General features: G+C 37.8%; 3 protein-coding genes and 1 non-coding gene across 7 annotated transcripts in view; 3 read left to right on the top strand and 1 right to left on the bottom strand.

The window, feature by feature from the left end:
• The window catches only part of NAA25 (N-alpha-acetyltransferase 25, NatB auxiliary subunit), a 68,015-nt gene extending 13,785 nt beyond the window's left edge, over nucleotides 1–54,230 (top strand). For all 3 annotated transcript variants that reach the window (XM_046639648.1, XM_046639649.1, XM_046639650.1), the window contains 20 exons: nucleotides 3,045–3,119; nucleotides 4,268–4,375; nucleotides 4,747–4,825; nucleotides 14,902–15,013; nucleotides 15,596–15,685; nucleotides 17,068–17,237; nucleotides 19,204–19,316; nucleotides 25,197–25,404; nucleotides 26,231–26,320; nucleotides 30,121–30,301; nucleotides 31,009–31,108; nucleotides 35,669–35,820; nucleotides 36,367–36,492; nucleotides 38,545–38,788; nucleotides 39,181–39,304; nucleotides 40,004–40,069; nucleotides 41,201–41,298; nucleotides 42,446–42,556; nucleotides 46,815–46,961; nucleotides 51,353–54,230. In XM_046639648.1, coding sequence (XP_046495604.1) covers nucleotides 3,045–3,119; nucleotides 4,268–4,375; nucleotides 4,747–4,825; nucleotides 14,902–15,013; nucleotides 15,596–15,685; nucleotides 17,068–17,237; nucleotides 19,204–19,316; nucleotides 25,197–25,404; nucleotides 26,231–26,320; nucleotides 30,121–30,301; nucleotides 31,009–31,108; nucleotides 35,669–35,820; nucleotides 36,367–36,492; nucleotides 38,545–38,788; nucleotides 39,181–39,304; nucleotides 40,004–40,069; nucleotides 41,201–41,298; nucleotides 42,446–42,556; nucleotides 46,815–46,961; nucleotides 51,353–51,475 — 2,517 coding nt within the window. In that variant the 3' untranslated portion in view covers nucleotides 51,476–54,230. The remainder of the gene's footprint in view (nucleotides 1–3,044; nucleotides 3,120–4,267; nucleotides 4,376–4,746; nucleotides 4,826–14,901; nucleotides 15,014–15,595; nucleotides 15,686–17,067; nucleotides 17,238–19,203; nucleotides 19,317–25,196; nucleotides 25,405–26,230; nucleotides 26,321–30,120; nucleotides 30,302–31,008; nucleotides 31,109–35,668; nucleotides 35,821–36,366; nucleotides 36,493–38,544; nucleotides 38,789–39,180; nucleotides 39,305–40,003; nucleotides 40,070–41,200; nucleotides 41,299–42,445; nucleotides 42,557–46,814; nucleotides 46,962–51,352) is intronic.
• Nucleotides 54,231–58,374: 4,144 nt separating this feature from the next.
• Nucleotides 58,375–66,121, bottom strand: ERP29 (endoplasmic reticulum protein 29). Its single transcript, XM_046640374.1, has 3 exons — nucleotides 65,854–66,121; nucleotides 61,222–61,360; nucleotides 58,375–59,229 (listed from the first exon to the last, which is right to left on the bottom strand). The coding sequence occupies exons 1-3, from the start codon at nucleotides 65,995–65,997 to the stop codon at nucleotides 58,727–58,729; spliced, it is 786 nt and encodes a 261-aa protein (XP_046496330.1). The 5' UTR covers nucleotides 65,998–66,121; the 3' UTR covers nucleotides 58,375–58,726.
• Nucleotides 66,122–66,138: 17 nt separating this feature from the next.
• On the top strand, nucleotides 66,139–137,316 carry TMEM116 (transmembrane protein 116). Of its 2 annotated transcripts, XM_046640372.1 has the most exons (11): nucleotides 66,139–66,466; nucleotides 77,499–77,545; nucleotides 78,037–78,100; nucleotides 84,323–84,454; nucleotides 126,303–126,407; nucleotides 131,328–131,377; nucleotides 132,311–132,394; nucleotides 132,732–132,870; nucleotides 134,661–134,805; nucleotides 135,403–135,476; nucleotides 136,241–137,316. In XM_046640372.1, exons 1-11 carry the CDS (start codon nucleotides 66,269–66,271, stop codon nucleotides 136,445–136,447), a joined length of 1,245 nt encoding a protein of 414 aa, XP_046496328.1. In that variant the 5' UTR covers nucleotides 66,139–66,268; the 3' UTR covers nucleotides 136,448–137,316. The 2 variants fall into 2 exon arrangements, with proteins under 2 accessions (XP_046496328.1, XP_046496329.1); XM_046640373.1 differs by lacking the exon at nucleotides 126,303–126,407.
• On the top strand, nucleotides 77,808–77,915 carry LOC124227479 (U6 spliceosomal RNA). Its single transcript, XR_006885489.1, has one exon. It is a non-coding gene; the product is annotated as a U6 spliceosomal RNA (small nuclear RNA).
• Nucleotides 137,317–144,179: the final 6,863 nt, after the last annotated feature.

Raw genomic sequence — 144,179 nt, 5'->3', positions numbered from 1 at the left:
ATATGTTAAAGAAACTATGGTTCATCTATGTGGTAGAATAAAGTGCAACACTCCATCCCCCCCAAATAGTACTGTCTCTCTCAATCTGTTGACATACAAAGATACTCCCAGTATATGTTAGTTGAGAAGAGCGTGTTGTAAAATGGCCTTCTCCTCCCACTCTCCTCACATCTATCCCTCCTTAATAAAGGATGTATCTCTAAGGATATGTACCAAAATGTTACTGATGTAGGGCTATGGATACTTTTCATCTTTTTTTTTTTTTTTTCTTGAGGAAGATTAGCCTTGAGCTAACATCTGCTGCCAATCCTCTGCTTTTTGCTGAGGAAGACTGGCCCTGAGCTAACATCCGTGCCCATCCTCCTTTACTCTATATGTGGGATGCCTACCACAGCATGGCTTGCCAAGCTGTGCCGTGTTCACACCTGGGATCTGAACTGGCTAACCCCAGGCCGCCCAAGTGGAACGTGTGCGCTTAACCGCCGTGCCACGGGGCCGGCCCGATACTTTTCTTCTTAATTTCTTTTTAAAGTATGTGTTAACTTTATGATCTCACAAAATATATTCTCAAAATATATATAATATACACACATAACAAAAAGGACAGGTTCATACAATAGCAATATCAAGGTAAATTTTGAAAAAAGGAAAAAATCTTCCACTTGAACAGATTTTATTCTTGTATAGTTTAACTTTACATGTTGCCAGAGATATATCCAATTGTGCATCTTGTTTTTTGGAGACATTGCTTTGATGTGCCTTAATGGTTAGTTACAGTTCCTTAATATGTTTTATCTATAGCCTGCTTTTGCGGTATTCCATTCTGATGTCTTGGAAGAATGGAGTACTCTAGTGTTAAATGTTTTAGAGTGGAAGGTTTAATTTTTGTTCTGCCTTTGTTGTGCCTTCAGGTAGTTACAGTTTCTTAGGTTATAGGTTCATTTTGAAAGTGGTATGTCAGTCTGGGGTAATAGGTATTTTACAAATTAAATGTCCTGTTTCATGAGGGTGAGGGCTTTTGTTTTGTTCACTGCTGAATCCTCAGTTCCCAGCATCTGCACAATAAATATCTGTTAAATAAATGAGTGTTTGCCTAAACTGGTGGAGGAAGGGAAGTAGGGATCGGAAGACTTAAGGACTTCTGCTCCCTGTGACATCTCTGGCAGGTAATCTGTAAAACCACCTTGAAGGAAGAGGTAGTAGTCATTCAGATGGTGATTGGACTTTCCTTTTTCTGTAAATGACATTCCCATTCTCTGAGTCACCAATTTATAGCCTTGCTTTTCAAACTCCTTTAGTTTCCTGTATCAGCAGAATGTTAGTGTCTGCAAGATAATAGGGTGTGGTCATGAAATTTTTCTCTTACCTTTTATATTCAAAATTCATAATTAATTTTGTATTCTATTCCTTTTTGTTTCTGCATGTCATCATAAAAATGTTTTCTCTTCCCAAATTATGAGGTAAAATTGATTTCCTAACACTTTTCCTTCTTTTCCTCCAGAGATTGATGTTAGAAGCAGGGACCTCAAGCCATCTTAGATTCTCATTCTCCTTCTTGCCCTGTATGTTCCTTTTGTCTCCAGGTCATCTTGATTCTGCTTCCACAGTGTCTTTGAGGTCTCTTTTCTATTTAACTTACCTCAGCCTGGTTTAGTTCCTTATCGCCTCACCTCTTCTTTCTTCTTGTTTTCTTTCGTCACAGTACTGCTAAAATACTCTTCCTGGAAGAGTACAGATTTATATGTATGACTCCCTTACTCCATATAAACTGCTTTGTGAGTACCTCATAACGAAGGTACCTCAGTCTGCCTTTTCAGCCCTTTTCCCTACTGCTCTTCTTAATCCTATTTTAGCCAAATGTCCTACTTGTTGACATGTGTCCCTCAACTTTTCTTTCTCTAATGTTTTTGTTTTGCCCCTACCTTGAATTCATCCTTCCCGAGAATTCACTTGCTTACTCATTTACCCCGAATGTTTATTTGTATCCTTGCCCCCTATCTTTGCTCATAGACTTTCTGTTTGACCTTCAAGGTTCATCTGAAAGATTGGTACTTTGAAGAAGGATTTGTTGGTAAAGTTCCCTTCTCTACTTTCCCTTAAAGGAAAGAAAGAGAGGGATGAGCAAACTTAACCTAGTCTTCCTTGGAAACACCCTAGCATGATGTTTTTTGTATAGGATGTTTATTTTTATTGTCAAGTATATTTTAGTCTTTTGAATAGATGTCTTATCTCTTTCCCTAGCTTTTAAGTGCTTTGGGACTGAGATTCAATCTTTGTATCCTTGGCAGGAATAGACATTTACTTGAAAGGGGCTCCATGTAATTTTTCGAGTGGATTGAAGATAGGCAAAAGGTTAAAAACATAAAATAGTAACTGTGCTAATTAGCTGATGGAGTTCTTAGCATTGACTACCACCAGTTGGCTAATTATGGACAGATTCTCGGTTATGCATGAATAGATCTACTTTGCTCCTTCCTGCCATGTCCCTGCTTTTTGAGTACTTGTATATTATACATTTCAAAGTGAAAGGGTTTGGTTCTGATTAATGGTATCTTGAAAGAACCTGATTATTTTCCTAAGCTAAGAATTGCGTTTTGAATTGTGTCAGAGTAACCTTTTTTAATTTTGAAGCTTAAATATGCTGTCTGGATTTCTTTGTTTATTTGTTTTACTATAAGTGGTTAGTGCGATGTCTTCAGTCAAGTTTGTTTACTCATATACATTCATAATCCAAATTTTGTATTTACTTGGTAGTCTACAGGAACTATATTGGATTGCAGTATTTTCTAGAAATACTGGGCTTTTAGTTTTAGAAAATATAGTTAAAAGGTGAAATATCATTCCTGATGTAAAAATTCACCTTTGTGATTACCTCTATTGCTAGCCAATAGAGAATAGCCATCAAGTCACTAGGCACTTGCAGTAACTGGGATATGTAAACGTGCTGCTATTCTCCTAGGAACTTCTTGCCGCATATCTAGATCATTAATTGCACTCTGTGTGATGTTTTCTAAATTAAGTATTTATGGCTCTCTGTCTTTCAGGCTGGCATGGCTCTATATAAGATTGTCCCCAAAAACCCTTACTACTTTTGGTCTGTGATGAGCTTAATTATGCAAGTGAGTATGGCATTCAGAACGGGATTGAGATTTATTTTTATTTTGTATTTAGTTATTGTGCTTAATATGTCTTCTGAACATCTTGGGTAATGTGTTGCAGCATGTGTCAAACAGGGACTTTACAAATTGTCAGTTGACTTTTTGAGTTGGGGAGTTTTGGTATTTTTAATGAGTTGGTATATTGGTTTATTTGTGTGTAGCACAGACTGTATTTCCCCTGAATCTTAGCTCTCTTACTGGATTATTTGATCAAGTATGAGCCCTGAAATGTTTGATATTTTGACTTGAGGTTTAAGACAGTATTGTTGGTTAGTGAACAAGTCATTGAACTGAGTGGTCTTGTTTTATCATTTCTGCTTTTTGAGCCTCAGTTTGCTCTTTTGCAGAATGGAGATGCTCATCTCCCAGAACTACCGTAAGGACCAAAAGATACTATGTAGGAGAGGATGGGGAGGTAGGAGTTAAAATGTAGCAGTTAAGAACAGAGAAGTTCTGGGTTCAGGCAGATCTGTGTTCAAATATTCGCTTCACTACATGTCTTGGAGAGCTGTTGCGGAATCTTAATTTATCTATAAAGTAAGCATAGTAGCTACCTTGAAAGATTGTTTACAGGGGTAAATGAGCTCTGAGCAGAATCTCTGGCAATGTTAAAATTATTAATACCATGCACTGATTTTAATTATCAATCAAAGATAATTGTGGCTAATAGTAAACTGTATAAATAGAAGGAATTGGCATTTCCCTTCTAATATGTGAACATTTCAGAAAGGCTGCTGAAAGGCTTTTCTCTTTGGTGATACCCTTTATATAAATAATAAACCTTAATAGGCATAAATAAACTGTATAGGCATAACCCCCTCTTAACATACTTCTAGAAAAACGTATGAATAACCTTTTTAAAAGTTAGGTCATATTGTGAAAATTCAGTATTTCAAGAATGCATAGGATAATGAATCTTTAACAAAATAATCTCTTGTAAAACAAATCACTCTAATGTATCTTCTTCGCAAGTTCAGATTAGGTCTGATATTTGACATCATGGACTGAAGTATGTGCTCAAGTTATGGTAATGAGCTGTATGACGATAATATAAATAGTGTAAGTAGGGGAGAAATTATAATGAAACATTTATTTTTTTTCTCCTCTAGTCTATATCGGCACAGGATGAAAACCTCTCAAAAACGATGTTTCTGCCCCTCGCTGAGAGAATGGTAGAAAAAATGGTGAAAGAAGACAAGATAGAAGCGGAGGCTGAAGTGAGTATTTTAAGTCTTGCTTTTGTATTTGCATGATTTTGACTTTACTACAATATTATGTTACAATATTATGAACTGTTGCTTTATTCCAGTTAGACGGCTGGGTCCTCTCTATTGCCTTTTGCATAAATGTAAAGCTTTGGGAGCTCCCAGCTTAGGTGTAATCAACAAGGAGCTGTTTTCAGTGAGTACTCTAGGCTGAGATGTGGATAGATAGGGGAGATACTGTTGTCTGATTCTTACTGTTAATTTCATCTCACTTGAATATAGTGTGTTTTTCTGTTAGATAACTTCTTAAAAACACACAAATGACTCTTTTTTATTACTGAAAAGTTTCATTGGTTGTACTTCTTGTTTGTTTTTTCTGTAAGGTTGAACTTTATTATATGATCCTGGAACGTTTGGGAAAGTACCAGGAAGCCTTGGATGTCATCAGAGGAAAGTTAGGAGGTAATTTTTAGTTTTCTTTAAGCTTTTTTTTTCTCCCTATTTAAACATCAAAAATTTCTTCCTCATACAGAAACATAAACATAGAAAGACATAAAAAATCACTTATCATTTTATATCCTTCCAATTTTTTCTGAACATTTTACGTTTATTTTTTTCTTCTCTTTTTTTTTCCTTTTTTTGAGGGAGATTAGCCCTGAGCCAACATATGCTACCAATCCTCCTCTTTTTGCTGAGGAAGACTGGCCCTGAGCGAACCCTTGCCTGTCTTCTCTATTTTATATGTGTGACGTCGGCCACAGCATGGCTTGACAAGTGGTGCGTAGGTCCACACCCGGGATCCAAACTGGCGACCCCGGGCCACTGAAGCAGAACGTGTGAACTTAACCTCTGTGCCACCAGGCTGGCACCTACATTTATTTTTTTTAATTGAAAAATAATTCATGGATTCAGAAAATTCAAGGAGTGTTGAAGATTATACACCAGATCTCCAACCCTCTGCCCTCTAAGTTTGTCTCCAGTTACTTGTTCTGAATATACTTGTAAAGATGTATCTCCTCTCCCCTTCTTTTTTTAAAGATTGGCACCTGAGCTAACAACTGTTGCCAATCTGTTTTTTTTTTTTTCCTGCTTTTTCTCCCTAAATCCCTCCAGTACATAGTTGTATATTTTAGTTGTGGCATGTGGGACGCCACCTCAGCGTGGCCTGACGAGTGGTGCCATGTCCGCATGCAGGATCTGAACCAGTGAAACCCTGGGCCACTGAAGCAGAGCGCATAAACTTAATCACTCACCATGGGCCGGCCTCTCCCCCCCTTCCCTTCTGGTAACCACTAATCCAGTCTTTGTTGCTATGTGTTTGTTTGTTGTCGTTTTTATCTTCTACCTATGAGTGTGTTCATACAGTATTTGACTTTCTCCCTCTGACTTATTTCACTTATCATGATACCCTCAAGGTCCATCCATGTCACAAATGGCTGGATTCCATCATTTCTTATGGCTGAATAGTATTCCATTGTGTATATACACCACATCTTCTTTGTCCATTTGTCCCTTGATGGGCACCTAGGTTGTTTCCAAGTCTTGGCTACTGTGAATAATGCTGTGATGAACATAGGGGTGCAGGTATCTTTATGCATTTGTGTTTTCAAGTTCTTTGGATAAATACCCAGCAGTGGAAGAGCTGGACCTTATGGTAGATCTATTCTTAATCTTCTGAGGAAACTCCATGCTGTTTTCCATAGTGGCTGTAGCAGTTTGTACTCCCACCAACAGTGTATCCTTATTCCCTTCTCTCCACATCCTCTCCAACGCTTACTGTTTCCTATCTTGTTATGATAGCCATTCTGATGGGAGTGAGATGATATCTCATTGTAGGGTTGATTTGCATTTCCCTGATAGTTATTGATGTTGAATGTCTTTTCATGTGCCTGTTGACCATCTGTATATCTTCTTTGGAGAAATATCTGTTCAGATCTTTGGCCCATTTTTTAATTGGATTGTTAGTTTTTTTGTGGTTGAGATGTATGAGTTCTTTGTATATTTTGGATATTAACCCCTTATCAGATATGTTGTTTGCAAATATCTTCTCCCAATTGTTAGGTTGTCTTTTTGTTTTGTTAATGATTTCCTTTGCTGTGCAGAAGCTTTTCAGTTTGATGTAGTCCCATTTGTTTATTTTTTCTATTGTTTCCCTTGCCCAGTCAGACATGGTATTTGAAAAAATGCTGCTAACACTGTTGTCGAAGAGCGTACTGCCTATGTTTTCTTCTAGAAGTTTCATGGTTTCAGATCTTGTGTTCAAGTCTTTAATCCATTTTGAATTGATTTTTGTGCATGGTGTAAGATAATGGTCTATTTTCATTATTTTGCATGTGGCTGTCCAGTTTTCTCAACACCGTTTTTTGAAGAGACTTTCCTTTCTCCATTGTATGTTCTTGGCTACCTTGTCGAATATTAGCTGTCCATAGATGTTTGGGTTTATTTCTCGGCTCTCTATTCTGTTCCATTGATCTTTGTGTCTGTTTTTGTCCAGTACCATGCTGTTTTGGTTACTGTAGCTCTGTAGTCTATTTTGAAATCAGGGAGTGTGATACCTCCAGCTTTGTTCTTTTTTCTCAGGATTCCTTTGGCTATTCGGGGTCTTCTGTTGTTCCATCTAAATTTTAAGATTCATGGTTCTATTTCCATGAAAAATGTTGTTGGAACTTTGATAGGGATTGCATTGACTCTGTGGATTGCTTTAGGAAGTGTGGACATTTTAAGTATGTTAATTCTTCCAATCCAAGAGCATGGAATATCTTTCCATTTCTTTGTGTTTTCTTCGATTTCTTTCAACAATGTTTTATAGTTTTCAGTGTACAGCTCTTTTACCTCTTTGGTTAAGTTTATTCATAGGTATTTTATTCTTTTTGTTGCAATTGTAAGTGGGGTTCTGTTCTTAATTTCTCTTTCTGCTACTTCGTTTTAGTATATAGAAATGCAACTGATTTTTGCGTGTTGATTTTGTATCCTGCAACTTTACTGTATTCATTTATTATTTTTAAAAGTTTTTTAGTGGATTCTTTACGGTTTTCTGTATATAAAATGTCATCTGTAAATAGTGACAGTTTCACTTCTTTTCCAGCTTGGATCCCTTTTGTTTCTTTTTGTTGCCTGATTGCTCTGGCTAGGACTTCCAATACTGTGTTAAATAAGAGTGGTGAAAGTGGGCATCCTTGTCTTGTTCCTGTTCTTAGAGGGATAGCTTTCAGTTTTTCTCCATTGAGAATGGTATTAACTGTGAGTTTGTCATACATGGCCTTTATTATGTTGAGGCACTTTCCTTTTATACTCATTTTATTCAGAGTTCTTATCATAAATGGATGCTGTCTTGTCAAATGCTTTCTCTGCCCCTACTGAGATGATCATGTGGTTTCTAGTTTCATTTTGTTAATGTGGTATATGATGTTGATTGATTTGCAGATCTTGAACCATCCCTGCATCCCTGGAATAAATCCCACTTGATCATGGTGTATGATCTTTTTAATGTATTGCTGTGTTCAATTTGCTAGTATTTTGTTAAGGATTTTTGCGTCGATGTTCATCAGTGGTATTGGCCTGTAATTTTCTTTCTTTGTGTTGTCCTTGTCTGATTTTGGTATCAGGGTAATGTTGGCTTCATAGAATGAGTTAGGAAGTGTCCCCTCTTGAATTTTTTGGCAAGAGTTTGAGAAAGATAGATATCAAATCTCCTTTGAATGCTTGGTGGAATTCACCAGGGAAGCCATCTGGTCCTGGGCTTTTATTTTTTGTGAGGTTTTGGATTACTGTTTCAATCTCCTTACTTGTGATTGGTCTATTCAATTGTCTATTTCTTCTTGATTCAATTTTGGAAGGCTGTATAATTCTAAGAATTTATCCGTTTCTTCTAGATTATCCAATATATTGGCATATAGCTTTTCATAGTGTTCTCTTGTAATCTTTTGTATTTCTGAGGTGCCCGTTGTAATTTCTCCTCTTTCATTTCTGATTTTATTTATTTGAGCCTGAGTCTCTCTTTTGTTCTTGGTGAGTATAGCTAAATGTTTGTCGATTTTGTTTATCTTTTCAAAGAATCAGCTCTTGGTTTCATTGATTTTTTTCTTATTCTTTTCTTAGTCTCTATTTCATTTATTTCTGCTCTAATTTTTATTATTTCCTTCCTTCTACTGATTCTGGCCTTTGTTTGTTTTTCTTTTTCCAGTTCCTTTAGGTGCACTGTTAGGTTCTTTATTTGAGATTTCTCTTGTTTGTTGAGCTAGGCCTGTATTGCTATAAACTTCCCTCTTAGAACACCTTTTGCTGTATCCCATAAATTTTGGCATGTCATATTTTCATTTTCATTTGTCTTCAGGTATTTTTTTATTTCTTTTGTTTTCTTTTTTTGAGGACGATTGGCCCTGAGGTAACATCTACTTCCATTCCTCCTCTTTTTGCTGAGGCAGACTGGCCCTGAGCCAACATCTGTGCCCATCTTCCTTTACTTTATATATGGATGCCTACCATAGCATGGCTTGCCAAGTGGTGCCATGTCTGCACCCAGGATCCGAACCCCGGGCTGCCAAAGCAGAACGTGTGCACTTAACTGCTGCACCACCAGGCCGGCCTCTCTCCCTTGATTTCTTTGTTGACCCAGTTGTTGTTGAGTAGCGTTTTGTTTAATCTCCACATATTTGTGGCTTTACCAATTTTCTTCCTGTAGTTGATTTCTCATTTTATACTGTTATCAGAAAAGATGCTTGGTATTATTTCAGTCTTAAATTTATCGACACCTGTTTTGTGGCCCAATATGTGATCTCTCCTGAAGACTGTTCGATTTGCATTTGAAAAGAATGTGTATTCTGTGGTTTTTGGATGGAGTGTTCTGTTTATATCTCCTAAGTCCAAGTGGTCTAATGTGTCATTTAAGGCCGACCAGTCTTTCCTTATTGATCTTCTGTTTGGACAATCTATGTATTAGTGTAAGTGGAGTGTTAAAAGTCCTCTACTATTACTGTGTTACTGTCTGGTTTTCCTTTTATGTGTGTGAATAATTGTATATTTAGGTGCTCCTATGTTGGGTGCATAGATATTTATAAGTATTATATTCTCTTGTTGCATTGTTCCCTTTATCATTATGTTGTGGCCTTCTTGTCTCTTGTTACAGTTTTTGTTTTAAAGTCTATTTTGTCTGATCTAAGTATTGCTACTCTAGCTTTCTTTTTATTACCATTTGCATGGAATATCTTTTTCCGTCCCTTCACTTTCAGTTCGTGAGTGTCTTTAGGTCTGAACTGTGTCTCTTGTATGCAGCATATATATGGCCCTTGTTTTTTTATCTAATCGGCCACCCTATGCCTTTTGATTGGAGCATTTAGTCCCTTGACGTTTAAAGTAGCTGTTAATAAGAATGTACTTATTGCCATTTTGTTATTTTTTTTTCTGGGTGTTTTGGTAGATCTCTGTTCCTTTCTTCTCTTGCTCTCTTCCCTTGTGGTTTGATGACTTTTTTAAGTATTATGTTTGGGTTACTTTCTCTTAATTATTTGTGTGTGTATTATAGGTTTCTGGTTTGTGATTACCATGAGGTTCATGTATAATAACCTATGCATATAGCAATCTATATTAAGTTGCTAGTCTCTTTATGTTGACCTCTTGCTAAAAGCTCTACTCTTTTACTCCCCTTTTCCCACATTTTATGTTTTTGATATCATATCTAACCTTTTTTTGTGCGTGTGTATCTGTTACCCTGTTATCATAAAAATAGGTAGTTTTAGTACTTTTGTCTTTTCACTTTCATATTAGCTTCATAGGCAGTTGATCTGCAACCTTTATTGTGTATTTACATTTGCCAGTGATTGTATTGCTTTTCTTTCTTCTTTTTGTTTTTGATAATTTTCTTATTCCTATTTGTGGTCCTCTCTCTTCCACACAGACAAGTCTCTTTGGCATTTCTTGTAAAGCTGGTGTGTTCGTGACAAACTCCTTTAGTTTTTGCTTGTCTGGGAAACTGTTTATTTCGCCTTCCATTCTGAATAATAACCTTGCTGGGTAGAGTATTCTTGGCTATAGGGTTTTTCCTTTCAGCACTTTAAATATATCATGCCACTCCCTTCTAGCCTGTAAGATTTCTGCCGAGAAGTCAGCTGATAGCCTTATGGGGTTTCCTTTGTATGTAACTTGTTGCATTTCTCTTGTGGGTTGTAGCATCCTCTCTTTATCTTTTCTTTTTTTTTTTAAAGATTTTGTTATTTTTTCCTTTTTCTCCCCAAAGGTCCCCTGGTACATAGTTGGGTGTTTTTAGTTGTGGGTCCTTCCAGTTATGGCCTGTGGGATGCTGCTTCAGCATGGCTTGATAGATTCTCTGCCCCTTTGTCTGTCTTATCTCCTTCTGGGACACCTGTAACATGGATATTAATGTGCTTGATGTCCCAGAGGTCCCTTAGACTGTCCTTGTTCTTTTTAAATTCTTTTTTCTTTGATCTGTTCAGCTTGGGATTTCCTCTGGTCTTTTGTCCAGCTCTCTGATCTGTTCTTCTGTATCATCTACTCTGCTATTGAGTCCCTCTAGTGAATTTTTCATTTCCAGTATTGTGTTCTTCATTTCTGGTTGGTTCTTTTTTTTCTGGTGAGCAAGACTGGCCCTGAGCTAACTTCTGAAGCCAATCTTCCTCTTTTTGCTTGATGAAGATTGTCGCTGAGCTAACGTCTGGCAAACCTCCTCCAATTTGCATGTGGGACCCTGCCACAGCATAGCTTGATGAGCAGTGCATAGGTATGCACCCGAGATCCAAATGAACCCATGAACCCCAGGCCGCTGAAGCAGAGTGCATGAACTCAATCATCACACCACCAGGTTGGCCCCCTGGTTGGTTCTTTTTTATATTTTCCATTTCTTTGTTGACATTCTCAGTGTGTTCATCCATTCTTCTCCCAAGATCAGTGAGCATCCTTATGACTATTTGTCTGAACTCATTGTCAGGTAGATTGTTTATTTATACTTCTTGTAGTTCTTTTTCTGAGGTTTTGTCTTATTCCCTTGCTTGGAACGTATTTCTTTGTCTCCTCATTTTGCCTCTTTCTCTGTGCATATATCTAGGTATTAGGTAGGTCAGCTATGTCTCCTGATCTTAGAGAGGTGGTCTTATGTAAGAGATGCCTTATGAGGCCCAGCAGTGTCCTTCTCTCTCGTCAGCAGTTCCAACTGTTCCAAGAGTGTCCCCTGTGTGGGCTGTGTGTCCTTCTGTTATGGCAGGGCTGCTCTTGCTGCAGGTGTCTGGGGAGGCTGGGCTGTCTCCCTGGCTGGCTGGTTGTAATGCTCAGCTGCATGTGGCTGCTATGGTCCTTTCAGTCACTGTATTGAGCTTGGTGAGCCCCCAACACGGTTGTCTGCAAAGTCCAATAGCACAGTCCTGTTGCAGTTTTTCTGTTAAGTGGGTAGGCCCCCAGTGTGGCTGGTTGCTAGGCTCAGGGGCTTACAATTGCTGTAGGCCTCAGGCCTGCAAGGCTGTTGTCAGCTCTCTCAGGGTTGCAGCTGAGCAGAGCCGGCCCAGGTGTAGGAGCACCCAGTTGTTTCAGGCTTTGGAAGGTGGGCCTGATCCCCTGTGTGGCTGTTTGAGAAACACAAGTGTAGTATAGCTGTCATGCCCTACTGCCCTCAGGGCCACACACTCCATCAACACAGTCCTGCCCTGTGTGCACACCCCAACCCACTGAAGTGGACCCAGTTGCCCCAGTGCAGAAGCCTCACAAATTCCACCAATCCAGGCCCTCACCTTGTGCATGCCCTGCTGCGCTGAGCTGGACCCACTCACCTGAGGTGGATTCACCCACCTGGCTGCAAAGGTTCCAGACACCCTGTCTATGCAGGCCCACAAGTTGCCCTAGGGCTTTCTATTGGGTGGGGCAAGTCCCTAGAGCAGGTTGCTGGCCCTGGCTAAGCTGGATTAAATTGATGCTTTATTGAATGAGGCAGACCTCTGGCTAACAGGTCAGGGGAAGAACTCCAATGGTGCCTGCCAGTGGCTGTGTCAGCATGCTTGCACCAGGTCACAGTAATGGCTGCCGTCAATGTTTCAGTCCCTGGAGAGGTCTCACCTCTCACCGAGATGCGCCTGGAGCCTATCAGGTGAGTCTCTTTTCACCAATGTACTGTGCATCTTTCTTTCTGGTGATTTTAGATTGCTTTCTGAAATGAGTGAATTTATGCGTGGGTCCTTTAAGAACAGGCTTTTTTCCCCCTTATGTCTGATAGCTTTTCTGGGGTTATTCCCTGTTGTAGTTAATAGCCAGTAAAGCTAGGTGTTATGATACTTGGTTGTGCTGAGTCCTGATGCTGCTTATTGTGGTACTGCTCCCCTGCTGAGATCCCCCACTCCTCTATGGAAGGCTGCATTCCTTAAGATTGCTCCTGGCTGGCTGGGAGGTTCCACAGCTCAAAGGTGACTTTTTTCTCTCCAGAAAGGAATTTCTGCCTCTTCCGCCTCAGTCAGCACTGTCCCTTGTTGTTGGAGTTCTTTTTATCTAGTTTTCAGTTCTCTCCTAGGGGTTATTGTTCCAAGAGTAGTTGTAAATTCATTGTGTCCACAGGTGGTGAGTTCAGAGTCCACCTATGCTGCCATCTTGACACCTTCTCCTTGTTTAAGATTTTTAAATGTTAATGCCTCTAGCCAGAATCTGTACTTTTGGTACAAACATTCTTTGTTTACCTGCATGTCATATGAAGCCATTTGAATTTGTGACCTCTGTTCTCTGTACTCGTATACCCATTGTTTGGGTTTGTAACTTAACAGTGTGTCCTAGATTTATACCTCACTACCTCACTGTCTTTAATGACTGTCCAGCATTCTGTAGTTCTGTACATGTAGACAGTTTGCTTAACCAGTCCTTGATGGATATTTAGGCTCTTTGCAAGGAACATCTTTCCTGCAAACCAAATGCCCTCCAAGAGGCTACGGTGTGCGTTCTGCCTCAGCTGTAAATACTATCAGTAAAGAAGAGGGCCTGTTGCTTTGCATACTTACCAACCTGTATTATCGTACTGTTATATCAAACCTTTTATGTTTTTCAATCTGATGGATAAAATATACCTTACAATTTTTAATTTAATTATGATAGGGGATAATTATTTTTCCTTTTGTTTAAAAGCCATTAATATTTTCTTCTCTCTTGTTGCTTTTCCTTATCCTTTTCCTAATTCTAAAAATTTGGTTAATCTTACTGATTTGTAAGAGTAATTTACATATTAAAGAAGTTAGATCTTTTCCATTGTTGTGAAAATACTTCCCTTTTTGTTGGAAACTGATTTGTATAAACTTCACAGATTGATTTAACCATTCCCCTATTTTTGGACATTTATGACAGAGCTTTTGGTTCCTAAATATTTACATGTTTGATGATTTCTTTAGGAGAAATTCCCAGAAATGCAGTTATTATTTCAAGAAACCTAGTTTTTAAATTGTGCCTTTATAGTCATTGGGAGTAACTAACTGCAGAAAAGTAGCCTCAGATCTCTCATTAGGTCCAGTCAGTGGAGAAACTTGGTATTATTCAAGTATGTATATCCCTTCCTGGGCTGTGTGCTGTCCTAAAGCTGGTACACTAACTGACGGTTAACTACTTCAATTACATAAAAAATAGGAGGAGGTTTTTTTAATCCTACTTACTCTCTACCTTCAGTCTCCTTGCAGATGGGTACAAGTCAGGCTTTCTATTTTTACTCAGCTAGATTGTAGTTCTGCCGATAGTTAAAATTTAGATTCTCTATAGAAAATTCATAATGTAATTGTTGGTATCATTAATTTGCTAAGCTATTATAAAAGATATGGCAAGTCTAATTTGGTCAGAAATATAGTTGTAGTTTTTCTGTTCCCAGCTTGTGGGAAAAAGTTTGATTCATCTCTGTTCTTTTTTGTCTTCCTCATAGTGTCTCACTTTGCTCATCCCATTCTAGTCAAAGCTTACTTGATGTTTTAGAACTGTATGACTGGGACGTCTGTTTATGGACTAAATATACCAAACCCTAGATGCTGTTGGGGTTTTATAAGTGCATCCCACATGCTAGATCCTCACCTCAATACATTGGATCCTTGTATTTTACAGAAAAAATGATTGTAAAAGTTTAGTATTAGAAATATACTTTTTTTCCCCAGAAAAATAATCTTTAGTAAGATAGTAGTTTGTTTGGCTACCCCCGTGGCTGAGTGGTTAAGTTTGTGTGCTTCAGTGGCTCAGAATTTTGCTGGTTTGGATCCTGGGCGCAGACATGGCACCACTCATCAGGCCATGCTGAGGTGGCATCCCACATAGCAGAACCAGAAGGACCTAAAACTAGAATATACAGCTGTGTACTGGGGGGCTTTGGGGAGTAAAAGAAGAGAAAAGAAGATTGGCAACAGATGTTAGCTCAGGTGCCAATCTTAAAAAAAAGAAAAGGTAATAGTTTGTATCTATTAATAGTGGTCCCATTTCCTAAAAGTGTGTAAGAAAATGTGACATTTTCCTTCTTTTGTGTGGACTTTATTCTGCTTTCTGAGTGCAAATGAAACTAGCTCACCAACTTTTACAACTTTTAATTGTAGAGAAGTTGACAAGTGAGATTCAGAGTCGGGAAAATAAATGCATGGCTATGTACAAGAAGCTGAGCAGGTGGCCAGAGTGCAATGCCCTTTCCCGGCGCCTCTTACTGAAAAAGTGAGTAGATGCTTCTTGGTCTGTGAGACTGTGGTGGGGCTTTCAGTTGTCACTATTGATTTTTTTCTTGTCTAAGTCTTTTGAGATTTCTGGGCATAAAGTCAAATCTTTTAGTAGTGTGTTCTGGATATTTTTTAGTTTTTGATGAGCTTTCATCTTTCATTAAAGAGACATAACAGTACTTATGCCACCAGGGTGCTGAGTATTGGGTCTTCAGAATGAATGCTGAAAATCGTTAATTTTTTGAATTGGTCAAATTCAATATTGGTCTAAGAGAAAGATCCCACCTCCTCCCAACTTAGGCAGTGCCAATGTGGGGAGTTTTCTGTTAAGAAAATTAGTTTTCGAATCCTGGTCATTTTATTGAAGGAAAGAATAAATAGTCTCGTAAAAGTTTTTTACTTTGAAAATGCCTCTGGAGCGTTGCTCTTTTAGGCTGCAGAGGAAACCCAGAGGGAAGGATGGGCCCTCCCAGTAAAGACTAAAGTATGATTTAGAAAATAAGTTGAATATCATGGTTCCTAAGGCAGATTTGTCACAACTTGGGTTTAATTCTTTGTGCACCATTCAATCTGATTTTAGCTCAGATGACTGGCAGTTCTATCTGACCTATTTCGATTCTGTCTTTCGACTGATTGAAGAGGCCTGGACTCCTCCTGCTGAAGGTGAACAGTAAGTTGTCTTCTTTCTTGTATTACAACGACACTTTTTAATATGTTGTAGCAAAAGGATTTCATTGTCAGCCTAATTAAATTATTTTTTTCTGTCTCAATAAGGCATCCCTTTCAAAGCAAGATTTTTTTCCATTTTTAAAATTATAAAATAAATACATGTTCATTGTAAACATCTTAAATTAGTGTGGAAATGTATAATGTAGAAAGTGTTAGTTCCTAGTCATCTATCATCCCAGAAATAACGTTTTTTCTTTTTCCAGTTTTATTGAGATACAATTGACCCAGAAATAACTCTTGATAACAGTTTGGTGTCTTTTTTTGGGAAGATTGACCCCAAGCTAACATCTGTTGCCAGTCTTCTGTTTTTTTCTTCTTTTCCCCAAAGCCCCCCAGTACATAGTTGTATATATTCTAGTTGTGGGTCCTTCTAGTTCTGCTAGGTAGGATGCCGCCTCAACATGGCTTGATGAGCGGTGCTAGGTCTGCACCCAGGATCCAAACCCGGCGAAACCCCCGACCAAGGAAGCGCAGTGTGCAACTTAAGCACTCAGGCCTATGGCCGGGCCCCAGCTTGGTGTCTTTTCTTCCAGGTTTATTTCTGTCCATGTCATAGCATATTTATTCTTATTTAACATAAGACTGGGATCATATTAGACATAATGGTTTGCAACTTGTTATTTTCCATCTTAAAATATGTCTTGGGCATCTTTCTGTATATGGTGCATAAAGATCTCTTTCATTCTTTTTAGTGATTTAAGAGAGGTCCATTTTAGAGATGTGCCATAATTCATTTAACCTGTCCCCTGTAGGTAGACACTTTTTTTTTGGCTATTATAGACAGTGCTCCAATAACCATAAATGAGATCTTTTAAAAAAGTGAATACAGAAATAGGATTTAAGATACCAATTAGATGTGTGATGCTCACTTTATAATGTTGACTAAATCATCTAATTCTTCTTAGCCTTATTTTTCAAGTAATAAAATTTACTTATATGTTTTATTAGGAAATATTTTATATACACAAAATTATCCATTTTTGTTGTTGTTGTGCTCAGGAAGATTTGCCTTGAGCTAACGTCTGTGCCCATCTTTCTCTATTTTGTATGTGGGTCACCGTCACAGTGTGGCTGACAAGTGGTGTAGATAGAGTTGGAGCAGTCACTCATCAATAATCAAGTACCACAATTAAGAGTAATCTTATGCCATGTTCTGTCAGAATATGCTTATAGCTCTCTTTTATTCCCATTTGTATTGTCTTATAATTATCAAAGTGCTTTTTCTTATTTTAAAATTTATTTCTTGAAATCCATGTGACCTGACTTTAAGTTTTAAGATGGACAAAAGATGCACAACATACGTTTTCATGTGTTTATATACAGTTCTTTGGAAGGAGAAGTACATTATTCTGCAGAAGAAGCTGTGAAGTTTATAGAAGATCGGATAACAGAAGAATCTAAAAGTTCCCGCCATCTCCGAGGACCACATCTAGCTAAACTGGAGCTGATTAGGCGTTTACGCCATCAAGGTTTTAATGATGAGTACAAACTGGGTAAGAAACTAGAATGGTGTTTGGGAACCCTGGAGAAGATACAGGGATGCCCTCATACTCAAGTGCAGTATTTATTATCTGAGGCAGACAATGACATAGTTGTGTTTGGGAAGCAAATATCTTCATACCCTGAAAATAACTAATGAATGGATCGCTTATAAAATTAGCCCTCAATCTTCTATTCAACTTGAGTTAAAATTAGCATCGTTCCCTACTCCTTCAGAGTCTTTGTAAGGCATTCTCTTGCTGACCCAACAATAATGTCAAAAATCAATTTCAAAGTAAAATAGTCAGTTTTGTAAAAGTTTCAGGATTTCATGAAGTAGATGAAAGATTTCTTGAAAATCTACTCCAAGCACTCACAAAACCACTGATGAAAGGACATCTGGCGGAGTTAGAGCAATTAAGAGTTGAAGAGAAAATTTCCAAGGATAACAACAAGATGGGAGAAAAGAATGATTTAGATATTAAAGCATTAAGATAGGCCTTCAGGAAATTTGATGAGTCTCTTAGATGTTTTTGTAGAATGGTTATTTTTTAGCTTACTGCACAAGAAGTGAAGAGTGTCAGAGTGTTGCTAGTTCACAGTGTTGTTTGAAAAATGGCACTCCCCCCACCAAAAGCAGTAATTCTTTGCTCATACTAAGAATTACCTTATAGTTTTAATTAGACCCCAAATTTTGTTAAGTTTAAAACAATAAGCTTTCTTAGTTTTTCAGTTTTGTTTTTTTAAAATAAAGCTCCAAAGAAGCCCCCCCCATCATTTTGGAAAATTGGTTCTCATTAAACGTTGATGAACTTTAAGAGGTTTTTTTTTTTAGGGACTAGTTGTCTTGAGACAGTGAGCACTTCTAATATTTAAAACCTTTTCTAGAACACCTCTCACCTTTTTAATCATCTAATTAATATTCTTTGTAGCTCATTCTAAAATTAACTGTGGACTTCTCTCATTCCCTTTGTAGATTATTCACAAACAATTTTGAATTTCATTTTGACTTCTTTCTTTGGGTCTACCTCAATAACTTCAGTCTGTGTTAGTTCCAGATTTGCACATGAAAATTTTCACGTGACTGTCAACAAAATGGTGTTAAAATAGATTCCAAAGAATTGCTCTGTTTCCAAAGCTACATATAAAAGTATTTGGATTTTCTTTGACACTTGCTGTTCCATCTCCGCATCTTTCTCTTGTCTCTTACCAGCCCGCATCCTATCAGTTGGTGCCTTTATCTAGTCTCTACAACGGTTTTGTTTTACCAGACCAGTGAGTGATTACTAGTCTCTTTTGGATCATAGAGTCCTGTGAGAATCTGCTGAAAGCTGTAGACCTCTGTTTCCAGGAACATGTGAACAGGAATCAAGACCTAAAATCTTAGGGAAACCCTGGGTTAAAAAATCTCTGCTTCTTAAATTCAATTTGAGAGCATTTTATTTTTATTATTTTTATTTTCTGCTTTTAATTTGAGGAAAAACAAAATGAACTGGTAGCTTTCTGCATATCCAGGTTTCAGTTTTCCATAGTGAGTGACCTTGTTGGAGTTACTGGCCTGTGCCGCCTCCATTTATTTTCTCTTCTGTTGGTGTGCCTAATAACAGACATTGCTTTCCTTTAGTTAACATTTATTTAATACTTGTTAAGTAGTTCAGGAACTGCATATTTTTTAATGTTTGCGTATAAACTTAAGTATTAAACTTTAATAAAAACTTTTTCACTATTTAAACTCTAATTGAATGAAAAGCTTCACATTTCCTAAGTGTAATAAGAGGTAAACTGAGTTTGAAGATTCAATTCCTTTTAAAAGTATTTATTTTTAAATGGGCAAGCCATCTTGCATTCCTCATTGTCATTCTCATTCAAGCAAAGTTTTAATTTAATTGAAGTGTTTTTCAAATCAGACTTCTTAACTTAAATTATAAATTTCTTCAGTCCGTGAATAATTTAGTGATTTTTTTTTTTTTTTTAACTCAGGTGATCCAGAAGAATTAATGTTCCAGTATTTTAAAAAGTTTGGAGATAAACCTTGTTGTTTTACAGACCTCAAGGTGTTTGTTGACCTTTTGCCTGCTACACAGTGTACAAAAGTAAGTACAGTTCAGAATTCTGTTGGGTGCCTGTATTTACTGTAACCAGGTTAAGTGTTTGGATTTCCTTTCTAAAATTTGTGAGAGTGGTGAACATGAGGATACCAAGATGAGTGTGCTAGCAAGCCAAGTGTTCCCGGTGCTATCAGATTAAGGCATGATTTCTTGTTACATTAAGCCACAATGAGAATAAGCCCCCGGTGGGTAATTGGATTCTCCTATTTTGTTTTTATGTTGTTTTTTTTTTTTTGACATAATTGTAGATTTACATGCAGTTGTAGGAGAAATAATACAGAGAGCTCTGTTTACTCTTCACCTGTTTTGCTTCAGTGGTAACATCTTGCATAAATGTAGTATAATATCATAATTAGGAAATTGGTATTGATATAATACACTGAGCTTATTCAGATTTTAGCAGTTTTCCATGCATTCATTTATGTGTGTGTGTGGTGTGTTGTGTGTGTATTTAGTGCAGTATGTAGTACACATGGATTCACGTGTGTGCATCGCTACAGTCAAGATACAGAACACTTCCACCACGAGGATCCCATGTGCTACCCTTTTTTATCTACAGCCACCTCCCTGCACCTCCCCCTGTCCCCATTCCTCCCCTGCCACCTGCAGCTACTAATATGTTTTCTATGTCTATAATTTTGTTATTTTAATAATGTTATATAATGGAATCATACTACATGTAACCTTCCAAGATTGGCTTTTTTCACTCAGCATAATTCCCTGTAGATTCATTTGCGTTGTTGCATGTATCAATAGTTCATTCCTTTTTATTGCTGAATAAAATGGAATATGGAATGGATGTACCATGATTTCTTTAACCTGTTGAAGAACATCTGCGTGTTTCCAGTTTTTGGCTATTAGAAATATTGGCTGCTGTGAACCATGTGTGTGCATGTTTTTTGTGTGGACATAAGTCTTTATTTCTCTGAGAAAAATGCCTAGTAGTGCAGTTGCTCATTCTTACGGTAGCTACGTGTTTAGTTTTAGTTTTTTAAGAAATGGCCAAACTTTTCCATGGTGGCTGTACCTTTTAAATTCCTGTTAGCAGTGTGTGAGCGATCCAGTTTCTCTGCATCCTCCTCAGCATTTAGTGTTGTCACTATTTTTTATTTTAGGCATTCTGATAGGTGTGTAGTGATATTTCATTATGGTTTTAATGTGCATTTCCCTAATGGTTAATGATGTGAAACATCTTTTCGTGTGCTTATTTGCCATCTTATGTTCTCCTCAGTGAAATGTCTATGTCTTTTGCTCATTTTCTAGTTGATTTGTTTTTATTTATTTTTAATTATTTAATTTTTGCTGAGGAATATTAGTCCTGAGGTAACATCTGTCCCAGTCTTCTTCTACTTTATATGTGGGTACCTGCCACAGCATGGCTGAGAAGAGGTGTCATTCTGTGCCCAGGATCCGAACCTGTGAAGCTGGGTTGCTGAAGCAGAGCACTCTGAACCTAATTACTACGCTATGGGCCTGGACCCTGTTTTTATTTTTTACTGTTGAGTCTTGAGAGTTCTGTAGATATACTAGATACAAGTTCTTTGTTGGATATGTGGTTTCAAATATTTTCTCCCAGCCTCTACCTTGTCTTTTCATCCTCTTAACAGGATCCCTTGTAGAGCAAAGTTTTAAATTTTGATGAAGTCCAGTAGACTCTCCTTTTAATGTCTTGTCTCTGATTTGCTGGAAGCTATAACAGTTAATCATTAATTATGATTTATTCTTGCTGAGGCAATCTGAAACTCTAAGTCTTAGGGATTTAAAAAAATAAACATTAGTATTTTGGAATAATGTTAGATTATAGAAAAGTCATGAAGATAGTACAGAAAGTTATACTATACCCTTCACCCAGCTTCCCCTAATGTTAACATCTTAAGTTATGAGGTACATTTTTCAAAACTAAGAAACTGGCATTGCTGCATTACTGTTAACTAACCTCTAGGCTTTATTTGGATTTCTGCAGTTTTTCTATTAATGTCTTTTTTCATTCTGGGTTCTAATCAGGGTACCACATTGTAGTCAATTGTCATGTATTGGGAGTTTTTGATATGAATGAACAAATATAAATCAGTTACACACTGAGATGGAGAACCTTATCTTTAGACTTCTCCTCCATAGCAACATGTATTGGGTCAGATTTCTCACCCATTGATGGGAACTTTATACCGTGTTCCACATTAAAGGATTTTGGCATTTAGCCCAGAGTATCCTTGGTAAAGGGCAATTGGAGTATTCTACCACTTAGAAGAACAGTGTGCCTAAGGTAGGATAGAGCACCATATAAAGAAATCGTGGCATGTATACTGACTATGACTTTGCTTTACTCGTAAAAAACTCTGTGATTAGTGAAGATTGAAAGTCTTCTTGTCACTGGGCTGCCACCACCTGTTCTTCCAGAAAGCCTTCTGTCATCCCCATGTGGAGTGTATGAAGTGCATTGGGAGCACAGTAGAGATGACTTGAATATTTGTTTGGTGACCATATCTTCAGCCCACCAGGGCTTGACACTTTGGCAGTCTTGAGGCTACACATCTAGGGCAGATGGAACAGTGCATTCTCAAACTGGTAAGTAGCCAGTGGTCTCATTGGATTCTGCAATGACTGTCACTGTTCACTTTGGTTCAGTAAAGCTCTTCTTGGGATGCTGTCCTTACAGGGCTCAGGCCAACCTTTAGAAGTTTCTGGATAAATAGTAACATAGCCAGAAAAGAGGGTTCTGGGTTGTAGGAGGATTTGAAAGCATATGAGAGAGAAATGGTCAAGTGGAAGAGAGAGGTTTGGTCTGGTGAGGACAGAGTACTTCCTTTTTCATATTTGAAAAATGAAAAACTCTCTTGTAGAAGAGAGATGAGAATTGGGACCAGCAAGAAGTTGTTAGAGGGAATTCAGAGTTTGGCTCAGTGAGAAAAAAGATCTTTTTAGTAGTCAGAATTCTCTAAAAATACAGTATGTGAGTTTCATGTTACTGGAGAGATTTAAGCAGAATCTAGAACGATATGGGAGAGGTTCATTCAGTAAGTGTTTGTTGCGCATAATAAATGCTGAGCACTAAGACAGGGAATAGTCCATCATGTCTTACAGTGGTTACCGTCTCATAAGTTGAAGCATCGCATGATGGGGCTGCATTAGAGGAACACTTACATTGCCTTCAGCTGAGATGCGTAAAGGTTTGTTAATATGAATCTAGTAGCAGCAGCTCTACTTTATTGATATGTTTGAAAATCTTAGGTCATCTCCTGTGACCCCATATAGTGATGATCAATTGAGAGGAACCCTCTAGAAATGCTAGAATACTAGCAGTGATAAGGTAGTCATTGTTCTGTGAGACAAAGGATTTAAAGCTGTTGCAGTGAGTTTTGTAGTCCTTTGTAAGTTTTTCATTGGGAAGGGGTAATTTTGCTGCCACAACTTTTTAAATGTAGGATGACTTCAGTAGCTAAAAATCCTGCCGCTCAGCTGTGTGTTTGTCAGAGGACTGCATACTGTCCAAGTGAGGTTCAAGCTGAGAACTTTGTCCTAGTGAATTAGGAGCCAAATCTTTTAAAAATGGGACTAACCCCTAAAAGTGGGCCGTTGAATCCAGTTGTCCTGGAGTGGCTCACCCAGGGTGATGTTTTTATCTTTTGTTTCCTTTGCCTTGGGGTTTTAAGCTAAACAATAAAGTGATTCCAGTTTTCAAAGGGGGTTTTTTGCATAACAGTAGAACTGTACAGACTAGAATAAAGAATGAATGTGTTGTTTCATGACAACTTGTTTGGAAGATTCTTCTTTAGCTTTCACTAAAGAAGGCATTAATAATAAGCATAACTAATATAAAAAATGGCTTACAAGAATGAAAGAGCTGGCAGTTGAAACTATATAGGCATTTAATCACAAACATGAAGACTAGTGCTATAGTTTCTTTGTTACCAATGTGATTTGATTGCAATAATTAAAATTCATACAATTGTAGACGAATTGAAGCAAAATCATTACAGTTGTGAAACTGCACGATGAGTGGGATTTTATTGTAATTTAGTTTTTATTTGTATCAAAAAATTGCATGTATAAATTTGAAAAAGTCAGCTAATACTACAAGTCTTACATTGAAAGACAATAGCAGCTTTTGCCATCCTTACCCCTCCTTCTGGCTCTCTACTGGCAAATCACTTTCATCTCTTACCTGTTTCTTCTGTTATTTACCTCCATATTTCTAAATTAGAGGCTGGTATAGCTGTTTGTTTATTTTTACAGTTATAGTCTTCATCTATTGGTGTCCTACTGTGGAAGGTGATCATTTCGTTTATAACATCCCACTTCTCCCCTTACATACTCCGCCCCCGCCCCCCGTATACTTCAGTCATTATTCAGTATTTCTGTTTTTATGGCTGTAAGTATTCACAGCTGAGCCACTTCGTATATGGGGATTACCTTTCTTGCACAGCTTTCTTTCTTGGAGTTAATATGTTTCTGTTCGATTCATCCCCATCAGTCTGACAAAACCATAAAGATACAAGACTCCTCTTACTGTAGTCTAAAAGATGAGGTGATAGATCTGTTCCGTTCTCCCCTAAACCTCCCCTCACTCCTCACCTCAGAAATACTTTTCACAGGGCCTGTTTGCCACTGTCTCTATCTGGGCACTTAGACATTTGGCTGGTAGCATTCTGGGGTCTGGTTGGGAGGAGGAGGAGGTGGGTTGGGGCTCTCCTCACTGAATAAGCAAAGCTTTACTTTATCCCCATTTCCAGCTATGCCTGCTGTCCCTGAATCTACAGTGTCTCTGGTTCAGCTTCTGGTAGGAAAACTCCAGGCTTCTGCTGGATTTAGGAAGTCTGTCTGTGAACTTGGGGAGAGGTCTAACTTCCTTGACAGAATTTAGCAAATTCTCCTGTTTCAGTACCATTAGCACTTTATCCTTCAGAGATACCTGGTGCCCTTCTGAGTCTTCCAAGGTCCTGTTGCTGGAATAGGCTTGCTGCTTATTGGTATCCTCCTCGTTGCAGACTGTTAGATTTCAGCTTTCTTGGCCCCAACACAATACTTTGGTTATTACTTAGCACCTGTCCTTTTACTTTTTCTCTTTTGAAATCTTGTTCATGGTTTTTATTTGCTGTCATCTCTTCACATGCTCTTAATCCTTGGGGGTTGATTTCTTTTTTGTTGTTTATTGTCATTTTATTAGGATTTTGGAAATGAGTGAAAATAAGCCTGTTTTGAATAAATGTGGGACTGGAACTGGGGTTTTTTTGAATTCTTGCCAAATTTAAAGAACTAAAAACATTTTAATGCAAGATATTATCGTTAGGAGAAACTGGGTAAAGGGTACATGGGATCTCTGTGTTATTTCTTAGAATTGCATGTGAATCCACGATTATCTCAAAATGAAAACTTTAATTGAAAAAGCAGTTTAAGGCCACTGACGTGACATAACCATTCCTTTCAATGTGTAATGTTTCCTTAAAGAATTTATTTGTATATCGGTATAATTGTAGGTTAGTTGGGTTGGTTTGTAATCTGCTCTTTTCTACAGTCTTCCTGATTAAACTTTTTCATTGCTACATTATAAATTATGTTGAGGGGTTATAATTTATGAAACATTTTCACAATTCTTAGTCTTTTAGTGTGTATAATACATGGTATTGACAAAATACTTTTGGCCAGCAATGAATGAGTGTGCCAGTTTCACTGGAGTTTCACCAGCATTGTGTGCTGTTAGATATTTTTTTGTTTTAGCAATTTTAGCCAATAGAAAATGGTATACTAAAGGGGTTTTAATTTGCATTTTTTCTTGATGTCTTTTTCTAGACCATTTCAATATTTGTTGTGGCCTACTAAAGACTAGTTCTGTTTTGAGACCATTACTCCTTTTTTCTCACTTTGCAGTTTATTAATCAGTTGCTTGGAGTTGTTCCTTTGTCGACACCGACAGAAGATAAGCTGGCACTGCCTGCTGACATCAGAGCTCTGCAGCAGCATTTATGTGTGGTGCAGCTGACAAGGTTGCTTGGCTTGTACCACACTATGGATAAAAATCAGAAACTGAGTGTGGTTAGAGAACTGATGTTAAGGTACCAGCATGGACTGGAATTTGGTGAGCAACCTTTCAAAATGTGCAGTAGTTCCCTGATCTGCTAGGGCTCAGAAGTCACTTTTTTATTACTCATAGCATGCTGTTTTAATGAGTTCAGCAAAGAGAATATTTTGTCAAGTGGGACAAATAATAAAAAGTGCCAGGTAATAAAATGCAAAGCCTTTCTTAAGCTTAGAGTTTTCAATAATTATAATTGGCTTCCAGTTGTCCATATTCTTGCTGATCTGGGAGCTGACTCTTTATCATATTGGGGCGCATGTGAATTGCAGAGAATTTGTGATAATGGTTACATTTTCTGCTTATAGGCCATAATATTCTTAATATATAGTCTATGTAAGTGCACAAAAGGAATGTGGTACATTGTAAACTAAATATTTAGTTTAGAAGTAGATGATCTTCAGATTGCTAGATATATGTGATAAAATATAAATTGTCTGACTAGATGATATCAATATTTCTCTTAACTTTATTCTAAAATATTAGGTGAAGTAATGAGCATAGTATTGCTTTAGTTATACATGGTCCTTGACTTCTTTTCTTCACCTAAAACCTTCTTCCAAATCTTGCTGCTCTCCCTTTGGGACCATTTCAGATGTCACCTCTGTTCTGGAACCCCTCCTTCTGCTCCAGCAGAGTGTGGTCTCACTTTCTTTTGAATCCTTTGATTCATGGCTTATATTTTTCTTCTGGTGTTTACCCCATTCTTCTCATTTTCTTTTCCTCTTTTCTCTTCTCCCTCCTGTCACTTTCCTGCTTTAAAAAACTCCTTTGGGGCAGTAACAGTTGAATAAATGTTAAAATATAGATATGATTTTTTTCCCTATAGGGAAATCCTGTTTGAAAACCGAATTGCAATTTTCAGACTATTACTGTCTCCTTGCTGTCCATGTGCTCATTGATATATGGAGGGAAACAGGTAAGGAGCAGTGACTTCCATTTAACTTTACTCTTTGTTTTTATTGGTTATAGATCCTTAGACGAATCACATAACCCAAGAATTTGATCTATGCTTTTAGGTTTTTCTTCCTTGTGCTTCTCCAGGGTGCTTCTGGAAGAACAAGGCTCCAAGTGGCCCTCTCCCTGTAATCAGGATAATCTTAAATAAGTGGATATCTGTTCTGCTTTTAAATGTTTCTTAATAGTGAGTAATGACTGTAAACACCTATTACAAAGTTATAGTAATTAAATACGGAGAAACTGATTGAGAGATAGATGTGTAGGACCATGGAGCAGAAGAGCTCTTTATACTCACTTAAAAAATTTATATACAGAAAAATGCACTCTATTTGGAATATAGTTCTGATTAGCTCTTTTAAGACAAAAATATAATACATGGTAAAGAAAGCCTTGTGAGTCATTGAGCAAGAGAAGGATGATTCAGCAAATGGTATTGAGATTGCCTTTTCTTTAGGGCTCACCCGCTCACATTTTCTCTGATTAGCAGTTTTTGGGAAAAAATAACTTTAGGTACTTATTGCATATTATTCATAAAAATGACCTACAGAAGAAACAAAGGGCTGGGGAGACAGTGGTGTGCAAGATAGACACAACCTCTACCCTCACGGATCGTTTTACGGAGCGTTCAGTTTTGAAACTATCATCCTCATGCTTAAAATCCTTTAGAGGTGCCCTATTTTCCTGAGGGTAAAGGTCAACCTTTTTAGGATAGTTTACAGTGCTCTTTCTAATCCAGCTTCTCACTACATCTCCAGATTCTTACGTACTCATAGCCCTGAATCTACTTTTTTTTTTTTTGCTACTATCGTTGAACATCATGTTGCCTGTCTTTGAAATAACTTTCTTACCTCCTCCATCAGACTTTTATTCAATCAGTGTCTCTGACAAACCTGTCTTGATTTCACCCCTTCCTCATTGCAGATTTCATGTCCCTTCCTAACTTTTGTAGGACATTGTGTATACCCATGTGATAGTACTTGTTACACTGTATTGTAACAGATAGGGGTGAAATCCTTTTTCTCAGAGTATTTGCTCTCTTGAGCCCCAGATTTATGAGGTTGCATAGGACTGTAAAAGTCATCTTAATGTAAAAACCATTAACTAACTCACTACTTGGTAACTTGGTCCCTACACAAATACCCTTTCCCACCTATCACTAGAATCCATTCTTGCCCATGGTGACGATGGTTTGCTGGTCTCTTGTTTTTTGAGCAAGATATCTGACAATGTAATAATAGTAACAACTAACATTTGTTGATCATCAGGCACCCAAAAGTGCTTTACACGAATTAGCTCATTTAGCCTCATAACAATAGATAAAGAAGTTGTTCAAAATCATACAGTGCAAATACATAGGAAATTGCAGATTTCCTTAATTATAGTTAAGATGTAAGATTTCTTGAAGTCAGTGAAAGTGATGTTGAAGTGCTCCAATCATAGGCATGGACACTGTTCAAGGTGTGTCTGGCAAAAGTTAGAAATCTGTACAAAATTGGTGAGGATGTTGAAAGAGACTGATTCGAATGTGAAAGGATTAAGAAGAGTGCTTTAAGAAATTGATGATGCTCTCAAATACTTCTGCAAAAAGGCATTTCTTTATGATTATGCTGCAAAAGTAAAATGGGGAGTGAAGGATGTCATTTATTTCCCTTCAGTTTTACTGAGATATGATTGACATAATACGTTATACTAGTTTAAGGTAAATAACCTAATGATTTGATACATGTGTATATTGTGAAATGATTTCCACAATAAGTTTAGTTAACATCCTTCACCTCAAATAGTTAGAATTTTTTTCCTTGTGATGAGAACTAAGTCTACTCTTAACAACTTTCAAATATACAATACAGTATTGTTAACTATAATCACCATGCTGTACATTACATCCCCAGAACTTATTTATCTTCTATCATTTTTTTGTATTACAAAATTTAGTTAGAAAATTTAGTCTCCGAAAAAACCTCATCAACCCTTGATGCTTTTTTGATTTGGTGAAGAATTTGCATAGAGTTGTAGTTATATCCTAAATTTTGCAAAATAAAATAATAAATGTCTTCATAATATTTGGTTTAATAGTTCAGGAAGAAGTGTAAATTAAACTTTTTTTTTGCTATTTACTTTGAAATTTTGTTTCCATTTTAAAGAAATGTTTAAGATTTTATTTTCTGTTACTAGTTATCCTTGAATAACTAGGACTTCTTAAAATTATCTATTTTCTCTAATTGTCCAGCTCTCTTCTACTCAATTCTAAGACTCTTGAGGCCAAGAACCACCTGTGACTCTTATCTCTGGGTCTTATATCTAGTGTTGCTTCAGAATTTAGGTAGAGTTTAGAGTGTTGAATTAAATAAATTACAATTGTGAGGACCAGGTAGCAACATGGGAAAACACTTAAAAGTGAAAGAGCAGACCACAAAATTGGGTCTATGCTCTGATTACTACTGTGTAAAAGTAATTATAGTTCCAAAGGAATACATGAAAATCATAAGGTAGTTTGAGCAGATTATGGGTAGTTTGCATGCTTTGGGTAGGATTTATGCATGATATTTAAAGTCCCACTTTTTGGTTATATCTTGTTTCTTTTCTCTTGGAAAAATCATGTAGATTATAATTTTAAAAGCTCAGTGTGTGGAGCTTTTATTTTAGCTGTTTTTTCTGACTGTAAAAGTAGCTTGTAAAATTTTGGAAAACAGTTTATTTATTGATTGTTTGATGGATTGATTGCTGAGGAAGATTCACCTTGAGCTAACTAACATCTGTGCCAGTCTTCCTCTATTTTGTATGTGGGTCACCACCACAGCATGGCGCTGACAAGTGGTATATGTCTGCGCCTGAGAACCATACCTGGGCTGCCGAAGCAAAGCACGCCAAACTTAGCTGCCAGGCCAAGGGTACAGCCCAGAAAACAGTTTATTTTAATCTCACTGTTCCAGCTTCCAAAAGGCACTGTAACATCTTTATATGTTTTCTACTCTCTTTCTCTGCATGTTTTGTAGACTTGAAACCAACTCTTCACACACACAATTTGAATTCTGTGTGTGTGTTTTATTGAATATTATTGCATAAGTGTTTTCCCTTGTTAAAAACTCTTCATTAATGTCAAGTGGTTGTAGGATGTTTCCATGTGTGGGTTTTACTAATACAATGAATATTTTTGTATATAAAGCTTTGTCTGCATTTCATATTATTTTCTTTAGATAGATTCATAAAAGGGAAGTTACTTAATCTTTAAGACTATTGAAGCATGTATCCTTTTGAATTTTGTTAGGCCAAAAAGTGTATCATTTTAGTTTGATTGTTAATGAGCAGTTTTTTTCAAATATTATTTGACATCCTGTTAGTAGAGTTATATATGGAAGAAAAGTGTTGTCTAGAGACAGCATCTGTCTGGGATCTTATGGAGAAAATCCTGTACTGGGAATGTTGGTGGACTCCAGTTCTCCTTCAAAATCCATCTCTTAGAATTGAGGATTCTGTGAGATTCTGTGAATTCCCTCCATAAGACCTAGCAGCTTAAAGCTTCCATGGTTTTCATATGCATATTTTAAGAACTGAAGTAACTACTGAGGGACTGCCTATTCAGGGAAATTCCTTATTTTGCTTACAGGTGTGTATCTAAAATTTGTTCTCTGCCACCTAAACTCATTCTTGGAATACTTGAGGAAGGTGATGATATCAGTAAGGTTTTGGGTTTTGTTTTTGAGAAACCTCCATTTGCTGTCAAGATCTGTGGATAATGCTGTTATATTTTGGTTCTAGGTGACGAGACTGCTGTGTGGCAGGCCCTGACTTTGCTGGAAGAGGGATTAACACACAGCCCTTCCAATGCTCAATTCAAATTGCTGCTTGTTCGAATCTACTGTATGCTAGGGGCATTTGAACCAGTGGTGGATCTGTACTCCAGCCTTGACGCTAAGCATATCCAGCATGACACCATTGGGTTGGTAGTATATACTCTGAATAATGAGCAGCCAGCTACACCGGTGTGGGGGTCCTTATACATGGAACTCTAGCTTTTTGATTTTAGCAGTAAAGTTGTTCCTGGTATTAAGTTTTTTAGAGTAAATAATCACCTATTTTATACCCACTGCAAAGCAGAAAGAGTTTTATGTCTCCCAGCATTTTGTGGTAATTTTTAACTTTGTACAATTTAGAAATGGTAGGAAAGTTTTCCCCAGAGACAGCAAACAGCTGTATGCTGTGAACCCTTTTTCTTAGCACACACATTGTTTGGAAGCCTTTATTTCTGCCTTGCAGTTGAGTTTGACACATGTACTTTATTTGTTGACCTCAGAGATCCTTTGAATTTGTATTTTGACTCTTCTTTGTGATGAATCAAGGCTATTTTCTCTATCCCCTCTAGAGCTGTTTTAGGAAGACAGCCTTTTGTTCTCCTATAACTTGTGTTCCATTGATCATCTGGGTGTAAGAAAGCATGGCATAGAACTTCCACAAAACTCAATTAACTTTGCTCTCTCGCTCTCTTTTTTTTTAATCTGATTCTGTGAATTAGATTATTTCTATGGCAGGGTGTTTGAACTTTTTCAATATGTCTAGCTATTTCTCTGCCATAGTAGTTTGAAGTGTGGTATTTGGTACTAGAGGTGGGTAAGTATAACATGTTTTTTTTCTTTCCTTCCAACCTAGTTATCTTTTGACCCGATACGCTGGATCCCTAGGTCAGTATGCTGCTGCATCCCAATCCTGTAACTTTGCACTCAGGTTTTTCCACTCCAACCAGAAAGATGTAAGTGAAAAAGAAATTTTTTTAAATATGGTCTTGCCTGCTGAATGCACACAATTCAGAGAGCGTCTTCCCTTGTGTCACAAGTGCACGTGCTGAGGTGCACCATGCTCTCCTTGCAAGTGTCCGCAGGCCATAGCTTGCTGGCCAAGGCTCTCAGGTAGAGGGAAAGAGTTGTCTGTGGTTGTTAGAATGGGAGTGTTTAATACAATCCATGCAAAGGTGCATTTAAAACTGAGTATTGATAGGAAGTGTTATGCCTCTTAGATCTGTCTTTTAATCTCTGAGAGACTTTTTCCAAGGGTATCAGAAGTAGCCCATAAGAGTTTATAACCTTGGATGCCGTGTGAGAGTCTGTGGCAGCAGCTGCTCTCTGTTACTTTTATTTATTTCTAAAGTTTGTAACCACTGTGCTCTTTGCCAAAAGCGAGTACACTTATATTTTCTTAGGATTATAAAATTGACCAATTGGAGGACATTTCAAGAAACTTAGGTCAATAGTATGTTTTTTAAAGTAGCAATAAATAAGGTAGAGCTTCTGTGTGCCATAATGAAAGGATGGGATTTGCACCATATTTTTCACTGCAAGCAGACTTGGTCTTCACTTGTCAGTTAAGCAGTTTTTGTGGGAAAACTGTATGGTTTCTCCTCAGTCAACCAGCTATGCAAAACCTCTCGGAAACATGGAGAGAAGGCATGTCTCGGGGATGGTCACTGCCTACTTGGTTCTCGTGCTTGTAAGACCCATCACCTGCAATTTGGCCATGCCAGATATCTGCCCAGAGCTTTCCATTTTCGTGATCTAACAGCAACTAAGGAACTTGGCAAGGAAGGTGGTTTCTGGGCTTCTTGGCAAACACTCATGAGGATTTTCAAAAAAAATTCTTTTATAACTATAACAGCTATGGCTAATCCGTCTGCCATCTAATTCTTTAGGGATGTATTAAATAGAAGGTAGGGCAGAAGCATTTCTGAACACTGGAATATAGGTTTGTTGTCTTCAGCTTGTGATAATTATGTTTTGACAAGCTTCAGGGCATGGCCTGGAGGTCTGGTGCAGTAAGGGATGGTGAGCTGTGCATCTCTCAGTTGCCTTTTAAGCCCTATACTCCTTCCCGATATAGCTCCCCTCCCCGACAGTGATTGTTCTATCTGTTCAGACCCTATTTCGTGCTGTAGGTCCTGATCAGGGAAAGAGGGAAGTAGGCATTAGCCTTTGAACATATCGCTCAGAAAGTGCTGGCCTGGCTTAGAGGTCAGAAGGGCATCTCTAGGACCTTGGGTGTTTAAAATCTAGCGTGAGTGGGCAGTTGAGTTATAAATCTGTCAGTTTTCACTGTGTGTTCAAGTATCTGTGCTTGTCCTTCTCTTTTCAAGAAGTTTCACTAACTCAGAAGAAAAGAAAAGCGTTCCTCAAATCTCATTATTCTGGTTCTCATTTCTGTATTTCTAAGGAAGAGATTAAAGAAACGTTTGATTTACTGAAGAATCCTTTTCAAAGTTTTGTTTCTGAAATAGCTTTGAGGTGGGAATGGAGGGGTAAATAAGTGATTAATCTAAGCCTGGTGGCTGGTTTTACTCCAGTTTTTAATTATCCAGCATTCTACAAGAACCATATTCCTGATTCAGTCAATAAAGTCGCATTATTTTATACTAATAAAAATTAAGCTTTAACTTTTTTCCACAGATACTATGTCTGAAGAGTTGTTTTGAAAACAAAACACACACGCATACAAAGCAAAATAAAACAACCCAAAGTATTGTAATAGAGAAAGGAGATCCCTAGGAGCGATTTGAGAGGGGCTCTTGTCCTCAGTGGCTTTTTGTATCTTTGATGTTTTCTGATGGTTGTGTGTGGCAAGAGTGACTAAATGTAGTTTATCCGAATGTATGTGATGCTGAACCTGATAAAATTAAAGCATTTTGTTGATCTGGGACTAGGACTTTTCTGCTTGTAATACCACTAGCTAAGAAGACAGAGCTTATTTAATCATGTTAAAGTAGATAATCTTTGGGGGGTCCTGGAGGCAAAAGCAAAACACAACGCAGCAAGGAAAACACACCTTAAACCTTAATGCCTGGCCTGAGTCCCAGAACAGGAAAATGAAGACTGTGGTGTGGACTGTTTCCTGTAGGAATGTGAGGCTGAGGAGGATCACAGTTCTAGTGTTGTACTGTATGTCTTAAGCCTTCTGATAGTGCTGGAAACATCTCTCTGGACACCGAAAGCTCTGTGCTCTACGTCTGTTATTCCTGGTAGTTTTGGGATTCCCAGATGGTTTCTCCTTGAGGGACTGATGTATTTCAGTTCCCACCTAGGTCTTTGCAAGAACACTTTTATTTTTTAAATGGAAAATCTGGTGTTCTGCTTTGTAAGGCTTTGTGCTATGGGATTGAAAGTTATATTTTTAAGGTCTACATAGGAATTTTCTTTCTGGAAAGGTCATTGTCTGCTGTCATCTTACTTTGAAATAGATTTTTACAATACAAGAATTAGAGCTAGATTTTCATGTCTCCAAAAGTTACTTAAAAAAATAATTTCCTTTTAAAAGTGTCTATTTTAGGTATTCATGAAGATCGTTATTCAGGGATTTGATGTCCACGTATTTTGCTAATTTTTACAGTGACCAGGGTTCATTTCAGGAATCCATATGGGATCTAAATAGCCTCATCGGTGCGTAAATGAGTAGAAATGGTTACGGACAACATTCTCTGATATTCAGAAGTCTTTAAAGTGCCTGTGGCTTCCAGTTTTGCCTGCAGTTCCAATAAGGGGTTGTTTCTTCAAATCGTTGTACTTTCTTAGCCTTTGTCCTGTTGGTAGCTGCCAAGCCCTTTTCTAGCTCTGCAGTGCTCCTTTACTGCAGCATTAAAGGGGGACTATCTTAAAAAGAGAAGCCAGAGAACTACCGTTACCTTCTGAGTTTGTTAAAAGACCACATTCCCTCTTTGTTGCCCCTTATTTTTCTCTTTTAAAAGCTGTTGCCTTTTTTCTAAAGTGGTGTTCCATGGATCAGTAGAAATTAAAACTGCCCCTATACGCGGTAAGGCTGGGTTCTTTCCTTTAATCATAGCAGGATTTGGAACTATAATTGATCAGTTTAATTGGAATCACCAAATCATGTTTTATCCTGATTAATTGCTGGATCATATGTTCCTAAGCAGCTGGTTTTTTCAAGCTGTAAGTTCCTATTGCAAGGGCTGATGGTATACCTTGCTGTTTTCCAAGCTAAGAGGCCATCGGATAGGCATACGTGTTCAGGGTATCCTGGCCTCTTCCTGATGGGGCTTATCTCTGTCCTTTAATCAAGCTAGAAGGTACACTTGAGCTTTTTCAGATAGTCCTTCTTTAAACCTGCAGGATCACAAGTAATCTTTTTAATTTTCTTGTGTCCGTCCGTCTTTAATTTCTCCAGATACTGCAGGCAAACAGCTCGCCGAGGTGTCCCATGGGGGTTTAAAAGCCGCATCGAATGCAGTTGAATTAGCGCCCGTGGCGCAATCCCGCGGCCTGAAATGAACCCTGCGAGGCTGTATATCAGAGGGTACGTTGTTGACTATTGGCCTATTTTACTACTGGGCGAATTATTTGGTCATAATGGAAATGGGGGCAGAGCTGACTGAGGCTGTGCAAAAAGACTGGCTTTTCTAGAAAGGATCTTTGGGGCAGACATCAGCTTTGAGCTTAACACTTTCTTTGGCCCAAAAAGGTGCCCTCCTGACTTCTGGTCCTGATGGCATAGGCCCACACCCATGAAATGTTCTTCCCTGAGATTTTCTTCTATTGTGCCAGAATTTCTGTTTAGAATTCTTTACCTTGCCTCTGTTCACAATGTTTCATCTGCATATATGTATTAATCTAAAATTAAAGCACATGCGGTGAGAGTTCCCTTCACTTACTTGTTTATGGAATTTTCCAGCAGAGGTCTTATGTAGTTTGGATGGACAATCTTGAAGTCTTTCTGTCCTCAGAATGGATTAGGATATGAATTTTTATAGGTCTTTTGTTTGTTGTCTTACTTCTATCCGATGTAATGCACATATGCCCTATGTTTGTGATATGGTATTCAGAAATAAAACCAAGGAGCAGCCTGTCTTTTTTTCTGGAGTAGGATTTTTATTTGGGGTGGTGGTGGGGTGGTTATATTATTGGTGGTTTTGGAACCTTTGTACAAAACACAGTTTATCTTAAATGCAGAAAAACATGGAGTAATATCCCTTCCATAATGGCACTAACCAAACATTTGACTGATGTGGTATAAAGAAACCTTCAGTCCTGTTGAATTGAAAGACATAACTGCTCAGAGAAAGTCTGTGCAGTGGTAGCAGCAGCTGGGTGTCATAATTAGTAATATCAGTAAAGAAGACATTTGACTCTGGAATAGGAAAGAGAAAAATATAATTTCTGAAAGCTGATATTCTACTTGATGACCAAGACCTTTAAAGATTAGTTTCAGCATCTTACTTAATTTTAGTTTGAGTGTTTTGTTTTGGCTGGCAAAGTTTGCCTTCTTTGCGTGACCTGTGAAATATTTATACCGAGGTGGTGTCTTTCCTTCCCAGACCTCAGAATATATTATTCAAGCTTACAAATATGGTGCATTTGAGAAGATTCCAGAGTTTATCGCTTTTAGGAACAGGCTGAATAATTCTCTTCATTTTGCACAAGTCCGTACTGAACGGATGTTGTTAGACCTTCTACTTGAAGCAAATATGTAAGTATTACACCAGAGCTAAAAGGTAACTAAGAGATTAGATTGGATGCTGAGAGCCATTACTGGGCTCATGGGTGACATTAGCAGGCTTATGCTAAGGAAAAATGGAAAACAAAGAAAAAGTAGGGGGATGGGGAAGAAAGGGGAAAGAACCTGGTGCATGTCATGGGCAATGATAGAGTACTTCCAGCACCATCTAAGGTTCCATGTAGAAGCCAGCTAGACCGTGGGCATCACCCTGGTCCACGTGGTGTGTGCAGGGTTCTCCTTCCCCTGCACACATGGGATTTCAGGAATTAGTGCTGATCTACTTTCTTTTGTTTGAGCTTCCAGATGCCTTTCTCTTGCTGTGTAGCAGGCCAGCATGATCTGTGTGTGGTTCCATTTCACCTTATATGAGCCTTTACTTCTTAGTAGTAAATCCTTCCTTCCTTCCTCCCCTCCTCTTTCCCTTCCTTCTTTTTAGTAAAGCAAAGTCCTGGCTAATATGTTTTCATTGCTGTTTTACTATTGAAATAATACATAAATAAATTTTCTATATCACAGATCAACCAGCTTAGCAGAAAGTATAAAGTCAATGAATCTTCGGCCAGAAGAAGATGACATTCCATGGGAAGCCTTGCGAGACAACAGGGACTTAAATGTTTTCTTCAGCTGGGATCCAAAAGACAGGTAATTAGAATTTAACTTGAAGCAATTTATTTTTAAAGAATTAGGATGAATCTAAGAATCTAAAAAATCTCTTTTTTTACACAAATATAATAACATGTTTGTTGTAAGGGCTAGAAAATATAGGTAAACCAAGGGAAGAAAATCAATCTCACCCCTATGTTGAGATTACTGGCTAATCTAAAAGTTAGATCCTCCTTCACAGTATACATGTAAACAGATTCCAGATGCGTTAAAGATTATATGCTAAAACTCCTTAGAAATTATAGAAGAAATATAAAAAATATTTTTAAATGGTTTCTTAGCATTACATCAAATCTAGAAACAAAGAATTTGACCTCTGTAAATATTAGCTTTCTATATAGAAGTAAATTTAACAAGTTCTAAAGATATGTGGTAAATTATTTCATGTATATTAATGTCCTCCATATGTAGAGAGAACTCTTAATAAATCAAGAAGATAACTAGAAAACAAACTGGGCAAAGGGCTTAACAGGAAGTTCAAAGAAATGGACCTTACAAGCAGTGAAGAGTTTTTTTTAACCTGTCAGACAAAGATAAAAAAGATTAATACTTGTGCTCAACAAGATTGTGGGGAAAATGGTTGTTGTGCATTTACATGGGGGTAAATATAACCTTCCTATAGGAAACTAGTGATATGTATCAAGATTGAAAGTTCCAAAGACCATTTTTGTTTTTTAAAGATTGGCACTTGCGCTAACATCTGTTGCCAATCTTCTTTTTTCTCTTTTTCTTCTTCTCCCCAAAGCCCCCCGGTACTTAGTTGCATACTCTGGTTGTGAGTACCTCTGGTTGTGCTTTGTGGGATGCCGCCTCAGCATGGCCTGATGAGCGGTGCCATGTCTGAGTCCAGGATCCGAACCAGCGAAACCCTGGGCCACTGAAGCAGAGCGCACAAACTTAACCACTTGTCCACGGGGCCGGCCCCTCCATATACCATTTAATTCAGCAATTCTGTCTTCTAGGAAAGTGAAACCTAAGGAAACAAGTGCACAAACATGCAGAGATATGTATATGTGGGAGTTCTGAATATACTGTTATTTGAGGATTGCCAAGATGACATTCAGTGATTTGCTAGGACTCATGGGACTTAACATATAGTTGCAGTCACAGCTAAGGTTTATTATAACAAAAGAATGCATGACAGGATCAACAAAGGAAAAAGACAGGTGAAGTCTGGAGAACTCTACGCACAGACTTCAGTGCTCTCTCCCTTCTGTGATGGGACATACCACATGTGCTCCTTTCTCCAGCAGTGAGAAAATGCAGTGATGCAAGTGCAATGTTTCTGCCTAGAGAAGCCCATTAGAGATTTGGTGCTAAGGTTTTTATTGGCTGGTTACATAGGTACCTTCTGTCTAGCGTGTACCAACATTTTAGACTCCCAAAAGGAAAGCAGGTGTTCACTATAAACCATATGATTTGAACAAACCCTCTAGGCCTAGTGAGCCACTCTTATCATTTAGGCACTGGTTGGAGTGCCAACTTGCCAGACATCAGCCGAGGGCAAACCTTGCGAGCTCGCCCTTCTAAAGATAATAGGCTCAGGTTTGCTATGTTAACTTTTTCCTGCACACACTGTCATAAAAAGATGCCGTTTGCAAAATAGTATAAATACTGTCAACTCATTTGTTTAAAATATATTAAAGTATAGAAATATTTTCAGTTGCATTTTTGTACATTGTATTGCAGAAATCTGAAGGCATCTGTACCAGGCTTGTTAATATTGTGAGTGTTTGGTTATTGGGGCACATTCTTTCTAATTTTTACTTTTCTGTCATTTGAAATTTTTATATCATGTATTTTGTTGAAATAGGAGAAATAGAGGGAAATGACATATTGGGGAGTTTATCATTCCAATTTGCTGGATACTGTCCTGGGGACTTGGACGATTTTGGTTTGTCCAAGATCGTTCAGCTAGTAAATGAAAACTGGGACCATTCAAAGGTGTCTTGACTGATGAAAATGAACTTTGAAAGAATTAAAGGTAACACATTGAATAAAATGGATGGTGTGGGGATCTTTCTTTTTAAGGGATGTTTCTGAAGAACATAAGAAACTTTCCTTGGAGGAGGAGACCCTGTGGTTAAAAATCCGTTCTTTAACATTGAGGCTGATCAGTGGGCTTCCAAGTCTTAACCACCCTGTGGAGCCAAAGAACTCGGAGAAGACCACTGAGAACGGTGTATCCTCCCGAATTGATATTCTCCGTTTGCTACTTCAACAGCTTGAGGTCGCCATGGAGATGGGAAAGCGATTTATTGAGAAGGAAATTCAGGTATCATCAATATGTATTTACCATCACAGCTGCAATCATCTATGACTTCTCTTTTTAAAAAGAGGAATTTGGGGTGGGTGAATAGTGAAGAACAGTATTTTGTTCTAGTTTGTGGCATCTATAGGGAAAAGATGAATTTTGCTATCCAAAGTGGATGGTGAGGAGAAGCAAAATAGCTTTTTTCATGACGGTACATCTTTAATAGTCATCAACAAATTAATACGGCGTTTTTGTTTTCACCACGATTTAATTATTATTAGTTTGCTGACCAGTGTTTTGTAACTTAATCACTGAGATAGATTTTTATCCAGTAGTTATATTTCCTCGTTTTCTTATTTTGTATAAATTTAGATATATTCAAAGGACATTTCTTTTTTTCCTTTCTTTTCCAGTATCCTTTCCTTGGTCCTGTACCTACCAGAATGGCTGGATTCTTTAATTCTGGCTGTTCTCAGTGTCAGACCAGTTCTTTTTATCTTGTTAGTGATATTTATGAGCTGGACACCAATGGTTTACGTAAGTATACACTTGCATGGGTGTATAAATTGGGTCTTTGTCATTGAAAACTTAGTAAATGCAACAAAATATATATAACCTCACATATTTGGAAAAATTTGGAAGAGATGGAAGCTGTTCGGGAAATGTCTGGTTTAATATCCAAGAAGGTACATTCATAGGTTACAAGGTAATGTTTTAGAAACTTAAGCCCTTTCCATATTTAAAATCACTTATTAGGTCCAAAAGTTGAAGAATTCCTTATTTTGTTAAAATATTGTTGGATTTCAGATTGAATTCTTTGCTTAAAAATGAAGCGCTAAACTTTGTGGAGAAGAGTTTTTTCCTAAGCCAGTGAGAATCACAAATATCCCATACTTTTTTTTCCCCCTAAATCATAAGGTTTATAGATCTCGTCATTTAGAGTATTTGAAGTACATAGATTTCAAGTCCTCCCAGAGAATTTGAGGTAGTACTTTTGAAAGTGGAAAGGTAATTAATGCCTTTCTTTCCCTTTTCTCTTCCCCTTCCTCCTTCGTTTTCCTTTTCCTTTACTTCATCTTTCTGCCTGTCTCTCAGTGATGGAATTTAGGTGCCTCTGGGTCTTAAGAGAAAAGAAAATGTCCTTGCCCTTGACTTTCTTGGAGTTATTGATTTTGCTTCTTTATCTTACTAAAAAAATAAATGGGAAGTTTTTCATTTTTTGTTTTTAAATTTTAGAGGATACAACAGAGATCCAGGAGCGAGTAGAGAATAGTCTTAAGTCTTTACTAGAACAATTAAAAGGTGAGTGCTCTTACTGTGGATTCCTGTATTGTATCTCATTGTCTAACAATAGCTCATTTTTTTGGTAGAAACTTGCAAGAGGATTTGAAAATAATAATGCATACTTTTGGTATTTTTAAAGACTTACTTTTAAGTTTAAAGAGTTTTGATTACAAAAGCAGTAGATACTTATTATAAAAAGTACACAGGTGGGTATGGTCTTTCCCCCTTTCCCAGCCCCACCCCCCCAGAGGGAAGTACTTGGAGTCTATACTCTTAGATGCCACCTAAACAGCCATACATGTGTACATGGAATTATACAGTACTGATTTGTTTTTTAACATATGAAAGCTATAATACGTGCTTTTCTCACTTCAATTTTTTGTTATCTTGGACACCTTACCATGTCGGTTATATATATATATATATCCCGTTCGTTCTAAGGGCTACATAATATTCCACAGTAATGTATCAGTGTGCCAAATTTATTTATGTACTTGCCTATTGGGTATATAATATATTATGCTCTTGAGTTATTTCTAACAATATAACAATACTGAAATGAACATCTTGGGACATAAGTGATTGGGTTCTTATTTGAGTATTTCCTTGGGATTAAATTCCTAAAAATAGAATTGTTTGGTAAAAGGGTACATAAATGCATTTCAAACCTATGAGGATCTTTCTTTTCAGAAGCCTAAATGGTCATTTATTTAATTGTCCAAATGAAGAATGCAAATTAAAAGATGATCAAGGTTATGAGAATAAAACATGGTATTTGTTATGAAGGTGCATTTCTACTATGCACTTTGGTCTTTTATTCCATAATGGCACAAGTTCTTCTAAATCATTCACTTTGAGTCTTAATTTTATTATGCCAATAGTCTATTTTGTAGAAAGGCTGCTGTTTAGACCCTAGAATATGTAATTTATAGGGCCATCATTTATATTTTGAAGACAATAGCAATAGTCACATGGCTTTTTAAAGAGCTTAAAATAGATATCCTTGTTGTTTGGTTCATTGTTGTGGGGGCAGCTTTCTGGATTAAGCTTTTATATTTGCTTAGTCTTTATTAGATTGTGTGTTGTGTTCCTAAAAATAGCATTGAAACAAAAGCTCAATAAAACCATAAAATATTTTTCTGTTTTCAGATGTTTTCAGTAAATCTAAAGGTGACCTCTTAGAAGTTAAAGATGGTAACTTGAAAACAAATCCTGCTCTTTTAGAAAATCTAGTCTTCTTTGTTGAGGTATGTTTTTGTTCTCTTCCTGAAAAACTCGATTTTCCTTAATTGTATGCAGGATTAATTTTTCGAAAATGAACAAGTAATAGGCACCTTATGCCTGTAATTTAATCCCCCAACCCTGCCTTTTGTTAATTGAAAGGCATTGTAAATCGTTTTCTGAATCAGCTCCTTCCAAGAATACTAAGATTTCATTCATAATGCTTAGATAAAACTTCGTGAAATTTGCTTTACCATTCTTCAAAGATTGCTCAGATTCACTCCAAATCTAGCTGTTTTCTGTTCATTCTCCTTTCTGACTCAAGTATTATGTAATTTAAGTTAATTCCTCCAGCTCCTTTTACTTGTTGTTGCTATTCACTAATTACTCAGATTCTGCATTCCAAAGGAGAATTCCAGGAGCTGACGTAGCAAAATTCTAGATAGCCAGAGAGAAGAGGAGGATCACGAATGCTCATAATCCATCATCTTTCCTTTTATTTCTGTCATGTTTACTTTTCTCTTCCTACTAGTCTGTAAGCTTCCTGAGGGCGGTTCTTCTCTGTTTTGTTGACTGGCACGTTGTCAGTGTCTAAGACACTGAACGAATGAGTAATAATTGCGTGGATACCTACAGGCACACACTGTAGCATGGGAGAAGGCATGTAAACACCCAACTTAATACAAGGGAGGAGGATATGTGCTGACCAACTGGGGAGATTTCTCCATATATATTTAAGTTAAGGTTTGCAGGTGAGGCAGTGTCTTACCTGGCTGGAGAGGTGGATGGGGAGAGGTATATTGTAAAGAACCTGTGGATCCCATGCCTAAGAATTCTGACTTTTTATTTGACTGAAAAGTGTGTTAATAGATCCTCGCTTCCTACAGGGAAGTGAAAGGAAATTGGGCTGAGTGGATGGGTTTAGACCTGGAAGAGCCAGAAGAAAGGATAAAGGTTTAAGCCGTTACAGTATTCTGAGCAGGAGATGATGAAGGCCTGAATCAATGTGGTGATCAAAGAAATTAGGGAGTGGAGAGTTAAGAGGAGAAACTGAAGGGATTTGCATAGAAGAAGTGTCAGTTAGAATTTGTTTAATCCATAACCTTTAACTGTTCCTGATAGATTTTTTTAGTGTAATCCTTATTGATGATTTTGCAATTTTTCCTCTTTCAGACTATTTCTATTATCCTTTGGGTGTCTAGTTACTGTGAGAGTGTCCTGCGACCATACAAATTAAATTTACAGAAAAAGAAAAAGAAGAAAAAAGAAACCAGCATCATCATGGTAATAACAGAGAAAACACACGTAACAATCTGGCCTTGTGCAGCTGCTGCTTTTCACTGTTTTCTTGCATGTTGTAAGAGACCTTAGGATCCTCTACTCAATTTGTTTTCTCCCCCCCAACTTTTTTTTTATTACACATCTATGGAAAAACTGAAAGACTAGTATAATGACACCCAGATATCCTTACCTAGATCATCACAGTTAACAATTTGCCATATTTGCTTTCTTTCTTTCTCTCATTTGTTGAAGAAAACTACAGACTTCATGATACTTCTTAACACACCAGGATAGAGCAAGGGCAGTCTCCTGCAAAACCACAATACTCAAGAAATTTTCACACTCACAAAATTTAATATTGATACAATGATAATATAATGGCCATATTCAGATTTCCCCAGTTTATCCCAATTATGTCCTTTATAGTCTTTTCCAAAATACTAGAATCCTACTGAGGATCTGACGTGGCTTTTAGTTATCATATTTCTTTACCCTCCTTTTAATCTAGAACACTTCGTTAGTCTTTTGTTTTGTCTTTATTGTTAAGGAGTCTAGCTAAGGTTTTGGTAGAATGTCCCACAATCTGGATTTGGCTAATTGTTTCCTTAGATTTAGATTAAACGGGCTGGGCCTGTGGCATAGTGGTTAAGTTCAATGAACTCAGTTTCAGCTGCCTGGGTTCTCGAGTTTGGATCCCTGGTATGGACTCAAATCACTTGTCAGCCATGCTGTGGCGGTGACATGCATGGAAAATAGAGGAAGATTGGCACAGATGTTAGCTTAGGGCTAATCTTCCTCAAGCTAAAAAAAGAGGAAGATTGGCACAGATGTTAGCTCAGGGCAAATCTTCCTCAGCAAGAAAAAAAAAAGATTTAGATTAAACATAAATGCTGTGTCCTTTTTAGCAAATTAAATCAGCAGGCACCAATGTTGTTATGTCCTATTATTCGTGATTTCCAATTTAATTACTTGATAAAAGAAGTGTCTACTGGATTTCTTCATTCTAAAGGTGCCTTTTCTCCCCTGTAATTAAAAAGTAATCTATGGGATGATGCTTTAAGGCTGTGAAAATCCTATTCCCCACTAGCCTTTTACCCATTGGTTTTAGCATCCATTGTTAGTCTAACTTGCGTGAATCATTTATTACATTGATGGTTCCACAACGGTGATTTTAAAAAATTCTGTGACTCTTTCATCATTTATTAGCTGGCATTATTCTGTAAAATAGAGCTGTCCCACCCCCATTCATGTATATATGTATTTGTATGTATATTTTTAATATCACTATCTATCACTCATTCTGTTTTAAATTTACCTCATAATCTATTATCATCAGTTTTTTTGGGATGCTCAATTGAAGCATTTCTTTTGGCAAATGGGAGCTACTATAAGCTATTTCCTATCCTTGAACATGTCCTCATCAGTTTTTGGGCCTTTACTTTCTGGAACAGCAAAAATGCTCCAAGCACTTTCCCATTGAACTAAAATCATACATTTTTCTGAAGAGCCCTGGTTCTGGTAGGGGAAATGGTATTTCAAAACCAAGATCTAGGTGTTAGGTGTACTAATTGCTGTTGGAGTTTCATTGCTTCTAGTTTATGTCAGTGGAGAGAGACAGGACATTTATTTACACACACAAACACGCAGAGTTTTAAATAATTCTCACTGATACCTTTAGTTTCAGTCCAACATCCTAGTGTTCTTCCTTCCATTCCTTCCCTCATTCCATATTTGAAGCTTCTTTTTTGCAGAGTGAGAACCTTGGTTCCCAGCAGCATAATATATTTATTCATTTGCTGTTTTATAATAAATACTAAAGTTTTGGAATTAGTACATCAGTTCCACTACAAACCCAGTAAATAACAAACCCACTAAATTCAAATTTCAAACATTGAAATTCTTTGCAGTTCTTTTTTGTCCTTAGAATATGTTCTAGTGACTGTAGACAGTTGAGGTACTCTGTAAAACCACTGGAATTAAAAACTGAGATTATATTTTTAGTGTGATGTAAGTAACGTTCATTTATTTCTGTTTGTATTTGATTTTGGAGTTTCCTCCCATCTGATTTAACTTAATTTTTGAATATGTAAAACATTAACATAATTTGTGTCCTTTTTGTAAGGAAAATTATTTAGGATTCATTCTCTCCATGACATGCTGTTTTATTAATGTTTGAATTTATCCTATCATTATTAATGGAGGATTTCTGTTGACTGTAGCAACATAATAACCATTGTCATTTGAAAATGTTGATGGTCTTAGTAGTAATACTGACTTCCTGCAGAATTCAGTAACAATTCAGGAATTGCTTAGACTTGACACTGTGCTAGGCGTCACCATTCATGCACAAACAAAGGGTACTTAGATTTGGATGAGGGCCTAAATGGAAGAACTTCTCTCCTTCACTCTTTTGAAGATAATTTAATAGATCATGAGTGCAAAGTTTGAAAGTATAATTGGAGTTGCTCTCTTATTCTCTCTTCTAATGAAAGCCTACATTCCTAGAACTTGACAGTTAGCTTTTTGGTATTTGGATTTTGTGGGGCTTTTGTAGTTGTTGCTTTTGTGATTTCCAAAAATGAGAATAGCTTTTCTATTTTTCTGATTATCAAAGTAACCTGAAGGTGTGAGTAAAGTGACGATCACCTGTATTCCCACCAACCAGGGAATAGCCACTGCAAACAAACCAGAATCATGCTCTATGGAAGGTTCTGCAACATGCCTGTTTTTCATTATTTTCACGTAACAGGGTATCTTGGACGTCTCTTCATTTCAGTAAATATAGATATATCTCATTACTGTTAATGGTTCTAGGCCATCCTGTTGTATTAATATACCATAACTTATTCCCATTGATGAATATTTTGTTCTGATTTTTTAAAAATAGATAGTACTGTTTTAAAATATGGACAAATACACAAAGGTGAATTTATAATATGATTTCCTTAGAATATCTCATAGATCTGAAATTACTGTGTACATACATTTTTACGTTCCTCAACAGTGTTGGTGTGTCTGTATCCTTACCCATCTGATAGACAAATATTAGTATTCCCTTTTTTTCTAATTTGCATTTAAAAAATTCTATTGATGTTGAACTTTCAAAGATTTCTTGAGTGAAACGCTAGCCTTACTAGTTGATTGGCTAGGTTTCTTGTGTTTACCTGTTCTTTTGAATTGTATCATATGTTGCTGAGATTTCTTTGTTGTATTTTCTGTTCCAGTTTTTCCCTAAGTTTCCTCTTGTGTAGTAATATTTTTCCTATTGATATGTTTTGAGCTATTTGTCTCTTAACAGTGTTATTAATCCTCTATCATATGTGATACAGGTTTTTTTTTCACTTTGTCATTTCACTTGAGTGATTTTTTAATCAATATGGTGATTTTTTTAAAAAGTTATTTTTTTAAATCATTCCTAGCTTAGCATAATGTTTAGAAAGACCTTTTCAATTTATGATTGCAGAAGTCATTACCTGAATTTTCTTCTGGTGCTTCAATGGATTTTTTCTTTTTTTAATTTAAGTATTTAATCTATCTGGAATTTATTTCAGTATTTACTATTTTATTTATTTTATATTTCCAATGTCTAGCTAGTTATCTCAGTACCAGTCATCCACTTGAAACCACTGTTTTGAAATGCCGCTATTTAAATTCCCCTATATTTTCTAGGCTGTCTTGGGACTTATTTCCTTTCACTCTTTGTCAGTTTACTTAGATACTTAGGTACCATCTGGATTTAATGTAACGTTATAATATACTCTAATATCTATTAGGGCAAGTTCTCCTTAATTACTCCTTTTCATAATTTTCTTGGCTGTTGTCACCCATTATTTTTTCCATTAGGACTTAGAATATTTTGTTTCCGTTATTAACATTAGAGGAAATCTCAAGTCACAAAAAAGAAGAAATGAAGTCTTGGTTCCTCTCCTCTCCTTTAGTGTTCCAGGAGATCCTCAGCCCAAAGCTGAGTAATGATTAACTAAGATATTTTCTGTTTGTTTCCATCTGCAGTTCCCCAGAATGAAATAAAACCTCATTTTTAAAAAAATGGCTTAAGTCATCATTGCTGAGTTAGCATTATTTGGTGGCAATTAAATTTACCTTGGTTTGAGAGATTTTTATATCCAACACTGTATCCATCCCTGTTATTGTTAACAGCATTAAGTAATACCATAGCATGAAATTAGTATAGCTTATGTGATGTAAGCATGGCACATGTGTTTGATAATCTTTAAACCTTTTTAAAAATCTTTTTTTCCAGCCACCTGTCTTTACCAGTTTCCAAGACTATGTTACTGGGATTCAGACTTTAATTTCCAATGTTGTGGATCATATTAAAGGGCTTGAAACACATCTAATTGCACTTAAACTTGAAGAACTTATTTTAGAAGACACTTCTCTCTCACTGGTAAGAGACTGTAGGCGATCAGCAATTAGTTATATATAGATACTCAGATGTTCTTCATCACAAGGACAAGTTAATTTTCAATTCAACATTCTCTCTTCACAGGACTTGTGATTAGAAGGTGCCTGGCAGTAGTTTTTTGTTGTGTTGTCGGTGGTAGTGGGTTTCCCTCTCTCTTCATTTCCCCCTGCCCCATCCCTCCTTTGTATACATTTTTGGGATTGTTCTTTTACTGTGAATACTCATGATGAATTGATGAGGAATGGAATTGGTACTGTCCCTGTTTTGAGTGCCAGAGGAAACCAGCCCTATGTTTGAGATCCAGCAACAATCTCGTTGGGTGAAAATTTACCTGCTGCTGGGTTTGCTGGCTTCTTTGCCACTGCAGTAGTTATCACCTGAGAAAGGAGATAATACTGGATGTCAGTAATAATTAGATTAGAGCAAGGCAGCCCAAAAGGAATGGAACCAAGTATGGAATCAAAGGTACCAGTCATCAGATTTCTCCTGATAATTATTTTAGGCTAGTTTCTTAAAATTCTGTTAGCAAAATCCCTGTTCAGTCTTGCCTTTAAAATGTGGATTCTTTTTAAAAATTAAAGAAAAGCTTTCAGTCTGAAATAATTGAAGATTTAATGGTGTCAGGTGAGTTAACATTCACTAGCCTGGAGTGACTCGGTTTATGATTTTGATAGGAGCCAGAAGGGCGATGGTGGAGCCACCTGTTTCTAGCTAGTTGCTCCAGTGATGAAACTCTGATCTTGAGGGAATGCTTCCCTTGAGTACTTTGTCTAACCTAAAGCCTCTGCTGATGAGGGAACTTGTCCAATAATCTGAGGGCAGCCATCATCCTAGCCTGAGACCTTTCCCCAGACCTTCCTGGGGAAAGGAATGAATGGAATCCTGCTTGCCACACCAGCTTTAAAGATTGCAAGCCCCTCTTTTGTAAAACGTTAACAAGTTAGTGCTTTGAACAAGGGGCTTAACTGTGGGAATGCCTCAGCACATTTTACATTTCCAAAGACTGATTAAAGAAAGGAGATGTGTTGAGATATGAAACTAGAAGTTTAGTTTTAGCCAAACAAAAACGTCAGCTGTTTTCCTGTGTACATTAGAATGAATATAGACTTCAGTGGTGATTAGAAATACTAATTGATGGATTATTTAGTTCTTTAGTATTTTTTGTCTTCCTTTTTTTAAGCCTTACATTGTTTTGAAAGTAAAATATGCACATGGTAAAAAAACTTCAAAGAATAAAGAAAGTATACAGTGAAATATCTCCTTCCCAATGTAACCCATTCCCTAGCTCCCTTTCCAAGGAGGAACTGCTATTATCAGTAGTTTCTTGTGTGATCTTCCTGAGTTAGATAACCCAAGTATAAGCATATTATGTCTGCCTTCCCTGCCACTTCTCACCTTTAATAATGCACAAGTGATAACATACTATACACGTGGTTTTGTCTCTTGCTTTTTGTACTTAGTCTCTAGGAGATCATTACATATGAGTACTTATCTACCTTATTCTTTTTAACTGCTATGTAGTATTTCACTATTTCTTGACATACAAAATGTATGTTCACTATAAGAGAATTAGAAAACAGAATAGCACCTCCCAGTTCCCAGCCCCAAATCAATCAGTCCCAGTCCCACCATCCAGAACCATCTCCACCTGTCCCTCTTCTGTATTCTAGTAATACATTTGTATCTGCCATTAGCCTTTATGACATCAAGGAACTTGGGTACCCAGTAAAGGCCTAGTAATTGAATTCTTGAGAAATAGGTGCATCCTAGGTAGGATTCTTGCCTTCTACCTCCCACTTGCACACCACTCTGAAAGGAGAGAGACTTGCTGGTACTTTTGGAACACTTCTACAAAGAAATCTGAAAATTTGTAGTAGATTTTGAGCTGTTTAACTTTTTAATTTTTAGACCAAACCCAAACTCATTTTCTACTCCAAACTCCCATCCCCTTGAGTGAATACCAAAGAAGAAACTTAAAATTACAGTACCTATTTAAAAAAAGAAAATGAAAAAATCTTAAAGATCGCACCCTTGAACAAATGTCACATTATTTCATGTGGTTGGGCTTTGCTGAGTACATTTACGATTTATAAAGTGGATATAAATTTATTGAGCTAACTGTTGTTGGGCTAAATGCTTGCAGAAATACAGTGATCAGAGACCTCGCTGTAGAGAGATAACATACAAATTACTTAACTAAATTGGAAATATGCTATAGGCACAAAAATCTGAGCGAGTCAAAGAGTCTCACTGGAGAGGGGACATTTGAGGATTAAGAAGTTTTGACCAGGGAGACAAGAATGGAGGAAAGGAATCCCAAGCAGAAGGAGGCAAAAGCACACAAAAAAAGACAAAAGCACAGAGGCAGGAAAGTGAATTGTGTGGGGCACCTGGAGTCAGTCGGCAGAGCCAGAGCACATGGTATGTGGGAAGGACTGTCAGGTACACGAGTGACAGGCACAGTAGCCCTGCTTTTGTCCAGACTATTGAGTGGTTGTTCTTGTTAAAAGATCTGTCTGCCTCCTGAAATGAAGTATGAGATTTCTCGTTTTGATTATTGTCAAAGTTATGCTTAACTTTGAGCTACTCTAGGTTTTTCAAGCCCTGGCTCTGTCCTCATCTTTTGACTTTGGGAAAGTCACTTGCCCTCTCTGGGCCTCACTTGCTTTATCTGTAAAACGGAAGTGATAATAATATCTACTTCATAGGATTATGGTGAAGATTAAACAAAATAGTAGTGGCATTATATTGCCTACTTGTGTTAAAGTCACAGTACATATAATAGACTGAGCAGCACTCGTCATCAAATACAGGATCCGTATAGTGCTAGGGACTTTCCTTGAGTAAAAGAAAAAAAATCTCTTCAATTCCGTTTCCATTAGGCTCATTTCTTTTTTCTTTCCTTCTTTTCTTTGTAAACTCGAAACACTATGAATAAGACCTCTAGACTGCCACCTCTGGTCCTGGTCCCTCTCTTCCTCCCTAGGGGTATCCATTGAAACTGGTTGTGTGCCAAGACTTTTTTTCTTTTTTGCATTTATACTTATAAATACACAATACTATTTGTATCTTTTAAATTCTAAAACCATCTGGTTTTAATGTAACTTTATAAGGTACTCTGATACCTGTTAGGTTTTTAAAAGTAAATGATATACTATTCTGAAGCTTGGCTTTTTTTTTTTCACTCAACCTTATATTCAAGAGATCCCTTCAGGCTAATGCATATAGATCAATCTTATTCTTTTAGACAGCTGTATAGTATTCAAAATATGAACGTACCAGAACCATTGGACATTTTAGGTTGTTTCTGTACATTCGTTTTTACGTATAGTATTGAAATGTATTTGTACATACCTTCTGATGCACATGTTGGGTCATAAGGTGTGCTTACCTGGTTTCTTCTGGGCTTTGCAATTCTGCCAACTTCATGTAGATCTAACCACTTCTCAGCCAACCTCCTTTCTGTGTTTGAACACTCCATCCCCTTCACTTTTTGTGGTCTCTACCACAGGTCAAATATGCATCAGTATTTAACTCACATATTTGAGTAGGCTTAGGAAAGCTCTGGTCTTTTTTAGTCGTTTGGCCTCTAGAACCCATGGACTTTGTCAGTATGGAGGGAGACTTGTCAATATTGTAACTAGAAAAGATGATACTGGTAAATTTGATGCCTTTAAGAAGTGACTGTGATAATGTCCAAATTAACAATAAATTTCTAATTTTTTTCCAATGAAACTAATAATCAGAAATCTCAATTTTTCCATTTTGTACAGCTGATAACAAAATAGTAGCAATTTTATGTCCAAACTACTTAGTAATAATTACTTACCTTTTTTCTTTTTCTTTTTTTTTTTTTTAAAGATTTTATTTTTCCTTTTTCTCCCCAAGCCCCCCAGTACATATTTGTATATTTTTAGTTGTGGTCCTTCTACTTGTGGCATGTGGGATGCCACCTCAGCATGGCTTGATGAGCAGTGCCATGTCCGCACCCAGGATCCAAACCCGCGAAACCCTGGGCCGCTGAAGCGGAGGGCACGAGCTTAACCACTTGGCCGGGGGGCCGGCCCCTACCTTTTTTCTTGATGAAAAATAGTAATCAGAAATCTCAGGTTTTCGACTTTACAAACAAAGGTTACTTGAAAGAATAATGCTGCTAAAGCAACAGGGTCTCAGTGAAAAATCACACGGAAAAATATACATGTGTGATGAGCTTTAGCCTTCTTTTCATTTTATGAAATTGAAAATGACTCACTGTATTCTGATGGAGCTTGCAGTAAGACCAAAGATAATGGTAATTTTAACTTGTATCTGAGGAACCATAATCTGGGGGAATGCTTTCTGAGCAAGACCACTAATTCTTGTCTCCTTTGTAGGAAGAGAGAAAATTTTCAAAGACTGTGCAAGGGAAGGTGCAGAGCAGTTATCTACACTCACTTCTGGAAATTGGGGAGCTGCTGAAAAAAAGACTTGAGACCACGAAGAAACTAAAAATTTAAGGAAGTGTGAACCACAGGCACTGATGACTCTCCAACAGAAAATGTTATCCTCTTCCCAGGCAAAAGCTACATCTGGTTGACCATCATTTTAATCCAGAACTTCCTCATAAAATGCATGAAGGACTTTGATTGTGAATTAATTTTTTAGGTATTAAATGTATACAACTGATTAAATTATTGTATATAAACCAGAAGCAGGACCCTCATCTGGGTTTGACCACTTTTTATACATGCTCATATGCATATGGCAGCCACAAGAGAACCCCACTTTTCTTCTTCCCTTCTATCACCAGACACATCTGGTGGTGGTAGTGGTGGTGGTGGTGGTGGTGGTGGTGGTGGGGTCCTATAAAAGCAGCAATAGAAATTAAGCATAAAGCATCAACCTCAGAGCAGCTGAATGGCCCTGCCGTTATAGCAGTGGGTCTTTTGGTCTGGTCCTTGAGCCTTAGGAAGCAGAAGGCAGAAGTAGAGGGGGACCATGACTGGAAGCAGGCCCTCTTGCAACAATAGCATTTTAGTTTTGAGGCTTCCTCAGCTGCTTGGCTCCCATAGAACCCAAGGCAGGTACCCAAAGGGCCTCAGATGAAGTTTGGCATAAGCACCTGCCACTGAAGGGCACCATTCAGACGACCACAAGCATTCATTTTTTGGCTTAATAGTCCAGATAGCCAAGATGTCTCCATCCTTGCTCCTGTGAGAGTTAAATCACGGGCTTCTGTTAACTTACAGTTGTTTGGAGGGGAAAGCAGTGCAGACCACTTATAAGCCTGCTGAGGACTAGCTTGCTTCTTTCATCCATTTGGGAAAGATGGGAATCACTGTTCTAAAGAAGAGAAGTGTATATAATTTATGCAGGCAAGTCTAATACCAATGTCATTGGTTTTGTGAGATATATATATATATATATATATATGTATATGCTTTTACATATATATGTATTTTCAAGCATATATATACAAATATATGCTTGAAAATAAAGATTTAATACTCTAGTGTTTTTTAAGTGGGGGGTTTGGGAAGGAGGGAAGGAATGTATATTATGGACTTAACCTAGGTTTCAAGTTTTAGGCTGGCAAAAGAAATGTTATCCATTCAGTTTGAGGTTCAGACTGTTTTCTTCAAACTTGAGAATTACACCAGGATGGTGTTTACATTGTTCACTTGGAGCTCCCTAAGACTATAGCTTCAGAGGTTGGTCTGATGGAAGATAAATATTGCTCTTGAAAATGTTATCCAGTTCATACAATTGCTTTGATAACTTTTTTTGTGTTTGAATCTGCTTCTGTTTTTGGTCTTTGTTACCCAAATACCGCTTAAGTTAGTAATTCTGTAAGAACAAAGAAATGAATTTGATAAGGAAATTCAAGCATCTGATGGAGGATTGGTCTTGAAGACCTTAAAAGTCTTTTGCAACTCACTTCTCCAGTGAAATGTGATACTTTTCTTTTAAAAGCAACCAAAAGAGAGCTTGGAAAATCTCTGTATGCAGAGCAGATACATTTTGTCCTCTCGTTTTGACTTTCTTAGACTCACAATTTAATAGAGTGATTAATAACTGTTTAAACTTCCAAGGAAATTTTTAAGAAAGTTACTACATTATCTGTTCAAAATAAGACGTTGGAAATCCTAGTCCATCAAGTAATTTCAAAAAGTTATTGCTGATGTAAATTGGTAGCTACAGCTGTCACACCCCATCCCAAAACGAAAAACTGCCTTGAACAAGATGAATTGAAAATTCTGATTGATTCCAAATCTAATTAATGACAACATCTCATAATTTCATAAAACTATGGCCAATTTAGATGGAACTGTGTGTGTATGGGGGTGGGAGTATGTGTGTATGGCATGTGTTCTTGAAATGATGTTTCCTTGATATCCAAAAATACTGTACATAAAAATAGAAATGCTCTTTGAAACAAGTCTATCAACTGACCATGATCAATATAGCGTATGTGCTCAGTGGGCTGGCCTTGGTCCTCAGGGACAGTGTGTGACTCCAGTGGTCTGCCTAACTAGTCTCTTGCCTAGGTGCATCTGGGACCTCTGCTGGTTTTAGTGACAAATAATGTTCTGTTGAGGTTATGCTTCCTTTACTACTTGCTGATTTTCCTACTAAATGTAGCATTTCAGTTAGATCCAACCTCTTACATTTTGAGATAATTGTAAAAAGAATGAAATTATGCAGAAATGGCCAATATCTTTTATTGATCTATTCTTTTGGAAACTGTCATGCACTATAAATTGTGTACAGTTAAAAAATATATATATATATATATTCTTACATGAGTAAAAACCACCCTCTCCAGCAATTGTATGTCATTGGTATTTGAAGAGAATTCCCAAATAACGCATTGCTGCTGCTGCTGTTTTTGGTTTGTGTGGGGTTTTGTTTTGTTTTGTTTGTTTTTGTGTGGTAAATTGATATTTAAGAGAAAAAAAAGGAAAGGAGAAAAAATACTACTGTTTACAGACTGAAAAATTACTGCTTTTTATACTACTGAGATCTTAAGTTAAGACTCTCCAAAGCAAACATTTGGTTTAAATCATTTATCTGATGTGGATAAAAGATAGAGAAATTTTTAGTGTTCTCCACATAATGGAAAATGTACAAATGCCTAGCTGTGTTGCCCATCAATTTTGTATATTTTCATAATTTTAATTGTTCAAAATTGCATTATATTTTGCAATCACTATGTTCAATCTGGATTTGTCTTTCATTTTAACTTTTAATATAAAAAGGGGTTTCAATGTATCTATGGCCTTGTTATTGAAACTCTCCCTACTTATTTGATGTGATTAATACGGGAAGTAGATATTCTTCCTTCTTCGGAACTAAGTGAAGCATATAGCGAATCTGCTTTAACCTGGAGGGTTAATTTATAGCAACACTTTTAAGTTGGCACTTCTGCCTGGTTCATATTTCTTTGGATTCCTAGAAGCCACAACTTTCAAATGATATAATGCATGTCAATTTTGTATTCAGCATTATACTCCCCAGCAAAATTGTAATACTTTTGAATTTAAAATTTTTATTCCAAGGGCCCTAGTCATTTTGTTTGAAAGTAGTACCTTGCATGCTTGCATTCATTAATTCAACATATATTTATTGAGAACTATTTACTATGTGCCAGACTCCGCTTTAGGCTCTGCTGATATAATGGTAAGTGAAACCCAATATCCTAGTTAATGGCAGAGGTGGAGGAAGAGACAATAAAAATAAATACTATTTTGTAATTAAGTCCTGTTTAATCAAATAAAACAGGATATGTTGATAAACTGGGGCATGAGAGGACCTCTGGAGTGGTGCCACCTGACCTGAATGAAGAGTCAGGTATGGAAAGGGGAAGACAAGAGCAAAGCCCCCAAGGCAGGAAACTGCTGAGCACATTCCAATGACAGAAAAAAAAAGGCTCAAGTTGCTGGGACTCAATGAAAGAAGTGGAATGAAGGTAGGGATTGAGAAAGTAGAGGGGATCAGGGCAATCAGGAGTCTGTAGCCAGGGGAAGGAATGAGATTTCTAAATTTAGTAGGAAGTTACTGGAGGATTTCAGACAGTCTGATGAGATGATTTATCCCAAGAGGACATGAACTCACAGGCTGAGATCAAGTTTATTCAGACAGACTGACAACACACTGGGAAGGAGAGAGAGCTGTTTGTTTTCCCTCTCCTAGTTTCCTTTTCTGTCTTGTGATATTAAATGCCCTTACCTGAGCCCTGAAAAGGCTTTTTGCCTGCTTCTTAGGTTATGAGTTAAGTCCGTCTCCTTTTTTCCTTTATCAAAAAGTGGGTACTTGGATATACCTCGCTGCCATTTTTAACTTTGCCCAAAAGCTGGGCTCAGGTTTACACTTTTTTCTGTTTCCCGTTTTTTAGATGCTGTCACTGCCTTGATGCAGACATGTATATCATAATAACAAGCAGAAGGTAAGCAACCATGAGCCAAATGCTTATAGAAATTATTTGTGGGGTACCTACAACAGTTTATGCTTGAGGAGCACAAGGTTTTTTGCAGCCTCCAGCTTCTGTGTGTCGCAGCTAGTGCTTTACATATGAGAAAAGTAGTTATTGCAGATAACGCTACTACCTAAGGCCACCAAGTGGGGTAAGGGTTGGATAAGATTCACTCAAGCATTGATGAAATGAGCTAAAATTCAGAACCCTCCCACGCCGTCTTACTTTTTTTTTTTTTGGTGAGGAAGACTGGCCCTGAGCTAACATTTGTTGCCAATCTTTTTTTGCCTGAGGAAGATTGTCCCTTAGCTAACGTGACAATCTTCCTCTATTTTATGTGGGATGCTGCCACAGCATGACTTGATGATTGGTGTGTAGGTCTGTGCCTGGGATCCAAACCTGGGAACCCAGGCTGCTGAAGTGGAGTGCACGGACTTCACTGCACCAACAGTCTGGTCCCTCACATTCTTAATCTTGACGGCCACATTCAAATCCCTAGATTCTGTCTTGGTTCTCTGTTGAATAATCTCTCCTGCTGCAATTCTAATGCCAGCATTTCGTTTTGTGGCACCAATTACCAAGGACTATTTCTAAACTAAAATTATTCTTTACACTATTTGAGATAACTTGCAAGTTCCTTAGAACAGGATTCATGTTGCATCCAGGTTTGCTTCAGGTTATCTGGAAATTCCCTTAAAAATGTATATAATTATTTTGATTCTGAGAAGCCAGTCCACAGCCTTCACTAGCAGTCTGATTAGCAGCATTTGAGCCACAATATTAATTAGATGCTAAGAAGTAGAAGGAAGGAGTCCATTTGACTTAAGTATCAGGGAAGACTGAATTTTACGTGGCATATGCAGATCACTTCAGACTCCAAACTAGACACAGACTCACAACACTAAAATGAAAACTATTTGGAACAAAGAGCCTCTGATGTATGATAACTCTAGTCCTGCCCAACAGCCCATGTTTCTTCAACTCAAGACCCTATAAATAATGATACCCAGCGTGGACCCATCCAATGAAGTACCCATGGATGTGGTGCCACCTTTCTTTCATTCCTCACAATTGAGAATCAAGATAAAACCACATTCAGGGACTGCGGATGAATTTAGTTCTAGAGTTCTTTCCTTACCTGCCATTTGTTACTCTAATTTCCATAAGACAGTGAATACTTAGTTCTTTGGAAGTGACCCTATGTTAGATGAGGAAAAACTAGAACAGCTAAAATAAGTTTACCAGTGAGAGGCATCCAAAAAGATCTTCCAAACTTTTCAATTAGAATTGAAATAAGTAGGGGAAATACTGAAATTGCTGAGCTAAATATATAATCGTTATATTCTTTTGTCAAATGTTGAGAGTACCTATACTACAGGTAGGCATTTAGGTTTGAACATCTTTTACCTAGTTGATTTGAATTGTTAGTCTAAGCTACCAAACTTGTTTTAGTTCCCATTTACACATGGATTTCACTGCATTTTTTTGTTTCCAGTGACTTTAAATACCAGGCTGGCTGAAATGGAGGAACATAACCAATTAAGGTTTTGTTTGCCAACTCTGTTCAACTCAAATTTCTTTGTGTGGGTGTAATTAGACATATTTCAGGAGCTGCAGTGCAGTTTGATATTTTCCAATAGTTAAATATGACAGTGGGGATGCTGTCATGAAGCTTACCATTGCAGATAACTGCTCATCACTCCTGAGAACAGGTTTGAAAGTCAGCAAAATGCTCTCCCACTCTGCTTTTTAAAAGTTGGTACTTACTGAGTAACAGACAGTGACATCGTAACTCAGATGGAAAACAATCCCTTTTTTTTTTCAAACTTTCAAATTGGACTGAACTGTATCATTTAGCTGTCTAAATCTAACTCTAAAAAACCTCACCAGATTATATCAGTGAAACTAAGAACTTGTTATATGTATCTCAGGGAGTATGGAAAATAATTACACCAAGTTTCGTTAATGTTGCCATTCAATTTTTTTTTCCAAAGATTGAGCCTGCGCTAACATCTGTTCCCAATCTTTTTTTCCTCCTCCTTCTCCCCATAGCCCCCCAGTACATAGTTGTATATTTTAGTTGTAGGTCCTTCTAGTTCTTCGATGTGGGATGCTGCCTCAGCATGGCTTTATGAGCAGTGCTAGGTCTGTGCCCAGGATCTGAACCGGCAAAACCCTAGGCTGCCAAAGCAGTGTGTGCAAACTTAACCACTCAGCCACAGGGCTCACCCCACCATTCATTTTTTTTTTTTTTTTTTGAGGAAGATTAGCCCTGAGCTAACATCTGCTGCCAATCCTCCTCTTTTTGCTGAGGAAGACTGGCCATGAGCTAACATCCGTGCCCATCTTACTCTACTTTATAGGTGGGATGCCTACCACAGCATGGCTTGCCAAGCGGTGCCACGTCCGCACCTGGGATCTGAACTAGCGAACCCTGGGCTGCCAAAGTGGAACATGTGCACTTAACTGCTGTGTCACCGGGCTGGCCCCCACCATTCACTTTTAAGGACCAGAAAATGGGCAATGCATTTTATCACCCACAATCGGTCCACTTCAGTCTGAACACTAGTGGAAAGTAATAAAGGTAGGCCTTAAGCTGGGACCAGTTTCCACAATGTTACCAGGACAGTCTGTTACCCTGGTAGAGTGAAGTCCATACCAGTTTCGATTAAAAAATAAATTTAGGGGCCAGCCCCATGGCCGAGTGGTTAAGTTTACGCATTCTGCTTTGGTGGCCCAGGGTTTTGCCGGTTCGAATCCTGGGCGTGGACATGGCACCGCTTGTCAAGCCATGCTGAGGCGGCATCCCACATGCCACAACTGGACCCACAGCTAAAAATACACAACTACGTACTAGGCGGCTTTGGGAGAAAAAGGAAAAATAAAACATTTTTTAAAAATTAAAAAAAAAAAAATTCAAAGAAATCAGGTCATAGGCCAAAGTATAATTTGTAAAAGAAAACTGAATGGTTAAGTGGTTCAGGTCCACTTAAGCAAAACACACAAACTTTAATTGGATCAGAATTACACCTGTCAAGGACCTAGGCGGTACACTCTTCTTTATAGCACCAATTCCTTCGAGGGGGAATTTCACAAGTCATCTGATTAAGTGTTCCCGCTATACCCTGGCTGGCTATAAATATCCCAAGCATGGTCACATCAGCATCAACATCCGCGCATGCTCAGACTTCTGGTTTAGTGCCACTTTTCCCACCACTCCTTTATATCCCAGGAGGGTCTCACAGCCAGCAGGTAACTCTCCCCTCCCCACCCTGCCAAACCCTGGAGTGCCTTTTTACAGCTCCTCCTTCTCAGCCTCCTTCTTCTGGAAGGCAGTCAAGATGTTTAAGCTCTTCTGGAGCTCTTCCTTCTTCCCGTCGCTCATCTTGTTCTTCTCAATCAGCTTGGTGATCCGGGTCATCTCTGATGCTGGGAAATCTTCACCTTGGTCTAAGACCTTCCCCATGATCTTCAGGTATTGCTCAGCCCACTTCTTCTCAGTCTCCTTCACACTTGCGAGGTTGTCCTGCCCCCGCTTCAAGAGGGCCTGGCGGGCCTCCATGCCAGAGGCCCTGATGAACTCCCCAGCAAGGGCATCATATGCAGGCAGGCAACCAGGCATACCTAGGTAGACCCCTTGCCCCTTTAGCCAGCGCTGGATGGCTCCAACCTTAATCACACCGTTATACAGGATTGGGTTCTCAAAGTCCCCATCCCGGAAGAGGTAGAAGACTGGGTAGTTCTCTTTGTCCAGCTTGTATTTCTCACTCAGCTCCATGTTCAGCTTGTCACCATAATCTGTGAACAGAAATGAGATAGGAGCAAATCCATGAGGAATGCAGGGCAGGAGATGGTTAGAAGGCCTAACTGGGCAGAGAGGGAGATGAACCTTCTTGGCTGTGTTTGAACTTCTCTGCTACTTCCTAGCCATATGGCATTAGTCGAGTCATTTAACCTCTCTGCACATCATTTTCCTCATCTGAAAAGTGGTAATTCTTCTGAGTATTTATTATATGCCCACTACATGCCAGGTCCTGTTCTAACTTCTGGGGATGTAGGTGTGATTAAGAGTATCAAGCTCTCTGACCTCAAGGAGCTCATGTTCTTCGAAGGATGAGAAGAGAGAAAATAAACAAATGAACATAAGTGATCAGTGCCATGACGAAAATAAAACAGGGTGATGTGACCGAGTGACTGGGTAAGGCGGCCCACTTCAGGTGGTCATGGAAGGCCTCTCTGTGGAGATGACATGAATTGAGGAACCTGAATATCAAGGAGCCAGACGTGTGAAGATCTGGGAAGAGTGTCTCAGGTAGACAGGACTGTAAGTACAAAAGCTCTGAGGCAGGAATGAGCTGGGTGTAGTTAAGGATTACAAAGGCCAATCTGGCTGGCACTTAGTGAGCAAGGGGACTGTGTGGTAGGTAAGGAACATAGCCCCTACCACGCGAGGGCTGCTGGGAGGACCCAATGAGGGGATACATGCACTTAACCTGGCAGAATTAAGTGCTTAATATGTGGTAGCTCTTAGCACTGGCTATGTCCTTCCTAAGAGGCAGTAGCCATCCCAAGAGCTGATGCCGTGACAACTGGTTTTTAACACCTTGCCAAGAAGAAATGGCCAAGACCATCTGTTACTGGGCAGTAGTAGAGGAAGCATGGAGTTCCAATCCTACCCCTGCCACTTTAAACTCTACGATCTTCATCAAGTTACTCAGCCTCCATTTCTTCACGTGAAAGATGCGGGTCATAGTACTTCCTTCAAAGAGTCGTCACAAGGATGCAATATATACAAAACACTTAGCACAGTGGCCTGGCACACAGTAGATATCTGATAAATGTTGGTTATTATTATTGTTCTAAAAGGCCCAACGGAGTGGACTCACACTTGAGTCAGAACTGACCAACCAACCAATTGTCTTTAAAGGAGGTGGCACCCTGGAGGATGCTTTAGCTAGGGAGCCCAGAATTAGAACTCTACAATTTCAGGGCCCTGGAGAAGTGTGACAGCTATCTCCACCCAGGACCAGACTCTGGAGCTTACTGGGGAACTGAGCCATCCCAGCTGGGAGGAAGCTGAGAGAGGGAAGAACCACTGCACTTAGGAATAAATACTTAGGTGGAGTTCTGGAGATGAGCCACTTCCTACCCCATAGCCTGAGACAAGTCACTGAAGCTCCCTGAGGTTCTCAAGTTTTCCTCAAGTATAAAACGGAGATAATGTGTCTCGCTTCTCAGGCGGGGTTCAAGTGAAGATTAAAAATGCAATGTCTGTGCACATCTTTACAGACTGTAAACCACTAAATGTTGGCAACTACTAGTATTAAAGTTGTCACTGTGGTTGAGAACTACCCTTGGTTTAGTGGCAGCTCTGCTGGATTTGAGCTAAAGCCAAAACCCAATAGTTTTGGTACACAAGAGCTGACACGAAGATGGAAAACCTGACTATGCTGTCCCCTAGGAGGAATGGCACCCCCTCTCACCACAGTCTCCTGCAAGGAGAGCTCCAAGTTCTCACAGTAAGTTTAGTGTCAGTGTGGGGGGGGGGGGGGCGGTGAGGGATGGATTCCCTCCCCTCAGGTACCTGCAAGGCCGAGCTGAGGTTCTGTGGTCATGAATCTGCTCAGGCTAAGCTTGCCATGAGCACCATCCTTGAGAAGCATGACCCCGTTTACACTCCCTGTGTGTGGCTCAGACAGAAAGGCACTGCGTATTCCCCCTGCTAGTAGGGAAATAATTCCTAGCTTCCTCCCTCTCTGCCCTCCCCAGTCATCCTGGACTTGTCCATACCTGAGATCCCCACCTCTGCCACCAAGAGATCATCGCTGGAGGCCGAGTTTTCAGCCAGACGCTTGAACTCATCCTGCTTCTCACCGTAGGGGTACTGGGTGTCGAACTTCACCAAGACGAACTTGCTTTTGGGAATAACCTGAGGGTGTATAAGGCTGAGCAAGTTGGGGGTTCCAGAGACTTTTGGGACTAATTCCCTTTCCCAAGGGACCCCTGTTTAGGAAACAGAATAGAAACCAAGCCCACAAGGGGGACAAGCTCTCCCATACTAATATTCATTCATTCATTCATTCACCCGCCCACTGATTCATTTAACAATTTAGTGGTACCTGCTACACACTGGGTACCCCACAATTAGGTACTTGTTCACACTAATCAAAGACATATACAATCCTGTCTACAATAAACAAAGATCTAGATGTACTCAGGCCTCCTCCAGTGGCCCTTTGGGTAAGGCTAAGGAGATCCTTAGCACACACTATCTTGGCCCCTGTCATGCCCATCATCCCAAGGGGCCTTTCTCAGTAAACATCAAACCAGAAATCTGACAAAAATCAACCAACCAATTGTCTTTAAAAGAGCTGGCACCCTGGAGGATGCTTTAGCTAGGGAGCCCAGAATTAGAACTCCACAATTTCAGGGCTCATGGGAAGCTGCTGAGAGACCAGAATTGGGACCATATCCCCTCCCTAGACCACAATTCTCTTTGGCTAGATCGCTAGGTCCTAAACTGTCATGGCCAAGACAATTGTGGTAAAGTTATCATCACATAAAATTCGCCATTTTAAAGTACAGAATTTAGTGGGATTTAGTACATTAACAATGTTGTGCAACCATCACTAATATCTGGTTCCAGAACATTTCCATCTCCTGAAAAGGAACCAGGTCCCCATTAAACAGTCATTCCCCAGGCCTCCTAGCCCCTGGCAACCACTAATCTGCTTTCTGTCTCTATGGATTTGTCTACTCTGATAGAATCATACAATACCTGGCCTTTTGTGACCGGCTTCTTTCACTTAGCATAATGTTTTCAAGCTTTACCCACGTGGCATGTATCAGAATTTCATTCCTCTTTATGGCCAAATAAATATTCCATTGTATGGATATACCACAGTTTGTTTATCCATTTATCAGATGATGGACATTTCGATTGTTTCCATCTTTTGGCTATTTACAAATAGTGCTATTACGAATATTTGTGTCTAAGTTTTTGTTTGAACACCTATTTTCATTTCTTTTGGGTATATATCCAGGGGTAGAACTATGGGGTCACAGGATAATTCTATGTTTAACTTACTGAGGCATCCCAAGGACTTTCTTTTGATAGTTTCTTCCAATGCACAGATAATATCTAACAAAATGCCTTTGTCAATAATTCTGCCTTCTCCTCCTACAGCTTTTTGATTTCCTAATCAAAGTGATCACTGACTCAGTTTTTCATCATAGGCAATCACTGTCATAATTAAGTCAAGCTGACATCATTTCAGTTTTTGTTAGTCTCTGTTCCTTATTGTGTGTTGATGTCCCTTTGGTTTTAGGGTTTTTTTTAAAATTTTATTTTTTTCCTTTTTCTCCCGAAAGTTCCCCAGTACATAGTTGTATATTCTTCATTGTGGGTCCTTCTAGTTGTGGCATGTGGGACGCTGCCTCAGCGTGGTTTGATGAGCAGTGCCATGTCCGTGCCCAGGATCTGAACCAACAAAACACTGGGCTGCCTGCAGCGGAGTGCGCAAACCTAACCACTTGGCCACGGGGCCAGCCCCTGGTTTTAGGTTTTAAAAATATTTAACATTGCCTAGGGACACAAGGGAAGGGGGAGAAGTTACCAGAAGAGGTAATCTTTAAGTGGTCACTGACCCCAAAAGTCTGAGCTCTGAGGGCCTAAAAGCAGGAAAGACTTAAAATATAAATCAGATCACATCCCTCTGGCCCAAGTGGCCTTATTTCAGTTCAAAACACCAAATTTATTCCCACATAGGGCCTTTTCATTTGCTGTCTCTGCTGGCTGAATGCCCTTTCCCTGTTTTTTCCAGTTGTCTATCATTCAAAGCTCAGTGCAAATGGCTCTTCCTAATGGAGAGGCATCCTCTACTCATATCATTTAATACTGCTTCGCTTCCATCATACTCTATCATGCGACCCTCCTCTGCCTTCTTCACAGCAATAATCACTCTCTGAAATCCTTCTTTGCTTGTTTGTTATCTGTCCTCTCCACTAGAATATACATTTATGAGAATCAAGGACCTTGTCAGACCTGTGTTCTGTTGTATCTCTAGTGCCCAACAGTGCCTGGCATGTGGCAGATGCTCCAAAATATTTGATAAATAAACAAAACTAGGACAGGCTTTTGTAGCCAGTGCTACATGTCCGGGGGGAAAATTTTTTTAAAAGCACAACAAATGATTCCTACCTTCAAGGGGCCTACATTTGTATTATGGAACAATATTAATAATCATACAGTGGTCTAATGAAATAGAATGGAGAGGCCTCCATCTTTTACTTTCACCATTCATAGCTACTGGCAGAATGGTTTTAAATGCAGACATTTGCACAGTGAATTTTTTCTTGTTCTTTTACTCAGTCTGCACCTCTTAATTGCTTTAGAAATCTGTCTCCTTTCCTCATGCAGGAAATAGCTCCACCATAACCTATATTTAGGCAACTTGCTTCTTCAACGTACAGATGAATTCACTATTCATGCACTGAATAAAAAGGTACTGAGGGTCTATCATGTGCCAGACACCATTCTAAGTGAACACAGCAGCAAAGAAAACAGACAGGGTCTCTTATTTCTAGTGATAGTGAAGGGCAAGAAAAAAAAAAAGACATGGGACGTCACTGAAAGGCAAAGCATGGAACAAGACTGCTGGACTTAACATGAGAAAGCTCCCCTTTTGATCAATGGTGATGGAAGAGAGTGAGATTTAGAAAGGGACTGAAGAAAACACTTGCTCGTTCATTCAACAAATTACTATTGACATCTTCTATGTGACAGGTAACGTGCAAGGTTGTGTAGATGCAAGGTAGTTGATTCACAAGCATATAATATTCTAGTGTGGGAGATGATAAAACAGACCAAAAAAACCAGTGATGAATGCTCTACAGAGCAAACAGGTAATGTCACTAGTACTTTACCAAGGGAAGGGGAACAAAGAAAGACTGAGAAGGTAACATTTAACCAAAGCCTGAATGATGAGAAGCAACCAGCCTTTCAAAGACTGGGCAAAGAATGTTCTAGTCACAAGGAACTTCCAGTGCAAAGGGTCTAAGGCAGTAATGAACTAGGACTATTCAAAGGACAGAAGGCATGTGTGGCTGGAGCAGAGGGGGCAGAAAGAATGATTAGGAGATGACAGGAGAGGGAAGACAAGGGTCATCATGTAGGACTTAGGCTACTGTCTGGAGAATGGATTGAGAGGCTCAAGAGTGAAAGCTGGGAGACCAGTGAGGAGAGGCCATTGTAATGATAGCCTAGACCAGGGTGGTAGCAGTAAAGATGGAGGGGCACCAACCGATTAGGAAATACTGTTGACCTTACAGTGCAGTTTCCCTCTAAGTCACACCTGATCTGTGATGTTATTGCATTCCCATGCTTTGGGGCGTAGGGGTGTCACTGTCCCAATAAAGGCCCCCAAAGCATAAGGTGCTGTGGGGTATAGCTTACAACCACCCAGCCACACCTATACTTTTAAATTCTTGAAATTTTGCTTTGAATAAGCCACGGATGCCAAGTCCACGACAAAGAAGCTTTTTGAGAATAGGAAGGGTTCAATCACTTGAGATAGGTTTAGAGCTCCCCTTCTTGGTTTCACTTCCCAGCAATGGGTGCAAACTAAGAAAATAAAATGACTGGGCCTCTCTCAACACTTGCCCATCTCGTAGTTAAAAGCTGCCAGTGGGTGAAGACACGTGCATGAGGAGGGGGCAGGGACTGCATTCAGCCTTCAACATTTCCAACGTCCATTTACCCAGGCCAGGACCCCAAATTCTGTAAATGGGTAGGTTGGAGGGGGGTATTAGTGGAAAATCCTTCCATGTCTTGACCCGATTTTATTGATTTTGTCCCCAGGCCCAAGATATTCCTTACAGGGTGGTTGAACTGAAGCTTATTCTTAACGCTTGCACTTTACAAGGAGACGCAGGATAGCTGGACACTGTTTGCATATTGCAAAGCAGGCTGCAATCCACATCAAAGGGAGAGGGGCAGAGACATGCATACTAACACGTCGGGTTCCCGCCCCCCCACAGCCGGGAGGCGGGTGACGTCCGCCTCGCACCGCCCTCTGGGTCTCCCACTTGGGACTCCAGGATTGGATCTCGCCCGGCACCACCCTCTCCCCGTGGGTGAGGGGAAGGGGCACCCAGTCCGCTCGGCTCCATCTCTGCAGCTCTTTTGCAAAAGAGGAAGCAAGTACAAATACCGCAAAGGCAAGGGTGCGCCGGACCCTGGATCGTGTATGCCCCGTGGTCATGATACGGCCCCGGCCCAGCCCTATATGATGGTGGGAAGCCCCGGGATCGTCGCTACGGACCACCACCCGCAAGCCCTCAGGCCCCTGCGTCCCCCACGGGTGCGCGCTCTCCCGGGTGCTCGGGCTGCACCTGCGCGCGATGTGCCCCCTCCCCCGTTACCTTGTAGAAAGTGACTGTATCCAGAGGAAGGGCGCCCTTGGTGTGCAGGCCGCTGCCGCCATGGGGAGCGGAGAGGAGCAGCAGGAACAGGAGAAGGGGAAACAGTGGAGAGAGTGAAGCGGCGTAGGACATGGCGGCAGCCATACCGTCGGACTCCGGCAGCAGAAGCCGGGAAGGCTGGCGCGGAGAAGGCGCGGAGTCGGGAGTCACGTGACTAGGAGGGCCGGCTCGGGTGCGCGCACGTGTACAACCCAGGAGGCTCCCATCCACCTAGGGGGAGGCGGAGGGGCCACGTGAGGGGCGGGGAAATGAGGCTGCCGCGCGCGCGCACTCGGCGAAGCTGGCGCAGGCCTCGGGTGAGGGGGCGGGGCCTCGGGCAGGGCGGGAAAAGAGTGAGACCGGGAGACTGCTGCGCATGCGCACTCAGCGAGACCTGCAGCGCGCCAACACTTTTCCTGTCCTCCGCGTGAGGAGAGGCGCGAAGCGCGTGCTTGGCGTCTGTGTAGCTCTTCATTCGCTGTCTTTCCTCCTCTGGGAAGATGACGAGGCCAGCCATCCTATCTTCCTGCTTTGGGTCCGCCAGGCAGCCAGTTGGGACCCGCTACCACCTTCGGTTAGTCGTCAGTCAGCCTGTGTTACTCCCGTCGCTCGGTTGGCCCAGCATTACCCTGTCGGTCGTCCTGTGCTCCGTGCCCTGGCCAGGCCCCGGGCTGGTCAGCTAGACTCGGCTCTGGGACACTCTAGGTCAGGGCCGCGCGTGCGCTCTGTGCGGTGGGGCAGTCGGCCTGCTGTGTGGTGAACGCCCGCCCCGCTCCTGTGAGGCGCGGCCTCGCTGAAGGCTGAGTGCCCGCCCCGTGCTCCCCGGGCTGCGGGAAGAATAGAAGAAATGCTAGCAGTTGCGGTCAGCAGATGTTTGTCCAGGGCGTGGTTGCCTCCGGGTCCGCGTTTTGCTCGCGGGAAGACAGACTAGGTAGAGATGAGCGAGACAGCGTTTAGTGCGGGAGGGACGCCCGGGGCTGCGGGAGGAGCAGCCGTAAGCGTGGTCATAGAGCCGTTATGGGGTCGTTGGCAGAGAATGAGACTGTGTCACAGTACCGTGAAAACACAAGTGGCGGTCCGGTCCCTCCCGCTCGGGAGTGTCAGGAAACCTGAGAGACAGGAGGCGGCTTTGGAGCTGCATCTTGAGAGAAGAGGAGGCATTTATAAGGCAAACACCAAAGGCTGTTTGTAGCAAGGGGGAAAGCATGATGAACCTGTGAAGGGAGGCTGGAGCATGCTGGAAAGGACCCCATCGAGCTGGAGCGTTTGGCGCCACCAGAGGGTTTAACCAGCAGAGTAATGTCAGACGTGCTGTCCCTCAGGAATGAGAGGATGGACTGGAAGGTTGAAGGCTGAAGGCAGGGAGGAGACCATTTAGGGTCTATTGGCATAGTCTAGGTGGGAGAGGTCAAGCTTCTGCAATAGTAATAGTAGGGAGGAGGAGGTAAGGATGGAATCGAGAAACCGCTGTAGGGTGGAATTCACGAGAGTTGATGAACCAGTGGGTGTGAGGGTAAGAGTAGGTTATATGATGCGTTATAAGGGCCTTGGCGCCCTACTACCCATTGTATGTGTCCAAGAAGTGTTTGTGTGTATGTATAAAATAGTCATCAAATAATAGGATCCAATCCTGGGCAGACAGTCTGGATAGAAATTCTGAGAGAAAGAGTCTGATGTGCGTGTGTGTGTTGGGGGAGGTTTAGAAAAAATTCTTTTGAGTTTGCCCTCATAAATTATTAAATAAAATGAGCTACGTAGACAAATGATAGAAGCCAGAGGAGGGGGAAATTGCTAGGAGCTTTGGTGGTTAAAGAACGCTTCATGTAGGAGGTGGAAATAGAGTTAAGCCTTGGAAGAAACAACGTTTTAGGTGGAGAACAAGTGAAAAAGGAGCGGAAGTGTGAATGAGCGTGATGCTTTGGGGAAGGACCAGCTTGGCTGGAGGGAGTTCTCAAAACAGTAGTTAGTAAGACAGTTTTAATAAGCCGAGATAGGGCAGAGTCTTGAAAATGAAACTAAGAATTTTTTGCTTTGTCCTGTAGTCAGGAAGGAGCCATTGAGTTTTTAGAACCCTTTATAAGACATTTAGACTTTTTAAATTATTCGCTTCTGAATTTATAAATACTTTGGGTACACCTAGTTAGTATTGCAGATCAGGAGGGACTTTCTCAGTCGTGCTTAGTTAAGAAGTAGGTTTTGGAAAAAGTGAAGGAAGTGGGTTGGTTGGAGAGGGAAGGGAAATATTGGTACTTTTGCTATGAATTGTAAAAGTACAGTAATTGTCTCAATACTTCCTTTAATAGTGCCCTGGGCCGGTCAGTTACTTCATGAGAAGTTTAGATTCTTGGCTTCAGGACCTTGACGACAATCTACACAAATAAGCCAGATATAATTCGCCATATGTAGGAAGTCATAAAATCCCGCAGTAGACGTTGATGTGGAAAATCAAAAGGCTCACTCTGGGTATTGTATGGAGGTAAGGAGGAGATGGTGAGGCATGTTACGTGAGTGTGCACATGGCTCAATGTAGCAGCTGGAATAAGGAGGAGGAAAAGTGGCGTGGTCCACTAAGGCACCTAGTATATAGACTCTCGCATCTTTTTTCTAACATCATCAAGCCGGTGAGCCCCCAGTCTTACTGACCTCTTTGCTATGCCTTGTTTACACAAGGCACGTTCCTGCCTCAGGGCCTTTGTACTGGCTTTCTCCCTCTAGAACACTTTTCTTCTAGATATTCATATGGTTAACTCCTTCACTTCCCTCAAGTCTTAGTTCAAATGTCAACTTCCTAAGATGTACCTTGACCATCCTTTAAAAAATTGATCCTAGATGGGATCATGTAATGGATAGAGCATTGGACTTCTGAAAAATTATTCTTCCCTGATACCTCCTTGCTTTCCATCTCCTTTCTCTCTGTTATTTTTCTCCATAGTGCTTTTCAGCATGTTAACATATGATATAATTTGCTTATTTTTCTTATTATCTGTTTCCCATGAGAGTTGGATTTGGTTTTTTGTGTGTTTTGTTCAGTATTATATCTCCAGCACCTAGAATGGTGTCTGGCCCATGGTGGGTGCTCAGTAAATACTTGTTCAGTGACTAGATGAGTCAAGTCAATGAGAGGAACTGTTCCATGGCTGTGTCTCAAAATTCCGTTGGCCCTTTCTACATTCCCTTCTTAGACCACATGTTGTTCTTCAGAGATATGCCATCCCTTAGAGCTAATTGTTTTTCCTTACAAGGTTTTGTTGTTAGTGCTAGTTCTTTTGACATAGATGTCTTGAACTCTTAAAGCAGATTTGATCTGTTAAAAATTGTTATGGGAGGGACCAGCTCAGTGGTATAGCGGTTAAGTTCACGCCCTCCACTTTGGTGGCCCAGGTTTGCCAGTTAGGATCCTGGGTATAGACCTACACACCATTCATCAAGCCATGCTGTGATGGCGTCTCACATAGAAGAACTAGAAGGGCTTACAACTAGGATATACAACTATGTACTGGGGCTTTGGAGAGAAAAAAAACTTGTTATAGGAGGAGGGTTTATTCCACAGTATGATTTTATCCAGACCCCACCCTCCTTTAATAATTCTTTCAATATTTAACAACTATTTACTGAACATCTTTCATGTACCGTACACTATTCTGGGGATAAGGGTTACACTGGTGAACAAAATAGATGTGCTCCCTGCAGTCCTTTTAGGGGAGACAAACATTAAATAGTTACACAAATAAATATATAATTACAAATTGTGATAATTTCTAAGAAAAGAAAAGTTGAGGGCCTTTGAAGAATATGATGGGGGATTAATTTGGGTTGGAGTTCATGGAAAAACCTCTGCAAAGAAGTATATTTAAGCTGAGATAAGACTTAAAGGATGAATGGGATTCAACTCTCAAGGAATTTACACTCATGTGATGAGACAGACAAATAATTATATAAATAAATATAAAATTGATTGCTATGTGTTAGGAAGCATTTTAGGAAAAGAAAGCAGCCTATGCAAAGGGTGAGAAAGAGCTTGAAATATTTGAGGAACTAAAAGAATTCCACTCTGGAATTTGTCCTTTAACAAAATCATCAGCACAGAAGGAGGCTAGATGTGCAGGGATGTAGGGATGTTTACTGCAGCATTGTTTTCAGAAACCAAAAAAAAGGGGGTAGAGAGAAAGAAAATTAATAAAAACAAAACCTGAAAACAACTTACATGTCCGTCGTAAGAGGAATTGTTAGATAAATGATCTTACGTGGAATGTTATACAGCTATCAAAATGGGTTAGAACTATTTCTGTTAAAGTGGAGAGATAGCCATGAAGTAATAGATGAGAAAATCAATGTGTCCAGAAATATATGATCCCATTTTTAAAAGCCTACCACCTTAACAACAACCCCCACATAGGTATGTATGTATTTAGATACGTTTTAATGAGTATAGAGAAAGATGTGGAGAAGTACGCCAGGCTTTTAGCATTGGTTACAGTCCAGGGGAGTGGAGAGAAAAAAAATAAGACTCCAATAAGACGAAAAAAATTATGGAATAATGTTGAGCAAAAAGAATATAGAATGCTAGCTGTAAAATTACTGCAAATATGTAAAAATTGAATATGCATGTAGACAAGGACTTAAAGTAACATCAATAAATAAAACATTATTTTGACTAGATGATGAGATTGCAGAAAATTTTTACTTTGGATTTCTGTTGTTTTAGTATTGTTTTTTCGCTAGAGTAATGTTATAAAACTTAGAGAGATTTTAACATCCAGGGATCAAATCATTTCAGCAGAGATGTTTTTCTTTCTTCTTTTGTCCTACTTTCAATTCATGTTATTTTGGCTTATTTTATGTACTCTTGTAAGCCACCTGAAATGTTATCTAGGTCAAAGGTGGATATAAGTGAGTAAATAAAAGTAACCTAACTTTTGCAAGTTTCTTCCCCTTTTAGTCTGTACTGCACACTGCCAGCATGTTATTACTCATGATGTTATCGTGTAAAATGGGGATAATAATACTTCACAGGATTGTGAGTGGATTAAATTAGTTAATACATAGAAAGCATTTAGAACAGTGCCTGGCGTATAGTGTGCACTCACCAAGGACTAGTTATTTTAGTTATTCTGTCATATCATTTCTTTTTCTTCTTTTTGAGCAAGATTAGCCCTGAGCTAACTATTGCCAGTCCTCCTCTTTTTGCTGAGGAAGCCTGGCCCTGAGCTAACGTCCGTGCCCATCTTCCTCTATTTTATATATGGGACGCCTACCACAGCATGGCGTGCCAAGCGGTGCCATGTGCACACCCAGGATCTGAACCGGCGAGCCCCGGGGCACTGAGAAGCGGAGCATGTGAACTTAACCGCTATGCCACCGGGCTGGCCCCTGTCATATCATTTCTTTGCTCAGAAATCTATAATGACACTTCTGCTGGATAAAATCCAAATGCAAGAGCCTCCACAATATAGTTGTAAATCAAAGAGTCTAAGTAAAAATGCCACTTATAGTATCATATGTAGCTACTTGAGCTTTTGAAATGTGGCTAATCTGAATTGAGGTGTGTTGTAAGTGTAAAATACACACTGAATTTCAAAGTACAAAATTAAGAATGTAAAATATCTCAATGATTTTTTATATTGGTTACATGTTGAAATGACAGAATTTTGGATATTTGGGTCAAAATATGTTATTAAAATTAATTTCACCTGTTTCTTTTTATTTTTTTAGTGGCCACTAGAAGCATTTAAATTACATATGTGGCTCACATTATATTTTTATGGGATAGCACCACTCTAGATTTTTTAAGTAAAATGTTGCTAGCTTTTCCATCCTAATCTCCATCCAGTTGGTTTTTTAGACCCAAGTACAGTATATTTAGATTTATTTCTGTTAACTTTCATCTTATTCACTAAAACTCATTATTCTAAAGTATTAAGATCTTATTAGATCTTAAATTTGTCATCTGTTCCTCACAACTTTGGTGCATTCATTCAAAAAATACTGAGTGCCTGTTCTAGGCATTGTTTTAGGCACTGGAGATGTTGGGGTGAATGAGACAGATCAGTTTTGTGTTCCAAAGGAAGTTACAGTCTACTAGAGAGAGACAGACAACATACAAACAAACAGGATATTTTGGAATTTAAAAAGTGTTAAATCTCTGAGGCAATGATGTTTGAGCTGATACTTAAAGGATGAGAAGGAGCCGGTCATGTGATTTCTGGGGGAAGAGCATTCCATAGAGAGGAAATTGCAAATGACCTGAATTTGAAAATACTTGACATATTGGATGAACACACAGTGGTGGGCAGACATTAAGATGGCCCCCAATGATCTCTGCCTCTTGGTATTCAGACTCTTGTGTAATCCTCTCCTCTTGAATGTTAGCAAGATCTGTGATAAATAGAATACAGGAAAGGTGATGGGATGTCACTTCAGTGATTTGGTTCCATAAGATTGTGACTTCCATCTTGCTAGGAGGACATCTTGCAGAAGTCCACATGGCAAAGAACTGAGTGTAGCCTTTGGCCAATGGTTGGTTAGGAACCGAAGCACTCAGACCAACAGCCCTCAAGGACCTGAATTAGATCAACAACTACATAAACTTGGAAACAGATCCTTCCCCATTTGAGCCTTCAGATGAGACCCAGCCCTGGTCGACATCTTGTCTATAGTCTTGTGAGAGACATTGAAGCAGAGGACCCAACTAAGCTATCCTTGGACTCCTGACCCACAGAAGTTGTGAGATTGTAAATGTGTGTTTGAAGCCACTGAATTTGTGGAAATTAACAAATTTCCACAAATAGATAAGTAACACACACGTTTGATAAATATACCCATTATATTTTCATTCGAGTCACTAATGAAAGTGTTTTAGAGAACAGTGCCAAGTCACAATACTGGTTCACTCCACTAGAAGTCATTCCTAAGTTGATATTGATCAATTAATTAGTACTCCCTTAGGTTTATTTGTGCAAGAAATGTCCTTGTGCTTCCTCTTGCTCTGTATTTCCTTATGTTTATATCATGCAATTTCTCACCAAATTCTTTGTCAAAATACCATATATACTATGTCTAGTAATTCTGCCCAAAAAGAGATTGGAGTTAGTCTGGCATGATTTTTTATAAATCCATGTTGACTTAGTGGTTACTCTTTTCTAATTGTTTAAAAACACATCTTTTGGATAGTTCATTTTAGCGTCTGATCTGAGATTGATACTAATATCTCTGACTTATGGTTTGCAGATTCTCCCATCCTTTCTCCTTATAAAAATAAAAAAATATTTTAGATATCACCAGTTTTCTACAATTTCTAGCAATTTTCCCATTTTTACATGAACTCTAAGATTTCATTCAATGGTTTATTGGGTTAACTTGCAAGTTTTATCAAAGCCTTGGAATGTAATTTGTTCCGGCCGGGAGTGGTGGATTCATTTAGAGCAGTCAGGTGCTCTCTTACAATCTTTATCTTCAGCTCCCTCTTACAGTGTTTATTTTACACTTTTTATTCTAAATATTATTCTTTTCAGTAGAAAAGACAGAAGCATGTTATCCATTAATCATTACACTGTGAATTTCAGCAATGGGATCTTTCCTTCCTTGCTTTTGTCCCAAACTTCATTTTTTAGGCAACAGCTTTATTGAGATGTAATTCACCTACCATACAATTCATCCTTTTAAAGTGTACAGTACAATGGTTTTCAATAGATTCACAGAGTTGTGCAACCATCACCACTATCTAATTTTAGAATATTTTTGTCACCCTAAAAAGAAACCCTGTGCTCATTAGCAGTCACTCCCCATTCCCTCCAAAACTACCTTCCTAGCCCTATACAACCACTAATCTACTGTCTCTATAAATGTTCCTATTTTGGACGTTTTATATGAATGGAATCATACAATATGTGGTCTTTTATGACTGGCTTCTTCCATTTAGCATAGTGTTTTCAAGTTCATCCATGTTATAGCATGTATCAGTACTTCTTTCTGTTTAATTGCTGAATAACATTCCATTGTATGATATATTTTATTTATCCATTCACCAGTTGATGATCCTTTGTATTATTTTTACTTTTTGTCTATTATGCATAACACTGTTATAAACATTTGTGTCCAAGTTTTTGTGTGGACAATGTTTTAATTTCTCTCAGATATGTACCTAGGAGTAGAACTGGGTTTATATCTAGGATCTGAGTCATATGGTATATGTTTAATGTTTTGAGAAACTACCAAAGTGGCTGCAATAGTTTGCATTCTCATCAGTAGTGTATGAGGGTTTCTATTTCTCCATATCTTCGTCAACACTTGCTATTGTCTATCTTTTTTATTATAACCATTCTAGAAGGTATGAAATGGCATCTCGTGATTTTAATTTGTATTTCTTTGGTGGTTTATGATATTGATCATCTTTTCACATGCTTATTATTCATTTGTAAATTTTGGGGGAGAAATCTGTATTTAAAACTTTTGCCCATTTTTAAATTGGGTTGTATTTTCATTAGTGAGTTGCAGGGGTTCTTTATGTATTCTATGTACAAGTCCCTTATCAGATATATGGTTTACAAGTATTTTCTCCCATTCTGTGGATTGTCTTTTTACTTTCTTGATGGTATCCTTTAAGCACCAAAGTTTTTAATTTGAAGAAGTTTTTAATTTTGAAGAAATTTCTTTTTTTTTATTGCTTATGCTTTTGTTGTCATATCTAAGAAACAATTGCTTAATAAAAGAGCTCTCTTGACAAGTCACATTAATTTGTAAAATTATCTTTCTCTATTCTCCCATTAACCAGTTTCTTGTTAGACTAGTGTAGGTGTTAAGAGTGAGAGCTATGAAGTCAGACTGAGTTTGGATGTTGGCATTACCACTCAATAACTTTGTAACCATAGAGAAATGACTTAACTGCTTCAAGTCTCAGTTTCTCTTCCTCTGTAAAATGGGAATAATACTGCTTCTTACCTCAAAGGTTGTGTTAAGGATTAAAATGCTTAGCATAGAGCCTTACACATAGAAAGCACTTGATAATTGATAGCTATTATTACTAGAAATCTTTTTTGAGTTTAGTATTATTTTTGCTTAAATAAAAATATTTTACTAGGTAGGTGTCTTTCTTGATTTTGTATGCACTGCAGTAACTTGCTCATGGTAGAAGTTTAATGAATATCTATTAACTTAAATTAATATATAATATATAGTGGCCCATTACATTAAGTGAGAGCTGGGATGTGTCTTAAGCTTGCTAAGGAGCTAAGTAAAAAGAGGAGAAGAGAAAACTAAAAATAAATATCACCCCTTTATCATTTGGGCTTGGGTTAACCCTTGTAAAAAAGAAAGATTGGAAGATGATGTTTCCGAAAAGGAACAGTGCTAAATATATAGAAGGCAGGGGACTAATTTAGAGAGAAAAATGGAAAAGTAAATCCCCAAATGTTGGTTGGTGGCGTAAGTCATTTTAGAAAAGATGCCAAAAGAGAAAAGTTCTCCTGTCAAGAGCAGCAGGCTGTTTTGGCATGGCTGTTCTCTGAACAATTTGAGATTTATTCTTGACTAAGACAAGGATCCTTTGTCCAAGAGCATTCTTTTATCACCTGGTGAGACTCTCATTAGTCCCTTCACCCTTCTTAGATAGGTATATGATTCGAGGTCTCAAAACACTCCCCAAGACCTTATGGTAGGGATTTTTGATCCAGAAATTTACTGGTATTTTTATTTATTTGTATATCTAATTTAGGCAAAATGATCGGAGCCTACCTCCATTTAACAATGTCCCATCTTCTACTTCACACTATATTCTTAACCTCATATGAATAAATGTCATATATATAAATTACTCAAGCCATGCAGATGATCTAATTAATGTTATCAATAAATATTTGTAGAATATGAAATTATGGTTAGATAAAAAATAAATGGTTACATAAATGAAATGTTCTTCCTTCTGCTTTCTCTTTCCCTCAGTCTTTGTCCAAATTTTACCAGTTCTTCCAAATACTGTTCAAATGGCAATCAGTGTATGTTATTTTTATGTGCAGATCATTTGGGATTTTGGTATTCAAGCCATTTTTCCTCCTATATTATAAGCTTCTGGAAGTCTAGGTCCGTGTCTTATTTGTCTTTGTATCTTCCATTACACAGTACTTTACACAAAAGTTGGTAAACAAAGGGATATTAAATGAATCATGTAATTTAATAATATATTTCTGGTGGGAATTTCTGGCACAGAATATTTAAGAAAATGTTAGTGTTACATAAATATGAGACATTAATACCCCTTCTCTTTGAAGCTTTCTCTCGGTGTTACTAAAAATTTATTGATTTGAGTGAATATACAATCTCTCTTTTCCGTCACAGGCTTCTGTCCCTAAACAGGAGCAAGTTTTTTTTTTTTTGTTTTTTTTTGAGGAAGATTAGCCCTGAGCTAACTACTGCCAGTCCTCCTCCCCTTGCCCAGGAAGCCCGGCCCCGAGCCAACATCCGTGCCCATCCTCCTCCACCCTATACATGGGACGCCCACCACAGCATGGTGTGCCAAAAAGTGCCATGTCCACACCCAGGATCCGAACCAGTGAACCCCAGGCCGCTGAGAAGCAGAACATGTGAACCCAACCGCTGCACCACCGGGCCGGCTCCGACAGGAGCAAGTTTTAAGCAGACCTCCCTTCTTCCTGATTTTTCTCTGCCTTTTTCCCTTTCCATTTCTCTCTTGTAGTTCTGTTTATCTTTTCACTGTGACTCGTTCTCTCTACTTTTTATTATTCGTGCCTCTTGCCCTTTCTTACAATTCCTAATGCTTTTTAGAACTTTGTTTCCTTGTCACCTGCTTTTTCTATTTTTGTTCTTTCTGCTTGGCTTTCTCCTGCACTTGTTGCCAGCTTCTCTCCTTGCCCTCAAGATACAGGGCGGGATTGGGTAGGAAGGAGCCCAGCTGGGCTAGGGGTGGAGCCACCTGTTCACTGCTTCAGAATTCCAAACCAGACCTGGAAGGATCGGGCTACTTAAGCATAGCAGGGGCTGAAGTCCCTATGGCCTTCCTGCTGGAGGCTAGCATTCTGGAGGACAGTTGGGACTCGGTGAGATTAGAACCTGTCTTTCTCTTTTTTTTTCTCCCCTTTTCTTCCTCCCTGTTCTTTATTTTTCACTCACCACACACAGTCTCTCTCTCCATACTATTAACTTTTCTTCTTCCTGTTTCTCCAGTGCTTACTATTTTATTTTTTCTCTGTCAACTCTGTTTAGTATTTGCCTGTCGTGTTACCCCTTCTTTCCACACATCTGTCTGTTCTCTCTCGGCACTTAACTTTTCCTACCTCTTCTCCATTTTATTCTTCTCTTTATTAATTTTCTCATCCAACGCTCTTTTTTTATTCAGTTGTTTTCTATCCACCTCTCTATTCTTTTTACCTTACTATTTCCCAGAGATGTAGCAGTAATGGCAGAAAAAATGAGCCACCCTGCCTTTCTAGGTGCCTATTCAGCCTTTCTGCTCATTCTCAGACTTGTAGTGTATTTTGATTAGGCACTGAAGACGAGTTTGTTCTCTGCACAGATAGTTAATAAGCAGTGAAATTGGATTAAGGTTGAATAGTAAATGTAAAAGCCTTAATTTTATTCTCACTTGTTTTATTTAGGTCTTTTCTGCAATACAGTGGATACAATTTGTTATGGCTACTCTGAGGTAAGTTTATTTAATCTTATGTAATATGACTGTTTAAATCAGTATAAGCAAAGCTGGAGAATTCTGAAGTTTTCTACATTTTTTTTTCCCTGGAGATTTGCTTTTATTCTATAGTTATGGGGAATGCTATTCTTTACCATGTTGATATTTTCTGATTAATGAAATGTAACAACAATAACAACAAAAAACAGATTGAGGGGTGACATCTGAAAATCAAAGGACAACTTTATTAACAGGATTGATTTGCAAAATCAGTAACAAAGTGCTCAGTTTGGCAACACATATATTAAAAGTTGGAATGATACAGAGAAGATTAGCATGGCCCCTGCAGAAGAATGACACACAAATTCATGAAACATTCCATATTTTTAAAAAATATGTGCAATTTATTTTACATCAATTATATGTCAATAAAGCTGAGAAAAAATCAAAAGCAAAGATGAAGAAGCCCCAATTGTCCTGTTTTAATGATCATTTTTTATCTCTGTCAGTGTTATAGGTTCAAGTTCACTTATTGCCTATATTGTCTTCCAGAATATACAGAAATCTCCAGAGGTGAGCAATCTCTTTTTGTGTTGGATTTGAACTTTTAATGACTTAGTCTTTGAAAGAAATGAGAGGTGTCACCTATAAATGATAGAAAAATCCTATGAATTACTTGTGAATTTGTCATTATGATACATTGAGATATTTTAGAGACTGTCAATAGGTCTCCCTTTTCTTTTAGGTAATTATTTTAACTAACTTTGAACACTGAGAGATTGACTACTAGTGTGATTTTTTTTGATATGCATTAATTATTCAAGTTAAGGAAACAGAGTGGTTGTTTGAAGCCTGTATTCAATGTAAGCATGATAGAGCCCTGCCTAGAGGTGAGTTTTTTGATGTTGAGATCTTGGTTAAATTGCTAGTGGAGTTAGGAAATAGTTCAAAGACTTTGATACACAAAAGATATTTGTTTTGCTGTTCTGGCCTTCTAGGCAATTATAATTTAACAGTGAAAATAGCAAAAATAAACATCCTACATCCTATGTAAAACTGCTCATACCAAAAAGATCAAGTCAAAAACTTTTCTTTTATTGAGGTGTATAATTGACAAATAAAAATTGTATATATTTAAGGTATTTAAAAAAACCCTAAGGGCCTGGCCCCATGAACTAGTGGTTAAGTTCTGTGTGCTCCACTTTGGCGACCTGTGTTTGGTTCCACTCGTCAGCGGCCATGCTGTGGCAGCGACCCACATACAAAATAGAGGAAGGTTGGCACAGATGTTAGGTCAGGGTGAATCTTCCTCAGCAACAAAAAAACAAAAACAAAAAGCAAACAAACAAATAACCTTTCCTGATTCAGAGAGGACCAGGAAGAGTGATATATTTGCTAGCTCAGTAAAGACTTTAAGAGAAATGTAACAACTGTTTCTCTAACCAGGCACAAAATTAGGCAAACGTAGTTCAGGACATGTATAGGAAGGCTTTTATATGTGGTAAATGTCATGGGGTTTTATTGGTCCTGCTTTAATAATAAAAATAGCTCTGTATGTTGAACACTTACCATGTTCCAACTATGCTGAGTGCTTTACATACTTTATGTTACGGGTCCTCATCACTCTCCTATGAGAAGGATGGTGTTAGCCCCATTTCACAGATGAGGAAATTGAGGCTCAAAGTCTTGAAATAACTTGTTCAAGTTACACAATGAGTAGCAGAGCAGGGATTTTTTAAATCCAACTCTTAGCTACAATCCCCCTTCAAATTATACATAATTTTTAGTATTTATTATATTTGAGACACATGTGCTCAACGTTTTAACTACATTTTTCATTTAATCCTTAAAGCAACTCTGTGAGGCAGATATTATTAGTCTGATATTATAGATGAGGAAATGGAATTCGAGTAAGGTTGAGGGACTTTCCTAAGGTCTTGTAGTTGGTAAGTGTTAGAGCTAGAATTTGAGTGCAGGAGTTGTCTTGTTCCAAAGCCTCTCCCTACATACACTTTTTAAACCACTGAAATATACTGCCTAATGAGAAGAGAATTTTGAATTTCAGAGGTATAATGTGACTATGAAAGTGAAACTAGAAAGTAGAAGTCTTGACACTGTGTTTTCACTGCCTGCCGAAGTTTCTTAGGCCACACATCTTCTGGTGATTCAGATTTCCCTGATGTTTGTTTCCTTTGCTGAAATTTGAGTCAGATGTGATTAAGTTAATAAGGGATGCGTTGCATGGTGGAGAGAGCTAAGCAAAGATTCTCAGTCTCGGTACTATTGACCTTTTGGACTAGATGATTATTTGTTGTGGGTGGCTGTCCTGCATATTAGGATGTTTAGCAGACTTTACCCACCAGATGCTTGTAACACCACTGCCCTCGCCCCCTGCCGCACAAACAGTTGTGACAACCAAAAATGTCTTGAAATATTGCAGATATTTCCTGGCGGGGTGGAGGGGGGGATCCCTTCTGGTTGAGAACCACTGCTCTAAGGTGACCTCTGGCATGACAGTGGTTTAGAACTTTATAAGGATGTGGGGTCTAGTTTGGCTTAGGTTGTGACCTTTGATTTCTCTGGCTTCAGTTCTCATACCTTTCATGTAACCAGAGCCTAAAGGACCTTAGCAATCACAAGTTCAGTGGTTCCCTCACATTCTATTTTTTGCCTAGAAAAAAATTCCGATTTTTCCAGGTTGAAAATGTCAGCTTTTCTCTGCTGCTTTCCTTTATTTCTTTATCAAAGAACATTTTTAACAGCAAAAACACATGGAAGGCATAATCTAAAAAACATAGAAATAGTCTATTAGATTAAAAATAATTGTAGTAAATTAGAGAAGTCCATGGGAAACCTTTGCTGATCAGACAGTGACTCCGAGAGGCAACCTAAAGAGAGAAGAAAGTGGCTCAGGCTAGCCAGTGTTAAAAAACCTCAAGGCAGATATACTTCACTGTACTTGTGTGGCTTCATTTCCCTATAAAGGTTACTTTTGATGTTCTTTGTAATTTGATTTCACTTGCATAGAAATATTGGGAAGCAGGGTTTTAGAAGAATGTTAATACAGGTTATTTTAGGTCTTTCACCTCACCAGGACAGACCTGGACCCAGAACTTCCCTGAGGAGAGCTTTTCACACAATGCACCCCCCACCCCACCCTGCTTATTCTGCGCTTGATTTAAATTAGACAAGTGCAAGTGTATATATATGGGGTTTTCTTTAAAGAGTTTTTGCTTTCATATTTAAGACCATGTCTTATGCTTTTTCACTTCTTCCTTGTTACCAAACACTGTGCTGATTGTATTTTCCTTAAAGCATGGGCTGCATCATACATTTCTTTGTATTACTTTCAGCATAATATGTTGTTAAACATAAGAAGGGGAAAATCTTTCTTGATTTCAATAATAGGTACTCAGTTACTTTTTGTCGTCTAATTGATTCATTTTATCTCCTTTTGTTAGAACTCCTGTTTTTCCAACCACGAGTGAAAGTATATAAACCTCTTTTTATCCTCCATTTCCCTCCTAAGATTTTAGGTATGTTTTAATGGCCAACAGCTCCCTGTATATAAGGCTTGCTCACAAAAGCCTCTTGGCTACCTTTCTCCTCCAGAGTTTATTTTGTATTCAGTTTTAATTTCTTACCCATTAACAATTATAAACTTGTAGTAGGTCATAGGCCAGTATAATCTGTGAATGTGCCATCTGGTTGGAATTTTAGTAGGCCTGCCAGAGCAAAGGCTATATATTGTTAAAATAATGGTAATAATATCTGATATTTATTAAATATAGTTTAAAATGTTATTATTTCACTTGTTTTTGTTAGCCAAGGCAACTTGATGATTTACCCCTATTAGCAAAGTATTAGCATCTTAACTTGCCTCTCATTTAGAAGAAAAGTATAAGAAAAATTCTCTTTATACAAGTGAGATTACTTCTTGTATTAGGTAGTATCTGATGATAACTTAAAATTTTTTAAATTTATTTTTTATTGTGAGATATATCAGACATAGATTAGAATGCAAAAAACATGTATGTACTGTTTACAGAATAATCATAAACAAGCCCCAGGGACAAGAAATAGAAATTACCCATACCCCAAAATATACTTAGTGTGCTCCTTCCCAGTCACAACTTTCCCCCCTCTATAGGTAACCACTGTCCAGATTTTTGTGATAATCATTTCTTTGCTTTTATGTACAGTTTAACAGTAATGTGTGTATCTCTAAACAATTTAGTTTTGCTTGTTTTTGAACCTGACATAAGTGGAATAATACTATGTGTGTTGTTTTGTGATTTGCTTTTTTCCCTCAATGTTATTTGTAAGATTTGTCCATGTTGTTGTGTATAGCTCTGGTTTATTTCATTTTCATTGATGTTTAGCATTCTATATTATGAATGTACCACAACTTATCTGTGCTATACATAATCTTGTACATGTCTTCTGGTGCACACGTGCAAAAATTTCTCTAGTGTATTTGCTTAATAACAGAATTGTTATATGCGTGCATATATGAATGTGCATATCTCCCAGATAATGCCAAACTTTTTCCAAATGGTTGTGCCAGCAGTGTATGAAAGGTCCCATTGTTTCATGTTCCCGTTAATACTTGATATTGTCAGATTTAAAAAATTTTTGCCATGGATGTATTATTTTTTTCTCATTGTGGTTTTAATTTTCATTTCCTTGATTACTAATGAGGCCAGGCATATTTTCATATATTTATGGCTGTTTGGATTTCCTCTTAAGTACCTGTTCAAATCTTTTGCCCCCATTTTTCTGTTGTGTTTTCTTATTTCTTTGTTAGAGGTTTTTTTTTTTGCTGGGAAAGATTCACCCTGAGCTAACATCAGTTGCCAATCTTCCTCTCTTTTTTTTTTCCTTCCCAAAGCCCTAGTACGTAGTTGTATATTCTAGTTGCAAGTCCTCCTAGTTCTTATATGTGAGCTGCCACCAGAGCACAGCTACTGATAGGCAAGTGGTGTAGGTCCACACCCGGGAACCAAACCCAGGCCACCAAAGCAGAGCATGCCAAACATAACCACTAGGCAATCAGGGCCGGCTCTTGTTTTTGTTTTTAATCTATTTGGATACTGGTTCTTTGTCAGTTATATGTGTAGCAAATATCTCTCCCATTTTGTGGCATGTTGTTTCACTTGGTTTATGGACACAATAATTTTTCATTTTAATGTGGTCACATTTTTCAGTTATTTCTTTTAGAGTTTTTTGTGTTTTGTTTAGGAAAACTTTCCCTAGCCAGAAGTTGAAGACATTCTCCTGTATCATTTAGAAAAAGTCTTTAAAGTTCTTGCCTTTCACATTTAGATCTTTAAACCAGTTGGAACTGATTTTTGAATGTGTGAGGTAGAAAGTAGGGGTCCAATTTTATTTTTATCCATATAGATACCCAGTTGTTAATGCATCATATTTTGAAAAGATTATCCTTTCTCCATTGATCTAAAAAGCCACCTGTGTCATATTTCAAAAGTCTGTTTATATGCTTAGGTTTTTTTCGACTCTCTATTCTGTGCCATTAGTATTTGTCCATCTCTGTGCTAGTACTACAGTAACTGTACTCTAGCTATGTATTAGGTTTTGATATGTGTAGGGCGAGTCCTCCTTCTCCTTTTTCTTCAAGAATGTCTTAGTTATCTTGAGGTTTTGTATTTCTATTTGTGTATTAGAGTCAACTTGTCAAATTGTGAAATTGTCAGATTCCGCAAGAAAATGTGTTGAGATATAACTGATACTGCATTTAATCTATGTATCAATTTAGGGAGAACTGATATTTTCATAATATTGTGTCTTACAATCCACGAGCGTGATATAGTTCTTCACTGTAGATCTTCTTTGGTGTCTCTCAATAAACATCTTATAGTTTTCTCTATAGAAGGACCAAAACTGTTTTTAGAAAAGTAGGAATGGGGAGGCCAAAAGGAGAAAGACAGAAAGTGAGAAAGACAGACTTCACCAATGTGGTCAGAAATTGAAAGACAGTATATACAATTCATACTGATATTTTTCCCCACTCTGACTTTTCATCGATATGGAAATCTGTTATAAGATGAATGAGGTCTGAGGATCTAATGTATAACATGGTGACTATAATCGATAACACTGTATTGTATAATTGAAATTTGCTAAGAGAGTAGAGCTTAAATGTTCTCACCAAAAAAAAAAAAAAAAGTAAATATGTGAGGTGATGGATGTGTTAATTAACACTCGGGGGACATCTCTTCACAATGTATATATATATACCAAATCATCACATTGTACACTTTAAATATCTTACAGTTTTGTCATTTATACCTCAATAAAGAAAAATGCAAATTAAACTATATTAAGGTTTTTAAAACTGTTTTCATTTTCTGTAAGTCATCAACCGTATTCCTGAACACTTAACAGATGATCTCATTTCCTATTTTTAGAATATATTGGCTGTGCAACTAGAGCACTTTCAATTTTTCATTTGTGTTTGTACCCATCACAAAATTTCTCATCTGTCTATTCTTTCCTTTGACTCTATAACTGCGGAAAGAATGTCTCTATGAGGGAGACGCTCCAATGCGAATCCATCCATGAGTACTCTGATTCTAGGACAGTTGGGATAGTTGTGATTACAGATTCCTTCCTACCTGGAGTATTCCTTTACATTCCACACAGTCAACCAGTAGCAGAGACCCCAGAAAAATGATGCCCAGTTTTCTACTAGAAAGGTAAAGCATAAAGATTATTGATTGTTACGTTCTCCTGGCTTTAGTCATTTATGAAATGAGGCTTTTGTTGCTTTGACAGATAAGGCCACTCTTTTATCTGAGCTTCTCTGACCTCCTCCTGGGGATATGCTGGCTCATTGAGGCACTTCTCTATGGAACTTCCGTAGTCAATAAGGACATTGTCTGCTATAACCTGCAAGCAGTTGGACAGGTGAGTGCTATTAGACTGTGACTATACCTCGTAAGGAAGGCAGGCACACTCAGATCTAAATAGAAAGCAAAGATAATCCATCTTGGGAAGTAGGACCCTTTTGTTTGTTGTTACACTTTGAAACAATAACTTTTTATTGCTTTTCCGTATTAAAAAACACTTGTTAGTGCCATCAAGTTGATTCCAACTCCTAGCGACCTTGTGTACAGCAGAGCTGAACCCCGCCCACTTTTTTTGCCCCATCTTCTCATCTTTGACTCTATGTCAAACAATGCTCTGCTTCTATTCATAGGGTTTTCGTGGCCAATTTTTTTTGGAAAAATTTGGGTGACAAGGTCATTCCTCCTAGTCTTTCTTAGTCTAGAAACTCTGCTGAGACAGGTCTACCATGGGTGACCCTGCTGGTATTTGAAATACCGGTGGCATAGCTTTCAGCATCACAGCAACACGCAGCCACCACAGTATGACAGCTGACAGATGGGTGGTGTGGTTCCCTGACCAGGAAACGAACCCTGGGCCATAGTGGTGAGAGCACTGAATCTTACCCACCAGACCACCAGGGCTGGCTTTAAAAAAGAACCCTGAAAACAGCATGATACTGGTACAAAAACAGACACACAGATCAATGGAACAGAACTGAAAGCCCTGAAATAAAACCACACATATTACGGACAGCTAATCTTCGACAAAGGTGCCAAGAACATACAATAGAGAAAAGACAGTCTCTTCAATAAATGGTTTTGGGAAAACTGGACAGCCACATGCAAAAGAATGAAAGTAGACCATTATCTCACACCATACACAAAAATAAACTCAAAATGGATCAAAGGCTGGAAGATAAGTCCTGAAACCATAAAACTCCTGGAAGATAATATAGGTAGTACACTCTTTGACATCGAACTTCAAAGGATCTTTTCGAATACCATGTCTTCTCAGACAAGGGAAACAAAAGAAAAAATAAACAAGTGGGAGTTCATCAGACTAATGAGCTTCTGCAAGGTGGAAGAAACTAGGATCAAAACCAAAAGACAACCCACCAATTGGGAGAAAATTTTTGCAAATCATATATCCCATAAGGGGTTAATCTCCATAATATATAAGGAACTCACACAACTGAACAACAAAAAAACAGCTCAATCAAAAAATGGGCAGGAGATATGAACAGACATTTTTCCAAAGAAGATATACAGATGGCCAATAAACACACGAAAAGATGTTCAACATCACTAATCATCAGGGAAATGCAAATCAAAACTACACTAAGTTACCACCTAATGCCTGTTAAAATGGCTACAATCACTAAGACTAAAAATAATAAATGTTGGAGAGGGTGTGGAGAGAAGGGAACCCTCATACACTGCTGGTCGGAATGCAAACTGGTGCAGCCACTATGGAAAACAGTATGGAGATGCCTCAAGACACTAACAATAGAACTACCATATGACTCAGTTATCCCACTATTGGGTATCTACTCAAACAACTTGAAATCAACAATCCAAAGTAACATATGTACCCCTACCCCTATGTTCATCGCAGCACTATTCACAATAGCCAAGACATGGAAACTATCTGAGTGCCCATCGACCAATGATTGGATAAAGAAGTGTTGTATATATACAATGGAATACTCCTCAGCTAGAAAAAAAGACAAATTCATTCCATTTGCAACAACATGGAAAGACCTGGAGGGAATTAGGCTTAGCGAAATAAGCCAGACTAGAAATATAAACACCAGATGATTTCACTCTTATGTGGCATATAAAAAAGCACATGGACAAAGAAAACAGTTCAATGGTTATGAGGGGTAGTGGGGTGGAGGGTGGGCACAGGGGGTGAAGGGGAGCACCTGTGTGGTAACAGACAAAAAATAATGTACAACTGAAATTTCACAATGATGTAAACTATTATGAACTCAAATAAACCCCCCCCAAAAACAACCCAAAAACAAGAAAGTAACTAACAAATGTAAACATTTTTATGAACAAAGATGTTTACCTTACCTTTTTTTTTGTTAGAAAACCCAAAAAACAAAACACTACTTGTTTATTACAGAAAATTTGGAAAATTCAGAGAAACAAAAAGATAAATAATTAAAATCATGCAGATATATTCACTCTTTAATATTTTATGTATATTATATATCTTTGCAGTCTTTTTCTCTGTAGGTATATGCATTTTAAAACAAATAAAATAATACATTAATACTTTTTATAAGCTGCTTTTATTGTGCAACATATTGTGACCATATTTCCATGTAATAAAATATTCTTCTACAATATCTTTTGAGATTACTGCATTTTTTTAAATTATAGGAATATAATAAACATTGGCTTTTGGAAATACTGCAGATGATCAGATGTGGGTTATATATCTTTCATAGATTTTCTCAATGGATTAACCCATACAGTACCATCAGTATATCAAGTTTCTTCTATATTTCTGAGACTTGCAATGTGAAAAAAGGAGAGGTTAAAATACAGTCTGTACTCACTGCTAGATGTTTCCTTTGGGATTTGTTACTAGAGGGGAAATTTCTTTCAATTTAGTAAGAAAATAATATGTAATTGGTGGTGTGAAATCCACGTACTAATGTGTTGACTATCTCATATGAATTTAAATATCTTAAAGACATACTTTACTCAATCCTGCTATAACTTCTTAAATTAAGTAGAGTTAAGGCTGTATTGTTTTCTCAGATAAGGAAATAATGTTATAGTCTTGGAAATAAAAGAATCTGCATTAGAGTCTGATTAACTTTATAACCTTAGGCAAGTACTTAATCTTTCTGAACTTCAGTCTCCTACTCTGTAAAATTCTCATCAGTAACATTTGTTGTGCTTGGCACGGATGTGATTAATGTTTATTTATTTTTTTACTTTATTGAGCTGTACATATAATAAACTACATTTATTTAAAGTGTAAAATTTGATCATTTTTTACATATGTATGCCCCCATGAAATCATCACCACAATCAAGATAACAAACATTCCTATTTCCATCACCCTCCCAAAATCATTTCAAGTGTATTTTCCTTTGCATCATAGAGCGTATGAATTATGATAGTTGCTTTTTAAAATATTTGTTGGCTATTTCCAATATCTGGCTAATTTCTTTTCTTCTTTTTGAAGATTGGTGCCTGAGCTAACAACTGTTGCCAATCTTTTTTTTTTTTATTCTTCTCCCCAAAGCCCCCCAGTACCCAGTTGTACATTCTAGTTGTGAGTGCCTCTGGTTGTGCTATGTGGGACACCACCTCAGCATGGCCTGATGAGTGGTGCCAAGTCCGCGCCCAGGATCTGAACAGGCAAGACCCCAGGCCGCTAAAGCAGAGCAAGTGAACTTAACACTCCGCCACGGGACCAGCCCCTGGCTAATTTCTAGGTTGGTGTTTGTTGATTGTTTTCTCCCATAAGATTGGGTGACATTTTTCTGTTCTTTGTATGTCAAGTAATTTAGGTTTTCATCTTGACATTGTGAATACTATGCTGCATAGACTTTGGGTCCTTTTATAATTCTCTGGAGAATCCTAATGTTTTTGTTTAACAGGCAATCACCCTGCTTACATTTACAATGTGAATTTTGTCTCATCATCTTTAGACATTTGTTCAACTCTTAGTCTAGTTCTCTAAATCTTGGCTATGCTGGTTTGGGACTGTCATATGCATGCATGGTCCAGTGGCTAGGCTGAGACTTCTAGGGAATCATGCACAAAATTAGGACATCCTCTTTTCTGGCTCTGTCACTTCTGGGATTCCCCTCCCCCCACTTTTCTACCTGAAGAGGACCCTTCTCTGGTTTCTATGGCCTAATAGATGAATTTCTATTCGAGTTTTAGGTGCCTTCATTGGGCAGCGTCATGATAGGGGTATACACCTGAGGCAAAGCTGTGAGAGAGAAAGAGAAAAAAATGTTTGGGAAACTCACTTCTGTGTGGTTCATTTCTCCATGTCTGACTCCCTTCCACAATCCTTCTGCTTTTGTTTACTTTTGAGAGTCCTCAAGTTGTTGATTTTTCTATTTTTCCCAGAATTTTTGTTTGTAATCAGTGGGAGGGATGGGCTGTAGAGGGCTTAAACACACTACCTTATTTATTTTTTATTTTTATATTTTTTAAAGATTTTGTTTTTCCTTTTTTTCCCCAAGCCCCCTGGTACATAGTTGCATATTTTTAGTTGTGGGTCCTTCTAGTTGTGGCATGTGGGGTGCCGCCTCAGCATGGCTTGATGAGTGGTGCCATGTCCGCGGCCAGGGTCTGAACCGGCGAAACCCTGGGCCACCAAGCAGAGCACGTGAACTTAACCACTCGGCCACAGGGCTGGCCCCTGCACTACCTTATTTAGTTAGTTTGTTTTGTTTTTTTTCTAATTGTGGTAAAGTATACGTAACATAAAATATACCATCTTAACCATTTTTAAGTGTACAGTTCAGTAACATTAAGTATATTCATATGGTTGTGCAACTATCACCACCATCCATCTCCAGAAATTTGCGTCATTCCAAACTGAAACTCGGTATCTAATAAACAATAATTCTCCATTTCTCTCACTTCCTAGCCCCTGGTAACCACCATTCTACTTTCTCACTCAATGAATTGGACTACTCTAGGTACCTCATATCAGTGGAATCATACAATATTTGTCCTTTTATGTCTAGCCTGTTTCATTTAGCTTAATGTCTTCAAAGTTCATCCATGTTTTAGCATGTGTCAGAATTTCATTCCTTTGTAAAGCTGAATAATATTCCATTGCATGGATATACCACATTTTATTTATCCATTCATCCATCGATGGACACTTGGGTTACTTCCATCTTTTGGCTATTGTGAATAATGCTGCTATTAACATGGGTATACAAATACCTGTTTGACGCTCTGCTTTCAGTTCCTTTGTAATTCTTTTCTCCTGCATCTCCTTGCACCCCACCTGCAAGCAACCAGTGCTTGGCTTTCAGTCACCATAGATTGGTTTGCACTTTCTAGAGAGTTATATAATTGGAATTGTACAGTATGTACTCTTTCTAATCTGGATTTTGTCAGTGTTTTGGGATCCATCCATGCTGTTGCATATATCAGTAGCTGTTTACTTTTCTTTCTTTTTGTTTTAGATTGGCACCTGAGTTAACATCTGTTGCCAATTTTTTCTTTCTTTCTTCTTCTTCTCCCCAAAGTCCCCTAGTACACAGTTGTATATTTTAGTTGCAGGTCCCTCTGGTGTGTCACGTGGGATGTTGCCCCAGCAAGGCTTGATGAGTGGTGCCATGTCCACTCCTAGGATCCAAACCCGTGAAACCCTGGCCCGCCGAAGCCTAGTGTGTGAACTTAAACCACTTGGCCGCGAGGCCGGCCCCGGTAGCTCATCACTTTTTATTACTGAGTAGTCTTCCATTGTATGGATTTACTACAATTTGCTTATCCATTCATTTCTCTTTTTTTTGTGAGGAAGATTTGACCTGAGCTAACATCTATTGCCAATCCTCCTCTTTTTTTACTTGAGGAAGATAAGCCCTGAGCTAACATCTGTGCCAATCTTTTCTACTTTGGATGTGGGGTGCTTCCACAGCATGGCTGACGAGTGGAGTAGGTCCGCACCTGGGATCTGAACCTGTGAGCCCTGGGCCGTCAAAGTGGAACGCACAGAACTTTAACTGCTCGGCCTTGGGGCTGGCCCCTATCCATTCATTTTTTGATGGACATTTGGGTCATTTCAAGTTTTTGGCTATAACAAATAAAGCTGCTATGTACATTTTTGTACAAGTCTTTGTATGTACACGTATTGCCTTTTCTCTTGAGAAAATAGCTAAGTGTAGAATGAATGTATATGGTAGTTATATGTTTAACGTTTTAAGAAATTGCTCATTTTTTGCAAAATCGTATTCTTTTATGTACCTGTAATTAGTCTGCATGGGCTGCCATAACAAAATACCACAGACTGGGTGACTTAAACTACAGAAATTTATTTTCTAGAAGTTTTGGAAGGCAGAAGTCCAGGATCAAGGTGAGCCTTTCTTCCTGACTTGTAGACAGCCACCTTCTCTTTGTACCCTCATATGACCTTTTCTCTGAGAGAGATGGGGAGAGAGAGAGAGGGATTGATTCTGAGGCAGCAATACCATGGAGTAGCTTAGCTAAATTATTGACAGCTTATTTTCCATTGATATTCTTTGGTGAGTTGCTTGTTCATATCTTTTGCTCATTTTAAAACTGGGTTTTCTTATTGTTGAATTTTGAGAATTCTTCATGTACTCTGGATACAAGTCCTTTATCAGAACAAAGATTTTCTCCTAGACTCTGGTATGTCTTTTCATTTTCTTAACAGCCTCTTTTGAAGATCAGAGGTTTTCATTTTGGTAAAGTTCAGTTTATCAATTTAGTTTTTTATTGTGTTTTCATTTTATATTTGAGGAGTCTATACTCAACCCCCAATCACGGATTTTCTCCTGTTTTCTTTTAGAAGTTTTATAGTTTTAGGGTTTACATTTGCATCTTGATCCAATTTGACTTAGTATTTGTGTATGATGTCATATACAAATGGGTTCAAGTTCATTTTTTAGCATTTACGTATATAATTGTTCCAGCACCATTTGTTGAAAAGACTATCCTTTCTCCAATGCATTGCTTTGTGCTATTGTCAAAAAACAATTGTCTATTTATGTGTTGATTTATTTCTGGACTCTTTATTATGTTCCATTGATCTATTTTTTACCTTTATGTTAAAACTGTGCTTTATTTTATAGAATTCGTTTTTAGAAAAGTTTTAGATCTATCAGAAAAATTGAGCAAATAGTACAGACAGTTGCCATAAACCCAGTTTCCCCTATTATTAACGTCTTGCCATAGTGTGGTAATTTGTTGCAATTAATGAACCAATATTGGTACATTATTATTAACTAAAGTCGGTGGTTTACATTAAGGGTCAGTCTTTGTGTTGTACAGTTCTATGGATTTTGACAAATACATAATGTCATATATCCACCATTACAGTATCATCCAGAACAGTTTCACTGTACTAAAAATTCATATTCACCAATTTATCATTATTCTCCTCACCCTCCCTCTGGCAACCATTGATCTTTTCACTCTTTCTATAGTTTTACCCTTTACAGAATATCATGTAGTTGGAATCATACAGTATATAGTCTTTTCAGACTAGCTTCTTTCACTTACTAATATGTATTTAAGGTTCCTCCCAGTCTTATTGTGGCTTGCTTGCTCATTTCTCTTTATTCATTGTATGGATTTACCACAATTTTTTTTATCCATTCACTTGTTGAAAGACATCTTGATTGCTTCCAGGTTTTGGCAGTTACAAATAAAGCTGCTGTAAACATTCATGTGCAGGTTTTTGTGTGGCCGTAAGTTTTCAACTCAAGTGGGTAAATAACTAGGAGCATGATTGCTGGCTTATATGGTAAGCCTATGTTTAGCTTTATAAAAATCTACCAAACTGTCTTCCAAAATATCTATATCATTTTGCACTCCCACCAGCAATAAATGACAGTCACTGTTGCCCCATATCCTCACTAGCACTTGGTGTCAGTGTTTTGGATTTTATTCCATTCTAATAGGTGTATAGTGGTATCTCATTGTTTTAATTGCAATTCCATAATGACTTACGATATTGAGCATCTTTTTATATGCTCATTTGCTATCTATATATCTTTTTTGGTGAGGTATCATTCAGATCTTTTGTTTTCTTAATGTTAAATTTTAAGAGTCGTTTGTATGTTGTGGATATAATTAATCAATCATATATGTTTTAAGAAATATTTTCTCCCCATCTGTGGCTTGTCTTTTCATTCTTTTTACAGTGTCTTTTGCAGAACAGATATTTTTAATTTTTTTAAATAAGGTTAAATTCACATAACCCATAATTATCCATTTTCAAGTGAACAATTTAGTGGCATTTAGTACATTCACAGTGTTGTGCAAACATCAGCTCTATGTGGTTCCACAACACTTTCATTACCCCAAAAGGAAGCTCCATACCCATTAAGCAGTTATTCCTCCATCTACCCCACTCTTCCACCAGGCCCTGGAAACCACCAGTCTGCATTCTGTCTTTCTTCTTCTGGATGTTTCATATAAATGGAATCATACGATATGTGACCTTTTGTGTCTGGCTTCCTTCACTTGCATAATGTTTTCAAGATTCATCCATGTTATAGCATGTATCAGTACTTCATTCCTTTTTTATGGCTGAATAACATTCCATCATATGTATATATCACAATTTGTTTATCTATTCACCCATTGATGGACATGTGACTTGTTTCCACCTTTTGGCTGATGTGAATAGTGCTGCTGTGAATATTTGTATACATGTATTTGTTTGAATACTTGTTTTCTAATAAAGTCCAACATCCATTTTGTCTTTCATGGATCATACTTTTATTGTTGTATCTAAAAACTCATCACTAAACCCAAAGTCACCTGTTTTTTCTCCTGTGTTATCTTCTAGTTGTTTTATAATTTTGTATTTTACATTTAGGTCTATGATTCATTTTGAGTTATTTTTTATGAAAGGTATAAGGTCTTTTTCTTCATATTTTTTCATAGGGATGTCCAATAGTTCCAGCACCATTTGTTGAAAATACTTTCCTTTCTCCCCCAAATTACCTTTACTCCTTTGTCAAAGATTAGTTGATTGTATTATTGTTAGCATGGTATGTCTTTCTCCATCCCTTTACTTTTAATTCATCTGTGACTTTATATTTAAAATGAGTTTTTTGTAGGCGACATATCTTGTTTTTTATCCACTCTGACAGTTACTGTCTTTTAAAAAAATTTTTATTGAGGTGTAATTGGTATATAACACTATGTGGAGTTTCAGGTGTACAACATGATTCAATATTTGTATGCATTGTAAAATGATCACCGCAGTTTACCATCCATCAGCATACATAGTTGCAATTTTTTGTTCTTATGATGAGAACTTTTAAGATTCTTTTATTGAAGTATAATTGACATACAATATCCTGTTAGTTTCAGGTGTACATTGTAGTGATTCAATATTTATGTACAATATGAAATGATCACCACATAAGTCTAGTTACCATCTGTCACCATATAAAGTTAATGTCAAGAAAACAATCTTAGTAAAAAATGAGCAGAGGACTTGAACAGACATTTTTCCAAAGAAGACTTATAGAGAACTTTTAAGATTTACTCTCTTAGCAACTTTCAAATATACAATATAGTATTATTAACTATAGTCACCATGTTGTACTTTACATCCCCATGACTTGCTTATTTTATAACTGAAAGTTTGTGCCTTTTGGCCTCAGTCACCTGTTTTGCTGATCCCTGACTCTCACCTCTGGCAACCACCAATTTGTTCTCTGTATCTATGAACTTGGTGTTTTTAAAAAAAATTCCACATATAAGTGAGATCATACAATATTTGTCTTTCTCTGTCTTAGCATAATGGCTTCAAGTTCCATCCATGTTGCTGCAAATGGCAAGATTTCATTCTTTTTTATGGCCAAATAATATTCCTTTGTATATATATACCAGCCAACCCTGGTGGTCTGGTGTTTAAGATTTTGGGCTTTCACTGTATGGCCTCAGTGTGTTTCCCAGTGAGAAAACAACACCACCTGTCTCTCAGTTGTCATATTGTAGTATCTGCTCAGTTGCTGGGATGCTGAAAGCATCCAGTATTTTAATTACCAGCAGTGTTACCTAACATGGTGGACAGGTTTCAATGGAGCTTCCAGAGTAAGAAAGGCGAGGAAGAAGGACCTTGGCAGCCATTTCCAAAAATATCGGCCTTGAAAACCCTATGAATAGCAGTGTAGCATTGTCTGGTACGGCGCCAGAGGTTGAGAGGATAGTGAAAAAAGAATGGGCAGGGTTCCACTCTGCTGTACACAGAATTGCTAAGAGTCAGAATTGACTTGACAGTACTAACAACAATAAATACATATGCCACATCTTCTTTATCCATTCATCTATCGATGGACACTCAGGTTGTTTTTTTAACTTGGCTATTGTAAATAATGCTGCAATGAACAAGGGGGTACATATATCTTTTCGAGTTAGTGTTTTTGTTTCCTTTGGCTAAATACCCAGAAGTAGAATTGCTGGATCATCAGGTAGTTCTATTTTTAATTTTTTGAGGAACCTCCATACTGTTTCATAGTGGTTGCATCAATATATGTTCCCACCAACAGTGCGCAAGGATTCTGTTTTTTGCACATCCTTGCTAAGACTTGTTATTTCTTGTCTTTTTGATACTACTCGTTCTATCCAGTGTGAGGTGATATCTCATTGTGGTTTTGCTTTGCTTTTTCCTGATGATCAGTGATGTTGAGCATCTTTTCATGTACATGTTGGCCATCTTACATGTTCTTTGGAAAAATGTCTATTCAGCTCTTTTTTTTTGCTATTGAGTTGTATGAGTTCTTTATATTTTAGATATTAACCCCTTATCAGATATATGCTTTGCAGATATTTTCTCCCATTCAGTAAGTTGCCTTTTCAATTTTTTTTTTGGTGAGGAAGATTGTTCCTGAGTTAACGTCTGTTGCCAATCTTCCTGTTTTTGCTTGAGGAAGATTGTCCCTGAGTTAACATCTGTGCCAATCTTCCTCTACTTTGTATGTGGGTCGCTGCCACATCATGGCTTGATGAGCATTATGTAGGTCTGCACCTGGAATCTGAACCCACAGAACCCAGCCGCGAAAGCAGAGCATGTGAACTTAACCACTATGGCACCAGCCCAGCCCCTTCAGTTGTTGATGGTTTCCTTTGCTGTGCAAAGCTTTTTAGTTCGATGTAGTCCCACTTATTTATTTTTGCTTTTGTTGTCTTTGCTTTTGGTGTCAGATAAAAAAAATCATCACGAAGACTGATATCAAGGAGCTTGCTGCCTATGTTTTCTTCTAGGAGATGTATGGTTTCAGGTCTTACATTCAAGTCTTTAATCCATTTTGAGTTAATTTTTATATATGGTGTAAGATCTTGGTCCAGTCTCATTCTTTTGCATGTGGCCGTCCAATTTTCCCAACACCATTCATTGAAGACACTGTCCGTTCTCCATTGTGTATTATTAACTCCTTTGTCTTAAATTAATTGTCCACATATGCATGGGTTTATTTCTGGGTTCTCTGTTCAGTTTTGTTGGTCTATGTGTCTGGTTTAATGCCAATGTTTTGATTACTATAGCTTTGTGATATAGTTTGAAATCAGGGAGCATGATGCCTCCAGCTTTGTTCTTCTTTTTCAAGATTGCTTTCACTATTTGGAGTCTTATTGTGGTTCCATACAAATTTTAGGATTATTCTATTTCTGTGAAAAGTGGTTTGGAATTTTGATAGGGATTGCACTGAATCTGTAGATTGCTTTAAGTAGTATGGACATTTTAACAATATTAATTCTTCTAGCCCATGAGCATGGGATATATTTCCATTTATTCGTGTCTTCTTCAATTTCTTTCATTAATGTCTTATAGTTTTCAGTGTATGTGTCTTTTACCTTCTTGGTTAAATATATTCCTGGGTATTTTATTCTTTTTACTTATTTATTTTTTCTGAGCAAGATTTGCCCTGAGCTGACATCTGTTGCCAATGTTCCTCCTTTTTGCTTGAGGAAGATTAGCCCTGAGTTAACATCTGTGCCAGTCTTCCTCTACTTTGTATGTAGGTTGCTGCCACAGCATGGCTGACCAGTGTTGTAGGTCTGCACTTGGGATCTGAACCCGTGAACCTGGCCTGCCAAAGCAGAGTGTACTGAAGTTAACCAGTATGCCATGGGACCAGCCCTAGTATTTTATTCTTTTTGATGCAGTTGTTTTCTTAATTTCTCTCTTTTTTAAATAAAGATTGGCACCTGAGCTAACATCTGTTGCCAATCTTTCTTTTTTCCTTCTTCTCCTCAAAGCCCCCCAGTACATAGTTGTATATTCTAGTTGTAAGTCCTTCTGGTTGTACTATGTGGGATGCCACCTCAGTATGGCTTGGTGAGCAGTGCCATGTTCGCATCCAGGGTCTGAACCAGCGAAACCCCAGGCTGCCAAAGCAGAGCACGCAAACCTACCCACTCAGCCACAGGGCTGGCCCCTTAATTTCTCTTTCTGATAGTTCATTATTAGTATATAGAAATGCAACAGATTTTCATATATTGCTTTTGTGTCCTGTAGCTTTACTGAACTCACTTATAAGTTCTAACAGTGTTTTGGTATAGCCTTTAGGATTTTCTGTATATAATGTCATGTCATGTGCAAGTAGGGACTGTTTTACTTCTTCCTTTCTAATTTGGATGCTTTTTATTTCTTTTTCTTGCCTAATTGGTCTGGCTAAGACTTATACTGTGTTGAACAAGAGTGGCGAGAGTGGGCATCCTTGTCTTGTTTCTGATCTGAGGAAAAGCTTTCAGTTTTTTACCGTTGCATTTGATATTACCTGTGGGCTTGTCATATACAGTCTTTATTATGTTGAGATACATTCCCTTTATACCCATTTTGTTGAGATTTTGTTTTTTTGGAGGAAGATTAGACCTCAGCTAACATCTGCTGCCAATCCTCCTCTTTTTGCTGAGGCAGACTGGCCCTGAGCTAACATCCGTGCCCATCTTCCTCTACTTTATATGTGAGATGCCTGCCACAGCATAGCTTGATAAGTGGTTCATAGGTCTGCATCCAGGATCTGAACTGGCAAACCCCAGGCCACTGAAGCGAAACGTGCAAACTTAACCACTGCACCACCAGGCCGGCTCCAAGAGTGTTTTTAAATCATAAATGGATGTTGAATTTTGTCAAATGCTTTTTCTGCTTCAATTGAGATCATCATATAGTTTTTATCCTTCATTTGTTAATGTGGTGTATCGTATGGATTGATTTGTGGATGTTGAACATCCCTGTAATAAATCCCACCTGATTGTGATGTATGATCCGTGTAATGTGTTGTTGAATTTGGTTTGCTAATATTTTGTTGAGAAGTTTTGCATCTGTGTTCATCAAGAATATTGTCCTATAACTTCCTTATGATATCTTTGGCCTATTTTGGAGTCAGGGTAATGTTGGCCTTATAAAACGAGTTTGGAAGCATTCCTTCTTCTATTTTTTGGAGAAGTTTGAGAAGGATTGGTATTAATTCTTCTTTGAATGTTTGGTAGACTTCACCAGTGAAGCTTTCTGGTCCTGGACTTTTGTTTGTTGGGAAGTTTTTGATTACTGACTCAATTTTCTTACCAGCAATTGGTCTATTCAGATTTTGTATTTCTTCATGATTCACTCATGGTAGTTTGTATGTTTCTAAGGATTTATCCATTTCTTCCAGCTTGTCCAATTTGTTGGCATATAATTGCTCATAGTAGTCTCTTATGATCTTTTGTATTTCTTTGGTATGAGTTTTAAAGTCTCCTCTTTCATTTATGATTTTATTTATTTGAGTCCTCTCTCCTTTTTTCTTCGTTAGTCTAGCTAAAGGTTTGTCACTTTGTTTACCTTTTCGAAGAACAAGCTCTTAGTTTCATTGATCTTTTCTGTTGTCTTTTTAGTCTCTATTTCATTTCTTTCTCCTCTGATCTTTGTTATTTCCTTCCTTCTACTTACTTTGGGCTTCATTTGTTCTTCTTTTTCTAGTTTCTTGAGGTGTAATGTTGGGTTGTTTGAGTTTTTTCTTGTTTCTTCATGTAGACATTTATTGCTATGAAATTCCCTCTTAGACCTGCTTCTTCTGCATCCCATAAGTTTTGGTATGTTATAGTTCCATTTTCATTTGTTTCAAGGTATTTTTTTATTTATTTTATCATTTCTTCTTTGACCCATTGGTTCTTCATGGCAGTTGCTGTCTTTTAGTTGTTGTATTTATGCCATTTACATTTAAGACAGTTGTTGATATAGTTGGATTAATATCTACCATGTTCATAACTGTTTTCTATTTGTTGCACCTGTTCTTTGTTTCTTTCTTTGTCTTCCCCTCTTTTTTTTTGTTTTCTTTTGCCTTCTCTGGTTTTGAGAATTTTATATGATTCCATCTTCTCTCTTCTCTTAGCCTATTAATTATACTTCCTTAAAATTTATATTTAGTTATTGCCCTAGAGTTTGACATATCTATTGACAGCTAACCTAAGTTCACTTTCAAATAATACTATTCCACTTTATGGGTGGTGCGGCTATCTTATAAAAGAGTATTTCCTATGGCTCTTTCCTGTCTCTTTTTGTTTTTTTCAAGATTTTATTTTTTCTTTTTCTCCCCAAAGCCCCCTGGTACATAGTTGTATATTCTTCGTTGTGGGTCCTTCTAGTTGTGGCATGTGGGACGCTGCCTCAGCGTGGTTTGATGAGCAGTGCCATGTCCGCGCCCAGGATTTGAACCAACGAAACACTGGGCCACCTGCAGCGGAGCGCACGAACTTAACCACTCGGCCACGGGGCCAGCCCCTCTTTCCTGTCTCTTAATAACATTGATCTTATTTATTTCACTTATCCATATGATATAATCACCCAATACATTTTTGCTATTATTACTTTGAAGAAGAAGTCATCTATTGGATCAGTTCACAATAAGAAAAATAAAATATTTTATTTGACTTGCATTTATTCCTTCTCTGATGCTCTTTCTTTCTTTATGTAGGTTGGAATTTACTGACCTATATAATTTTCCTTCTCTCTGAAGAACTTCTTTAACATTTCTTGCAAGGCAGATTTACTGGCAACAAATTTCCTCAGTTTTTGTGTCTGAGAAAGTCTTTTTTACTCCTTCACTTATTTTTATTGAGGTAAAATTCACATAACATAAAACTAACCATTTTAAAGTGTACAATTAGTGGCATTTAGTACATTCATGATGTTGTACAACCATCTCTCTTTCATTTTTGAAGGAGAATTTCACTGGATACAGAATTCTAGGTTTGTTGTTTTTTTCTCTTTCAACAGTTTAAATATTACACTCCACTTTCTTCTTGCTTGTATGGTTTCTGAAAGAAGTACAATGTAATTCTTATCCTTGTTCCTTTATAGGTAAGGTGGTTTTTAATCTGGCTTTTTTCTAGATTTTCTCTTTGTTTTTGGTTTTCTGCAGTTTGAATATGATGTACCTAGATGCAGATTTTTTGGGATTTATCCTGCTTGGTGTTCTGTGAGCTTCCTGGATCTGTGATTTGGTGTCTATCATTAATTCTGAAACATTTTGAGTCATTATTACCTCAAATACTTCTTCTGGTCCTTTCTCTCTTTCTTCTCCTTCTGGTAATCCCATTACATGTATTTTACATCTTTTGTAATTATCCCACAGTTGTTGGATATTCTGTTCTATTTTTTGTTTGTTTGGGGTTTTTTTGCTTTTTGCTTTGCATTTCAGTTTGGGAAGTTTCTATTTATATCTTTAAGCTGAAACTGATTCCATTCTTGGCTGTATCCAATCAGTGTGCCCATTCTTCATTTCTGTAGCAGTATTTTTGATCTCTGGCATTTCCTTTTGATTCTTTTTTACTGTTTCCGTTTTTGTTCTTGCTTGTTGATTATTTTTTCCATTACAGTCCTTAATATATTAATTATCATTGTTTTAAATTCTCTCTCTTATAATTTCAAGGTGGGATTCATATTTGAGTCTGCTTGTAGTGCTTGCTTTGTCTCTTTTGACTGTATTTTTTCCTGCCTTTCAGCATACCTTATAATTTTTTGTTAAAAGCTGCTCATGATGTATCAGATAATAGAAACTGAGTTAATTAGGTTTTTAATGTGAGGTTTTATCTTTATATGAGGAAGAGCTGGGCTGTATTTAATATTTGATGTAGCTCTAAGTGCCAGAGGCATCAGTGTCCTCTAGTTTCTTGGTGTTTTTCCCCTGTTGCCTTTGAGTTTCCCTAAGAGCTCCTTCTTGAGTAGAGTTGGTGGTTTGCAGCTCTCTCACTTGTAATTGTACTGAAACCCTGTTGATGTGGTGATAAAGTGTTGGAGAGTGGAAGTGTTCTATAATCTTATAATTAAATTTCAGGTTTTTTGTGGGCCTAAGTTCCTGGGCTATGAGCTTCTATATGAGAATAGAAAACTATTTCTCAGTTTTGTTTTGTTTTTTATCCCCTTACATGAGACAGAAAGGCTACAGGGGCTAGAGTTGCCTAATTGCATTTCCCCAAAGTCAGATAAGGCTTAGGTAAAGTAGTTTCCCTTGGAGCAAAGGCCTTTGTTATGGAGTACACACTGGGCATATTTCAGAGTGCTTGCTTATCCCCTCTCTCTGCTTGAAACACAAGGGGCTTTTTCTCTGATCTTTACTGTGAGACCCTGGTGGAGTTTCTGGACATAAGACCCACAAAAGTCTGGGGCCCCTCTAAGACTGGGCCCCTAGGAGATTTTAATTATCAAGGTAGTTGACACTCAGCCAACTCATCATACTTACCTCTTGTGTTCTTACCAATTACTGGCTCCTGCAGCTTTTGCTGCAAGCAAGCTGATCTCAACTGTATTCTCTGATTCTCTGTATTCATCTTCAGATTTTGAGGTGACAGTTTGCCTTGTGACCTCAGGTCTCCTGATGGATCTGAGAAAATCATTGATTTCCTGTTTGTTCAGCTTTTTCTTGTTGTGAGGATGGGATACATGACTTCTAGGCTCTTTACAAGTTAGAGCTGAAACCAGAAGTCCCTACCATGGTGCTTTGATTATTTTAGCTATAAAGAGATTTTTGAAATTAGGCAGTGTTAACTCTCCAACTTTATCGTTTTTACCAGAATTGATTTGACTATTCCAGGTTCTTTACTTTTTTCATATGAATTTTAGAACTAGCTTGTCAGTTTCTACAAAAATATCTGGTGAAATTTTAATTGGAATTGCATTGAGTCTACAGATCAATTTGGAGAGAGTTGACGTCTTAACAATATTTAGTCTTTCAAACTATGAACAGGGTATATTTGGCCATTTGCTTAGGTCTTCTTTAATGTATCTCTGAAATATTTTGTAGTTTTCAGTGTATAGGTCTTTCACATGTTTTGTCAGATTTATCCCTAAGTATTTAATGTTTTTATGTTATTGAAAATATTTTTTTAAAATTTCAATTTCCAATTGTGTGTTGTTAGTATATAAAAATAAAATAGATTTTTTTTTAAAGATTTTATTTTTCCTTTTTCTGCCAAAGCCCCCTGGTACATAGTTGTGTAGTTTTAGTTGTGGGTCCTTCTAGTTGTGGCATGTGGGATGCCGCCTCAGTGTGGCTTGATGAGCGGTGCCATGTCTGCAGCCAGGATTCAAACTGGTGAGACCCCGGGCTGCTGAAGGAGAACATGCCAACTTAACCACTCAGCCATGGGGCTGGCCTCTAAAATAGATTTTTATATATTGATCTTGTATCGTGCAACCTTTCCAACTCCTTTATTAGTACCTCTTCTGTAGATTTTATTGGCTTTTCTATGAGGATGATTGTGTCGTCTGCAAATAAAACAGTTTTACTTCTTCCTTTCCAATTTGGATGCCTTTTCTTTCTTTTTTTTCCTCATCTAATTGTACTGGCTAAAACTTCTAGTACAATGTTGAATCAAAGTGGGGAAAGTGGACATCCCTGTCTTGTTCTTGATCTTAGAAGGAAAGCATTCATTCTTTCACCATTAAGTGTGATGTTAACTGTAGATTTTTCATACACGTACTTAATCAATTGAGGAAATTCTCCTCTATTCTTAGTTTGGTGAGAGTTTTTTTTTTTTTTTTTAAATCAGGAATGGATGGGTTTTTTCCAAGTGGTTTTTCTACATCTATTAAAATGATTACTAGTTTTTATTTTTTATTATGTTAATATGATGAACTACATTGCTTTATAGTCAAGTGTTAAAACAATTTTGTAGTCCTGAGATAATTTTCTCTTGGTTATGACGTGTTATTCTTTTTATATGTTGTAGGATTTGATTTGCTAAAAGTTTGTTAAGAATTTTTTCATCTATGTTCATCAGATATATTTGTCTGTAGTTTTCTCTTGTAATATCTTTGTTTTTGTAATGTGGTAATGCTGGCCTATAGAATGTATTGGCAGATATTCCCTCCTCTTTGTTTGTATGTTGGAGTTTGTGTAGAATTGGCATTATTTCTTTCTTAAATGTTTGGTAGAATTTACCAGTGAAGCTATTTGGGCTTAATGTTTTCTTTCTTTTTTTTTTTCTTCTCCCCAAAGCCCCTCAGTACAAAGTTGTAGATTCTAGTTGTAAGTCCTTCTGGTTGTGCTGTGTGGGACACCACCTCAGCATGGCTTGATGAGTGGTGCCATGTCCGCGCCCAGGATCCGAACCAGAGAAACCCTGGGCCACTGAAGCAGAGCACGCGAACTTAACCACTCAGCCACGGGGGCTGGCCCCTAATGTTTTCTTTTAAGAAAGTTTTTAAACTGTAATTTCAATTTCTTTAATAGGTGTAGGTCTATTTCCATTATATATTTTATCATAAATGGCTTAAGAATTTGGGTATTTAAAGACTTTGTCCATTTCATTTAAATTGCCTAATTTAATGGCCTAAAGTTCTTTATGCATGCCTTATTGCCCTTTTAATAGAATCTCTAGTGGTGTCACCTTTCTCATTTCTGGTAGTGGTAATTTATATATTTTCTCTTTTTTTCCTAGTCATCTAGCAAGAAATTTGTTTTCATTGATCTTCTCAATGAACCAGCTTTTGGTCTCATTGGTTTTTCTCTATTATTTTTCTGGTTTTTGTTTCTTTGATTTCCAATTTGATCTTTATTTTTTCCTGTATTCTGCTTAATTCAAATTTAATTTTATCTTCTTCTAGTTTCTTAAAATGGAAGTTGATGTCACTGATGTGAGATGCTTCTTCTTTTCTAACGTATTTAGTGCTGTAAATTGCTCCCTAACTACTGCTTTGGCAACATCTCATAAATTCTAATATATTGTATTTTCATTTTATTTAGTTCAAATACTTTCTAATTTCTCTTTTGATCTTTAATTCATGAGTTATTTAGAAGTGTGTTGTTTAGTTTCCAAATACTTGAGGATTTCCCATAGATATTTCTGTTATTGATCATTGTTTCATCAGTCCCCAGACTGTTGATGGTAATGCCCTCGGTTGGGAATGCCTGTGATGCTCCCCCAGGCCACATCACTAGTAGCAAGCTCAACATACATTTCCCCACCTGGGCCCCTGTTTATGGCTGGGCCAGCTCTTGGGGTTCTTATTATGATCATAGGAAGCACTTCAGCAAGGAACTATCAGGGAACTTTGAGGAACAAAATTTATTACTCACAAGTCCTGGAGCATCCATAAGAATGCCCAAGAGCCACACAGTGAGGTCGTGGGCAGAGACAATGTGTGGACCTGGAGCTCTGTCTTTATTAGGGTTTGAGGGTGGACTGTCTAGGGAATTGAGGGTTCACTCTTTATTGGCCAATTTAAAAGCATAAGAGCAGGAATTAGGGCAAGGGAAGGGAGAAGCAGGGTTAATTAGTGGTCAGTTAATCTGGGTTACCCAGAGCTTTCTGAAAGAGGGATCTTCATGAGTGGGAATGGGTTAAGTCCTTATCTGGTTGTTTTGCTAGTAGTAGCTGTGTCATACAGCTGGCAAGATATTTGAGAGAGAGATCTTTTGAAATGGATGCCTCGGCAATGAAAAGGCTTAACGTCAGGTAATTACACAACAATGATGTAATTTGTTTCCAGTGCCATCAAAAAACATACTTTGTATGACTTTAATCCTTTTGAAATTATTAAGACTTATTTTATAACCCAGAATATGATTCATCTTGATAGAAGTTCTGTATGCAGTTGAAAAGGATGTGTATTCTGCTCTTCTTAGATGGAATGTTCTATAAATGTTGATCTTGTTAAGTTGGTTGATAGTGTTCAAGTCTACTAAATTCTTGCTAATTTTCTATCTACTTAAAAGTATTCATTAGTGAGTGAGAGATATATTGATATCTCCAACAACAATTGTAGATTTATCAGTTTCTCTGTATGGTTCTATTAGTTTTTCCTTCCTGTATTTTGAAGTTCTGTTATAAGAGGCATAAAAGTTTAGGATTTAAAAAAAAATTATTTTATTGTCAATTGGCTTATAATGTATAAATTTCAGGTGTACAGTATTATATTTCAGTTTCTATACAGATTGCATTGTGTTCACCACCAATAGTCTAGTTTTTATCCTGTAACCATACGTATGTGCCTCTTTACTCCTTTTGCCCTCTCCCCCACCCCCTTCCCCTCTAGTCATCACCAGTCTGTTCACCTTATCTATCTATGTGTTTGTTTATCTTCCACATTTGAGTGAAATCATACTGTGTTTGTCTTTCTCTGTCTGGCTTATTTCACGTAGCGTAATACCCTCAAGTTCCATCCATGTTGTCATAAATGGCATGATTTTGCCTTTTTTATCGCTAGCTGGTATCCCATTGTGTATATATACCATATCTTCTTTATCCATTCATCCATTGATGGGAACTTGGGTTGCTTCCACATCTTGGCTATTGTGAATCATGCTGTGATGAACATAGGGGGCCACATATCTTTTTGAATTATTGATTTCATGTTCTTTGGATGAATATCCAGTAGTGGAATAGCTGGATCGTATGATATTTCTGTTTTTAATTTTTTTTTAAGAAATCTCCATTCTGTTTTCTGTAGTGGCTGCAACAGTTTGCATTCCCACCAGCAGTGGATGAGGGTTCCCTTTTCTCCACATCCTCTCTAACACTTATTATTTCTTGTCTTGTTAGTTAAAGCCATTCTGACAGGTGTAAGGTGATACCTCATTGTAGTTTTGATTTGCATTTCTCTAATAATTAGTGATGCTGAACATCTTTTCATGTGCCTGTTAGCCATGTGTATATCTTCTTTGGAAAAATGTCTGTTCATTGATTGGGTCGTTCATTTTGTTGTTGTTGAGTTGTATGAGTTCTCTGTACATTTTGGATATTAAACCTTGTCAGATATATGATTTGCAAATATTTTCTCCCAGTTGGTGAGTTGTCTTTTTGGTTTGTTCATGGTTTCCTTTGCCTTGCAGAAGCTTTTTAGTCTGGTATAGTCCCATTTGTTTATTTATTTATTTATTTTTAGAGATTGGCCCTGAGCTAATATCTGTTGCCAATCTTCCTCATTTTTTTCCTTCTCTCCAAAGCCCCCCAGTACATAGTTGTATATTCTAGTTGTAGGTCCTTCTGGTTCTGCTATGTGGGATGCCACCTCAGCATGGCTTGATGAGTGGTGCTAGGTCCGCACCCTGGATCCGAACCAGTGAAACCCTGGGCTACTGAAGCAGAGCCTACAAACTTAACCACTTGGCCATAGGGCCAGCCCCTGCTTTATTTTTTTTGTTTCCCTTGCCTGAGTAGACATGGTATTCAAAAAGGTACTGCTAAGACCAATATCAAAGAGTGTACTGCCCTATATTTTCTTCTGGGAGTTTTATAGTTTCCAGTCTTACATTCAAGTCTTTAATCCATTTTGAGTTAATTTTGTGTATGGTGTAAGATAATGGTCTATTCTCATTCCGTTGCATGTCGTTGTCCAGTTTTCCCAACACTATTCATTGAAGAGACTTTCCTTTCTCCATTGTGTGTTCTTGGCTCCTTTGTCGAAGATTAGCTGTCCATAGATGTGTGGTTTTATTTCTGGGCTCTCAATTCTATAGCATTGATCTGTGTGTCTGTTTTTCTGCCAGTACCATGCTTTTTTGATTATTATAGCTTTGTAATATATTTTGAAGTCAGGGATTATGATACCTCCAGCTTTGTTGTTTTTTCTCAGGATTGCTTTGGCTATTTGGAGTTGTTTGTCCCTCCATATAAATTTTACTTTGTTCTATTTCTGTGAAGAATGTCCTTGGGATTCTGATTGGGATTGCATTGACTCTGTAGATTGCTTTAGGTAATATGGACATTTTAATTATGTTTATTCTTCCAATCCATGAGCATGGAATATCTTTCCATTTCTTTTTGTCGTCTTCGATTTTTTTCACTAATGTCTTATAGTTTTCAGTGTATAGGTCTTTCACCTCCTTGGTTAAATTTATCCCTAGGTATTTTACTTGTTTTGTTATCTTTATAAATGGGATTATATTTTTGAGTTCTCTTTGTGCTAGTTTGTTATTAATGTATAGAAATGCAACTGATTTTTGTATGTTGATTTTGTACCCTTCAAGTTTACTGTATTCATTAATTATTTCTAATAGTTTTTTGGTGGATTCTTTAGGGTTTTCTATATATAGAATCATGTCATCTGCAAATAGAGTTTTACTTCTTCCTTTCCAATTTGGATCCCTTTTATTTCTTTTTCTTGCCTAATTGCTCTGGCTAAACTTCCAGTGCTATGTTAAATAAGAGTGGCGTGAACAGGCATCCTTGTCTTATTACTGTTCTCAGAGGAACAGCTTTCAGTTTTTCACTGTTGAGTATGATGTTGTCTGTGGGTTTGTCGTATATGGCCTTTATTATGTTGAGGTACATTCCTTCTATACCCCGCCTTTTTTGGGGCAGGGGGTAAGGAGGATTCGCCCCGAGCTAACATCCATTGCCAATCTTCCTCTTTTTTTGCTTGAAGAAGATTAGCCCTGAGCTAACATCTGTGCGAGTCTTCCTCTATTTTGTGTATGGGATACCTCCACAGCAAGCATGTCTGATGAGTGGAGTAGTTCTGTGGCTGGGATCCAAACCTGCAAACCTGGGCCACTGAAGCAGAGCATGCAGAACTTTAACCACTCAGCCATGGGGCAGGCCCTTATACCAATTTTTTTTAGAGTTTTTATTATAAATGGATGTTGGATTTTGTCAAAGGCTTTCTCTGCATCTATTGAGATGATAATGTGATTTTTATTCCTCATTTTGTTAATATAGTGTGTCACATTGATTGATTTGCAGATGTTGAACCATTCCTGCGTCTTTGGAACAAATCTCATTTGATCATTATGTATGATCCTTTTAATGTATTGTTGTATTTGATTTGCTAATATTTTTTGAGGATTTTTACATCTATATTCATCAGCAATGTTGGCCTGTAATTTTCCTTTCTTGTGTCTGGTTTTGGTGTCAGCATAATATTGGCCCTATAAAATGAGTTAGGAAGCATCCTGTCCTCTTCAATTTTTCAGAAGAGTTTGAGAAGGATAGATATTAAATCTTCTTTGAATATTTGGTAGAATTCTCCAGAGAATCTATCTGGTCCTGGACTTTTGTTTTTTGGGGAGGTTTTTGATTACTGTTTCAACCTCTTTACAAGCGATTGGTCTATTTAGATTCCTTCTTTCTTCTTGATTTAGTTTTGGGAGGGTGTGAGTCTAACAACATATCCATTTCTTCTAGGTTATCCAATTTGTTGACATATAGCTTTTCATAGTATTCTCTTATAATCCTTTGTATTTATGTCGTGTCCATTTTAATTTCTCCACTTTCATTTCTGATTTTATTTATTTGAGTCTTTTCTCTTTGTTTCCTAGTGAGTCTGGCTAAGGGTTTGTCAATTTTGTTTATCTTCTCAAAGAACTAGCTCTTAGTTTCATTGATCCTTTCTGTTGCTTTTTAGTATCTATTATTTTTTGTTTCCTCTCTAATTTTTATTATTTCCCTTGTTCTACTGGCTTTGGACTCTTTGTCCTTTTTTTTCTAGTTCTTTTAGGTATCACATAAGATTGTTTATTTGGAATTTTTCTTGTTTTTTGAGGTAGGCCTATATTGCTATAAACTTTCCTCTTGGTACTGCTTTTGCTGCATCCCTTAAGTTTTGGTATGTTGTGTTTTCATTTTCATTTGTCTCCAGATAACTTTTGATTTCTCTTGTGATTTCTTTATTGATCCAATAGTTTTTCAGTAGCGTTTTGTTTAGTCGCCACATATTTGTGACTTTCAGCTTTTTTCTTGTAGTTGATTTCTAGTTTCATACCATTGTGTTTGGAAAAGATGCTTGATATGATATAATCTTCCTAAATGTATTGAGGCTTGCTTTGTTTCCCAACATATGGTCTATCTTTGAGAATTTTCCATGAGCACTTGGGAAGAATGTGTATTCTGCTGTTTTTGGATGGAATGTTCTATAGCTATCTATGAAGTCCATCTGGTCTAATGTTTCATTTAAGGCCACTGTTTCCTTTTGACTTTCTGGATGATCTAGCTATTGAGATAAGTGGGGTGTTAATGTCCCCTACTATTATTGTATTTCTGTCAATTTCTCCCTTTAGGTCTGTTAACAGCTGCTTTATATACTTTGGTACTCCTGTGTATTATGACATAATTAGTATTATGTCTTCTGAAATTTAAGTTTTTTTTAACTTTTTTTTTTTTTTGAGGAAGATTAGCCATGAGCTGACTACTGCCACTCCTCCACTTTTTGCTGAGGAAGCCTGGCCCTGAGCTAACATCCATGCCCATCTTCCTCTACTTTATATGTGGGATGCCTACCACAACGTGGTGTGCCAGGTGGTGCCATGTCCGCACCCGAGATCCAAACTGGCGAACCCCAGGCTGCTGAGAAGCAGAACACGTGAACTTAACCGCTGCACCACTGGGCCAGCCCCTGAAATTTAAGATTTTTATGCCTTCTTCATTAAGTAAACCAGTTATCATTATGAAGTGACTTTCTTTATTCTTGGTAATAGTCTTTGCTCTGAAATCTACTGATATTTAATAGCTATTTAAACTTTTGTTTGATTATCATTATTGTGGTACATCTTTTTACTTCCTTTTAATTGTAACTTATTTTGTGTATTTATATTTAAAGTGCATTTCTTTTAAAGATTTTATTTTATTTTTTTTTTCCTTTTTCTCCCCCAAAGCCCCCCGGTACATAGTTGTGTATTCTTCGTTGTGGTTTCTTCTAGTTGTGGCATGTGGGACGCTGCCTCAGCGTGGTCTGATGAGCAGTGCCATGTCCGCGCCCAGGATTCGAACCAACGAAACACTGGGCCGCCTGCAGCGGAGCGCGCGAACTTAACCACTCGGCCACGGGGCCAGCCCCTAAAGTGCATTTCTTTTAGACAGAATATAGCTAGGTCTTCCTATTTTATCCAGTCTGACAATCTCTGCCTTTTTTTGTGGTGTTTAGACCACTTACATTTAATTTGATTGTGTTGTTATGTTTTAATCTATCATTTTGCTATTTGTTTTCTATTTGTTCTATCTGTCCTTTGTTCCCTTTTCCTTGTTTTTCTGCCTTCTTTTTGATTAGGATACTATGTTTTATTATTACCTTTTATCTCTTTTGTTGGTTTGTTAGCTAAAACTTTTCATTGTGTTACTTTAGTGGTCATGTTACAGGATTCATAGTATACATTTTAACTTATCATAGTTTAACTTCACATGATATCATGTGTCTTCACATATAGGATGAGAATCTTAGAATAGAATACTTCCAGTTCTTGCCCCCTGGCCTTCATGCTATTGTTGTCATGTATTTTTCTTTTATATATATCATAAAGCCCATAATATATTGTTATAAGTTTTGCTCAGTTAATTACTATTAGAGAGATTTAAATAAGAAAAAAATATCTTTTATACTTACCATTTCCAGTGGTCCACATTCTTTTGTGTAGATCCAGATTTCTACATGGTATCATTTTCCTTCTGCCTGAAGCACAGTCTTTCACATTTCTTGTAGTATGGGTCTGCTTTTGTACGTTTGAAAATGTCTTTATTTCACCTTTGTTTTTGAGAGTTTATTTGCTGGGTATAGAATGCTAGATTGATAAAATTTCAGTAGTTTAAGATTTTGCTCCACTGTCTTTTTGCTTACATTGTTTCCATTAAGAACTCTAATATCCTTATCTGTATTCCTCTGTACATATCCTTTTTCCTCTGGCTGCTTTTAAGATTTTTCTCTTAAAAATGAACAGTTTGATTATGATGTTCTTGATGTTGTTTTCTTCATATTTCTTGTTCTTGGGATTAGTTGAGCTTTTGAATCTGTGAGTTTATAGTCTTTATCAAATTTGGAAAGTTTTTGTCTATTATTTCTTCAAATATTTTTTATGTTCCTCTCTTCCCCATGACTTCCATTCCTTTCAGACATCTTATTATCTACATATTAGGCTGCTTGAAGCTTTCCCACAGTTCAGTGATGGTTTTGTTCCATTTTGGGGTTCTTTTTTCTCTGTTTCTCATTTTGGATATTTTCTGTGGCTATGCCTTCAAGTTCACTAATCTTTTCTTCTGCATTGTCCAATCTGTGTATTTTTTATCTCATCCATTGTAGCTTTTATCTCTAGCAGTTCAATTTAGGTCTTAAAAAATATCTTCCATGTCTCTACTTAACTTATTAAAAATATTGAATACAATTATAATAACTGTTTTATTGTCTTTTACTGCCAATTCTAATATCTGTTTCAGTTCTGGTTGGGTTTCAGTTGATGGATTATTCTCCTTAGTATGGGTCATGTTTTCCTCCCTGTTTGCATCCAATCTTTTATTGGATGTCAGACATTGTGAATTGTATCTTTTTAGGTATTAGATATTTCTGTATTCCTGTAATCATTCTTGAATTTTATTCTTGGATACTGTTAAGTTAATTGGAAATAATTTGAATCTTTCAAGTCTCACTTTTATGATATTTTTGGTAGGACTGGAGCAATGCTCAGTCTCAGGCTAATTATTTTTCACTATTGAGGCAAGACCTTCCTCAGTATTCTACCCTCTGCCATGTTGAATTATCAGTTTTTTGGATCTTAGTGGTGGGAACAGGCACTATTCTTTGCCCTATGTGAACTCTAGATACTGTTCTCTCTAATTCTTTTTGATAGTTTTTTCCTCACCTTTGGATAGTTCCCTTACACACATGCATCAATCAGTACTTAGCTGAATACTCCAGGAGGACCCTCTGCAAATATTTAGGGTTCTCTGAGAAGCTCTTTCCTCTCCAACACTCTGTGTTATGAATTCTAGCTGCCTTGGTCTCCATGGATTGTTAGCTTTGCTCCTCAACTCAGAGTCTGCCAGGCTTTGCCTCAGTTTCCCTTTCCTATACTGCAGCATGAAAACTCTCTCTAGGAAGTAAACTGAGGCAGTCATATGGCTCATCTTATCTTTCTCATGTTTCAGAGATCACTATCCTTTGTGGTCTGATGTCTAGTGTATTGGAAAACATTGTTTCATACGTTTTGTCAGTTTTTTTGGTCTATTTGCCAGGAAGGTAAATCCAGTTCTTGTTACTCCATCTTGGCCAGAAATAGAAGTCCCAGTTTGTTTTTGTTAGGTTGTAAAGTGTATTTTTTTAAACCATCTATGTGATAATCATTAGGCCAGGTATCACTGTGTCATTATTATAATATCAAATATTTTTATCGTAGCTTTTTGGTACAAATTTCATAAATGAAGCCCAGGGTCTGAGAATATGCTCAAAAAACTTCAGCCTTTGGATATTCAGGGTCAATTTGGAGATCTCAGGGGAATATATTATTTAAATAATTCTTAATAAATATCTAAATTATTGTTTAAAATAGAAAAATGTCCAGACTCTTCCAGATTAAAGTAAAAGTTTTAATATTCCCCATTGTCTTTCCTCCTGATAAATTCTTCCAGTTTGGAGGAAAAAAATACTATTTAACTTGGCTCTTTTCTTTAAATTGAGGCCCACAATTCAGATGAAATAGTTCAACTGGTCCATTTATTCAACTTTAGGAGAGTAACGATAGTAGAGAATGAAATAAACCTAGCGTTAGGAGACCTGGATTCTCGTTTTACTTTTGCTGTTAAGAATCTATATGACTTTGAAGAAGTCATGTGATCTTTATTTTGAATTTTTTTTCTGTAAAATGAAATCATTATTGCTGGTCTAATCTACTTCATAAAAAATTTTTGAAATATTAAATAGGATGTCTGTACAGATATTTTGTAAAATTAAAGGTTCTATATGAACATATGATGTTTTTATGGATTTCTCTGTTTGTGCAAGGAAATCAAGATCATCAAACTAAGTACTCTACCGAGGATGGTTGCCTCTTCCCAATCCTGAAAGTGGATTCAGTTTATTATCCAGTTTGGAAAGGTTTCAGAACCTTGTTTTGGATAGTTTCCTATGGAGAGAGATTTTTGATAAGAAGAAACTTCTCTCTGACAAGACAGGTTGACTATGCTGATCTGTCAAGGCATTAGAGCCTTTTCTCCCAAAATTGGTTTGGAAATGCCCTAGATGTTTTGGCTAGACGTAGGAAACCCAGAGCTGGTCATGGAGGAGACTTCACTCGGTACAGCCTCAGCACCCTCATGCCACCTCATTGAGCTGGAGCAGACAAAGCCAATTATTTACCAAAGCTTGCAGGCCCAAGATAGTCTATGAGAAGAGAAAATATGCTTCAACTATATAAGCCATCAGAAGAAAAATAGTAGATAGTGCCCCTAACCAGAGATTAGGAGATCTTGGTCAATCCAAAATCAGAACTGCGTTTCATGTAGTTCCATGCTTCTTTTAAGATTTAAGGTACTAAGCACCCAGCAAGACCCTTCTTGTCTCTGAATTCTCTTTTTAAAACTGAATAGTACCAAAGCGTGAGACATTCCAAGTCTGGCCTTAAATATAGTTTCCACCAGCTGTAAGTAAACAGGCAGAGCCATTTTCTTATGTAGCCAGTATTGGTCTTCTGATAATCTATTACTGTTGACCTATTTAACTTGAGAGCACACCCAGGCATCAGTTTTACAGAATCAAAGTTTCTTAGAGTTCGTTTTTAAGTTCCTGAAGATATCACCTTAAGTCTGGTATCACAGTTAAGTTTCTCCTTAGACAAATTAGGATGAGAATATTCTAAGTACTTCTTTAGAGCCTAACCTTCACCTTTACCCCCATTTAGTTAGTATGAATTGTTTAAGAAATACTTTCTATTTTCTCTCACATTAGAGCTGGGAATTAGATGTTACAATTGATCCTTCTGTTATTCCATTAAAAAGCTAAAGGAAAACTGTTTCTTTACTCACAACACTTCTGATACCAATGTGTTGTTCCCACACCAACCAATTCCTCAACTCTCTGACATCAACTGGGTGTCCTACAATTCAAGTCTGATGCTAACTATCCAGAGTTAGCACAGATCCTGCAGGTTAAGGGCTCAGTCCCACAAGACTGCCCCCTGTTTCAGAGGCCAATTGCAAGTAGTGGGTCCCCAGGTGAACCACACTTCTGTCAGACTTGGCTACAAATTGGGGCTTCCCATGACCCCCCTCCTATAATTTGATATAGTGGCTCACAGAACTCAGAGAAATACTTACTTACATTTACCAGTTTATATAAAGGCTATAATCAGACTACAGATGAACAGCCAGATGAAGAGATACATAGGGAAAGGTCCAAAAAGATCCTGAGCCCAGGAGTTTCTGTCCCCGTGAAGTTGGGGTGTGCCACACTTCTGGCACCTGGATGTGTTCACCAACCTAGAAGCTCTCCAAATCCCATAGTTCAGAGACTTTTATGGAGGCTTCATCATTTAGGTGTGATCAGTTGTTAATCTCTAGCCCCTGTCCCCTCTCTGGGGGATACGGGGTGGGGCTGAAAGTTCCAAGGTTCTGGTCATGGCTTGATCTTTCTGGTGACCAGTCCCCATCTTGAAACTATCCAGAAGCCCACCAAGAATCACCTCATTAGAACAAAAGATGCTCCTGTCACTCAGGAAACTCCAAGGGATTTAGGAGCTCTGTGTAAGATGCTATCACTCCCATCACTCTTGAAATTCCAAGAGTTTTAGGAGCTTTGTATCAAGAACCAAGGGCAGAGAACAAATAAATATTTCTTATTATGTCACAAAAGCAAACTCAGACTTGACTCTTTTCCTTCTCTCCATGTTACTGGAACATTTCCATTTTTAAAAACTTTTCTATTTTAAAAAATTTGGGGGGCTGGCCCGTGACCGAGAAGTTAAGTTCGCACAGCGCACTTGAGCAGCGCAGGGTTTTCCTGGTTCGGATCCTGGGCGCAGGCCTAGCACCACTCATCAGACCATGCTGAGGTGGCGTCCCACGTAGCAAAAGCAGAAGGACCTACAATTAGAATAAACAACTATGTACTGGGGGGACTTTGGGGAGAAGAAGGAAGAAGCGGTATGTATAACTTATAAAACTCATACACATTCTTGATAAAAATCAAAATAGTAAAGAGGGGCATACAAATGAAAAGTAAAAGTTCACCTCCCTTTCCTGCCCCCAACTTTCACAGTTTGATCAGTTTAGGTTAAATGTCTCTACTTTTCAAAATTCTCCACTAGCTGGTTCTTGAGAAAAAAGTTGGGAGTGGGAGGAGGTGGGGCATTCCTTGTTTTCACAAGCAGATAAAGAGGTCCTAGATTTTCTGAGAGTCACAATAAAGCAAGAGAGCCAGTTACCTGATCTAAACAAACAAGATATCCAAGTTTCTAAATCTAGGTTTCAGTTCCGGTCTTTGAGCAGGGAGACCCTTTTAGAAAAAATCTTTTTGAAAACTGGTGCCAGGATTTTTAGAACATAGTTTGCAGTTGTTAATCATTTTCACTGAAGCAGAATGAAAGAAAATGGGCTTAAGCAGTAGTGGGAAAGAATTTAGTTTGAGTAGAAACCTTGAGGATTGTTGTGACTGGAATAAATCATCATGGTCACTTTGGTGTTTCCCTATCAAATGTGTCCATAATTTTCATCTGTGTAAAATAGATTTGCTATTTTTATGTGAAGGCCAGGTGATACACTAGATAAGTGGTTCAGTGGTTCCTAGACTTTGGAATTTACAAATGTTAGGTAAAACAAAAAATAAATAAAAATAAAAATAGTGGGAGTTGTCATGGTGTTGCTAATTTTATATTTTGCTAAGTTAAGAACACTTTAAAAACAACAACTATCTAATTTTATAAAAGGAATAACGTTGATAGTAAAAAGAAACAGGTAAAATATAATCTCAGAATAAAGGATGATTTCTTTAAATTAGTGATGTTAGCCATGTGAAAACTTAACTACATTGCCTATATTTTTCTCAATATTTCTTAGACCAGTGACCATTTTGTCAGGGATCAGCACTAATTTCTGAACCAGCATTTGGAAATTATTGTATTGAGTGGGCTTTCAAAGTCCTTTCCAGGTTTAGGATGCTAAGACTTCAGGACACATGAATATTTTTCTGTTTTGAGCTTTTTCTTCTTCTACTGGAGTGGGTATGGGATGCAAATTAGAACCAGGCTTATGCATCTCTTATAACTTTATTATGTGCCTGCAGTTGTTGAGTGCCTGCCTGGTTCAGATAATGAAAAGAGTTTTGTAGGAAACCCAGAGCTGATCAGGAGGGAGAATTGGCTCAGTATAGCTGGGGCATCCTTATGCCACTTCGCTGAACTGGAACAGAAGAAATCAATCACTTACCAAGAGCTAGTGTTTTGTTCTGGAACTTACCTGAGAAGCAAAGTAAGTTTGAGAGCCATCAGAAATAATTGCAGTCTTTGAATAATAAGTTAAGATGTGGGGTTTCCAAGTACTGTTTCCAAGTACAAGTACTACTTCTTTTATGAATTCAGCTAACCAATAAACAGGTGTTACAGTGCCAGAATAACAGTTGCATCAGAAGGCTTTGTCTAGACTACAGCATCTGGCTCTGAAAGATGGTATCTGATCTGTGGTCTTCTATTCTATTAGAGGACTAGCTCTGCACTGAGTGGATTAATTTGGTTGTATATGATGGTCCCCCAGATCGGTCTTGGGATCAGGAACAAATTCCATGCTTTTCCCAAAAGGGTCTGGGAGTATTACTGTGCTAATATTTCTGTTTACCAGAGATAATTGCTGTGGAGAAACAGGAAGAGGGGAAACTGACAGTGCCAGACACTGTCCCAGTCAGCCTCTCTATTTCCTCTTGGCTATTCTAGTGTTTATTTTGACACAGGTTGAAGTGTCAGCAGTCATCTTTTCTTAGTGAACGAACTCAGTTTCATTTCCTGAAAAAATGTGCTAGTCAGGTACTTTAGAGATACCAGTTTGAATTGCAAATGACGTGAAGTTTGTTGCTTGGAGTTAAATCATACAGTTTGGAGTCAAAGAGACCTAGGTTCATATCCCAGCTCTGGCACCTATTAGCTATAATATTTTAACGCAAGTTAACTTCTCTAAGTCTTAATTTCCCCATGTAAAATAGGAATAATGATAGGATTCTTAGGGTTGTTGTGAAGATTAAATTAGATAAATGGAATGTGCTTGCTCTTACTGTAAACTGTTGTTCTTATTATCATTGTTTTTGGAGGTAAAATCCTCCAAGGAGGTAGGATCTTTGCCTACCTCCTTAAGAACAGAATTTACTTGCAGGCCTTTCATGTCCTCCACATACTTATTGATCCATTACTTTCTAAATCTGCCTGGCAATAGAAAGCAAGATCTATTAAAAAATATTCTCTCATCTAGGATTAGATTTCACGATCTTTGCTTGTTAATATCTCTCACTACTTCTCTGACCTCTTGGACTTAGCCTGCCTAAATCCAAGGCCTAAATTTTACAGTGGCTGGGAGTTTATATAACATTATTATTACAATTTTTGGAGTCTTCTAATGTTTTAAATATAATAGGAGTTCAAATAAACTTTTGCTAGTTGATAGCTGATCTCCCTGGACTTAATCTTATGTTTAGAGGCACTGGGCCCTTCTATATGGGTAGATATCCGATCCTAACCCCCTAAGCTAGAGCTTTTACCTCTTTTAGCCATAATGTACTAACCAACATTTGATTAATGCCGTGATCTGTGACAGAACAGATTTGTGTCATGACCAATCCCCTTTGTTAGAAGTACTCTTAACGACAACAACAAAAATCTCTTGTACCCTAGGTCCATGTAACAGAAGTAGCTTTACCTGTCATCCTAAGTGTTTGGGGACATCTAGAGTCTTCTTTAGAGTGAAACTCTCTCATCCTGTTTTCTTTCTCTCAGCAAAGGGGTTCTGTCTACATAGAAGCAGGAATGAAGTTGTTCACAAAATCTCCTCTGAGAGTGCTTTTATACTTGATTATACTCTGTTTCTATTTTCTATAATAAGCTTGAGCTGTCGTCTTTTCAATACAATTTTACAAAAAAGTAGAAAACCACACGTTTGAGATAGTTTTCTGTATGTTCATCTTCTAAAGGAGTGAAATAAATAAGCTGTTGAGGTCTTATTTAGTTTCAGGATTCAATTTTTTAAAAAAGGTCTGGTTCAGGGCCGGCCCAGTGGCACAGTGGTTAAGTTCGCACGTTCTGCTTCTCGCTGGCCCAGAGTTCGCCAGTTCAGATCCCAGGTGTGGACGTGGCACTGCTTGGCAAGCCATGCTGTGGTAGGTGTCCCACGTATACAATAGAGGAAGATGGGCACGGAGGAAGATGGGCACGGATGTTAGCTCAGGGCCAGTCTTCCTCAGCAAAAAGAGGAGGATTATCAGCAGATGTTAGCTCAGGGCTAATCTTCCTCAAAAAAAAAAAAAAGGCCTGGTTGAAAACCAGAACGGTGGAGTTACCTTGTTGGATCTGCTTTAGACTGGTGTAAGGGAGATTTTCGGCAAATAACTACTTACGTTAGTTTTTCATTAACTTAATAATAGAAGCAAAATAGTTTCTGCCACTTCACAGACCTTAAATAAGTCACTTTAAAAACTAATTCACTTATAGTTTTGGTTTTCTTGTCACAAAAATAGGGTGAAATGTCAGCATATATGTAAAAGTACTTTTAAGTTATAAAGGATTATATAAATATAAAATTGAGTAGAAGGTTCTTGTTTGGCTCCTCTATTATAGATTATTCTTTATACATGGTAGCCATTCAATAAGTATTTGCCTCACTGGGATTTTAGGAGAATAAAGATGATGGATTTGATGAATCTTGAGATTCTCCAAAGAATACAAAGTAGTTAAAATGATAAATTTATACTTAATCACTTCTGTTTGATATGAAGAATGTTAACATTAATCATAATGGTCAGGGTTGTTAACAGTATCTCTCAGGCTTTAACAAATTTTTAAATCTGAAAACTACGAGAAACGTCAAATTTAGAATGTTTAATCTTTGTGTGTCTCCTGTGAGAGTGGAGGCATCTATCAGATGTAATGACATCCTAGTTCCCTCTACTGGACTTAAATGAAATTACCTATTGCTTCTTAAAACCTCTTTCCTTAGCATAGAATGGTCAGTCTCTTTAAGTGGCGACAAGAGGAGACAGGAAGACAAAGGAATCAGGTAACATTTCAAATTTTACTGCCAAGTTTGGAGAACTATGTAATTTAGAGGACATTACAAGTGAACGTCCTTTTATTGCGCTTCTCAGGTATTGTATTTTTTTGCAAATTGAAGGTATATGGCAGCCCTGCATCAAACAAGTCTTTAGGCACCATTTTCCCCCCATTGCATTTGAAGCCTGAAGATGTGACCGAATTGCTGCAATTTCATGATAAAACTTGAATGGATGAGGAGTTGCTTCCTATGGATGAGCAAAGAAAGTCGTTACTTGAGATGGAATCTACTCCTGGTGAAGATGCTATGAAGATTGTTGAAGTGACAACAAAAGATTTAGAATACTACATAAATTTAGTTGCTAAAGCAGCAGGAGGGTTTGAGAGAATTGACTGCAATTTTGAAAGAAGTTCTACTGTGAGTAAAATGCTATCAAACAGCATCGCATGCTACAGAGAAATTGTTGGTGAAAGGAAGAGTCACTCAATGAGGCAAACTTCATTGGTTGCTACATTGTAGGAGGTTTTTTTGTTTTGGTTTTTTGGGGTTTTTTTTTGAGGAAGATTACCCCTGAGCTAACTGCTGCCAGTCCTCCTCTTTTTGCTGAGGAAGACTGGCCCTGAGCTAACATCCATGCCCATCTTCCTCCACTTTATATGTGGGACGCCTGCCACAGCATGGCTTTTGCCGAGCAGTGCCACGTCCGCACCTGGAATCCGAACCGGCGAACCCCGGGCCGCCGAGAAGCAGAACGTGCAAACTTAACCGCTGCGCCACCAGGCCAGCCCCGTAGGAGTTTTTTATATATTCTAAATAATAGACCTGTATCATGTCGACGAAAATAATCCATATCCAATCTATAAATGAAAATTTGGGTGAGTTTATTCTGAGCTTAAATCTGAGGATTATAACCCGGGAGAGTCTTTCCACAAAGGAACAGAGCACTCCAAAGAAGTGGGGCTATAAGGGTGGTTATATACCCTCAAAGAGGATGTTTCACATAGGATTGAAATGTCCCTTTTACAATAGTCGGGAGACTGCTGTGTCGGCACAGCGATTGATGGAAATAGCAGGTAGGTCTTCTGTCTCTGTGAACACAGCAGGGTGGCAGTCTGTTGTCTCCAGCTGGGTGGTCACAGGTGAGCTGGGAGGTGAGTGCAGCAATCAGTTCCTAGCCTAAGGAAAAATGCTAATGTCGGGGGGAAGTTGCATCTTTATCTCAAGGGCCTTTGTTCTGGCCAAAGGAAATGTCTAAGCAGATATGCAATGCGTGCTCAATAGCCAGTCAGGCCCTTTTGGAGGAAAAAAAAGAAGTCAGGCCGAATTAGGTTTATACCAAATGGCTTCCTCATATACTCCAATATATCCTCTTGCTTGCCATTTTTATTTGTCAATCAGATACATGATTTGCAAATATTTTCTCCCATTCGTTAGATTGTCTTTGCACTTTCTTGATAATGTCTTTTGATGCACAAAAGTTTTTAAAAATAATTCATTGAGGTGCAATTCACATATAAAATTAACCATTTTAAAGTGAAGAGTTCAGTGGCATTTAGTACATTCACAATGTTGTGCAACCACCGTATCCATCTAGTTCCAAAACATTTCTATCATTCCAAAGTAAAACCCCTTACTCATTAAGCAGTTTCTCCCCATCTTGCCTACCCTCAACTCCTGGAAACCACCAATCTGAATTCAGTCTCTATGGCTATATCTATTCTGGATACTTTGTAATAAAAGAATCATTCAAAATATGAGCTTTTGTGCCTGGCCTTGTTCATTTAGCATAACGTTTTGAAGGGTCATCCACCTTGTAGCATGTATCAGTACTTCCTTCCTTTTTATGGCTGAATAATATTCCATTGTATGTATATATTACATTTTGTTTATCCATTCGTCTGTTTGTGGACATTTTAGCTGTTTCCACCTTTTGGCTGTTGTGCACAGTGCTTTTATGAACATGCATGTACATATAATTGTTTGAGTACTTGTTTTCAGTTATTTTTTAAAAATTATTTTATTGAGGTCGTATTGGTTTATAACATTGTGTAAATTTCAGGTGTACATTATTATATATCATTTTATGAATAGACTGCATCTTGCTCACCCCTAATAGTCTAGTTTTTATCTGTCACCATACATATGTGCCCCTTTACCCATTTCACCCTCCCCTCTACCCCATTCCTCTCTGTTAACCACTGATCTGTTCTTATCTATGTGTTTGTTTATCTTCCACGTATGAGTGAAATCATACACTGTTTGTCTTTCTCTCTCTGGCTTATTTCGCTTAACAGCATACCCTCAACTTCCATCCATGTTGTCACAAGTGGCACAATTTTGTCTTTTTATGGCTGAGTAGTATTCCATTGTGTATATATACCACATATTCTTTATCCGTTCATCAGTTGATGGGCACTTGGGTTGCTTCCATATCTTGGCTATTGTGAACAATGCTGCAATGAACATAGGAGTAGCATAAATCTCTTTCTATTGTTGATTTCAAATTCTTTAGATAAATACTCAGTAGTGGAATAGCTGGATCATATGGTATTTCTACTTTTAATTTTTTTGAGAAATCTCCATACTGTTTTCCATAGTGGCTGCACCAGTTTATATTCCCACCAGCAGTGTATAAGGGTTCCCTTTTCTCCCCATCCTCTCAAACATTTGTTATTTTTTGTCTTGTTAATTATAGCTATTCTGATGGGTATAAGGTGATATCTCATTGTAATTTTGATTTTCACTTCCCTAATAATTAGGGGTGTCGAACATCTTTTCATGTGTCCATTGGCCATCTGTATATCTTCTTTGGAAAAATACCTGTCATATCCTCTGTCCATTTTTTGATCAGGTTGTTCATTTTGTTATTGTTGTATGAGTTCTTTATATAGTTTGGAAATTTACCCTTGTCAGATATATGATTTGCAAATATTTTCTCCCAGGTGGTGGGTTGTCTTTTCATTTCATTCACGGTTTTCTTTGCCTTGCAGAAGCTGTTCAGTCTGATGTAGTTCCATTTGTTTATTTTTTTTCTTTTGTTTCACTTGCCTAAGTAGACAGTATTCGAAAAGGTACTGCAAAGACCAATGTCAGAGTGTGTACTGCCTATATTTTCTTCTAGGATTTTTATGGTTTCAGGTCTTACATTCAAGTCTTTAATCCATTTTGAGTTATTTTTGTGTATGATGAAAAATAATGGTCTACTTTCATTCCTTTGCATGTGGCTGTCCAATTTTCCAAACACCATTTATTGAAGAGACTTTCCTTTCTCCATTGTGTGTTCTTAGCTCCTTTGTCAAAGGTTAGCTATTGATAGGTGTGTGGTTTTATCTCTGGGCTTTCAATTCTGTTCTGTTGACCTATGTGTCTGTTTTTCTGCCAGTACCATGCTGTTTTGAGTACTGTAGCTTCATAGTATATTTTGAAGTCAAGGATTGTGATGCCTTCAACTTTGTGGTTTTTTCTCGGGATTGCTTCAGGTGTTCAGAGTCTTTTGTTGTTCCATATCACTTTTAGGATTCTTTGTTCTATTTCCATGAAGAATGTCATCGGGTTTCTGATAGGGATTGCATTGAATCTGTAGACTACTCTAGGTAATATGAACATTTTAATTACGTTTATTCTTCCATGAGCATGGAATATCTTTCCATTTCTTTATATTGTCTTCGATTTCTTTCAATAATGTCTTATAGTTTTCAGTGTGTAGGTCTTTCACCTACTTGATTAAATTTATTCCTAGATATTTTATTCTTTTTGTTGCTATTGTAAATGGGATTTTATTTGTGACTTCTCTAAATGTGTAGAAATGCAACTTATTTTTGTCTGTTGATTTTGCAACTTTGCTTTAGTTGTTGATTATTTCTAATAGTTTTCTGGTGGATACATTAGGGTTTTCTATAGATAGAATCATTTCATCTGCAAACAGTGAGAGTTTCACTTCTTTCTTTACAATTTGGATTTCTTTTATTTCTTTTTCTTGCCTAATTGCTCTAGCCAAAACCTCCAGTACTATGTTTAGTAAGAGTGGTGATTGTGGGTACCCTTATCTTGTTCCTGAGGGATGGCTTTCAGTTTTTCACCATTAAGTGTGATCTTGGCTGTGGGTTTGTCATATATGGCCTTTATTCTGTTGAGGCACTTTCCTTCTATACCCATTTTTTTTGAGAGTTTTTATTATAAATGGATGTTGGATCTTGTCAAATCCTTTCTCTGCATCTATTGAGATAATCGTGTGATTTTTATTCCTTGTTTTGTTAATGTGGTGATTCACATTGATTGATTTGCAGATATTGAACCATCCATGCATCTTTGGAATAAATCCCACTTGACTGTGGTATATGATCCTTTTAATGTATTATTGTATTCAATTTGTTAATATTTTGTTGAGGATTTTGGCATCTTTGTTCATCAGTGATACTGGCCTGTAATTTTCCTTTTTTGTGTTGTCCTTGTCTGGTTTTGGTATCAGGATAATGTTGGACTCATAGGATGAGTTAGGAAGCATCCCATCTTCTTCAATTTTTTGGAATAGTTTAAGAAGGATAGGTATTAAATCTTCTGTAAATGTTTCATAGAGTTTTCCAGAGAAGCCATCTGGTTCTGTACATTTGTTTTTCGGGAGATTTTGATTACTGTTTCAGTCTCTCTCTTAACTTGTGATTGGTCTATTCAGATTCCCTATTTCTTCTTGATTCAGTTTTGGGAGATTGTGTGATTTTAAGAATTTATCCATTTCTTCTAGGTTATCCAATTTGTTGGCATGTAGTTTTTCATGGTATTCTCTTATAATACTTTGTATTTCTGTGGTATCTGTTGTAATTTCTCCTCTTTCATTTTCAATTTTACTTATTTGAGTCTTCCCTCTTTTTTTCTTGGTGAGTCTAGCTAAGAGTTTGTAAATTTTTTAATCTCCTCAAAGAACCAGCTCTTAGTTTCATTGATCCTTTCTATTGTTTTTTTTTCTTAGTCTCTATTTCACTTATTTCTGCTCTAATTTTTATTATTTCTCCCCTTCTGCTGACTTTGGGTTTTGATTGTTCTTTTTCTAGCTCTTTTAGGTGTAGTTTTCTTGTTTATTGAGGTAGGCCTGTATTGCTATAAATTTTCCTTTTAGTACCACTTTTACTGCATCCCATAAGAGTCAGTTTGTTGTGTTTTCATTTTCATTTGTCTCCAGGTATTTTTTGATTTCTCCTTTGATTTTGTCATTAACCTAATTGTTGTTCAGTAGCATGTTGTTTAGTCTCCACATATTTGTGATTTTCCTACCTTTTTTCTTGTAGTTGATTTCTAGTTTCATAGCATTGTGGTGAGAAAAGATGCTTGATATGATATCAATCTTCTTAAATTTATTGAGGCTTGCCTTGTTTCCAAACACATAGTCTATCTTTGAGAATGTTCCATGTACACTTGAGAAGAATGTGTGTTCTGCTGGTTTTGGATACAATGTTCTGTATATATCTATTAAGTCCATCTGGTCTACTGTTTCATTTAAGGCCATTGTTTCTTTGTTGACTTTCTGTCTGGATGATGTATCCATTGATGTAATTGGGGTGTTGAGGTCCCCTACTATTATTATGTTGCTGTCAGTTTCTCCCTTTAGGTCTGTTAATAGTTGCTTTATATACTTTGGTATTCCTGTTAGGTGTATATATATTCATAAGTGTTATGTCCTCTTGGTGGAATATCCCTTTTATCATTATATGCTGCCCCTCTTTGTCTCTCCTTATCTTTTTTATCTTGAAGTCTGCTTTGTCTGATATAAGTATGGCAACACTTGGTTTCTTTGCTTGCCATTTGCTTATCATCTTCCATCCCCTCACTTCAACCAAATGGCAAGCAAAAGAAAGCAAGTGTTTTTTCTCTGTGGGTATTTTAAAGATGTTTCTCATGTTTTCTGGTTTGCAGTGTTTCTGATAAGAAGTCTGCTGTCATTCTTATCTTTGTTCCTGTGTATGTAATGTGTCTTTTTACTCTGGATGCTTTTGGTGTTTTCTGTTTATCACTGATTTTAAGTAATTTGATTATGATGTACCTTGGTGTGTTTTCTTCATGTTTCTTATGCTTGGTTTTATTAAGCTTTTTGGGTATGATGGGTTTATATTTTCATCAAATTTGGAAAAATTTTGGTTATTATTTCTTCCAATGTATTTTTGTTTCTCCCTGCCTCTCTAATCCTTCTGGAATTCCAATTCCGTGCATTAGCTTGCTTGATATTGTTACACAGCTCACTGAGGGTTTGTTCATTTTTTAAATAGTTTCTATTTCTGTGCCTTCAGTTTTACTAATCTTTTCTTTTGTGGTTTCTAATTTGCCATGTTTTTAATTTCGTATATTATATTTTTCATTTCTAGAAGTTCAATTTGGGTCTTTTTTATGTCTTATGCTTTCCTCTACCTTCTTGGTCATATGGAGTATATTTGTAATCATTCCTTTAACATTTCTATCTACTAATTTTTATAATCTCTGTCATTACTGAGTTCATTTTTATTGATTAATTTTTCTCTTTTTTGTGGGTTGTATTTTCCTGCTTCTTTGGATGACATAATATTTTATTAGATTCCAAACATTGTAGATTTTACATTACTGAGTATTAGATTTTTTTAAAAAATATATTCCTTTAAGTTTGAGAGTTTTGTCTTAGATATAGTTAACTCTGAATCTATTTGATCCTTTCAAGGCTTGCTTATTTTTTGAAGCTTACTTTTAAGCTTTGGTTTGGGCAATCTTCCATGTATAGATTGGACTCATTAGTGAGGCAATATTACTCTTATAATTCTATCTTTTTATTCTACAGTACTGCCATTCCCGCCTAGGTATTAGGAAGTCTTTCCACTCTGGCTGATGGGAACACAAACTTTTATTCTGAAGATTCCTTTGGAGATTGTTCCACCCACTCCTTTCTGGTGGTTCTTTCCCTGATCTTCATGGTTTTCTCTCCAACATGCATAGATTAATACTTAATCAAAGACTTGAGAGTACCTCTGCAAATCTCCAGAGCACTATATCTCTGTGTGACTACCTCTTCTCTGATAATCTGCTTCACAAATTTTAGCTGCCTTGGCCTCCCCAAACTCTGAACTCTGTTTCTGCAACTCACCAGGACAGCCTGTCTCTGTTTGGATTCCACCTCACTGCACTCACTTTTTCCAGCCAGTGAGCTGGGGCACTTGATGGGGTCAACTTGTTTGTTTGTTTTCTTTCAGGGATTGCATTCTGCACTGATTGTTATCCAGTGTTTGAAAACTGGGTGTTTTTATATATTTTGTCCAATTTTTAGTTTTTAAGGCTGAAAGGCACATTCTATTCCTATCTCATCAAAGATGGAAGCATAAATTTCTTCCCTTGGATTTTGTCCTGCTAGTTCCTTGCTATCTTGTCAGTTCTTTGATGCTTTTAAGGGTTTAAAAAATACTTTATCCAGCATGTTTAGTTCTTTTGAATAAGAAGTTTGGTTCAAATAGCTTGGGCTGTAATTATTAGAAGTGGAAATCCTTCTGATCTTTTCAATTAAAAAAATAGAAAAAGATTCTATGATATCTTCATAAAAGTGCGACAGTTGGTTGAGAGGAGGTGGATAATGCTGTGGTTCCTCTGAATAGTCAAAAGGATAAAATAAGGAAGCTGGGACATAGTTTAGGTAAGCCTGGGTAGAATTCCCAGGCTTGATCTGGTTTTTCATGGTATGGATACTACATGGTAAGTTACTAGCAACTGAGAGGTAGGATTCCTATAGTAGAAAATAATGGAATAAATTGAAGGAAGTTAGAGTGGGACAGTTACGATGGGTTGTTTTAATTTTCACCTAGATATTCTACATTTCCTCATTTCTCTACACTGTCAATTACATCTGGTATTTATACAAAGAGCTGAGGATGAAACACAAGCAGCATGGACAGAGCACATTTCCACCGGTAAGTTTTATTTAGAGCTAATAGTTAAGAACAGTGTGCTAAAAGAAACCCATATATCCTTGAAAAACACTCTAAGCACTCATGGCTGGCTAGGTGAATTCATAGAGGTTAATAAAGAAAAAGAAAAACCATGTTCTCATAGAGTTTCCATTGTGTTAAAATAATTTCCTCTTCTCTCTTGCCACCAAAAAAAGTGCATCTGATTATAGGAAACATTATTTACAGTACTCCCATTCTTGCCTGGTTCCATTCAGTATGGGAAATCTTTCTTGGCTCCATGCCAATCCATCACTGTTGCTAGAGTAAAGAAAATATCTTGGAGAAGAGTCAAGGAAAGTAGTCAGTCTGCTAATACAGGATTTGGGCTACAGATATTGGAAATGGAGAGTTTTTGTTCTTCTCTGCTATATTTCTCCAGTATGTGTGGGTAACCGATATTTGTTTGCAGAAGGGCAGACGAATTACTGTATGATTATCAGAAAACAAGACAAAACCAGGGAGCAGTTGTCTTACTTTCTTTGGTTTACAAAAAGTTTTGGGCACTGCCTAGCATTACAATTATAAAAGAGAGAAGAACACTAAGTCAGTACATCTGGATTCTTTTCTGTGAATGCATATTTTACATATTACATAATTCACCTATTTCAAGTGTACACTTCAATGGTTTTTAAATAAACTATCCAAATTGTACAGTTATCATCATAAATCAGTTTCAGAATGTTTTCTTCACCCTACTAGAATTCTTCATGCCTTTTACTGTTAATTCCCTTCCCATCTCCTGCACTAGGCAGCCACTAATCTACTTTCTGTCTCCACAGATTTTCCTTTTTTTGAACATTTCATATAGATGGAATCATACAATGTATAGTCTCTTGTGTCTGGTTTATTTCACTTAGCAGAATGCTTTAGAAGTTTATCCATTATAGCATGTATAAGTAATTCATTCCTTTTTATTGCTGAATAGTATTCTGTTGTTTAGTACTTTATACTAGGACTAGTTTCTTATTTCTGATTCCTTCAGTATATCACTATATCACTGAGCGATCTTGGCAGAGGACATTTTTATGATGTTAGAAATTTTCATTTCTTTAAATGTCTTTATATGTTTTAGTCGTCTTATAGACATCCAGTCTTCTTATTTCTGCAGTATTCATTTTGTTGTGGTTTTTTGAAGGGGAATTTTTATTTAAGGGCACCATGGAACAAATTAATCTGGAAAGCCTGCCAACATACCTTTCCCTACAGCCTACAGATCAGTTCTAGAACAAATGAAAGTGGTATACTGTCACACACATGATGAAACTCAATAAATATTTGTTGAGTGAATAAATGATACTATAGCATTGTGAAAAGAGCATTTGAAGGTGAATCAAGAGATCTGTCTTCTAGACCCAGTTCTTTAATTAATTTATTAATTTATTTATTTTAAAGATTGACACCTGAGTTAACATCTGGTTGCCAGTTTTCTTCCTTTTTTTTCCTTCTTCTCCCCAAAGCTCCCAAGTACATAGTTGTATATTCTAGTTGTAGGTCCTTCTGGTTGTGCTTTGTGGAACGCCTCCTCAGCATGGCTTGACAAGCAGTGCCATGTCCGCGCCAGGATCCAAACTGGCAAAACCCTGGGCTGCCATAGTGGAGCACACGAACTTAACCACTCAGCCATGGGGCCAGCCTCTAGACCCAGTTCTGTCATTTATCTCCTGTGTGACCTTGGCACATCATCTCCCTTTCTTGGGCCTTAATTTTTCATCATAAAATGAAGTGTTGGTCTGTGTGATCTTTAACGTCCCTTCCAGCTCTAAAATGCTATGATACTCTTGAATCCTCATCTGACTGACTTCTTAAGAAAATATTCTTCTTGCTTTTTTTCTAGCCTTGTTCTAGATACATACTGTTGGAGAAGGGGAGGGGCATAGAATGCTTTTAAAGCTTTTCTGTCGCCTTTTTTTTAAAAAAAAAGATTTTATTTTTCCTTTTTCTTCCCAAAGCCCCCTAGTACATAGTTGTGTATCTTTAGTTGTGGGTCCTTCTAGTTGTGGCATGTGGGACACTGCCCCAGCATGGCCTGATGAGCGGTGCCATGTCCGCGCCTAGGATTTGAACCGGTGAAACCCCAGGCCGCCGAAGTAGAGTGTGCGAGCTTAACCATTCAGCCATGGGGCTGGCACCTTTTCTCTCCTTTTTTTTCCTTTTTTGCTTTAAGGAGAAAGGGCAGTGGGGAGATCGTTAAAAAATTAACGTGAAGAGACCTCTTAAACAGCATCCTGAACAAGATATTACACTCTATACAAGCAGTGTTCAATAGAACTTTTTGCAATCATCAAAATATTTTATGTACTGTCCAGTTCAGTAACCACTAACCGTATGTGGCTGTTGAGTATTTGAAATGTGGCTGGCATGATCGAGGAACTGAATTTTTAGGGTTTTTTTTTAAAGATTTTATTTTTTTCCTTTTTCTCCCCAAAGGCCCCCCCGGTACATAGTTGTATATTCTTAGTTGTGGGTCCTTCTAGTTGTGGCATGTGGGACGCCGCCTCAGCGTGGCTTGGTGAGTGGTACCATGTCCGCGCCCAGGATTCAAACCATGGAAACACTGGCCGCCTGCACTGGAATGTGCGAACTTAACCACTCGGCCATGGGGCTGGCCCTGAATCTTTAATTTTATTTAATCTTGATTTTAATTTAAAAACAGGTAGCAGTGGCCACTGTATTGTAAGCACAGGACTATATTTTGGTGCCTTTTTCTCTTGTTTACCTCTGGGGACTCAAAACTTATAATTATTCTTCTATATTTTAAACTTGTATAGTTTCTCAACTCGCTACAATTTAGTAACGACTCATGGCTATATATCCTTTTACATATTTGTCTGCATATTTCTATAATCCTAGGGCTGGAACATACTACAAAGAGACAATTAGTTCATTTTCCTCCTTTCAGGCAAATGTCTAAAAAGTTCAACAGCCTTATGGGGATAGTATTTCAAGTTTTTGTTCATTCATTCATTCATTCATTTACAAGCTAAGAATTTGGAATTTGGGAGAAGTTATTCGGCCACAGAGTCATTTCCTAAAGAAGTTACCATGATGAGACCAGAAGCCAAGGGACAACATGGGGGAATATTTTTCCGTGACTTGGGCTCCTGGCAGGAGAACAAATTAATCTTTGAAGGAAAAGAGAGTTAATATAAGATTAACTCTCCTATATGTATTCTACTGCTTTCTATGCATACAAATGTACATACTATACTTTATAACTCATGCTACACTAGTTCCAAGAAGAAAAACTGGCCCCAAATTTTAACTCACTGCCTATTATTTTGTCATTATAGCTTTATACCAGGAGCCTTGAAGTTTTGGGGGGGGGGGGGGGGGGTTCCTTTTTCTTTTTTTCTTTTTGAGTTCTCTCTCTCTCTTTTTTTTTTAGATTTTTTAAAGTTTTTTTCCTTTTTCTCCCCAAAGCCCCCTGGTACACAGTTGTATATTCTTCCTTGTGGGTCCTTCTAGTTGTGGCATGTAGAACGTTGCCTCAGCATGGCTTCATGAGCAGTGCCATGTCCGCTCCCAGGATTCGAACCAACGAAACCCTGGGCCACCTGCAGCAGAGTGCGCGAACCTAACCACTCGGCAACGGGGCCAGCCCCTCTGTTTTTTTCTTTTTGAGGAAGATTAGCCCTGAGCTAACTACTGCCAATCCTCCTCTTTTTGCTGAGGAAGACTGGCCCTGAGCTAACATCCATGCCCATCTTCCTCTACTTTATACGTGGGACACCAACCACAGCATGGCTTTTGCCAACCGGTGCCATGTCCGCACCCGGGATCCGAACCGGCGAACCCCAGGCCACCGAGAAGCAGAACGTGCGAACTTAACCGCTGCGCCACCGGGCTGGCCCCTTGAGTTCTCTTTTAGATATGCTAGCAAGACTTCTGCCCTAAACTATTATCAGTAAGCTTTTTGTCAGAGATTAATTGACAGCCAGGTAAGAACAAGAATTAAACACAGGATAGCCACCTGATGGATAGAGGATACAATAAAAAGAGAAGAAGGCACGGGAGTGGGAGAGGTTACCAAAGACTAATTTATACTGATTTTTCTTTTTACCTAAAGTCGACACTGACTATCCTACTTGAAATCATTTGCTGTTCTTGACCCAAAGTTCTTAGGTAAAATCAATTACCCACCTCTGATTATTGATTAATTGCTCACTTAATGCATATTGATCCCTAACGTTACCATTCTAGAAGATAAGATAACTACCTTAAAACGGAAAAAGGCTTCTATTCGATTATCTTTTCAAGGCGTTCTGTTCAAAATCTTTCACCCTAAGTTCCCGGGAGGGACCATCCTTCTGTAAGTTGTTTTACAGAGTCTAACACAACTGTGGACTTTTGAAATATTCTTTCTTCTAAAGTCCAATAGGTCTTATATCTAAAGGTCTTATATCCAAATAGATCCTGCCCTATTATACTAACCCTGGCTTATTATGCTTTCTGCTAGTCATTTTCTACATAACTTTCACTCCACCCATAAGGTCTGAAAAGTCCACAACTCCCTGGATCTAAAAGAGAAGAATATTGAACTGTTATTAGAAGATGGAGGATTACTGTGTGGTTTCATATTTGTCTTCTTAAGAGAATGTATTCTGGTATCCAAATCTTATATTAAGCTACTTCCTGCAGGCTCTCTCTGTGGCTATTGTTGTTGTTGTACTTTTTAGAAGATAGTCATACAGATAAAATTCTCTTATCTCCAATCCTAAGGAAATAATTATTTCATTGAATTTTATAGCAAATATTGCTTGACTGAAGCAGGCTAGCTCTTGGGAATTTTTGTTCTATTAAGTGTTTAAGTGATGACCTGGTATTTATTATAACGTGGTTGGCAATATTCTAAGACATTACTCACACTTATTCTTTTCATAGGTTATAGATTATACTTGTCAGGTTGGCCAAATAGCCATCATTTTGTCAAGGTAAGATTTTTGCTTTCCTTCCTAGCAAGGTATAGATTCTCATTACTCTGGGGTCCAGATGGGAACAAATAGGAAGACAATGCCATTTATTTCCATTGAATCTGTCACTCCTAGGTCTTCATGGAGCCTTACTGAGTAGGAAGCAACATATATGTGATCATTTTCCCAGGTAGAATAGGCAAGCAGTTTGAAATTGCAGATTTTGGTTTTAGCCACAATTTTGCCATCAACTCTATGTGACGTGCAACAAATATTTCCCTTTAAGTCTTTAGACTTCAAATTCCTTTTCATATATCATAAAGAGTTCTAATAGATGGCTTTCAAGATCTCATCCATCTTTATAACATTGAATGAGACTCTTACAATTATTAAGCCCAGAAAGGGTCTGGATCTCACCTAAAGTGGTGGTCATATCAGAATTGGTTTTAAACTTTGTAACTTTTACTCCTGGATCTTTTCCTCTTACAAGGAGCTGGATATATTTAGCTGGATAAATAATTGATTATTTAAAAGTATGCTTTAAAATTATGGGAGAAAAACTCCCAGGAAGGGGCTGATGCGAATGAAATTGTTCCTGGTCACCATGAAAGTTGAAACAGACTAAGCACAGAGTTCGTTCGTAGATTTTTTCCTTTCACTTTGACACACTTGGATTTTTATCTGATTGCACAACTCCCAGAGATTCCCTATGAAACTGTGTTAGGGCTTATTAACTGAGGTATAAAATGCATTTCCCACTTCACTTTCCCAGGAACTGAAAAAGAAGGAATACTTAAAGTTTTTGAAGTATTTTTCTTGAAGAAATTAAATGTGTATGTATTTATGGAGAGTGGTGGGGTGATAGAGTTGGGAGATGAACAGGAGAATATTTTGCAAAGGGGAAAGGGCATGAAAAAGTCTGAATACTAGGATGATAAGTTTTTTTCCTCCCAGCCTGATACCTCTACTGTTGATGATACCTGTATTCTGTCTGGGCAATGCCAGTGAATGTTTCCACAACTTCAGCCAGAGCCACAGGTAAGGAGCAAATCTGTCATTTTCATGGTAGACTACGTGTATTCTTTGCTATAAACAGAGATGGGAGAAGACTTTGTACATACATTCTGGCCAAGATGCTTGTATTCTAAATGGGCTGTGGAACAACATATAGTCAAGGCTAAAAGTGCAGAAGTAGCAATATAAGACAAACTGACTAGAAGATAATGAGTCTATGAGAAGGAACAAGGTGTTAGGGGCAAGGGTTAGCAAAATGATAAGTAAAATTGCATTCTCATTAACTTTTGTAGCCCCAAATGGGTATCTCTCTAGTCTTAAATCTGTAGCAGTTACTCCTGTCCATTGATTTTTTTCCTAGATGTATCCTGATGTACTCACCACCATCAGCCATGGCTGAACTCTTGCCTTCTGCCGACGCATCAGTCTGTAGCACACTTTATTTTTATGGGCTCACCATTTTCCTAGCCAGCTTTCTACTCAGCCTCCTCACCATTGTGGTATGGTGCCACCCTACCTGCCTTTATGGAAAAAGGGGGAATTGGGAGGGATGGGGCAGTATTCCCAGGGCCTGGGAAAGGTGGGGTGGAGAGGCACTTCCTATAGTCCCTAGAACTAAGAAAGTGGCTAGGAGATATTGACAATTGAATTATTATCTCAGTCTTTTGGACTTCCCAAGATCAAATGATGAGTGGGGAAAAGAGCATGTATTCATTATGTGAGAATTATGCTCACTCTAGAACTAATGTATGTTCCTGTGGATTCTCATGGAGGACCAGACCAAAAAACTAGTATGTGTCAAATATATCCTTTATACAGGTTGACACTCTGGAACATAGGACATATGCTTTGATTTAATTTTCCAAATAATGAAAGAGTTTTCTTTTCTCAATTCTTTATTGGCTATAAATTTGCATTTATGCTATGATTAACTGGAGTTCAGGTGCTAAGTGTCTCAGGCAGTTATTAAATACTCATTTGACATCATCAGAATGATGTACGATTAAAATAATCAGCCATGGGTATGTTATTTATACATAACTGCCCAGTAAAAATCAGTAAACTTGCAAATATACCTTTTTATTTGCCATATCTACTTTTCAGTATTATTTTCTCCTCTCCTTATCTGCCAGTTCAAGGATTACAAATTATGTGCCTGCAGACCAAATTTATCCCACAAGTATGTTTTATTTTGCTGGCACAGCGAGCACATGTGAACCAAATATAATTGTGGAGAATTTCCTTTGAGAATTCAAAAACAAGTTATGGAAATAGCTTAGCCCAAATCAGCAGCTTTGTAGAATGCACAGTGACTAGTTTATATTAAAATGGCTTTGATAGTTTACATTTAGAACTGATTGACAAGAGAGACAGGTCTCCCAAAGCCTGGCACCCTGGGGATCCCCTGTTTGCTTCTTCAGAATAACCCAGGCTTCAGTGGGCATTCAGAATTAGCATTCTGATTGTTTTTTAATCAACAGCTGGTAAACTGATTTTACTAGACATAAATATTCTCAGGTAAGTTCAGGCTTCCTTTTGATTCCTATGTCTGTGGGGAAAGAAAACTACATGGCTCAACTTAGTTGAGTAATTGGGTTATTAACTTAGAGAGTGGATCTGGATTATTAAGGAAAAGTTTCAGATTTGTTACCAAGATTATTACCTAATTTACTCCCTACAAAAAGCACATTGGACTTCTGACCTGATTTATATTTCTTTTGTTAGCTAAATCTTATTCAGATAGCCCCCAAATGGAGGCAAAAACAATCTGTTTTCCAGCTAAAGACAAAAAGAGACTTCCTAAACCTCTTTTTGCTTAGAGTTCAGAATTTAAGCTTAGCCACTAAAGTGTTCTAAGTAAAGTATTTATTTTAAGGATATTTAAAGTGCTAAAGCATTTATTTTAAGGGTATTAAGCATAGAACACTTTCTAACACAATCTCTAATAAAGTGTTTTGAAAGAGGGTCAGGTTAGATCTTAGTTTTAACTTTCCATGCATATTGTGATTAACCTCAGGAAAAAAAAGGCTGAGGGTTGATGTAAGGTTTGTGTATTGAACATGGTAACTGTAAGTTTGGCTAATATCTATCCATTTCCTTAGCCAAGCAAGAGTTCACTCTGAAGATAATTTTCTCTCAGAAAAACCTTGGTGTCAGATGGTAATGACAGGACAGTGGTCTTTCCTGCTGTCAGATCCCAAGAGAATGATCCTTCTTAAATGGTAGGAGAATAGACCTGGGAAGTTTTACTGAGCCTTAAGTAAACTACTCACTGTTCTCCCCATGTCAGGTCTTACTCATCCAAGCCCAGACACTGTATAAGAAGTTTGTGAAATCGACTGGCTTTCTGGGGAGTGAACAGTGGGCAGTGATTCACATCATGGAGCAGCGAGTGCGCTTCTACCCAGTGGCCTTCTTTTGCTGCTGGGGCCCGGGTGGGTATCTTAATGGAAAGAGCTGGGCAATGAAGAGGCAACTACTGGGTTCTGATCAAGCAAAGTGGTCTCACCAAGAAAGATGACTGCAGACACCTGTCCAACTTGTAAAATTTCCATTAGTCCCACCTCTATTTCAAGTTCTTCCCAACCCAACCTCCTTAACTTTCTTTTTCTTATGTTTTAGAAATTAAGATAATTAGACATGAGCTGCAACCTGATATGCAAGGAAATGTCCTGACAGAACTCAGAGATATTAACACCTGCCCTTCCTACTACATAAAGTTGTAGTGAGGATCAGATTGGATAATATTTGTGAAAGAGCTTGGTAAATCCTAAAATGTTAAGAAGTATAACTTATCTTCCTGTGGTATGTCTTGCCACCATTGCTACACTAATAAATCTGCAAAGTTTAATCAATGAGGAGTAGAGGTTGGAGACCCAAGGCTCAGTGGTTTATATAACTGATTAATCTCACTGCTAGTCTTCATTATGCTTATAGTTTGTATTCTCACAATGCTTAGGCACGTATACTAAAGAAGTTTATGCTCAAGCAGCCAGGGCTGGCAACAAGATTTATACTTTGTGTTTTCACAGCTGTCATTCTGATGATCGTAAAGCTGACTAAACCACAGGACACCAAGCTTCACATGGCCCTCTATGTTCTCCAGGTAACGCCTTCAACATCCAGCATCTCTATTCTCACAGCCTCATATCCTATTCTCTTACACTGTCGTTACTCAGTAAGCACACATTTTTCCCTCAGAGTATTTATTTCTACATTGCAAAGGAGAAATGTATTATTTATATTCAGTTATGAAGAAGTTAAATTTTCCTCACAGATGAAGTAGATACTTTAGTGAAAGTGCTGCCATGCATTCCAGAGCATGTATGTCTCTGGTCAATTTCATTTTATTGATGTGTTTTTAAGGGATGGGTAACGAAAAACAAGATCTACCAGATAATGTTCTTATGAAACACTGATAGTGACGTGACTCTCTCCCAACCAGAGTGAATTGAGTGGGATAAATTTTCTATTCTAGGTGAATGGGGAGGGAGGCATAGAGAAACGGAATGATTCTCTTTTCCTTGTTTACCAGATTTAAGAAAGCTTTTTGGACTATCTGACTGTGTGATAGGGCAGTTTTCCCAAGCCTCACCTGGGAAATGGGGAAATAATGAAGGGCATTGAAGCCACTTCCTTGTCCTTATGTATACACTAACAAATATGACCACGTCTCAGTCATCCATGACAAGGTACAATATGAAGAGTGAGTTCAGGAAGAACTAGAAAAATATAAAAAACTGATGCCAGATCTTGAGGTTTGAGATAGAGGAAATATGACAATGCTTTATAAATAAGGGGAATGGGGACTATTCCTTAGATCTCTGAAAACCTGAAGGATGGGCTCCATCACCCCTTCATCTCCTCCAGGCTCTAACAGCATCATCCCAGGGTCTGCTCAACTGTGGAGTATATGGCTGGACACAGTACAACTTCTACTACCTAAAGCAAGAGGCTCGGCGTGATGCGGACACCCAGACACCATTATTGTGCTCGCAGAAGAGATTCTATAGCAGGGGCCTACATCCATTGGAATCTACCCTTGCTTTTGCCACCAGCACCTCCACCATTCTTTGAAACTATAATACTGGATCATCCAAGGACTGGAGTTATTCTACACTAATGGACGGGGAAGAGTGTTGTGGAAGAGCATCTTAAGTCTTTTCTAACCATGCTTTAAACTCTGGAAGTGAAAGGGGATATAGTGCCTTGGTTAGTAGCTATTCTAGGTGAATTGTGTAGGACCTCTCCATTATTCATAGATTGACTAGTGATTCTTAAAGTCTTTATTCAGGGAAATGAAGCCACTTTCCATCTAAGAGATAGACTCGTATTACCTTAATGAATATTATATTTGTCTAAGTCTCTTCTAGAAAAAATAAATTCCAGATTATTATTTATACGTGCCGTTACCAGACTCTCTACTCCATGGCTGTGGGGGACGTAGGGTGGCACGCAACAGCGTACTCAGATCTTACCATTGCTATTTCTCTCTCTCTGAGGTTGGACAAAGAAAGTCTTGGATTTCTGTTCTTTGAAGTTTTGGGAATTCATAAGAAGCAAGGACAATCACTGTCAAAAAAGTGGCAGTGGGATGCTCAGACACACCACATCCTAGTCTCTAGTATGTTCAGTGCTGTTCTAGATCTTGACAATAGGGACCATCCTGCTCTAGAAAATTAAGGCCAATCTTTTGAAGTTACAGGGGATTATAAAATTTAAAAGAAATCAGAACTAAAAGAACTCTAGAAATCAAAAACTCTCAACTCTCATTTACAAGCAGAATCCAAGGTAGGTTCCATAGTGCCTAGACATAGAATTAAGTTGAAGCACATGAACTTGCCATTTTTGTGGGTGGAAACGGTCTAATCTCAATTTTACATGGTTCAACTTAACAGTAAATGCTAAATATATGCTTATAGAATAAATGAATGAATAAGTGAATAAATGACTGATAAGTAGAATTTGAACCTTTTGGGAAAGAAAAGATTCTCAGACTGCAGAGCTTCATTTATAAGTAGTAATATCTAATCTGTTTCTTCCTCTTCAATTACATAACAAGGGATGTTTGGTCTCTCTGGTTAAGTTATGAACAAGGTCAGTGTGAGGCAAGGGCATCAGGTACTGTGATGCTGAAACAAAGGGGAAAGCCAAATGGACCAAGTGACTGGAATGATAATCAACTAAAGCATCTGGAACTAATAATCAGATGCTTCTCACCTAATAAATTCCCTTGATCTGTCCAAGGAAAAATCCTTAAGATTAGAGAAAATTGACAGAGTAGATTACAATGGAGGATTATACAGAATACTCTGAAAAGTAAGTTCCAGAGGTTTTTCCAAAGGAGCTTTCTATAACATGTTAGGGAGCTCAATAATAGCTCTTTAGGTTTTAGGCCATGAGCTTTTAGCCTTACAATGGAGGGTAACCTGGCCTTGTTCCTTCAAGATCACATCTTGAGACCTCTCATTGCCCCTGCTCTGGAGACTCTGATTTCTGGATAGCACAGAACAAGAAAGATTACCTCAGCTAGGCAGCTGCTTTAACTTCTTTTAATTTAAAAACTAGTAAACATTTGACATATAGAAAGACAGACAGAAACAAGAAAGACGTCCCATTTTCCATAGACCTTGAGGGACACCAGAACTAAGGAGTCTGATCCTTAAAAAGTCCTTCCATTGTCACTTCATATTTGGCTTTGTTACCAGAAATAAGGTAATTATTAAATGTTTGTTAGGTTTGTTCACTTTGCTTTTCTGATGAATTTTTTGCATTGACACTGGTCTTAGATTTTCTATGGTTGCAGGCAAACAAAAGGATAGTAGGAATGAGAAATAATAAAAGGCTAGACACAACCAGATTAGGATTCTCAGCTTTTCATCATACTGAGAGTCAGAGGGGACACGTGGAGCTGCCCCCATAACCCTTGAATTTACATGTAGGAGTGGCATAGATGTAGACACAGTGGCAGTTCTTTAAATTGTTGCAAATATTCTTCCAGTGATAATTTGTCCAGGTTGCAGTCATAGTGGAGTATAGTGGTATCTAAGCAGGTTCCATTAATACAGATCTTCTGTGGACCATGTAGGATACCATCCTTCACCTTCTACTTGTCAGCCGTGTCTATGACTTCAAAAAACTCTGCACCCCAACACCATGTGTCCTGCATGGCGAACTAGGTAAGTCTTTGATATTTTGGGGGTTTTTTTGGTTTGTTTTTTTGAGGAAGACTAGCCCTGAGCGAACATCCGTGTCCATCTTCCTCTATTTTTTATGTGGGATGCCTGCCACAGCATGGCTTAATAAGCAGTGCATGGTCTGTGCCTGCGATCTGGGCTGGTGAACCCTGGGCTGCCTAAGCGGAGCATGCCATCTTAACTGCTGTGCCACTGGGCCAGCCCATGTTTGATGTTTTTTAATGCATGGGAGCCTTTGGATGTTTTCACATAGCAGCCTCCCACATTTTACATCTTTGGCCTTGCACTTGCTGACGATTTTAAACATCTGTTTAGATTCACTGCCACGATTTCCAAACCTGTCTTCCTTGGTATTCGTGTAATGATAACAACTTTCCTGGGCAACTTTCCAAAGACTTTAACACACTGATTCTCCAGGCTTCAGTAGGGGCTCTGTTAACAACAACCTTGTTCTTTGCAAAGTGTGCCATCTTGCTTTTAGGTATCTGTCTGGTACCACTTAGAGGTGCCATTATAGTATTCTGGGAGATCACACTCATCCATGCTGAGGTGACAGGATGTGGTTGCCTTTAGAAATTTGCAGTTTTTGCAGCACGATCCAAATGCACAATCTGAACCCTTCTTTAACTGGCATGAGGGCAGACAGCAGTAATCCTTTTGACAATCAAAGACACTGCCATAATCACATTCTTCTCCTTTATCTACTATTGTATTCCCACGGTATGGCTTTCCAAAGGAGCTTTGGAGCTCAGCTTTATTAAATAGGCAGTCCCCTCTGTGCTTATGCAACAGCTAGTGGAGGTAGTAGAAGCTGCAGTTGCTGAAGCCCCTATCTACGGTAGTAAATTCATGCATAGTGCAGAGGTTTGGCCATGTTACTTGCAGGCCACATGGTGATGCTTCATTCCCAAATTGTGGCTAAGATCATGAGCCATGAGAGCTGTGAAATGTGGTATATCTTTATGAGAGAAAGATTCAACACTGCTTGCTTTCTTGGCAGTGTAGATACCTCTAAAAAATGCATGGCCCTGGTACTTCCCAAGACTTTGGCCAATAATCGTATGAGCAACATCATGCTTCACCCTTCTCAAAAGATGCCAGTCTCTCTGGCGATTAAAATTTTGAAGTGTTTCCTGCAAATTTCAGGATTTGCATTAAGTTTATCTCTGTTCATTTCTCTAACCCAGTAAGCACTACTTTCACATTTAGCTCCTTCGTGTACCTGTTGACCAGAGCATGGACATCCATTACCATCATTTGCGTTGTTTTGGTTACACTATTATTCCACATTTGAGACCACTTACTGTCAACCACAGTAAACATTTCCACATACTTGGGAAGTGACCACGTATAGGGCATAGGAACTAAGGAGGGTCTGTTCTCCTCTGAAGTTGTAAAGTGGTTAAGAGCTCTTCCTGTTCATCTCCACTGATTGCACAAGTCTCACTTAATTTTAACAATATGCTGTAAACCGTATGTTCAGAATTCTTTGACGAATATATAGGCTTGATGCCAAAGACAGTATGATGTAGGATCAGGATTACCTTTAGCCCTGAGCAAGTGCTGATAGTCACAAGAGAATCCAGGTCACTCTCTGAATACCCAGTCATCCTGATAAAAGATATGTCCAAACCTAGTTTCCCATTTTGATGTGTATAAACAGAGAAATTCTTGACAAATAATTCTTTTGCTTTAAATTAATAATATGCCATTTCCCTTTTATGAGCAAGACATAGGACACCTTTTCTGCTTTTTTCCCCCAATCCTCTGAACTTCATCAATTTTCTAGGGATGACTATTTAGTAATAAAGAGATTCCCACTTACAATGCATCCCATGAAGAATAGTCACTATCAGCAATAAGATGATAAACAGCTTAATATGAGAAGGGCCCTTTCTTAAATGCCCCATCCAAGGATTCCTGGAAGAAAAATTACTCCAAACCTTGCCCATGGCCACTTGATTTCATAGAAGAAAGGCCAATGGGGAGACAAAGTTTACTAACCAGGGTTGTCATTGTTGTGACCCAATTGAAACAGCTAATGAATTTGAACATGTTTTAATATGTCTAAGGGCCATTTTTATATTTTTAATAATTGTTCATGTCTTTTCTGCTTTTCCTGTCAAACTTCTGGTCTTTTTTTATCTCGACGTTTTCCCCCAACTTTATTGAGGTATAATTGTATATATTTAAAGTGTACAACATGATGAGTAGATATATGTATATATTGTGAAATATTTATTTATGGTGAATATAAATTTTCTAAAAGACAGAAGAACTAGAAAAGTTAAAGTAATTTTGGAAAACAACAACATGGGAGGAACTGCTCTACTGAATTTCAAGACTGTGTGGTATTGGTGTTGGGATAAACACATAGATTAATGGAACAGAAGAGAGAACCCAGAAATAGGGAGCCCACACATGTATGGCCAACTGATTTTTGACAAAGGAGCAAAAGCAATTCCATGGAGGAAGGAGTCTTTTCAACAAATGGTGCTGAAAAAATGGATGTACATAGATAATAAAATGAACCTCAACCTAAACCTTAAACTTTATATAAAACTCAAAATAGATCATAGATTTAAGTGTAAAATATAAAACTATAGAACTTCTTAGAAGAAAACATAGAACATCTTGGGACCTAGGGCTTAGTGAAGAATTCTTGAACATAACACCAAAAGCATGGTCCATAAAAGAAAAAATCCATAAATTGACCCTCATCAAAAGTAAAAACTCTTGCTTTGTGAAAGACCCTGTTAAGAGGATGAAAAGACAAGCTACAGACTGGGAGAAAATACTTGCAAGCTGCATATCTGATAAAAGACTCATATCTAGAATATATAAAGAACTCTCACTAGCCAACTATATCAAAGCAAACAATCCAATTAGAAAATGGGCAAAGACATGAAGAGGTATTTTACTGAAGAGGATATACGGATGGCAAATAAGCACATGAAAAGATATTCAACATTAGTAGACATTAGAGAAATGCAAATTAGGACCCTGTGAGCAATCACTACAGACCTATTAGAAGAGCTGAAATTTTAAAAATACACAATGCTAACTGTTGCTGAGGATTCAGAGAAACTGGATCTTTCATACATTGCTGGTGGGAGTGTAAAATTATATAGCAATTCTGAAAAATAAACAGTTTTTTAAAAAACTAAACAAACACCACAAGACTCAACAATTACACTTCTAGACATTTATCCCAGAGAAATGAAAATTTGGCAATTTGGACTAGTAGACACCATAGATCCTTCCCACTGCTCAGCACAGAATGAGCAGATGAAAAATCCCAGCTCAGTTTTTCCCTGAGGAGAGAGAGTTGATCCATGCATTAAGTGCCCCAACTTCTTGAGGGCTGCTCAAAGAACTGGCATCTGTCTTGCCAGACTTGGAGCCCTGATGAATCTGGTGCAGAATAGCCACCTGGAGGAGACTAGAGATGGTGGTTTGGACTGGTAAGATGCCGTAGCTGCTTCCCCTGGCTCCAGCACAGAGCAAGCAGACAAAAACCACAGCTGCCAGCTCCCTTAGAAGGGCAAGTGTTGATAGAGGCCCCCAGAATCTCTGGCTGGACTGATTGGTGGGGGTCTTCTGTATGAGATCTGTCCATGAAGACTGAGAGAGGTGCCTACTTTGTCTAATACACAGACACCAACACAGAGAGTCAAGGAAAATGAATCAAAGATGTTCCAAATAAAGGAGCAAGATAAATCTCCAGAAACTGCCCTAGTGAAATAGAGGTACATAATTTACCTGATGGAGAATTCAAAATAGCTGTCATAAAGATACTCATAGAGGTCAAGAGTACAGTGCATGAACAAAGTGAGAATTTCAACACAATGATAGAAGATATAAAAAAGCACCAGACAGAAAACATGGAGCTGAAGAACATAATAGCTGAGCTGAAAAAGTCACTAGAAGGGTTCAATATCAGATTAGATCAAGCAGAAGAAAGGATCAGTGAACTCAAAGATAGATCATTGGCAATAATTCAGTCAGAAGAGCAAAATGAAAAAGAGTGAAGAAAGCTTAGGGACTTATGGGGTACCATGTAGACAACCAATATACACATTTTGGGAGTTCCAGAAGAAGAGAAGGAAAAAGGAACAGAATTATTATTGAAAGGAATAATGACTGAAAACTTCCAAAATCTGGAGAAAGAAATAGACATACAGATCCATGAAGTATAGAGAACACAAAACAAGGTGAATGCAAAGATGTCCACACTGAGACACATTATAATCAAATTGTCAAAAACCAAAAACAGAAAGAGAATTTTGAAAGAAGCAAGAGAAAAGTGAATTGTCACATGCAAGGTAATGTCCATAAGACTCTCAGTATTTTTTCAGCAGAAATTTTGGAGGCCAGAAGGGAGTGGCATGATATATTCAAAGTGTCAAAGAAAAAAACTGTCAACCAAGGATACTTCACCTGGCAAAATTGTCCCTCAAAAACGAAGGAGAAATAAAGTGTTCCACCGACAAAAGCTGAGGGAATTTATCACCACTAGAACTGCCTTAAAAGAAATGTTAGAGGAAGTTCTTCAAGTTGAAATGAAAGAATGCTAAAAAGCATCACAATAGCATAAGGAAATATGAAACTCATTGGCAAAAGTAAACATATAGACAAATATATAATACTGTATTACTGTAATGCTGGTGGGTAAATCGTTTTTAATTCTGGTATAAAAGTTAAAAAACGAAAGTATTAAAACTAACTAAAAATGTGTTAAAAGATACACAATATGAATAGATGCTAATTGTACCAATAACAAATTGGAGAAGGGGAGAAGTTAAAGTGTTGAGTTTTTATATGTGATTAAGCTAAAGTTGTTATTAGCTTAAAATAGACTGTTATGACTATAAGATATTTTATGTAAGCCACAAGATAACCACAAAAAATGCCAATAGAAATTACACAAAAGAAAAAGAAAGGAATTAAAGTACATCCATACAAAAAAAACAACAAAACAAAGGAAGACAGCAAAAGAGGAAGAGAGACAAAAGAACTACAAGACTGAAAACAACAAAACTGGCAATAGTAAGTTCTTACCTATCAATAATTGCTTTAAACACAAGCAGATTAAACTCCCCAACCAAAAGATACAGAGTGGCTGAATGGGTGAAAAAACAAGACTCACCTATATGATGTCTATAAGAAATTCACTTCAGTTTTAAGAATATACATAGGCTGAAAGTGAAGGGATAGAAAAAGACATTCCATGCAAATGATAACCAAAAGAAAGCAGGGGTGACTATACTTATATTAGACAAAATAGACTTTAAGTCAAAAATTCTCACAAGAAGGACATTATATAATGATAAAAGGAGCAATCCACCAGGAAGATATAACAGTTATAAATTTATATGCACCTGACATCAGAACCCTTAAATATGTAAAGCAAGGATCTGAATAGACACTTTTCCAAAGAAGACATACAGATGGTCAACAGGTCCATGAAAAGATGCTCAACATCACTAATCATCAGGGAAATGCAAATCAAAAGCACAATGAGATATCACCTCACACCTGTTAGAATGGCTATTACAAAAAAGACAAGAAATAAGAAATGTTGTTGAGGGTGTGGAGAAATTGGAAGCCTT

This window comes from Equus quagga, chromosome 15, assembly GCF_021613505.1.
Source record: "Equus quagga isolate Etosha38 chromosome 15, UCLA_HA_Equagga_1.0, whole genome shotgun sequence".
NCBI classification, from domain to species: domain Eukaryota; kingdom Metazoa; phylum Chordata; class Mammalia; order Perissodactyla; family Equidae; genus Equus; species Equus quagga.
This window is presented reverse-complemented; position numbering and strand designations above follow the sequence as displayed.

Bases quoted from the DNA above. Each gene is read 5' to 3' on its own strand.
- ERP29 (XM_046640374.1), bottom strand. From the start codon at position 65,997: ATGGCTGCCGCCATGTCCTACGCCGCTTCACTCTCTCCACTGTTTCCC. The intron at 61,361-65,853 runs GTAACGGGGGAG...ATACACCCTCAG, and splicing joins ATACAGTCACTTTCTACAAG to GTTATTCCCAAAAGCAAGTT. The intron at 59,230-61,221 runs GTATGGACAAGT...TTCTGTTCACAG, and splicing joins GGCAGAGGTGGGGATCTCAG to ATTATGGTGACAAGCTGAAC.
- TMEM116 (XM_046640372.1), top strand. From the start codon at position 66,269: ATGCGCACTCAGCGAGACCTGCAGCGCGCCAACACTTTTCCTGTCCTC. The intron at 78,101-84,322 runs GTGAGCAATCTC...TTGCTTTGACAG, and splicing joins ATATACAGAAATCTCCAGAG to ATAAGGCCACTCTTTTATCT. The intron at 134,806-135,402 runs GTGGGTATCTTA...GTGTTTTCACAG, and splicing joins CTTTTGCTGCTGGGGCCCGG to CTGTCATTCTGATGATCGTA.